Source organism: Bombina bombina, chromosome 2, assembly GCF_027579735.1.
Source record: "Bombina bombina isolate aBomBom1 chromosome 2, aBomBom1.pri, whole genome shotgun sequence".
In the NCBI taxonomy this organism is placed as follows: domain Eukaryota; kingdom Metazoa; phylum Chordata; class Amphibia; order Anura; family Bombinatoridae; genus Bombina; species Bombina bombina.
Genome location: NC_069500.1, coordinates 175,771,397 through 175,915,575, shown reverse-complemented (window position 1 = coordinate 175,915,575; position 144,179 = coordinate 175,771,397). Strand labels below are relative to the sequence as shown.

General features: G+C 39.5%; 1 protein-coding gene across 1 annotated transcript; it reads right to left on the bottom strand.

Annotated features, from left to right (window-relative positions):
- Positions 1-35,520: 35,520 nt before the first annotated feature.
- SLC30A5 (solute carrier family 30 member 5) lies at positions 35,521-97,665 on the bottom strand. Its single transcript, XM_053701352.1, has 16 exons — positions 97,385-97,665; positions 95,876-95,998; positions 92,059-92,125; positions 89,259-89,344; positions 88,064-88,151; positions 86,736-86,823; positions 78,243-78,319; positions 77,335-77,505; positions 75,321-75,609; positions 68,812-69,020; positions 67,197-67,354; positions 58,279-58,408; positions 55,399-55,636; positions 43,900-44,126; positions 36,818-36,946; positions 35,521-36,024 (listed from the first exon to the last, which is right to left on the bottom strand). The coding sequence occupies exons 1-16, from the start codon at positions 97,453-97,455 to the stop codon at positions 35,854-35,856; spliced, it is 2,322 nt and encodes a 773-aa protein (XP_053557327.1). The 5' UTR covers positions 97,456-97,665; the 3' UTR covers positions 35,521-35,853.
- Positions 97,666-144,179: the final 46,514 nt, after the last annotated feature.

Below are 144,179 nucleotides of genomic sequence, written 5' to 3'. Positions count from 1 at the left end.
GCGCTGCGGAATCTATTTGTGCTTTATAAATAAAGAATAATAATAATAAGAATATGTGTATATTACAAAAATACTGCTATGCAAAACTGAAATGCATCATTGTGGATTTCAATAATGGCTGGAATGTTCCTTTATCTGGTGGCTGGTAAGGGGCCAGTATTGCCAAGGGAGAGACTTTATATAGCCTAATTGGTATATTTTTATTACAGTCCAGTCCAGTTGGGGTGTGGTCTATGATAAAATTAGAGTTGATGGAAATGGTCCGTCCAGAAGTCCACTTTGCTCAAAAATAATTAAAATCAGAGCAATGTTTTGTGCTATAAAAGGAGCATCCAGTTGTTTTAGTGTCATGTCAATATTCTCAACTCAATAACAAGACTGATGTGTCATTGATCAAACATCACCACAATGAAATAAGTAGGATTTGTTCTAAACTGGGTAAAGTGCCAATCTCTATTATCCATAGTGCACATTTTCTGCATTAGGTGGAATAATTTCTTCATAGAGATTAGGCTTTGCAGACATAGAGGCCCATTTATCAAGCTCCGAACGGCCCGTGTTTCTGGCTACTCTTCAGATCATATTGCAGCTGTAAACTTAACTGGTAGTAAAATAAAGATCTCCATTAAATGGACACTGAACCCAAATTTTTTCTTTTGTGATTCTGATAAGAGCATAACATTTTAAGCAACTTCCTAATTTACTCCTATTATCAATTTTTCTTCATTCTCTTGGTATCTTTATTTGAAGTGCAAGAATCTAAGTTTAGATGCCGGCCCATTTTTGGTGAACAACCTGGGTTGTTCTTGCTGATTGGTGGATAAATTCATCCACCAATAAAAAAGTGCTCTCCAGAGTGCTGAACCAAAAATAAATAAATAGATGCCTTCTTTTTCAAATACAGATAGCAAGAAAACGAAGAAAAATTGATAATAGGAGTAAATTAGAAAGTTGCTTAAAATTGCATGCTCTATCTGAATCACGAAAGAAAAAAATTGAGTTCAGTGTCCCTTTAAGTTTACAACTAGAATATGAACTACCTAAACATAGACCTAGATTACAAGTGGCTTGCTAACTTTTGACCGTGAGCAATAAGGGGTTTATCGGGCTCTTTGTGTGCATCAGAAGTAGTGCGCGTATTACAAGTTGAAAGTAAATGCGTTCACTTGAGAGCAATTGAATTTAATACGCGTCGGGATAGCGTGACTTCACTGTTATGCGAGTCAAAAATGTTGCACAAAACACATCAAAAATACCTTTAAAATTGAGATACATACCTTTAAAATAGAGATACATACATATACATGTCTAAATATGTACCTGTATATATATATATATATATATATATATATATATATATATATATGTTTGTGTGCGCATTTGTATTTATGTATTTATATGTGTGTTTACAGACATATATACACATATAAACATATATGAACACATAGGGCACATATATATATATATATATATATATATATATACAGTATATATATATATATATATATATATATATATATATATATATATATATATCCGATATATATATATATATATATATATATATATATATATATATATATATATATATATATATATATGTGCATTGAAGCCCTTTGCATTCACGAAGCTAAAAACAGGAAAAATAATATTTATGCAATATTCGTATTTAATAAAGTGTTTAACTGTGTATTAACTGTAAATATTTCACATTCCAATGTTCTTCGTATAAGGGAATATGTATTTTTATGTTTAAATCTTTTTTTTTTTTAAAAATGGCCTTCTGAAACCTCTATTTTGCAATTATATAGACATGAAATCTCCATTTTCTTTTATATGCCCTCCATATTACAGAAGGGATCTAAAACCAAAGACAAACTTATATTATACTTATATAGTAAATGAGAGCTGTGATAATATAGAGCAATGATACAGGTATATTTTTAAATATATAATGTGGTGAGGCCACTTCTGAACCCCAAAATATATAGGTAATAGTAAATTATAGCTTAATATTCAGCGGGTAACACCACTTTTAATAATGTAGCATAAATAAGAGAACATTCTAATGACATATAATGTCTACTACTGGTGCTAGAGCTTTGTGTAAAATATAAATTGTTTCTTAAATCTAAGAGAACAAACACAACATCCTGCAGATAGACTAAAGTTCAGAATGGACATGACAGGTCTACTGACGCAACATTATAATAACATGCATATAGTTGCCTAGTGAATTAGCAGAAATACAAGTCTATGTTTTAATTACTTAGTCAATCTGAGTTTTGTATTCTAACTGTGCATAAAAGGAACAAGCACTTTTGACCGTTTATAAGCTTAAATGTAACTAGCGATTGCTAAAACAGCATATCACTACATAATATGTGACAAGGTGTTCACAACTAATACTAATGTTAGGATGTGGATGGGCACTTTCAAACTGTATAATACACAGTTGAGGGATTGTGATAAAGTTGTTTTACTATATCCCATATAGGTTATCAAAAGCTTTGGTGACATCTAGTGCTAGCTGTAGTTGCTGAAGCTTTGAGGAGCATCAGAGGAAACTAATGGCTATCATGGGAATATATAATAATAAAGAATATAATTTGACCCATGTAGGAGTAGTAGTGTGAGCTAGTGGGCATCTAGAAAGGCATAAATTCCTCCAGTGGTAATCTTATTATCTATATCATGGTGTTTGTCTGCCCTCTGAGCCAAGTATTAGTCAGCAGAAAAACAATCAAGCATATCAATACAACCTCAATATGGCATAGATAAAGAGTTTACCTATTAGTGACTGAATTAAGTGCTGCTTGCTATCAGTTCAGTTAGGTTTGTTGAAACTTGGAATGCTGTATCGGCTCTCAGGTCCAACTGAGTCATGTATAGGAATATAGTAGTCAGTCCACAAATCGTGATCTGATATCGCACCAGGGCTCACCCAATGCCTTTTCTAAGGAATGGCACCATTACAAGTCATACAGACGTGGTATCCCTGATGGTGAGCTTGTTCATCCGCATCTGGTGTAGAGTAATAGAAGTAGTCTGGATCTGCAACTGCACAGCCTCCTGATCTTTGTGCGAAATACTGAGCTCTGCAGATCTCTGAACCAGACTGCGGAAGCCGGGCGCTCCCCCCCAGCTCGGGGTCAAAGATGAGTAAAGCATGTTTGTATCTCCCTTTGGATATGGACTGGGGAAAGGTAGGTGTTGAATCTCTATGTTTTGGAACTTCAGTGGTGGCTCCATAGAGGATTTTATGGCAGACCTTGAGTGGCTGAAATCCCAGGCTGTGTTATTTCCAGTTGGTAGACTGGTAGAATGGTATGATACCACGGAGGTATCCAAACCTTTGCGGACAGATGATGCACATGTGGAGGTAATCTCAGGGCAGGGTCTCATAGGCCGTTGCAATGGCGTCGCTTTTATGTCTGGAACAGACCAATGGATAGTCTGCGCTTCCCATCTTGTGCTCTGTGTAGTCGTAATGAGATCAGTTGTACAATCATCCAGTTTAGATTCAAGCTGTAGTAATAAAGCTTGTATAATCTTACACAGCTCCTCCATGTTACGTGCCTACTCCTCTGCAGTAGCAAGTAGTCTAGTAGAGACTGTAGTACCCGGTTCACAGGGGGGATGCTTGAAGTCTTGGCACTGGGCCGCCATCTAAGATTGTGATGGTCCGGGTCTGGGCCCACAGATCATGAATTCTGCAATATGGGAATCGGTCTCTTCAGTATCGCTTCCTCTGTCTAGTAGTCAGTTATTTTCTATCCAATACTGTATAGATCTCACAATAATCAACAGGGTAGTGGTAATCACGTTAGGAGCTCCATATAAAGCGATCTAGCATGGCCACCACCCGGACACGCCCGGTGCAGTAATTTTTTAATATTGTTTTTTTTATACCATAAATTAAATAATGTTACATACAGTAATAAATTAACACAAATAAGTGCATTCAGTTAGCAACATCAACTTAGGTTCTAGGGAAGACAACAGCTGGGCTCCACTGTTTCTCCACTCCCTCCTCTATTCAATCTCTCTTTTTACCCCCTCCCTTCTCTCTCAGGCCAAATCTTCTCTTTACACTCTTTCTCTCTTCTATCTCATATCTCTCCACTCTTTCTTAATGCTATCTTTTTCTCCACTTTCACTTTTCCTCTCCAATCTCTCTGTTTCCCCTTTCAGAAGTAATAGTATAAGCACTAATGGGGTCCCTATAGGAATAGCATATCCTTGCCCTTTCATGGATATATAATATCCCATTAGATAATATTTGTAGACTTTCACTCACCACTGTTAAATTTCCAAAGCAGTCAGCCTCAGAGAATCTAGACATTGATGAACAAAGAGAACTTGGCCAGCAGATCCCTGTGACAAGATAACTTCCACGGAGGAGAGGATGACATCCCCACTAGATCCGCGAACCAGATCCTTCGCAGCCAAGATGGAGCAATCAGTATCACTGATGCCTGCTTTATTCGAGCCACTACACTAAGAAGTAGTGGTAACGGCCGGAAAAGATAAATTAGATGGAACCTCCAAGGCACCGCTAATGCATCTGTTAGCTCTGCATGAGGATCCCTGTACCTCAACCCATATCTGGGAAGCTTGGTATTGAGATGTCATAAGATCTTCCTCTTGCAAATCTCCGCAAACACTCGGGATGGAGAGACCATTCCCACGGATGAAAGGAGTGTCTGCTGAAGAAATCCACTTCCCAGTTGTCCACACCCAGAATGTGGATTGCTAACAGCGAACAAATGTGGGTCTCCGCACACTCCAGATCTGAGATACTTCCCTCATAGTTAGGGAGCTTCTCGTTCCCCCCCTGATGGATGATGTAAGCCACCGAGGATATATTATCTGATTGGAATCTGATAAACTGGGACAAACCCAGCAGAGGCCAAACCTTCAGAGCATTGTATATTGCCCGAAGAGACAAAATGAGATTGGGAGGGAGCTTTCCTTATGAGTCCATAGGCCCTGTGCCTTCCTGGCACCCCAAACAGCTCCCCATCCTGACAGACTCACAACTGTAGTCATAATCACCCAGGATGGTCTTAAGATGGATGTCCTTCGGGAAAGGAGATCCGGACAAAAACACCAAGAGAGCAATTCTCTCGATCAGTTGTCCAGAGAATGCTGTTGAGACAGATCCAAATGATCGCTGTTCCACTGCTTCAGTATGCGCAGTTGCAACAGTCTGAGGTGAAACCTGGTAAAGGAAATGATGTCCATGCTGGACACCATGAGACCAATCACCTCCATACACCGAGCCACAAATGGCCTTAAGGAGGTCTGGAGGGCAAGACATGTTGAAGCTAGCTTGCAACGTCTCTGGTCTGTTAGAAATATTCTCATTCTATACTGTATAGTACTCGTGACTACCCTGGTACTTGATACAAGAGAACTCTCTCTATATTTATCTTCCATCCATGGGATCGAAGAAGACAGAGGAGAGATTCTGAATGGTCCACTCTTCGAAAAAATGTCTTGGAGCCATAGCTAGAACAAATGGAAGTTCAATAAACTGGAAGTGCTGCTCCAGGAATGCAAACCTTAAGAACTGGAAGTGATCCTTGAGGATTGGTACGTGAAGGGAGCATCCTTTAGATCTATAGTTTTCATGAACCACCTTCTCGAATGAGGGGAAGAATGGACCTTATTGTTTCCATCTTGAACAAGGGGACAATTAAAAACTTGTTCAAGCACTTTAGGTCCAGAATCGTATGGAAAGTTCCCTCCTTCTTTGGGACCACGAAAAAGGTTTGAATAGTATCCCAAACCTCTTACTGCGATAGGCACTGGGACAATAACTCCTACGAGGACAGATCCCACACACCAGAAAGGCTTCCCTCCTTTCTGGTCAGGAAAACAGAAGAGAGAGGAGGAATCTTCCCTTGGGAGGCTGAGACTTGAAACCTATCTTGCAACCCTGAGCTATTACCTCCAGGACCCATGGATCCTGCACGTCCCTGAACCAAGCGACAGAAAAGAGCAACAGTCTGCCCCCTATACGATCCAGAAGAGGACCGAGGACTGGGGATCTCCCATTCATGCCGACTTAGACTCGGCAGGATTTTTGCTCTGATTTTTACCATATTTTAGTACATCTCTAATAATTATTTACGTTAATTATTAATATGTTTAAATATTTTATATTTAATAAATACATAACATACCTTAATAAAACTCTTGTTGGGTTAGTGCACATAAAGAATTAGTGTACTCCTGTCAGGCTTTAGGCACAGGAGTATCGCGTTAGACCTACAGCACGCAACTCAAATCATGTTATGCATATTTTACATGCCAATGTTCTTCACATAGACAAAAAATCTTTTATTTTTAAATAGATATTTCGATATATATCTGATAATGGTAATGTAAATTATATATCTATACTTATATATCTATAAGAATATATATACAGGAATAGGTATATATATATATATATATATATATCTTTTGCTCTAAATTTACTCTTGTATGTTTGCATTTTTCTGTGTTTTTATCCTAGATAGTGACGTAACTAGGTTTAAATCTAGCTGCAGACCTATTGTTATACTCCCATTTCTTATTTCTAGTGTGCCTTAGCGCTGACCAGGATACCTTTTTTTGGATTTCCTATGTTCCACTTATCCCGGCGTCAAGTGGAAGGATAAGGAAATATCCCAGAACAAAGTGAGTTAAAGAAATGAGGTAAGAAGTACTCACGGTAGACAGGGTAGTCCTTCACGGCAATAAGGTTAAGGCAGAGAATGAGAGAATAGAAGATGTGGAGCCGCTGTATAGTAAAATCAAATCTTTATTCCATAAAGTTAAAAGTGGGAGGCATCCCAAAGCAAATGTAGCAGCTGTGCGTTGCCTAAATTTGCTTTGGGATGCCTCCCACTTTTAACTTTATGGAATAAAGATTTTATTTTACTATACAGCGGCTCCACATCTTCTATTCTCTTGTACTACTACCAGCCTTAGAACCGCTGCAACCCTTTCTTTCAGTCAGCCCAGGTGCCTTGCTTCCTGCTTTGGTCTCCCCCCCCGCACATACGTCATCGTGGACGTCAGTGGAGCCTTTCTTCTGGATTTCGGAGACGCATGTGGAGAGCGTGTATTTGGGAACAAGCTGAATCAGCTGCCGAGTGTGCATCAGCCGGCGGAGGATACAGACACAGTCGGGCAAAGTTATTTAGAGCCTTGGTGTCCTCCTTGCACCTACACAGATCAGCCTTCAAGGTATTATTTCGCATTTCTGCATTTAGGTAGGGGGGGAGCAAGGATAGCGTTATTACATGTACAAATAGGTCCTGGTGAAGATCCGTAATATTCTATGGACTATACTTTTTTATCATGAACTTTTGCAGTGTGCCTACTCTCTTCTGAATTTAAGGCAGAGAATGGCCAGACAGGCAGAGGTCAGCAACAAATGGTAATCCAGCAGTTTAGCAGTTCAGTGATAAACCAGTAGAATGGTCAGACAGCCAGAGTTCAGTAACAATAAGGCAATCCAACTTCCGGTGGGTGGAGCTAGTGGCTGGCAGCAGGAGTAAAGAGCTCCGTGAATCTGCTTCATATATATGGTGTTAATTGCTGCCAGCCGACTTTTCCCACGACATTGCCTTGCTGGGTTGCCCTCTAAAGTACCCCATCTGGCCGGAGAATTATCGTGAAGGGCAGAAAACCGCCCTTGCCTCGGAAGGCTTAGAAAATTGTGCCACGCGGCGCGAACAGCAGCGCTGATCGGCGCCATCTTGGAGGAGCCCTCCCCACCACCTCCGTGATAGTTTTAGCCCAGGGGCCCCACAAGTAGACCGGCCTTGAGTGTTATTACCGGGAGGTTCGGGTGAGAGGTGGAGGCGTCGCAGAATATTAGACAGGCGGCTAAAACCGCTACACCCCAGGCTGTGACATTACGGTGCCCAAGTAACGGGTACCCTGGGGGAAATTCCATATACACTCATAAGAGGTTACTGCGCACTCTGGACAGACATAGAAGTGGTGTAGCCACACATACAAACACACTTTTCACATCAGCCAGCTCCAGCCCACTAACATCACATCAAGGCACAACCTTATTTCCATTTTGGGAGCTAAACTTTTTGCTGCTATACTCTCCCCAGGACGATATCAGCCATCAGTACCTTCTTGTGCCCCTGTGGTTGCTAAGGGGTGAATTGCATGTGCACCTATAGTGCTTGGGATCTGATCAGTGTGATAACCTCTGTTCCAACCACATATTGATCTATAAGGACATTTCTAAGCTCACAGCTGGTATAGCTTAATTTTTCAGGATTATATTTGTGATCCATCAGTTTTGTGTGGGAGGCCTGCTGGACAGGAGAGAAAAGCACTTTTATCTGTATAGCTGGTACAGCTACATTTTTTATTTCACATCTGCAGCCTGGGATGTGGTGTCTGCAACTTTATTATTTGTTTTTTCTTCTCCTCCATTTCCCCTCCACATAACTCACTTGATTGCTGCAATATACAGTACAACAGTGCCACCTAGTGATTTCTTCAAAGTGTTACAACATTTCCTGACTTTTCTGCACTTTGTTCTATGAAAGTAGACGAGTATTTTCACAGGCTGCACTCGCCTTCAAGTAGCACCATGAGTCACCGATAAAAAAATCAGGAAAAAAGACTTAAGCCTTTGACAGAAACACAGGCAAACCCTTCATTTGCAGATGCTGAAGGCGGCATTTCAGGAGATCATTCTTCGCTCTTGCAGGAGCTCAAGGCTTTCTTCTTACCAAAAATGGATAGCTTGCAGGCTGGTGTTGATACCTTAACCAGCGAAGTGCTGCTTTTCTCTACTCGTATGTCAGCCGCGGAACAAAGAATTTCGGGGGTTGAAGACAGGCAGCAGGAATCAGAAGTTTCTTTAAAACGTCTACTGAAACAAAACCAGCAACTAATGGATAAAGTGGAGGACCTGGAAAATCGCAGCAGGCGAAATAATCTTCGAATCATAGGCGTCCCTGAATCCATTAAAGATAAAGATCTGCTAGAATTTGCCGCTTTGACCCTTCCAAAAATTCTGGGCCTACCTCAGGACTGTTTGCCTCTATACATAGAAAGATCGCATCGCATAGGCCCCAACAGGTATTTGGATAACCCCAGGGAGAGGCCACGACAAGTAATTTTTAAATGCTTAAATTTCCAGGATAAGCTGGCGATCTTAAGAGCCTACAGGGTGGCTAAGGAAGTCATTTTTGAAGACCACCGCCTCTTACTATTTCAGGACTTTTCAGTCGAGGTTACTAGGAGACGTAAGGACTTTGCTTCTATCTGCTCCACTCTGCATGAACAGGGGCGTAAATTTGCGCTTATGTTCCCGGCTACCCTGAAGATCCAGAGCCTCTCAGGCCCCAAAACCTTCCATACGCCTGCGGCAGCACAGGCATACCTGGCATCAGAGCGGAAACAGGACAATGGATGATGAGACTCTATTAAGTATCAACGCTCACAGTTTCTTTTCTTGCACATCATGTTTCTTACATTGTGTACCTTGCTCTTGCGGAGCCTGTGGTTCTGGTTATATTTTCCAGTTCTGACTGTGGCCGGATGCACGGCTCCGCAAATGACAACTTGTTCTCTCTGCTGTTACACTGTTTGCACAGGTTCATGTTCTTTTGTGCATAGTATTAATACGGTTAGGAGACATTATTCAGTGTACTTAAATCTTGGTTCTAATATGTGTTTTATTAAAACAGTTCTCAGTTATTGCTGGTTTCCCCTGTGTCCCCCAATGTACCTAGCCTCTGACTTGTCCCTCATAAACTCTCATGGGGACCTTATGTCCGCCACATGCCCTTTGATATATGCGGCTGCTGGTGTCGCGGCGATGTTTTTGCCCCAGGGAATCGACACCCAGTATAAACAACATCATTACTCACCTCCACCCCCACCTGGCTACCTTGGGCCCATTCCCTTGCCCCTGACATATGCAGAAACCCTTGGTACATTTTCTCTCCCTAAAGCTATATTGAACATTCTAGGGTTTTGTATGGCTTTATCGCGCCTTACCCTCCCTCCCATAGGCAGACTTCTAGATCTAGGATGTCATGCTCCCTGTTATTGCAATGTGATTTTATTATTCTTTCAGTTCCACATAGACAGATTGCCTTTGTGACAGTAATTATTAGCACAAATGCAGCCATGGTTGCTTACCTCTTTCTCATATGTATCATTAATGCTGCTGTATGTTCTTGCTTCTTTTGTAGTGACTGCTGGATTGCGACCTGGAGGCCTCTGGTTCCCCCTCCTTCATCACGCCACCCACTCTTGAGGATCCATTTATGCTCTCCAGTAACTGTAAGTCAATTGTTCCTACCTACACCTCAGACATCACATGGGACACTTGGTAGGGTACTACTTACTGGGTCGCACACTCTCTATCTCTGCACTCTGTAGACATGACTCCCCCCCCTTAAAATAATAGCGTGGAATGTGGGGGCATTACGTCCCCGGCAAAGAGAAGCAGAATTCTCCACCACCTAAATTCACTGAGGGCCGACATTGCTATGCTCCAGGAGACAAAATTGACGGTTGAGGAACATGAGAAGTTGAAAATCCGATGGGTAGGACAGGATCTAAGCTCCCCTACAGAGGGTAGGAAGAGAAGAGTTGCCATCCTAGTGCGAAAGGGTTTAGCGGCCTCCTTGTCTGAAGTGGACATAGATAAAAAGGGACGATACATAGTCGCATCGCTCCAGATCAACACTTTTACATACACTCTCTGTAATGTTTATGGCCCTAATGCCCATGACCCACACTTTTGGACGAATTTGTTGGCAATATTGGCCACACATAGTGTCCCTTTAATAATGGGAGGTGATTTTAACTTGGCTCAGGCTCTCCCCCTGGATAGGTTTAAAGATCCTTCAACCTCTAGAACTTTAAAAAAGCATGTTATTCGATACAAACGTGAAGTATCCCTAATTGGATCCTTCAAGGAAACTCTGAACTTTCTGGATGTATGGAGAGCAAGAAACCCAGATGGGAGGGATTTCACTTGCCTCTCAAAAACACACCATACCATGTCTTGTATTGATTATTTTCTAACTTCCTCAAGCATAACGCCACAAATCCTCTTCACTAATATTGGTCAGGTCACTATATCAGATCATGCCCCAATCACCTTGATACTGCAGCCCCAACCCCCCAAACCTCTAAACAGAAGTTGGAGATTCCCTCTCCACCTGTATAACAATATTGAGTTCAGCCGACACTTGAAAGCATCCTGGATGCACTATGCATCTGACAATGCCTGTCATTTAAGAACTCCAGATTTGTTCTGGCATGCCTCAAAAGCGGTGATGAGAGGCCATATAACCTCTTTTGCAACACACCATAATAAGCAACTTACGAGGGTGGACGAGGCTCTTCTTTCCCAGCTCACTGCAGCTTACAATAACTATTTATCTACCCCCACGCCAGCATCTAGGAAATCTTACTATGAACTTAAACAGACAAGAGACACTTTCTTAGCTCAGCAAGATAACAAAGTCAATATTCACCGGCAAGGTCGCTATTACCGTCATGGTAATAAGGCCGGTAAATTACTGGCCAAGCTAGTTCATTCTTATAAACCCAAGTCCCAAATTCTAGCTATTAAATCTAAGGGTACCCTAACTGCTAATGCCAAGAAAATCATGACTGAATTTGTAGACTACTATGCTTCCCTGTACTCTAAACACGGAAGCAAAGCGTGCCTTCTGGGACGCAGTACAACTTCCCACCATTACGGAGGAGCAGTCCTCCTTGTTGAATTCCCCTATAAGTCCTCAGGAGGTTTTCAGGGCTATACGGCAGAGTAAACTGGGCAAAGCAGCTGGCCGGATGGGCTACCTGTGGAATATTTTAAGTTATTAGAAGAGGAATTAGCACCAGTCCTCTCATCCCTGTATTCTGCCTACCTGGCGGGCACTGAACAATTAAATGATAGATTCTCTGAGGCTAACATCTGTCTCTTACTGAAACCTGATAGGGATCCCACCCAGACTTCTTCATATCGCCCGATCTCCCTGTTAAATGGGGATTATAAACTTCTAACAAAAATCTTAGCAGATAGGTTAGCGAAGGTCCTACCACATATAGTTCACACAGATCAAACGGGCTTTGTGAAAGGCAGGTCTTCAGTGATAAATATTAGAAAGACACTTGGCGTTGTGTCCCATTACTGGTACAACGCACATGCACAGTCCCCATCCCAGCTACCAGACGCATGCCTTTTGGCACTGGATGCCGAAAAGACATTTGCCCGGATTGAGTGGGATCACTTACACACGTCATTGTCGCGCTTTTGTATACTGGGTGAATTTTCTGGCTTTTTACAAAGATTATACTCAGCCCCTAATGCCTCCCTCATAATTAATGGGGGGCTTTCCCCTTCCTTCACGTTACAACGGGGTACGAGACAGGGATGTCCCCTCTTCTCTTCGATTTAGCTATCGAGCCCCTGGCGTCTTACATCAGGCAACAGATTTATGTGGTCAAAAGCAACATTTGTCACTTTACGCCGATGATTTGCTGCTCTTTGTAGGCGATCCTTGTACTAATCTGCGGCCTCTTTTAGATGTAATCAGTGATTTTAGCAGGTTCTCAGGGTACAAGATCAACATTGATAAATCGGAGGCCACTTGGTTGTAAAACTCCATAATATGACTCTAGCAGACTTTGGTCTTAAAACCACTCAAGGTAGTTTCAAATATTTAGGCATATGGATACATGTTAACCCTCATATGTTATACTCTCTCAATCTTGGTGGGATTATTGGTGACATTAAGCAGATGTTGTTGGGCTGGACGAGGCTTCCCCTCTCTCTCTCGGGTAGGGTACACCTTTTTAAAATGGTTGCCTTGCCTAAACTTCTTTATCCGTTACAGATGTTGCCCCTTCTTCTTACCCAGAGGGACGCGGCATCCTTACAATCCGCAATTGGAAACTTTGTTTGGCAGGGCAAAAAACATAGAATAGGCAAGACTCCCTTGTCAATGACGGTGGGGGGGGGGGCTCTGTCTTCCCAATATAATGTGGTATAACTGGGCGGCCCTTTCTGGATTCATACTAGATTGGCTGGTGGAGAAGAACTGCTATACCGTCCCTGACCTAGAGTCCAACATCATTAAACCACTGCATTTAGCCTTTCTGCCCCATGCAAACCTGAAATCCCTATCCCCGTTTATTCAAAACCATATCCTGTTCAGGGATCCCCTGAGAGCCTGGGCCAAGATTTGTAGACTCTGGGGTGTTCAGCGATCGACTAGTAAATATCTCCCAATTCAGGGCAATTTGGACTTCCTCCCGGGGTATACTACGCAAGCATTTCAGACATGGCAACGATTACGACTTACACGACTCCACCAACTTTTTCGCCCCCTGACTTTAGAGGGATTGCCCTTCCAAGACCTACAATCACGTTATAACCTACCGCACACACACAGGTTTGCATATTTCCAATGCAGACACTACATATCCACCTTAATCTCAGGGGGTCTGCTATCCACAGGATCTTCTAATTTAGACAAGCTTTGCGCTTTGGTGAAGCTAGGTTCTTTTAGGCTATCACATACATACAATTTGCTGATTCATCATTTTGAGGACTCCATGCTTCATGGAATAGTATCAAAGTGGTCCCATTTTGGGGAACTAGAGGTAGACTCATCATTGATCGCTATGAGCTTCGAGAGGGCACATCAAAGTACTATCTCTGCGAAATTGAGGGAATCACATCTGAAATTTCTACATCAAGCTTATATCACTCCTGGCTTATGGGCTAAATGGGTTCAGGGGGCACCCAATTCATGTAGTAAATGTTGCCTTGAGTCTCCTAATTGGGTCCACCTGCTTTGGGGTTGCCCCAAAATACAAAAATTCTGGCAAAAAAAATCGTACTGGCTAACCAAATTAACTAAACAACCCGTGTCCCTCTCGGCGCAGCATGTGATCTTTTTGACACCTAGAGACCTTACATACAAGCACGATATTTTCTTAACAACAATTCTTATGCTAGCTAAACAGATCATTTTGAGGGAGTGGACGGGGAACCGGACCTTACCTTTTCAGCAACTACTTAAAACAATACATAAACTTCAAAAAACTCCAGCCACCATATCAGTTAAAAGACCTTTATTTTCTTATCCTGGGTCCAAACATACAACGTTTCAAGCCAATGTGGCTCTTAGTCATGTACATCTTAATTATACAGGTTCATGCTTTTTATACCCTCACCTGTTAATTGTTCATCAACTGTTCATTAACCCATTGTGTGAAAAAACATGTATTGCAACATGCAATAGTGACACCTGTTGGTTGTAAAATATAGTACACTCTTTTTTACTTTTGATGTCTCTTTGTTTTTCAATAGAATGGGTGAACAGTATACATATCATTTAAAATATAAACATAAAACCTATATACAATATTAAAAGAGGAGCATAAAATCCAAACATCCACAATGTCTGCACAGTCTACAGAGTATGTTTACATCAATCAAGATTTATTCCTTTGCAGAATGTATTTTTATTGAGAAGAATTCTTTCACTTTAATTGATTCATTTATCCTTTATTTTACCATTATAACACCCTGCTATTCACAAGCCATTTTTATGCACCCATGATCAACCAGAAAATATACAAACAATCCTAACCTTATCCATGTATGATTTCCTTTAGTAAAATAGACTCCAATCAAAGTCTTTATTGAGGCCCTTGGGGATAAGGCAATCCAGTTTATGAATCCAGAACATCTTCCTAACTTTTAGGAGATGCTCTCTATTGCCCCCCCTCCTTGGTTTCATCACCTGGTCTATAACTAAGAATCTAAGCTGACTTATGTTGTGACCTGCAGAGAGGAAGTGAGAGGATACTGGTGCTTCTTTATTATTACACCTTATGTTAGATTTATGTCCCGTTATCCTCTCCCTTACCTCTCTGCAGGTCTCGCCAATATAAATAAATCCACACGGACATTTAATCATGTAAATAGCATATGTTGCTCTGCATGTAAAATGTTTGTTTATTGTAAACTTCCTACCACTCGTAGGATGGTAGAAGTATTTGCCTTTTATCATTGAGCTACAATGGCTACAGTTTAAACATGGATAGCAGCCATTATTGCTACTACCAATTGTTGATTGTATACTTCTCTTTCCAGGGCCTATGTCTGTGTGTATGATCCAATCCCTAATTCTTTTATTTCTCTTGTACGCAATCATTGGTTCTTTTTTGAATTCTTCCACCTGTGGGTTGCATTCCCTAATGATGTGCCAATGTTTTTTTAGGATACCTGCAATCTTTCCACTCAATCTATTATGCTGTGTTACAAATATCATATTGTTCTCATTTCTTTTGTCTGTCTGTTTTTGGCTCTGTCCTAAACCCTCCTCAACATTCACAAGCTGTTCTGTTATTAGTTTTTCTTGGTAGTTCCTAGTGATGAACTTATTGGCCATTTCTCCCAGTCTCTGCTTGCACTTGCTACCATCTGAGACAATCCTCTTCACTCTAGTGAACTGACTCTTGGGTATTGCTCTGAACACACTTTCTGGTTGGCAACTGCCATACTGTAACAAATTATTCTTATCAGTTTTTTTTGTGTACAGGTCAGTCTCCAAGAAACCTTTATCCTTATAAACATAAGTATCCAAATACTCTACTCCTACCTCGCTCATATTTAAACTGAACTTCAATCCATTCACTGAACAATTAAGATCTTCTATAAATGATAAAAGGCTCACAACGTCGCCCCCCCCACACGCCAAACACATCATCGATAAATCTCCACCAGGAGATACCATATGTTTGAAAATTCATATTAGAGTATACAAAATGTTCCTCAAAACTACTCATAAATATGTTGGCGTATGTGGGAACGACGTTGGAGCCCATTGCTGTACCTTGTTTTTGGAGGTAGTAAGTGTCCATGAATAAAAAATAGTTCTGATGGAGAATGATAGTCAACAAATTTATCAGAAACTCAATCTCTTGGGCAGTATAATTGCTACTAGATTTCAATATGTTTTCTACTGCTGCAATTCCACTAGTATGCCTAATAGAGGTATACAAACTGGAGACATCTAGTGTAAATAATATGCATTTATCCCCAACCTGCCCAAGATTTTTGAGTTTGGATAAAAAACCATTTGTGTCCCTTATATAAGAGGTAGTTTTCTGTATTAAGGGTTGTAATACTTTGTCCAAAAGACAGAAATGTTTGAGAACACAGACCCTATTCCAGCCACAATAGGGCACCCAGGTGGTTTATTAATAGCTTTATGGATCTTAGGTAACACGTAAATAACAGGTCTAATGGGATTTTTCTCAAATAAATCATCTTTAAATTTCTCTGAAATGATCTCCCTCTTAACTGCTGATTGCAATATGTTCTCTATTTCCTTGTTAATTTGTATAGTGGGGTCTCTGGTTAGTTTTTCATATACTTGACTATCTGCTAGTTGACGTTCAATCTCCTCTATATAGTCTGATTTATTAAGTATAACCACCGCCCCACCCTTGTCCGCCTCCTTGATGATTATATCAGTATTACCTCTTAGTGATTGTATTGCTAATTTATCTTTCTTATTTTTTTGTACCAGTTTCCTTTTTTCATCTTTCTTTAATAAGATATTTATCTCCCTCTGAACAAGGTTGATATAGGTTGTGACACTGTGTGTACTTGTGGGTGTAAATTTACTCTTTCTATTAATACCAAAATCTTTAACATTATCAAATCTGATTTTGTTTTTTTGTGCCCCTTCAGTGAGCTTGTGACCAACATCTTTCTGTAAAGAAAAATATATCCTTAATTTTAGTTTTCTAAAAAACCTGTGTAAATCCTGAAAAACAGTGAAATCATTCAAAGTGTCATCCAAACAATATGATAAACCCTTATTTAATGCTGTGAGTTCCTCATTACTGAGAACATAATTAGATAAATTGGTTACTAAATTATTAGTGTCAAATAAAACATTGTCATACAAAACTTCAGATGCTAGCTGTGAGCTAGCCACTTGTGAAACACCGTGATTAGTATTAGTTTCTGAGAAATGTCCCAACAAAGCCTTGTTCAGAGAGTCACTGTTGCAAACAATATCACACTTATTCTTATCAAGGGGTTTCTGTATACAGCAATTGATCTTATCCGCATTATTTGTGTTGCCAGTCTCATTATGAGCAATATGATCAAATAGGGTTACGCTATCAGATGCAATTTCATTTACTGTCCCCCTTTGTGTACTTCTTGTGGGTAATCTGTCTCGGGTGGCAGCCGGTGTACTCTTATGGTGTATAGGTATGTTAGCTAGTGTGTTGTTCGGCTTCTCATACCTGTAACCCCTCGGCTGGTTTCCCGTCTCCTCTGTTCCATCTTCCGTCAGTACCGGTAGCTTCCTCTCTGCATCCCACGTGTGTGGCGTGGGCGCTGCCGCTGTGACGTCATCGCTAGGCCGACTCCGCTGTTTCCTGTGCTTCCTCCCGGCCCGGTGGTATCGATGTCCGAGTCCTCGGTTAAAAAACTGGCAGAGGACTCAGAACCACTGTGGCCATCTCCTTGGGCGGCATTTTGTCTAGTGAATCTTCTCTGTCCCCGCATCTGACTACTGGGGTTCTTGTTTGATCCTGCACTCTGACGCCACCTGTAGACTACTCCATGGCTGTAGTCCTGCTCATCCCTGATGAACTTCTGGCGTTTACGGCTCTCAAGTTGTTTCCTGTAGTCACTCACGGACTTCTCCACATCCATTACCAGTTTCTTGTACTCATCCAGGGGTAAGTTTTGTACGAGTTGCTCCTTTTGCACATTAATCTTGTCTTTATATGCATTTATTTCTTGTTGGGCAAACTCGACTGTCCAGGTAATAATATCGAAGGAACACTTGTTAAGTATACTTTCAAACTTATCTGTGTATTCCTTCCTGTCAGCAAACAAAGTTGGACAAGTGGACATTCTCAACCCCCTGGGGATACGTTGAACTTTATGGTACTCTGACAAGGTTATAGCATGCAATTCAAGCACCATTTTCTTCTTACTCTCTTTTTCCAAGAGTCTCCCTGTGGTTTCAGAGGGAGTGATGTTTAAAAAGTCTCTGTTACCTAGTACTGTGGCATTGATGTGTTGGGCTGTCTCCTCATCATACCCAAACACCATAGGTCCCAGCTGTGCATTATTCATTATATTAGATATGGTACCTTCAGCCATTTTTCTGGTGTGCACGTTAATCCCAAGGCCACATGTCCGTGTGGATTTATTTATATTGGCGAGACCTGCAGAGAGGTAACGGAGAGGATAACAGAACATAAATCTAACATAAGGTGTAATAATAAAGAAGCACCAGTATCCTCTCACTTCCTCTCTGCAGGTCACAACATAAGTCAGCTTAGATTCTTAGTTATAGACCAGGTGATGAAACCAAGGAGGGGGGGCAATAGAGAGCATCTCCTAAAAGTTAGGGAGATGTTCTGGATTCACAAACTGGATTGCCTTATCCCCAAGGGCCTCAATAAAGACTTTGATTGGAGTCTATTTTACTAAAGGAAATCATACATGGATAAGGTTAGGATTGTTTGTATATTTTCTGGTTGATCATGGGCGCATAAAAATGGCTTGTGAATAGCAGGGTGTTATAATGGTAAAATAAAGGATAAATGAATCAATTAAAGTGAAAGAATTCTTCTCAATAAAAATACATTCTGCAAAGGAATAAATCTTGATTGATGTAAACATACTCTGTAGACTGTGCAGACATTGTGGATGTTTGGATTTTATGCTCCTCTTTTAATATTGTATATAGGTTTTATGTTTATATTTTAAATGATATGTATACTGTTCACCCATTCTATTGAAAAACAAAGAGACATCAAAAGTAAAAAAGAGTGTACTATATTTTACAACCAACAGGTGTCACTATTGCATGTTGCAATACATGTTTTTTCACACAATGGGTTAATGAACAGTTGATGAACAATTAACAGGTGAGGGTATAAAAAGCATGAACCTGTATAATTAAGATGTACATGACTAAGAGCCACATTGGCTTGAAACGTTGTATGTTTGGACCCAGGATAAGAAAATAAAGGTCTTTTAACTGATATGGTGGCTGGAGTTTTTTGAAGTTTGTGATTGTGCTGTGGACCTGGCAAGTCTGCTGCTCTGTGCCCCATAAAAGAAAGATTCAGGTGTGCTGTTTTCCACTTTTTGGATTTTGCTGTTTGTGGCCTTGGGATTAACGTGCACACCAGAAAAATGGCTGAAGTTACCATATCTAATATAATGAATAATGCACAGCTGGGACCTATGGTGTTTGGGTATGATGAGGAGACAGCCCAACACATCAATTCCACAGTACTAGGTAACAGAGACTTTTTAAACATCACTCCCTCTGAAACCACAGGGAGACTCTTGGAAAAAGAGAGTAAGAAGAAAATGGTGCTTGAATTGCATGCTATAACCTTGTCAGAGTACCATAAAGTTCAACGTATCCCCAGGGGGTTGAGAATGTCCACTTGTCCAACTTTGTTTGCTGACAGGAAGGAATACACAGATAAGTTTGAAAGTATACTTAACAAGTGTTCCTTCGATATTATTACCTGGACAGTCGAGTTTGCCCAACAAGAAATAAATGCATATAAAGACAAGATTAATGTGCCAAAGGAGCAACTGGTAAAAAACTTACCCCTGGATGAGTACAAGAAACTGGTAATGGATGTGGAGAAGTCCGTGAGTGACTACAGGAAACAACTTGAGAGCCGTAAACGCCAGAAGTTCATCAGGGATGAGCAGGACTACAGCCATGGAGTAGTCTACAGGTGGCGTCAGAGTGCAGGATCAAACAAGAACCCCAGTAGTCAGATGCGGGGACAGAGAAGATTCGCTAGACAAAATGCCGCCCAAGGAGATGGCCACAGTGGTTCTGAGTCCTCTGCCAGTTTTTTAACCGAGGACTCGGACATCGATACCACCGGGCCGGGAGGAAGCACAGGAAACAGCGGAGTCGGCCTAGCGATGACGTCACAGCGGCAGCGCCCACGCTGCACACGTGGGATGCAGAGAGGAAGCTACCGGTACTGACGGAAGATGGAACAGAGGAGACGGGAAACCAGCCGAGGGGTTACAGGTATGAGAAGCCGAACAACACACTAGCTAACATACCTATACACCATAAGAGTACACCGGCTGCCACCCGAGACCGATTACCCACAAGAAGTACACAAAGGGGGACAGTAAATGAAATTGCATCTGATAGCGTAACCCTATTTGATCATATTGCTCATAATATGACTGGCAACACAAATAATGCGGATAAGATCAATTGCTGTATACAGAAACCCCTTGATAAGAATAAGTGTGATATTGTTTGCAACAGTGACTCTCTGAACAAGGCTTTGTTGGGACATTTCTCAGAATCTAATACTAATCACGGTGTTTCACAAGTGGCTAGCTCACAGCTAGCATCTGAAGTTTTGTATGACAATGTTTTATTTGACACTAATAATTTAGTAACCAATTTATCTAATTATGTTCTCAGTAATGAGGAACTCACAGCATTAAATAAGGGTTTATCATATTGTTTGGATGACACTTTGAATGATTTCACTGTTTTTCAGGATTTACACAGGTCTTTTAGAAAACTAAAATTAAGGATATATTTTTCTTTACAGAAAGATGTTGGTCACAAGCTCACTGAAGGGGCACAAAAAAACAAAATCAGATTTTATAATGTTAAAGATTTTGGTATTAATAGAAAGAGTAAATTTACACCCACAAGTACACACAGTGTCACAACCTATATCAACCTTGTTCAGAGGGAGATAAATATCTTATTAAAGAAAGATGAAAAAAGGAAACTGGTACAAAAAAATAAGAAAGATAAATTAGCAATACAATCACTAAGAGGTAATACTGATATAATCATCAAGGAGGCGGACAAGGGTGGGGCGGTGGTTATACTTAATAAATCAGACTATATAGAGGAGATTGAACGTCAACTAGCAGATAGTCAAGTATATGAAAAACTAACCAGAGACCCCACTATACAAATTAACAAGGAAATAGAGAACATATTGCAATCAGCAGTTAAGAGGGAGATCATTTCAGAGAAATTTAAAGATGATTTATTTGAGAAAAATCCCAATAGACCTGTTATTTACGTGTTACCTAAGATCCATAAAGCTATTAAGAAACCACCTGGGCGCCCTATTGTGGCTGGAATAGGGTCTGTGTTCTCAAACATTTCTGTCTTTTGGACAAAGTATTGCAACCCTTAATACAGAAAACTACCTATTATATAAGGGACACAAATGATTTTTTATCCAAACTCAAAAATCTTGGGCAGGTTGGGGATAAATGCATATTATTTACACTAGATGTCTCCAGTTTGTATACCTCTATTAGGCATACTAGTGGAATTGCAGCAGTAGAAAACATATTGAAATCTAGTAGCAATTATACTGCCCAAGAGATTGAGTTTCTGATAAATTTGTTGACTATAATTCTCTATCAGAACTATTTTTTATTCATGGACACTTACTACCTCCAAAAACAGGGTACAGCAATGGGCTCCAACGTCGCCCCCACATACGCCAACATATTTATGAGTAGTTTTGAGGAACATTTTGTATACTCTAATATGAATTTTCAAACATATGGTATCTCCTGGTGGAGATTTATCGATGATGTGTTTGGCGTGTGGGGGGGCGACGTTGTGAGCCTTTTATCATTTATAGAAGATCTTAATTGTTCAGTGAATGGATTGAAGTTCAGTTTAAATATGAGCGAGGTAGGAGTAGAGTATTTGGATACTTATGTTTATAAGGATAAAGGTTTCTTGGAGACTGACCTGTACACAAAAAAAACTGATAAGAATAATTTGTTACAGTATGGCAGTTGCCACCCAGAAAGTGTGTTCAGAGCAATACCCAAGAGTCAGTTCACTAGAGTGAAGAGGATTGTCTCAGATGGCAGCAAGTGCAAGCAGAGACTGGGAGAAATGGCCAATAAGTTCATCACTAGGAACTACCCAGAAAAACTAATAACAGAACAGCTTGTGAATGTTGAGGAGGGTTTAGGACAGAGCCAAAAACAGACAGACAAAAGAAATGAGAACAATATGATATTTGTAACACAGCATAATAGATTGAGTGGAAAGATTGCAGGTATCCTAAAAAAATATTGGCACATCATTAGGGAATGCAACCCACAGGTGGAAGAATTCAAAAAAGAACCAATGATTGCGTACAAGAGAAATAAAAGAATTAGGGATTGGATCATACACACAGACATAGGCCCTGGAAAGAGAAGTATACAATCAACAATTGGTAGTAGCAATAATGGCTGCTATCCATATTTAAACTGTAGCTATTGTAGCTCAATGATAAAAGGCAAATACTTCTACCATCCTACGAGTGGTAGGAAGTTTACAATAAACAAACATTTTACATGCAGAGCAACATATGCTATTTACATGATTAAATGTCCGTGTGGATTTATTTATATTGGCGAGACCTGCAGAGAGGTAAGGGAGAGGATAACGGAACATAAATCTAACATAAGGTGTAATAATAAAGAAGCACCAGTATCCTCTCACTTCCTCTCTGCAGGTCACAACGTAAGTCAGCTTAGATTCTTAGTTATAGACCAGGTGATGAAACCAAGGAGGGGGGCAATAGAGAGCATCTCCTAAAAGTTAGGGAGATGTTCTGGATTCACAAACTGGATTGCCTTATCCCCAAGGGCCTCAATAAAGACTTTGATTGGAGTCTATTTTACTACAGGAAATCATACATGGATAAGGTTAGGATTGTTTGTATATTTTCTGGTTGATCATGGGCGCATAAAAATGGCTTGTGAATAGCAGGGTGTTATAATGGTAAAATAAAGGATAAATGAATCAATTAAAGTGAAAGAATTCTTCTCAATAAAAATACATTCTGCAAAGGAATAAATCTTGATTGATGTAAACATACTCTGTAGACTGTGCAGACATTGTGGATGTTTGGATTTTATGCTCCTCTTTTAATATTGTATATAGGTTTTATGTTTATATTTTAAATGATATGTATACTGTCTGTTCACCCATTCTATTGAAAAACAAAGAGACATCAAAAGTAAAAAAGAGTGTACTATATTTTACAACCAACAGGTGTCACTATTGCATGTTGCAATACATGTTTTTTCACACAATGGGTTAATGAACAGTTGATGAACAATTAACAGGTGAGGGTATAAAAAGCATGAACCTGTATAATTAAGATGTACATGACTAAGAGCCACATTGGCTTGAAACGTTGTATGTTTGGACCCAGGATAAGAAAATAAAGGTCTTTTAACTGATATGGTGGCTGGAGTTTTTTGAAGTTTGTGATTGTGCTGTGGACCTGGCAAGTCTGCTGCTCCGTGCCCCATAAAAGAAAGATTCAGGTGTGCTGTTTTCCACTTTTTGGATTTTGCTAAAACAATACATAATCAGATGTTGATTGAGCAGGCGGATACTAGGGGTGACCCTGAGAAGAGAGTTAAAAGATTTCTCCTTAAATGGGAGGTTTATTTGCTGCACTTACCAGATATAGTGAGAGATAGGGTTCTCCTTCCCTTTAAAAATAGTCAGTATGTTCTCAATGAAAATCTCGGAGGCAGGTGGTGTCTGTCCTCAGATCGGGCCCATGACTGATCTGCCTGTTGGAGGGGGGGGACCTGGAGGTGCTCTGGGTAAGTATGAATGTTGTGTGTTTTCCTCTTCTTTCTTCCTTCTTTTTCTTTTCCATTATATGTTATCTTCTTCCTTTTTTGCTCTCAGCTGTTAAGTTTTTCTTTGTTTGTTTGCATAAAAAATGTTCTTGGAAAATGCTGAGTCCCAGGGCATACATGGAGATTTCATTTCTCTTTTTCTTTTTACAATATGCTCTATAAATTGTTTTATTCTGCAAGTGATCACTTTGTTACATCTGCATTATTGTGACTGTGCTTGCCATGTATGTCTTGGATTCTTTTCTATAAATAAAGTTTTAAAAAAAAACAAACAATAAGGCAATCCAGCAATTTCCGGGGTTAAGCAGCAGAGTGGTCAGACAAGCAGAGTTCAGTAACAATAAGCAATCAAAGTAACATCAGTTCAGAATAATAGCACCCAGGGAAGCACAAGACTAACCTATACTTGGGCACTGGAGGTAAGTAACGCAGGTACTTACATAGGCGCAGATTCGCGCCAAGAGGATTCACAGGTGATCTGAACGGCATCAGAGGAAAATGGCGTGTGGCGATGACGTCATCGCCACGCGCCCACAGGAACTGCCACGCCCATGGCAGCAGCCATAGCAACAGGATGGAGCGCCGAGAGGAGCCAAGGAGCGGCGTGACAGTGCTCATACAAATATGTTTTATATGAATCATTTATCATTAAAACAAACAAATTCTATTTGTTTCATACAAGATCAGCTTCTGGGTTCATTTAGTTCAGATTCATTTTCACTAAGATTTTAACCCCTTATTTTATTTCCTATGGAGAATGTTTTCAGGAGGAACAGCTGCTTAAAGTGCCATAAAACATGTTGAGATCTGTGCATATCCTAAAAGGACTAATTAAGTAAAAATAGTTTAAAAATTGCTGGTATTTTAAAATAATTTTGAAAAATAAGCCGAATTACTTACATAGCCATGCTGTCTGGAGTAGTCTGATAAACCCCCCTTATCAGTGTTTAGCATTAGAAACACAGGCTTTGTATTTCAACTGAGTTCACAGAAGCTTTTTTGCTTCTAGGCATGCTCCAGCAGATAATGAGTGCTAAAGACTGCATTCTGCCAAATCAATGGTGGATATAGATGCAGCCATAGAAGGAATTGTGTGGAGGGAGTTAGAGCTGTACTATTCGGAAACTTAAAAGAAAGGGTTAAATAGCGAGGTACTGCAGTATAAATTTGTAGGTAAAGTAATTAAAGTATATTTTATTATATTTTGTCTCTACCCCAACTTGTTTTATGTCCCTTTAAAGTAGTAGCTAATACTACAAGCCAGCAGCAGCACCACCAAATAAAGATTGTTATATATTTTTTAAATGTTTGGTGAAGAACAAAAGTAGAGTTTAAATATTTGTTTGCTGACACAGGAATCAATTACCTGACAAAAAAAATTGATGTATTTAATTATTGAACTTGTGAAACTTTTCCCGCCTAAATAATGTAAATCTGAACTTTTTAACCTTTTCCCTTTTTCCGTTTTAACAGTATCAACAAAGGAATGATTTTTTGCAACATTATTTGATCCTTCATTAAACCAATTTGATGCACATGACAAACAATGCTCATCATGCACGTCACGTTCTGTGGACACATAACGAGCTCTTTTTGTCATGCAGGGGGATCAGCAATCAAACGGTGCTTAAGAGGATCTCCTGCACTACAGGCCAGGGATCGTTAATGACCTAGTGGGCAGCACTCCCAGGCTTCATCTGTGTATGTGGTGACGTCACAAAAGGGGCAGAATCAGGAAGCTTAGTGTAAGGAAGTGTAAGAAAGCTGGAGGTTCTTCAGCACCCTTAGCAGCTACAAACCTCCAAGAACCCTCAATTAAAAGAGAATTGCATGGTCTTGGAGCAGTAACACACAGACAATCTTTTAAAAATAAAGTTAAACAAAAAACACATAGGGATTTGCTTGGGAATGGATCATATGTGAAATAAAAAAATCTAGTACGTCTAGAGACCCCTCATTAAGTTTGTTTTCTAGAAGACAAGTCCGTCTTTGGGGGGGGGGGGGGAGATATTAATTTTGTCTGTTTAGTCAGGTGATCATTGTGGTAACAGCTTGCAATAAAAAAAGTGCTTTTATTTCTGTACTGTACATTGGGCTTCTCTATATTATAACCCTCTAAAGCCTGTATAGGCCCATATTTCCCATGTAGCTACCCTTTATGACTATTTAGTAAAGTGCTCACAGTAACAGCTGTGGTCACTTGGCCATTTTCAATATTATTTACTAAAATGTACGAAAAAATTATAAATTTTTATACTGTAGCTATCCCACATGCCATTAATTATAAATATAATGGGCCAGATTATGCGTGGAGCATTATTGCTTGCACGCAAGCTATATCAGATTTTCATTTGCACAAGTAAACGCGATCACTTGAGCGCAATTGAAGTTAATGCTCGTCAGTTTAGCATGTCCTCAGACAACAAAACAGTCTCACAAAACACATCTTGGGCATGGAATTCACCAGAGCTTCACAGGTTGCCACTGGAGTCCTCTTCCACTCCTCCATGACAACATCACGGAGTTGGTGGATGTTAGAGGCCTTGTGCTCCCCCACATTCTGTTTGAGGATGCCCTACAGATGCTCAATAGGGTTTAGGTCTGGAGACATGATTGGCCAGTCCATCACCTTTACCTTCAGCTTCTTTAGCAAGGCAGTGGTCGCCTTGGAGGTGTGTTTGGGGTCGTTATCATGTTGGAATACGGCCCTGCGGCCCAGTCCCGAAGGGAGGGGATCATGCTCTGCTTCAGTATGTCACAGTACATGTTGGCATTCATGGTTCCCTCAATGAACTGTAGCTCCCCAGTGCCAGCAGCACTCATGTAGGCCCAGACCATGACACTCCCACCACTATGCTTGACTGTAGGCAACACACTTGTCTTTGTACTCCTCACCTGGTTACCGCCACACACGCTTGACACCATCTGAACCAAATAAGTTTATCTTGGTCTCATCGGACCACAGAACATGGATCCAGTAATCCATGTCCTTAGTCTGTTTGTCTTCAGCAAACTGTTTGCAGGCTTTCTTGTGCATCATCTTTAGAAGAGGCTTCCTTCTGGGACGACAGCCATGCAGACCAATTTGATGCAGTGTGCGACGTATGGTCTGAGCACTGACAGGCTGACCCCCCACCCCTTCAACCTCTGCAGCAATGCTGGCAGCACTCATATGTCTATTTCACAAAGACAACCTCTGGATAAGAGGCTAAGCACGTGCACTCAACTTCTTTGGTCGACCATGGCGAGGCCTGTTCTGAGTGGAAACTGTCCTGTGAAACCACTGTATGGTCTTGCCCACTGTGCTGCAGCTCAGTTTCAGGGTCTTGGCAATTTTCTTATAGCCTAGGCCATCTTTATGTAGAGCAACAATTCTTTTTTCAGATCCTCAGAGTGTTCTTTGCCATGAGGTGCCATGTTGAACTTCCAGTGACCAGTATGAGAGTGTGAGAGTGATAACAACAAATTTAACACACCTGCTCCCCATTCACACCTGAGACCTTGTAACACTAACAAGTCACATGACACCGGAGAGGGAAAATAGCTAATTGGGCCAAATTTGGACATTTCCACTTAGGGGTGTGCTCACTTTTGTTGCCAACGGTTTAGACATTAATGGCTGTGTGTTCAGTTATTTTGAGGGGACAGCAAATTTGCACAGTTATACAGGCTGTACACTCACTAATTTACATTGTAGCAAAGTGTAATTTCTTCAGTGTTGTCACATGGAAAGATATAAAATATTTACAAAAATGCGAAGGGTATACTCACTTTTTTTTAGACACTGTATGTATGTATATGTGTGTGTGTGTGTGTATATATATATATATATATATATATATATATATATATATTTATGAATAAATAGAACAATCTACTAAGTGAAGAACATTAGAATGTGAAATGATGTTTTCATGTTGGTTCAGCGTGCGAGTAGGGTGTTAAGTTTATTCCACTTTTTTTTGCTCCATTGACTTCTATGGGAGAATAGGTTCATTCGAAGTTCAGCTTTTTGCTCACATCAAGTTGGAGCTCCAGCAATAACTTTTCAATTTCAACTTGTAAGTTGTTTCTCTAGATTGGATATCTGAAAGAGCTCCTTTAATTAAATTTAGAGGGGAAAAAAAAACTAATAGGGTAGGTATACAAAAGAGAAGCTTTTTTTTAAATAGACAAATACCAAATCCAGGATTTAAGAATAGACAAATAATCACCCTGGTTAAAACTGAAGATTACAAGTCACACGGCAAATCAGTTGTGAAAACCCAGTGCGCTTTACGGCTTTTTCGCATTGCTCAGATATTACAAGTTTCAAAATAACTTACTTTTTAAGCCGCATAGTGCAAACAACCAAATTGCATGCTCGTTCACAAACTCCCCATAAAAGTCAATGGAGAAGACAAATAGAAAAAAAAACACACTAAAACGCTAATCTATTGCACAAAGTCCAAGAGGTATTCTCATTGAAAAGTGTACATGAAAATGTGAATATTTAATATAGCAAAATTATTTTCGCAAAGGAATATTTTCTATTAATTTATAAATAAATATTTCTCTATATATGAGATGATTGTTGGATTGATATCTCGATTTATAGAGATATATGTATATGAATATATGTCTAGATATCTCGAGAACTATATGCAAATATCTCTTTTAAAATCCCTCTGAGATATTGTTTAATGTGCATAAGATTGCAATGTACAATATTTTCATTATCTATTCATAGAAATCCATGTTTTTCAATGTATGTCAATGTGAAATCTCTGCCTCGATCCCTTATAACTTTTGTGTATAATATTTTACTTTTTAAATACATTTTTATTAGACAGTGTTAATATGAGTGTAAGTGTAATTTGTAATGTATTTTTGAAGTGTTTTGTGAAAAAAGTTTGTTTCGCAAAACACATAACTACAGCTCTTTGAGAGCGGAATGGATTGTTTTGCAGAAAAAGGCAATTTTTTTTAAGACGTAATATCAAGGCAATGAACATTGCTTGCGAAAAGACTATATCGTGCATGGGAAAGACGTAACGTGCAACAGCAAATGGCTTTTGCCCATAATTTGAGCGCAACGTAGGTCAAATACATAAAACAAAATCCTTGTGTTGAGAGTTCTGCGCCATTACTCATTGGATTCAACTTCTGGCTCCTAGGAGGAGGCAAAGATTACCAAAACTCCAACAGTACTTAATCCCTCCAACCTCTCAGGTATGCTAGTTTTATCTTTGCCCCTTAAGAGGAAGGTAAAGAATTGAGGAGCTCCAGATTCTTTGTTTAGAGGGGGGTTCTTAGATCTATTTGAGGCCCATGTCCCCCTTAGAGAGCTGCTACTGACAGAGGAGAGATTGTTGTATTGGGTAGTGACACAATTACTCCCAGTTAGGAGTTAGCATTACATAGCAGTCATTTCTGCAGCTGGTAAGCACAGTGGAGTGGGTGGTTGTCAGCTAACTTTGGATGCATATGCACTCACATAGCCCACAGGGTTTTAGCAGGTATATATGTTATGTTACATTATAACCCCGCTAAACGCCCACTTGTTCAACTTTGAGCTACTGAAGTAGTTTTTGCGGTAGGTCATGTGTCTTATAATACACAATTTATGTGTGGAGGGGGTATGATTTTACATTTAATTTCTAGAGCCAGATTATATATTATGTTATTATAAATTTAATTTAGTGTGTATTCTACTAAAAGGGTCTCTATACTTCATCTGCCTGTATTTGCCTTAGCTCTCGCACTTTACTGTTAATAGTCCCTGTTTGCTTATTCTACTGTGCCTCCTACAATAATGTAATTTATGCTTACCTGATAAATTATTTTCTTTCTTAGCAGTGCGAGTTCACGAATTCCATTCATAAAGTATGGGAAACACTACACCTGGCCATCAGGAGCAGGCAGACACCCCAAAAAGAGCATTAATACTCTTCCTACTTCCCTTACCCTCTCAGTAGTTCAAGCCGAGGATAAGGAGAAGTAGAGAGACATAAGGGGGTAACAAGATGCCACAATACTGCTGCCAATACACTAATTCAGGGGGATTCATACAGGCCCATTTATCAAGCTCCGTATGGAGCTTGAAGGGCCGTGTTTCTGGCGAGTCTTCAGACTCGCCAGAAACACAAGTTATGAAGCAGCGGTCTAAAGACCGCTGCTCCATAACCCTGTCCGCCTGCTCTGAGCAGGCGGACAGAAATCGCCGGAAATCAACCCGATCGGGTTGATTGACACCTCCCTGCTGGCGGCCGATTGGCCGCGAGTCAGCAGGGGGCGGCGTTGCACCAGCAGCTCTTGTGAGCTGCTGGTGCAATGTTAAATGCGGAGAGCGTATTGCTCTCCGCATTTAGCGAGGTCTTGCGGACCTGATCCGCAGTGTCGGATCAGGTCCGCAAGCCCTTTGATAAATGGGCCTGATAGACTCTCATTGCCAAAAAAGAAAATAATTTATCCGGTAAGCATAATAAGGAAAAACCAATACCCAAGCTATGGAATCCACAACATTTTTGGGGAGGGAAAGGTAGGGAAGGCAGTCCTAAGTAATAGGCTCCACCGCTTGAAGAACCTTTCTCCCAAAAGATGCCTTAGCTGAGGCAAAACACATCAGATCGTTAAAATTTTGTGTAAGTATGTAAGTAAGACCAAGAAGCAGCCTTACATATCTGTTCAACTGAAGCCTCATTGTTGAAGGACCAGGAAGAAGACACTGCATGAGTAGAATGTGCCATAATCCGTAATGGAGTCTGCTGATCCATTTCTATATAAGCCATGCAAATCCCACTACTGAGCCTGAAGGAGTAAAAGTCATGGCTTTCTAAACCGTTGACGAAATTCCTTGGTAGCAGAAGAAAAAAACTTTAAAGTTCTAAGATCTAGATTATGCAATAACCTCTCATTGGAAGAAGAGGGATTGGAACAAAAGGATGGAGTTCAGACAACCATAGGAAAAAACAACATCTTTGTCCAAAGTACAGCCTTATCCGAATGGGACACTAGATAAGGTGGATCACAATGGAGGGCAGACAATTCTGATGCTCTACGAGCAGAGCAAACAGATAACAGAAACAAAACTTTCCAAGTTAGTAACTTAATATCAATATATTGCATAGGTTCAAACCAAGCAAGTTGAAGAACTCTAAAAACATGATTAAGGCTCCATGGAGGAGCAATAGGTTTGAAAACAGTTCTAATTCTAGCAACAGCTTGAACAAACAGCTTAACATCTGGCAAAAGAACCTCTTATGCAACAATACAGAAAGAGCAGAAATCTGACCTTTAAGAGAACTAGCTGACATGCCCTTCTCCAAACCATCCTGCAGAAACTGAAGGATATGCAGAGTCTTTACCTTGTGCCAAGGAAACTCACGCCCCTTGCACCAAGACAGATAAGTCCTCCACACCTTATGGTAAATATGTCTGGTAACCGGTTTATGAGCCTGGACAAGAGCATAAATCACTCTAAGAGAATTCTCCTTTAGAAAAACTATTTGCTCAACCTCCATGCAGTCAGCCTCAGAGTATCTAGATTTTGATAGAACGACGGACTCTGAGCCAGGTCAGGCTTCTGAGGCAACCACCATGGAGGAGCAGATGACATTCTCACTAAGTCTGCATACCAAGTCCTTCATGGACACACAGGGGCTAACAGGATTGCTGCAATTCCCTCCTGCTTGATTCAAGCAATTACTCAAGGGAGCAGCACTGGATGAAGATACAATACATTGAAATGCCAAGGAACTGCTAAAGCGTCTACCAACTCCGCTCGAGGATCTCTCGAGATGGGAAACAATCAGATCTATCTCTGGGCACCCCCACTTGCAAGTGATTTCACAAAAAAAACTCCTGGTTTAGAAACCATTTCCTGGAATAAAAACTCTGCCTGCTTAGAAAATTCACTTCCCAGTTCTCCACACCTGGAATGTGGATGGTTGATATCTGGTAGTGGTAGGTTTCTGCCTATTGAAGAATATCTGCTAGTTCCACCATGATGGTTGACTTATGCCACTGTAGTGATGTTTTCCGATTATTTAATATAATGGAATGACCGTAGCTGGAGCCACGACAGAAGAGCATTGAAGACGGTCCTCAGCTCCAAGAAGTTAATCAGGAGCGTTGTCTCCTCTGGGCGCCAGGCTCCGTGAGCTCTCAGAAAATCCCTAATGGCAACCCAGCTGTCAAACTTGCGCCTGTTATCCCCCAGGATGGGCACTGGAAGAACATGCCCTGGAGAGAGGGTTTCTGAGAAAGCCACCAGCAGATAGTCTCTTGTCTCTGGATTCAGATATATTAGCTAAGACAGGTCCAAATGAATACAGTTATGTATGCTAAGGCAATGGAATGGGAGAGGTCTCAGATGAAAGGGAGCAAAAGGAAGTGTCTGAAGCCGCAACCATAATAACTACCACTTCCAGGCATGGAGGCACCGAAAGCCGAAGAGTGAAGTAGATGGCAGGCAGCCTGAAGCTTCTCCCTGTGTTAATCTGCGAGATAAATACGGATGCTGATAGAATCTATGATGCCTTGAAAGCTCACTCTCGTGTTGGGGGTGGGAGAACTCTTTTCTAGGTTTATCTTCCAGCCATACGTCTGAAGATACCAGAGTAACTTCTCTGTGTGAGATGTCCCTAAATGTAAAGATTGTGCCTGAACCAAGATGTCATCTAAGTAAGGCGCAACAGCAATCCCCTTTAGTCTGACTACAGCAAGAGCTCCTAGAACTTTTAAAAAGATCCTGGGAGTCGTAGCTAAATTAAATGGGAGAGCTATAAATTGGTAATATTTATCCAGGAAAGCCAAACCAAAATACTGGTGATGATCTCAGTGAATTGGAATGTGAAGTTATGCAGCCTTCAAATCTAAGGTGGTCATGAATTGACCCTACTGCACAAGAGAAAGAATGGACCTGATAGTTTTCATTTTGAATGAAGGTACCCTTATGAAATTGTTGAGGCACTTCAAGTCTAAGATTGGACAAGAGATTCCCTCCTTTTTGGGAACGATGAAGAGGTTTGAATAGAACCCTCTTCCTGAAGCACCGGGAAAACAAATCCCATAGATATCAGATCTTCCACACAGCTTAGAAAGGCTGTTCTTTTTTTCCAGATTCCACTGGTGGTCCAAGAGATGTTGGTGATCATTGATACCATCAAGCAGGAATTAATCCCCTCTGATGGTCTCACCCCGTCACGCCGCAACTCCCTACAGTGCCTGGCTGGACATTGGTGAAAACTGACGGAGAAGTTAAATTACAATCTCCCTAAACACATTGCGTAGTACTGCGCAACTTGCGTAGCTAGATTGTTATTTTAACTCCTCCCACCCGGCGTGCTGCTCAGAGAAAGATGCTTCCATTCTAAAGCCAGCAGAGGTTGGTAGAGTCTTGGCTTGAAATAGTGGAATTAAAGTATATAAAAAAGAAAATCTTAAAAAAGTAATTTCTCTCTTATATTTCATTTATTTTCTTCCCTTGACCTGTCTCTTTGTAGTAGTTTTCCTAAGTCATTCAGATGGACTTACATCACTGTTTGTCTGCCTCCCCTTCATCAACATTTTTTTTTTATTATATATGAATTATTATTTTTATTCTAATAATTTTCCAGCGCACAAAGCCATTCCACCTGAATTCCAGTAATGGCCATCCAGCTGATCAGTCATATCCCACCAGTATTATAGTAATTGCCAGTAACATCAGTTGTGGTTAGCTCACATCCATATGGAGATATTTCTGATATAAAGTTAATTTATGACTTCAATGTCTGTCCATGATCATAAGTAGTTTTGAATAATTCCTATCTGGGGAGGTAACTTGGAAGTCTTGTGGTCCTTTAAAACAATTATTTTTCCCCCTTTGTGCCTCTCGGTTTCCAGCTCAAAAATTGGCACTCACCCTTCATCTGTCATTTGGAACTATTCTGTCATTCGGTTACTTAATTCCAAAAAAATAATATTAAAAAATATGTAAATATATTGATAATGTAAACTTAGCTATGGTTATACTAGTTATGTACACTACAATGTATATATATATATATATATATATATATATATATATATATATATACACACACACACACACACACACATAGGTTTGTACCTTTTTTTTTTTTTTTTAAATCATGTTAGTGGTCCACGGGATACAAAATTGTGAGTTAAGTGGTCCCTGAGGTCTGAAAGGTTGGCAACCCTTGCTCTAGCAGCTCCATTGTCTTTTTTTTCTTGCCAACATATTTCCTTTAACTGTTCTGCTGCCAATAGTGATAGCTCAAACAATAGCTCTCATCAGCAATTCTGATTGTTCCTGCTTAGCCACACATAACTTGTTTGTGGATCTGATACAGATGTCCAGTTGTCCTCCGTGGTCTCTTCCACAACTCAACCTACTGTCTTCAAGGTCCCTTTTTAGCAACAAGATCTAAAGTCTTTCAACTTAAAGGCTTGGAGTTTGAATGTCTAATTTTAAAACAGTGTTTCCTTCTGATGCTGTAGTTATTTTAGGCTTGAAAGTCTGTTTCAAGAAAAATCTATCACACAACTTAGAAAGCTTTTCTTACCTGGTGTGAAAAACAAGGTTTCAGCAGCCGTTCCTTCAGAATTCTTACATTTTTACAAGAGGGCTTAGATAATGGTTTATCTGCTAGCTCTTTAGAAGATTAGATTTCTGCACTTTCTGTGTAATACCACAAGAAAATTGCTAAACTTCTTGACATTCAGAGCTTTATTCAAGATTTAGTCAGGATGAGACCAGTGATTAAACCAATTTCTCCTCCTTGGAAACTTAATTTAGTTCTAAGAGTTTTGCAGGTCTCTCCTTGCACCTATGCATAGTTTAGACGATCAGCTTCTGTCTGGAAGGTATTGCTTATTTTAGCAATATTTTCTGCAAAACAGAAGAGTTTCTGAATTGCCTGCTTTTTCTTGTCTCATGTTTTTTTCTTTTACCAAGATAAGGCAGTTTTAACTAGTAAATTTGACTTTTAAACAATTGTGGTTTCTGATAACAAAATCGGAAGATTGTAGCTCCACAAAATTCTAAAGAAAGGCGCCTACATAATTTAGTGGCAGTAAGAGCATAACAATTCTGCTTAGAAGCTATGAAGGATTTCAGAAGATCCTCTAATTGTTTATTAATTTTCAAATCCAGGCAGAGGCCATTAGGCCACATCTGTTACTTTAGCTTCTTGGCTAATTTTTGGGATTCAAAAGTCTTTTTTGGAGGCGGGAAAGTCTCCCCCAAGATGCATTACAGTCCATTCTACTAGTTCAGTCAACACTTGCCAAGCTTTCAAAAATGGCTTTTGGTAGGAAATTGTAAGGTAAATAGGTGCTTGCTTTTCAAAAAATGTTTTCCTCCCGCTCAAAAGTACTTGTGAAATCCACAGCTTGGGTATTAGTAACAAGAAGTAATGGCTTGTGGACTTTAACCACCTTATGAAAGAAAACAAAAATGTATGCTTAACTGATAAATTTTCTTTCATGGTGATGAGAGTTCATGACACCCACACATTTTTTTTTCCGACTGTAGTTTTAGTTTGCACCTCTTTTTCCTTTCCTACCTTTCTACTTCTTTGTGCATTGCTTTTTGTAAGACTAGCATGCCAGAGAGGTTGGAGGAATTAAGTACTCCTAGTGGCCAGGAGTTGAATCCAAGAAGTAATGGCTCATGGACTCTCACCATCATGAAAAAAAAATGAATTTATGAGGTAAGCATATTTTTTTTTTTAGTTGGACACCACTTTTCTAGGTGAAGATATTTTCTTAAATACATGCAGTTTCTTCTCCAGCATCTTTATTACTTAACATGTAAACAAAGTAATTTAGGAATGGTGAAAGCATGTTCACTCTTTAAGAGATCACAACAAAATGAAGGATTTAATAAAAGAGTAATGCAATCAGATCTCATGTCTTCATTATTTGAAAACCAAACAGAACTAAGAGAAAATCAGTATAATAATAATCTTATATAAAAACATCCTGATCAAGTCTCAAGACAGACGGTAACTTATAAAATGAATATCTATATAACATTTTTTTACAGATATGTGCAAGTCTTTAAATCTTGAGAAAATAAAATCACGAATACTGAGTGAAAAATATGTTGGCAGTCACATGATATATGTCCCATCTTTGTAGTATTTTATTGTGTCCATATGTTTTGTCATTAGAATGACATCTTGAAATCCGGTGCTAAGGCCAGACATATGTTGAAAATAAGCTTCTTTTTCCACCTGTATAGTAAGGTTATTGACTCCGGCGTCTTTAAGCACTGCTGTTACCTGCCAATGAAGAAAAAAAAAAAAAAAATTAAAAAATGATACAACATAGTACAGGCACCTGTAATGCACTTTGCTTGGCAGAAACCAAAATTCAGTTTAGATTTTAGATCACTATTCATTTGGACATATTTGACATAAAAATAAAATGAGCTAATTCGTTACAGCATGTTAAATTTGCACTAGGGTGACTTGCAATGTGTTCAATAGCCCATATACAACCTATGAGCCAATTAGGAGCAGCATATGCATGAGGCAGCCAATCACTGGCTGTGTGCGGCTAAAGAGCTGGAATGTGTTACTTCTCTCAAGCAGGACTTTAGGTATATGCTTTACTCGTTTGTGGGGTTTTAACACAAAGGGCCTGATTACAAGTGAAGCACTATTGATGGCTCAGGTTGTGCTTTCAATATCACTGGACTGTGCTAGGGGTAGCAAACAAATGTATAAGTCCATGGTAAAACAGAATACTATACTATAAGAAACTATAGAATGCATAGTGTGGCAGACATCCCTTTAGTGCACCCCCCCATACTTTCAACGTATATAAACACCCGAATGTATGTGTAGGTGTGCGCGCGTGTATTAATTATATAGCTAGAGGCTGTTTATTTATGGATGTCATTTTTTGTGTGTAAATTAATTCCATTAATCCATTCACAATGCCATGCTCTTATTTTTTGCATTACACTAAACATTTAACTAAAATGACAAATGTATTAATGCATCAGGCAGAGAAAATAAGCTGAGCACACCAGAATAATTCAAAAGTAATGCAACTATTAATACTCATTACCTGCTGAATTATACGCTGCTCAACAACTTCAGACATCACTTGAACATGTATAGTTCCCGCGACAATCGAGGCAGAGTGACGCCAAAAGTGGGGTTCACGGTAAGAGATCAGTCCGTCCGTCTTGGATATCTAAAGAACAAATGAATGTGTAAAATGTCATTTACTAAAATTCGTGCATATAGTTAGACAGTGATACAATATGTATGACAATTTAAAAAGGCAGGCTAAGTTCTTATTTTCTTTTATTCAGATATTGACAGCACCAACACAGGGAATCTATATGTTAAAAATGTTTTTTTTTATTTTTTATTTTAATATAGAAGTGTCACATAAAATGCATACAAAATCGTATTAGAAGGTGAACTAATGCACTTGACTTTACAAATGATACGATAAAATAACAATAAAATATAGCACAAATTGAAGCGACAATAACACTGCTTGCCTGGACAGGTAAAACAATCCCCACATGTTTCTGGGCTCCTCCCCCTTCCTCAGATGTATCTGGATTGAATATAGATTCCCTGTCTTGATGCTGTCAATATCTGAATAATTATTGCAGATAGCAGCTTAGTAATGGTATTTTCCAATCTGGTTTAGATCACCCTAAATCTTAAATAGGGATCTCAATTTTTTGTTTGTTACTTATTTTCTTTTAATTGAGTTCATATAAAAATGGAGACTTAAAACCCCACATTTTCTTTAATGGTTCAGTTAAAACATACAATTTTAAAGAACTTTCCATTTTACTTCTATTATCAAATTTTCTTTGTATGCTCGTTATCCTTTGTTGAAAAAACATAATTTATGTAAGAACTTACCTGATAAATTCATTTCTTTCATATTAGCAAGAGTCCATGAGCTAGTGAGGTATGGGATATACATTCCTACCAGGAGGGGCAAAGTTTCCCAAACCTCAAAATGCCTATAAATACACCCCTCACCACACCCACAATTCAGTTTAATTAACAGCCAAGAAGTGGGGTTATAAGAAAGGAGCGAAAGCATCAAACAAGGAATTGGAATAATTGTGCTTTATAAAAAAATATCATAACCACCACAAAAAGGGTGAGCCTCATGGACTCTTGCCAATATGAAAGAAATTAATTTATCAGGTAAGTTCTTACATAAATTATGTTTTCTTTCATGTAATTGGCAAGAGTCCATGAGCTAGTGACGTATGGGATAGCAGATACCCAAGATGTGGAACTTCCACGCAAGAGTCACTAGAGAGGGATGGATAAAATAAAGACAGCCAATTCCGCTGAAAAAATAATCCACAACCCAAATCAAAAAGTTTTAATCACATAATGAAAAAAACTGAAATTATAAGCAGAAGAATCAAACTGAAACAGCTGCCTGAAGTACTTTTCTACCAAAAACTGCTTCAGAAGAAGAAAAAACATAAAAATGGTAGAATTTAGTAAAAGTATGCAAAGAAGACCAAGTTGCTGCTTTGCAAATCTGATCAACAGAAGCTTCATTCTCAAAAGCCCAGGAAGTAGAAACTGACCTAGTAGAATGAGCCATAATCCTTTGAGGCGGGGATTTACCCAACTCCACATAAGCATGATGAATCAAAGACTTTAACCAAGACGCCAAAGAAATGGCAGAAGCCTTCTGACCTTTCCTAGAACCAGAAAAGATAACAAATAGACTAGAAGTCTTCCTGAAAACTTTAGTAGCTTCAACATATTTCAAAGCTCTTACTACATCCAAAGAATGTAAAGATCTCTCCAGAGAATTCTTAGGATTAGGACACAAAGAAGGGACAACAATTTCTCTACTAATGTTGTTAGAATTCACAACTTTAGGTAAAAAAATAAATGAAGTCCGCAACACCGCCTTATCCTGATGAAAAATCAGAAAAGGAGATTCAAAAGAAAGAGCAGATAACTCAGAAACTCTTCTAGCAGAAGAGATGGCCAAAAGGAACAAAACTTTCCAAGAAAGTAATTTAATATCCAGAGAATGCAGAGGTTCAAACGGAGGGGCCTGTAAAGCCCTCAGAACCAAATTAAGACTCCAAGGAGGAGAAATTGACTTAATGACAGGCTTAATACTAACCAAACCCTGTACAAAACAATGAATATCAGGATGATAGCAATCTTTCTGTGAAATAGGACAGAAATAGCAGAGATTTGTCCTTTCAAGGAACTTGCAGACAAACCTTTTTCCAAACCATCCTGAAGAAACTGTAAAATTCTAGGAATTCTAAAAGAATGCCAAGAGTATTTATGAGAAGAACACCAAGTAATGTAAGTCTTCCAAACTTGGTAATAAATCTTTCTAGACACAGATTTACGAGCTTGTAACATAGTATTAATCACTGAATCAGAGAAACCTCTATGACTAAGTATTAAGCGTTCAATCTCCATACCTTCAAATTTAATGATTTGAGATCCTGATGGAAAAATGGGCCTTGAGATAGGTATGGCCTTAACGGAAGTGTCCAAGGTTGGCAACTGGCCATCCGAACGAGATCCGCATACCAAAACCTGTGTGGCCATGCTGGAGTCACCAGCAGTACAAACGAACGCTCCATTAGGATTTTGGAAATCACTTTTGGAAGAAGAACTAGAGGCGGAAAGATATAAGCAGGTTGATAATTCCAAGGAAGTGACAACGCGTCCACCGCTTCCGCCTGAGGATCCCTGGATCTGGACAGAGACCTGGGAAGTTTCTTGTTTAGATGAGAAGCCATCAGATCTATTTCTGGAAGTCCCCAGATTTGAACAACCTGAAGAAATACCTCTGGGTGAAGAGACCATTCGCCCAGATGTAATGTCTGGCGACTGAGATAATCCGCTTCCCAATTGTCTATACCTGGGATGTGAACTGCAGAAATTAAACAGGAGCTGGATTCCGCCCATACAAGTATCTGAGATACTTCTTTCATAGCCTGAGGACTGTGAGTCCCACCTTGATGATTGACATACGCCACGGTTGTGACATTGTCTGTCTGAAAACAAATAAATGATTCTCTCTTCAGAAGAGGCCAGAACTGAAGAGCTCTGAAAATCGCACGGAGTTCCAAAATGTTGATTGGTAATCTCGCCTCCTGATTCCCAGATCCCCATACAGCTCCCCAACCTGATAGACTCGCATCTGTTGAGATCACAGTCCAGGTTGGACGAACAAGAGAGGCCCCTTGAATTAAATGATGGTGATCCAACCACCAAGTCAGAGAAGATCGAACATTGGGATTTAAGGATATTAATTGTGATATCTTTGTATAATCCCTGCACCATTGGTTCAGCATACAAAGCTGGAGAGGTCTCATGTGAAAAAGAGCAAAAGGGATCACGTCCGATGCAGCAGTCATGAGACCTAGAATTTCCATGCACAAAGCTACCGAAGGGAATGATTGAGACTGAAGTTTTCGACAAGCTGAAACCAATTTCAGACGTCTCTTTTCTGTTAGAGACAAAGTCATGGACACTGAATCTATTTGGAAACCCAAAAAGGTTACCCTTGTCTGAGGAATCAAGGAACTCTTTGGTAAATTGATCCTCCAACCATGTCTTTGAAGGAACAACACAAGTTGATTCGTATGAGATTCTGCAGAATGTAAAGACTGAGCAAGTGCCAAGATATCGTCCAAATAAGGAAATACCGCAATACCCTGTTCTCTGATTACAGAGAGAAGGGCACCGAGAACCTTTGAAAAGATCCTTGGAGCTGTTGCTAAGCCAAACGGAAGAGCAACAAATTGGTAATGCTTGTCTAGAAAAGAGAATCTCAGAAACTGAAAGTGATCTGGATGGATTGGAATATGAAGATATGCATCCTGTAAGTCTATTGTAGACATATAATGCCCTTGCTGAACAAAAGGCAGAATAGTCCTTATAGTCCCCATTTTGAATGTTGGTATCCTTACATAACGATTCAATATTTTTAGATCCAGAACTGGTCTGAAGGAATTCTCCTTCTTTAGGACAACGAACAGATTTGAGTAAAACCCCAGACCCCGTTCCAGAACTGGAACTGGCACAATTACCCCAGCCGACTCTAGGTCTGAAACACATTTCAGAAACGCCTGAGCCTTTACTGGGTTTACTGGAATGCGTGAGAGAAAAAAATCTTCTCACAGGCGGTCTTACCTTGAAACCTATTCTGAACCCTTGTGAAACAATGTTCTGAATCCAAAGACTTTGAATCGAATTGATCCAAACATCTTTGAAAAATCGTAACCTGCCCCCTACCAGCTGTGCTGGAATGAAGGCTGCACCTTCATGCGGATTTGGGAGCTGGTTTTGACTTCCTAAAAGGCTTGGATTTATTCCAGACTGGAGAAGGTTTCCAAACGGAAACTGTTCCTTTAGGGGAAGGGTCAGGCTTCTGTTACTTATTCTGACGAAAGGAACGAAAACGATTAGCAGCCCTATATTTACCTTTAGATTTTCTGTCCTGAGGCAAAAAGGCTCCCTTCCTCCCAGTAACAGTTGAAATTATTGAATCCAACTGAGAACCAAATAATTTATTACCTTGGAAAGAAAGAGAAAGCAATGTTGACTTAGAAGTCATATCTGCATTCCAAGACTTAAGCCATAAAGCTCTTCTAGCTAAAATAGCTAAATACATATACCTGACATCAATTCTAATGATATCAAAAATGGCATCACAAACAAAGTTATTAGCATGTTGAAGAAGTTTAACAATGCTATAAGCATTATGGTCTGACACTTGTTGCGCTAAAGCCTCCAACCAGAAGGTGGAAGCTGCAGCAACATCAGCCAAAGAAATAGCAGGTCTAAGAACATTACCTGAACATAAATAAGCCTTCCTTAGAAAGGATTCAAGCTTCCTATCTAAAGGATCCTTAAAAGAAGTACTATCTGCCGTAGGAATAGTAGTACATTTAGCAAGAGTAGAGATAGCCCCATCAACTTTGGGGATTTTTTCCCAAAACTCTAATCTATCAGATGGCAAAGGGTACAATTTTCTTAAACCTTGGAGAAGGAGTAAATGAAGTACCTAGACTATTCCATTCCCTAGAAATTACTTCTGAAATAGCATCAGGAACTGGAAAAACTTCTGGAATAACTACACGAGGTTTAAAAACTGAATTTAAACGCTTATTAGTTTTAATATCAAGAGGACTAGACTCCTCCATATCTAATGCAATCAACACTTCTTTAAGTAAAAAACGAATAAACTCCATCTTAAACAAATATGAAGATTTATCAGTGTCAATATCTGAGGCAGAATCTTCTGAACCTGATAGATCCTCATCAGAAATAGATAAGTCAGAATGATGGCTTTTACGTTTACTAGAAGGAGGAATAACAGACAGAGCCTTCCGAATAGAATTAGAGACAAATTATTTTACATTAACAGGAACATCCTGAAGATGACAACTAACACAAACTACAGCCGGAGGAACAGTTACCAAAAGTTTACAACAAATGCACTTAGCTTTGGTAGAACCAACATCAGGCAGCGTCTTTCCAGAAGTAGATTCTTATCCAGGGTCAGGTAGTGACATCTTGCAATATGTAATAGAAAAAACAACATATAAAGCAAAATTATCAAATTCCTTAAATAAATTGAAGCATTTTCTGCACCCGCGAGCCTAACAGCCCGCAATTTAGAAAAAAAGTCAATTGAAAATTTAAGGTAAGAAAAATATAAATTCATATGCATTTTCCCAAAAAATGAAACTGACAGTCTGAAAGAAGGAATACTGATTATCCTGAATCATGGCAAATATAAGTTTAAAACATATATTTAGAACTTTACATATAAAGTGCCCAACCATAGCTTAGAGTGTCATGAATAAAATAAGACTTACTTACCCTAAGACACTCATCTACATATAGTAGATAGCCAAACCAGTACTGAAACGAGAATCAGTAGAGGTAATGGTATATAAGAGTATATCGTCAATCTGAAAAGGGAGGTAGGAGAAGAAATCTCTACGACCGATAACAGAGAACCTATGAAATAGATCCCCTAGAGGAAGACCATGGTATACAAATAGGCAATACTCTTTTCACATCCCTCTGACATTCACTTCACTCTGAGAGGAAAACCGGGCTTCAGCCTGCTGCAAAGCGCATATCAACGTAGAAATCTAGCACAAACTTACTTCACCACCTCCATGGGAGGCAAAGTTTTTAAAACTGAAATGTGGGTGTGGTGAGGGGTGTATTTATAGGCATTTTGGAGGTTTGGGAAACTTTGCCCCTCCTGGTAGGAATGTATATCCCATACGTCACTAGCTCATGGACTCTTGTCAATTACATGAAAGAAACATGGATGTAAGCTCAGGAGTGTGCATGTGTCTGCAGCAGTATATTACAGCAGTTTTGCAACAATTTTAAACATTAGCAAGAGCACTAGAGGGCAGCACTATTTCCCGCCATGTAGTGCTTCAGGCATGTGCACGCTACCTACCTAGGTATCTTTTCAACAAAGAATAACATGAGAACAAAGCAAATTTGATTGTAGAAGTAAATTGGAAACGTTTTTAAAATTGTATTCTCTATCTGAATAATGAAAGAGACATTTTTAGTTTCATGTCCCTTTAATATTCCCAGTAATTTCTGAATGAGCTCTAATTTAGAATATTCTAATGTAATAAAAAAAGCTACTGAGTGCTAATTAAACACAACTGATAAAATAAGACCATTTTGTTTGATATTTATTTACATCGTGATAAAATCATTTTTTGGGGAGAAAAGCTGGTGCATAAAAGTGCACGGATGTCATAGAACATTTTATTTTTGTACTATTATTTGCATATAACTATCACAGCTAGTTCCCAGTAGTGCACTGCTGCACGAGTGTACCTAGGTATGATTGTCAACAAAGGAAAGCAATAGAACATAGAAAAATGTGATAATGGGTGCAAATTGAAAAATATCTTAAAAATATATGCTCTTTTTAAATCATGAAAGTTTAATTGACTTGAGTGCCCCTTTAACCTTTGGGTGCTATGTGTAAAAGGGGTCATGCTTTAAATGTGTGCTATACAGCTGCTTCTTCCAATAGCATAAAATGAATTTACCAATAAAAGCAGTTGGATATAGTAGACAATCATTTTATAGAGGTAAAACCAAGTTCTATATGATGATAACCTTTTCAAGAGCCATGTTGATTCCTTTCTCGACTTCTGGTGGTATTCTGAGGAGAATCACCTGACAGGCATCTTTAAGTAGAGGGATAACACTACCAAATATTAAAACTGAAATAAAAAGTGAGCATAGAGGGTCTGCAATCAGCCAGCCGAACTGTCGGATTAGTATGGTTGATACAATCACACCCACACTGCCAAGTGTGTCTGCCAGCACATGTAGGAACACACCTAGAAAAGAAACACCCAACGTTATGTGATAAACCAAGAGGACATGTTTAGCAACAAATAAAAAAAAGATTCTAGTTTTATATCAAATGAAAACGCGAACTACATTGTACACATTAGTTTTAAAGTAAGACTATTTTTATTAAACGCAAGTTTTTTTGGTTATGCAAAATATATAAAAATGTGCATACTGGGAGTGTGTGGCAGCAGTGCCTTTAGTATTAGTTCATGGGGGGGGGGGGGAATTCCTGCTACATTGTAGTTTACCAATTCTAAGATAAATAGTAGCTAATAGCATACAATAGCTAAAGCATAGTGTTCCCAAGTTAATACATAAAAGGGGCAAGGTATCTAAATACTTTCATTAGTGCACGGTAGCAGGAAATATTAAAGGGAATCTATCAGATGAAATATATATTAAAACGAATCAAACCTATCAGGGCTGATTTTTCGGTTACTATAATTTGTCTGACTGACTTTCTTATTTTTTGGCTATTAAAAAAAATAAAAAAATAAATAAATAGTTTTGATGCAAAAGATGGCTGGATGCCTCCATTTTGTAACTGAGACGTTGCCTGGGCACGCAGAAGTGCCTGAGCATGTTTGGCTATGTCCCTGCAGCCCCCTATTTTGAGATCTTACATGCAGCTGCTGCTTGAGGTAGGGTAAGGTTAACTTGAGTGCCAGGGAGGCCGAGAAACCCACAAAAATTGACCCTCGTGCACTTTGATGTAGACAGCTGGATGGATCACAACTGCATAAGCGCATGTCCTTTTTACCTACTTCTGCCAGGTCACATAGCATTCAGTCTCAGTGCTCTTCTCTTAGAATAAACACCAGCTCATGGGAAAAAAGCTTCTTATATTGCCTAAAATAACACAATGTGTGCAGAGCACAGCTTAAACCCATACAAAGAAGGAAGAGTATCCCTATGCAATGCACTGCAGCCCTTTTGGTCAGTCATGGGGTTAAATTGTGCTCTAACCACACTGCAGGTAAGGTGAGATCGGCTGCTTATTGATATCTGTAAGAAGTTGCCAGCTTTCATTTACAGCCCTCAACATACAACTTCCAGTTACAATATCTATATAGGGAAAAAAAAATATTGTTCTTGTCAACTGTAATTTCTTACTTATCTGGGGCTAGTGGAAAATTCCAGGTGTTATATATAAATGTTCTATAATAGAGTAAAATGATGGAGAAAAGCAAGAAAAATGTAATAAAAGCTGAGAAATAAGATGCATTTATATTATAGTATATATGGTAAGCTACTGGCAGCATAAATATTTGTTGAAACTATAATTCTAAGCTGCAGAAAAGGCTATTAAAAATGGATGACCTTGTATCAGAATATTGGCAGAGTATTATTCAAGATAAAAAATACATTAACTTTTAATTGTAAAAATATTATATAAAATATTTTTTTTTTTTTATAAGCGGGTCACATTAAAGGGCATGAAGGCTGTACAACCAGCAGACAGAACACAAACAATTATTAAAAAAGGCTTCAGGGGGGCGGAGCCAGCTACGGAGGCAGCCGGACGTGTTCTTATGAAGCTCCTAGCTTTTAGATATAATTACACGACCTTACTTATTTATAAGGGGCTTAAATCTTTCCTTTGCTATCTCAGAAAACAAATACCGTCTATTAGGCTCCTGAGGAGTCTAGAGAGGAGTTAATTGGTGAATGTATGGCTGATCTATCTTCCTAAGCTATGCCATGCGGACTCCCCAGGAGCTACCTACTTCTAACGACACGGCAGTTATGGAGGCCTTAGACTTATGGGAACATCGCACTCAACATCTCCTAAAGAGGTACTATCAGAACATGAAGGAGGATTTAATGCTTCTAGTTTCTGCCTATACACTACCACTGGAACGTCTAGCAGTGGACACTGATTTTGTTCAACATAGCAGGTCTTGTGCTACGTCCGCGCCCAGGCTTCAGGAAATGACAGACATACCCTCTAACAGGCTTGCATCACCCTCAAGGTATTATAAGCCGAGGCGAGTGTTGGACTTTCTCCCTGAACTAAGCCGACAGACATAGAGGCTGATGCGATAGTGCACAATGCAGTCCTTAGCGCACAGGATGACATACCGCCTATGTCGATACCAGTCCCTTACGATATCCCAGCTCAGTACTCCACTATACGGGACCAACCTAAGAGGGTCCGCACAATCCAGTTACATACTCGGAGAAGTAGCCTATCTTTTGACCGCTGACAGCCTTAGAGGAAGACCTCAGACATATACGAGTACAACACAGACTTCTACTATAGGCAGATCAAGTGTTGGTCTCCAGTCCTCCCTTGGTGGTATATCAGGCAGCATTCTTAGATCCTCTACACCAGGCCGTGGGCCGGTTTGGGAGACTGGGGGACTTCCTACTCTGCTAGCGGTAACTGCATCACAACGGATGTCCAATGTTCAAGCTTCCCTAGGACTCAGGAATACAGTTGGAGTCGGTTAAAGCAACAGAGGATCCTGCAGGGAGTGGGTGATAACTCCTTAGTGTACCTAGGATTCTCCTCCACCTCACTTATAATTATAGATACTCATTAATACTCTTATAGCCATATGGGTCTCTGCTTTAATATTACTGTTGAATAGGTTTACATTTGTTTTATTTCCATGTTAACAGTTTACCCTGTTCCTATAACATATAGCTTAACTTGTATTGCCCTGGAGATCAGACCCCTCAACTGGTGTTCTAAGCATATTTTAATCAATATAACTAAGTTCACTGTATGTTTAATAACTTTTAATGTTATATTTTGGTATATGTTTGTACTCTTTTCTGTAAATCTCTACTAGAGTATAGGGTATATGCCACTTGTACTCATTTACTCTTAATGGGGGATTAGAATTGAGCGGTAGTTACTCCCAAAGCTCACCCGGCCAACACAGTTGATAATATCATTGTTGCTATGCACCCTTGTACTCATTGTCATTATTGTATGTTAGTGTATAGTAACTTTGCTTTATGTATATCTCTCTTAGATTATAAGGTACATGTCATATGTACTCTCTTCTTTACACTAGGGGACAAGAATGTAGCGCAAGTTACCTTTAAGATGACATAGAATCTGAAAGCACTACTACAGTGACCTTGGCTTACATTTTACATTAGATAGTTTAGCACAAAAGTGGGTTAATTAACTATACCTTAGACAGATAGAACCAAGTTAATACGTTTAACTACATCTTCCTTGTGTGTCCCAAATAGTTTCTAAGATATAGGTAAATATTAGGTTCGGACTAATAAAGATGGTCCCTATTGTAGGTGCCTGATATTGCAATATAGAGCTGCTGATCCTCTTAACTTAGTTTTGGAGTCTACATTATACTTACATACACTCAACTTGAAGCAATGATACCTTCCTAAAAAGCTATTTAAAATAACTACGGGTCTTATGTGTAAGTAATCACTAACGCCCACTGGCGCCTTGAAACCTTGTTCCCCTATGATCCATAAAGCACCCTAGAATTTTATTCACAGAGAGCTGGCCTGTTCTCTTCCTATTGAGTTACATTCCAAGTAGACAATGATTACGTTTTGCTACCTACGTACATGAGTTAGCTTCACCCGTAGCATATATTCCTGTAGGCTTACTCAATATACATATATCAAGATAGCAGTCTATACACACAGGACTTTGGAAGTTTATAACGTTAAGTTTACATATCTTATACTCATCTAGAGACGGTCAGGTTTTGGTTACTTGTTTTATTACCAGTGCTATAACTGTATATTACGCTTAGAGGCACACTGAGCCTGAGTCCTACCCTGACTGAGTACCTTGACTAGGTAACACATAACGCAACTTTGGGTTAAACAATAATTAGTCTTTCTCCCTGACCTTAGATACCCACCAGTAAAAGTAACCACCCTTTTATCCATACTATCCACCCCCCTCTCGCTTCCCTAACTACTCTACTGTCCTATTATAGAAGGCTCCCCCCCCCTCTTCTTCTTCTCCCCCCTTCTCTCCCCCATAACTTGAGCGGCTCTTGCCCGCTGATCTTTCTCTCTTTCCCTAAACACTGCAGCCCAAACGTGGCCGTTACAAAAGCCAACTTCCAACATCTTATTAGCATTAGAATAGACAGTCATGGAGTATTCCCCTACAGATGTGGGGATAATACTTAAATTCATATAATATAAAATGAAGTCCCATTTTCTATAGCCAAAACCCTTAACTTTTGCCACATCAAGACAGGACAAGTGATCTCACCTATACATACTCATCACACTCTGATGACCCCATCTCCTCTTCCATACAACATCACAATGTGACATCTTGTTCTATCCTACTTGTAGGCAGCTTTCTCTATTACTGATCAAATTTTTTTATTATTATCTTAACAATTTTAAATATTAGAATATAGACTTGATAAGTAGATCTGTAGACCTTGGTCGGTCTTATTAGATAATCTTCATGTAACAACACTGTATGTCTTGCTATGATGCAATCATTGTTCTTGGGCGAAATATATATATAACTTCTTTTTGAAACTTCAATAAAAAAAAAAAAAAAAAAAAAAAAAAAAAAAAAGGAGGCTTCAAATCCCCCCGGCTATGGTCTGTGCACAAGTATGCTCTATGTATGCTTCAATACAATTTTTTCCAGAAGTAAAGTAAGCCACAGTGAAAAAACATAATTTATGTAAGAACTTACCTGATAAATTCATTTCTTTCATATTAGCAAGAGTCCATGAGCTAGTGACGTATGGGATATACATTCCTACCAGGAGGGGCAAAGTTTCCCAAACCTCAAAATGCCTATAAATACACCCCTCACCACACCCACAATTCAGTTTAACGAATAGCCAAGAAGTGGGGTGATAAAAAAGTGCGAAAGCATATAAAATAAGGAATTGGAATAATTGTGCTTTATACAAAATCATAACCACCACAAAAAAAGGGCGGGCCTCATGGACTCTTGCTAATATGAAAGAAATGAATTTATCAGGTAAGTTCTTACATAAATTATGTTTTCTTTCATGTAATTAGCAAGAGTCCATGAGCTAGTGACGTATGGGATAATGATTACCCAAGATGTGGATCTTTCCACACAAGAGTCACTAGAGAGGGAGGGATAAAATAAAGACAGCCAATTCCTGCTGAAAATAATCCACACCCAAAATAAAGTTTAATGAAAAACATAAGCAGAAGATTCAAACTGAAACCGCTGCCTGAAGTACTTTTCTACCAAAAACTGCTTCAGAAGAAGAAAATACATCAAAATGGTAGAATTTAGTAAAAGTATGCAAAGAGGACCAAGTTGCTGCTTTGCAAATCTGATCAACCGAAGCTTCATTCCTAAACGCCCAGGAAGTAGAAACTGACCTAGTAGAATGAGCTGTAATCCTCTGAGGCGGAGTTTTACCCGACTCAACATAGGCAAGATGAATTAAAGATTTCAACCAAGATGCCAAAGAAATGGCAGAAGCTTTCTGGCCTTTTCTAGAACCGGAAAAGATAACAAATAGACTAGAAGTCTTTCGGAAAGATTTAGTAGCTTCAACATAATATTTCAAAGCTCTAACAACATCCAAAGAATGCAACGATTTCTCCTTAGAATTCTTAGGATTAGGACATAATGAAGGAACCACAATTTCTCTACTAATGTTGTTGGAATTCACAACTTTAGGTAAAAATTCAAAAGAAGTTCGCAACACCGCCTTATCCTGATGAAAAATCAGAAAAGGAGACTCACAAGAAAGAGCAGATAATTCAGAAACTCTTCTGGCAGAAGAGATGGCCAAAAGGAACAAAAACTTTCCAAGAAAGTAATTTAATGTCCAATGAATGCATAGGTTCAAACGGAGGAGCTTGAAGAGCCCCCAGAACCAAATTCAAACTCCAAGGAGGAGAAATTGACTTAATGACAGGTTTTATACGAACCAAAGCTTGTACAAAACAATGAATATCAGGAAGAATAGCAATCTTCCTGTGAAAAAGAACAGAAAGAGCAGAGATTTGTCCTTTCAAGGAACTTGCGGACAAACCCTTATCTAAACCATCCTGAAGAAACTGTAAAATTCTCGGTATTCTAAAAGAATGCCAAGAAAAATGATGAGAAAGACACCAAGAAATATAAGTCTTCCAGACTCTATAATATATCTCTCTAGATACAGATTTACGAGCCTGTAACATAGTATTAATCACAGAGTCAGAGAAACCTCTTTGACCAAGAATCAAGCGTTCAATCTCCATACCTTTAAATTTAAGGATTTCAGATCCTGATGGAAAAAAGGACCTTGAGACAGAAGGTCTGGTCTTAACGGAAGAGTCCACGGTTGGCAAGAGGCCATCCGGACAAGATCCGCATACCAAAACCTGTGAGGCCATGCCGGAGCTACCAGCAGAACAAACGAGCATTCCTTCAGAATCTTGGAGATTACTCTTGGAAGAAGAACTAGAGTGATAATGCATCCACTGCCTCCGCCTGAGGATCCCGGGATCTGGACAGATACCTGGGAAGTTTCTTGTTTAGATGAGACGCCATCAGATCTATTTCTGGAAGTTCCCACATTTGAACAATCTGAAGAAATACCTCTGGGTGAAGAGACCATTCGCCCGGATGCAACGTTTGGCGACTGAGATAATCCGCTTCCCAATTGTCTATACCTGGGATATGAACCGCAGAGATTAGACAGGAGCTGGATTCCGTTCCAAAATATTGATCGGTAATCTCACCTCCTGAGATTCCCAAACTCCTTGTGCCGTCAGAGATCCCCACACAGCTCCCCAACCTGTGAGACTTGCATCTGTTGAAATTACAGTCCAGGTCGGAAGCACAAAAGAAGCCCCCTGAATTAAACGATGGTGATCTGTCCACCACGTTAGAGAGTGTCGAACAATCGGTTTTAAAGATATTAATTGAGATATCTTTGTGTAATCCTTGCACCATTGATTCAGCATACAGAGCTGAAGAGGTCGCATGTGAAAACGAGCAAAGGGGATTGCGTCCGATGCAGCAGTCATAAGACCTAGAATTTCCATGCATAAGGCTACCGAAGGGAATGATTGTGACTGAAGGTTTCGACAAGCTGCAATCAATTTTAGACGTCTCTTGTCTGTTAAAGACAGAGTCATGGACACTGAATCCATCTGGAAACCCAGAAAGGTTACCCTTGTCTGAGGAATCAATGAACTTTTTGGTAAATTGATCCTCCAACCATGATCTTGAAGAAACAACACAAGTCGATTCGTATGAGATTCTGCTAAATGTAAAGACTGAGCAAGTACCAAGATATCGTCCAAATAAGGAAATACCACAATACCCTGTTCTCTGATTACAGATAGAAGGGCACCGAGAACCTTTGTAAAAATTCTTGGAGCTGTAGCTAGGCCAAACGGCAGAGCCACAAACTGGTAATGCTTGTCCAGAAAAGAGAATCTCAGAAACTGATAATGATCTGGATGAATCGGAATATGCAGATATGCATCCTGTAAATCTATTGTGGACATATAATTCCCTTGCTGAACAAAAGGCAAGATAGTCCTTACAGTTACCATCTTGAACGTTGGTATCCTTACATAACGATTCAATATTTTTAGCTCCAGAACTGGTCTGAAGGAATTCTCCTTCTTTGGTACAATGAAGAGATTTGAATAAAACCCCATCCCCTGTTCCGGAACTGGAACTGGCATAATTACTCCAGCCAACTCTAGATCTGAAACACAATTCAGAAATGCTTGAGCTTTTACTGGATTTACTGGGACACGGGAAAGAAAAAATCTCTTTGCAGGAGGTCTCATCTTGAAACCAATTCTGTACCCTTCTGAAACAATGTTCTGAATCCAAAGATTGTGAACAGAATTGATCCAAATTTCTTTGAAAAAACGTAACCTGCCCCCTACCAGCTGAGCTGGAATGAGGGCCGCACCTTCATGTGGACTTAGAAGCAGGCTTTGCCTTTCTAGCAGGCTTGGATTTATTCCAGACTGGAGATGGTTTCCAAACTGAAACTGCTCCTGAGGATGAAGGATCAGGCTTTTGTTCTTTGTTGAAACGAAAGGAACGAAAACGATTATTAGCCCTGTTTTTACCTTTAGATTTTTTTATCCTGTGGTAAAAAAGTTCCTTTCCCACCAGTAACAGTTGAGATAATAGAATCCAACTGAGAACCAAATAATTTGTTACCCTGGAAAGAAATGGAAAGTAGAGTTGATTTAGAAGCCATATCAGCATTCCAAGTCTTAAGCCATAAAGCTCTTCTAGCTAAAATAGCTAGAGACATAAACCTGACATCAACTCTGATAATATCAAAAATGGCATCACAAATAAAATTATTAGCATGCTGAAGAAGAATAATAATATGAGAATCATGATTTGTTACTTGTTGCGCTAAAGTTTCCAACCAAAAAGTTGAAGCTGCAGCAACATCAGCCAATGATATAGCAGGTCTAAGAAGATTACCTGAACACAGATAAGCTTTTCTTAGAAAGGATTCAATTTTCCTATCTAAAGGATCTTTAAACGAAGTACCATCTGACGTAGGAATAGTAGTACGTTTAGCAAGGGTAGAAATAGCCCCATCAACTTTAGGGATTTTGTCCCAAAATTCTAACCTGTCAGACGGTACAGGATATAATTGCTTAAAACGTTTAGAAGGAGTAAATGAATTACCCAATTTATCCCATTCTTTGGAAATTACTGCAGAAATAGCATTAGGAACAGGAAAAACTTCTGGAATAACCACAGGAGATTTAAATACCTTATCTAAACGTTTAGAATTAGTATCAAGAGGACCAGAATCCTCTATTTCTAAAGCAATTAGTACTTCTTTAAGTAAAGAACGAATAAATTCCATTTTAAATAAATATGAAGATTTATCAGCATCAATCTCTGAGACAGAATCCTCTGAACCAGAAGAGTCATCAGAATCAGAATGATGATGTTCATTTAAAAATTCATCTGTAGGGAGAGAAGTTTTAAAAGATTTTTTACGTTTACTAGAAGGAGAAATAACAGACATAGCCTTCTTGATGGATTCAGAAACAAAATCTCTTATGTTATCAGGAACATTCTGCACCTTAGATGTTGAAGGAACTGCAACAGACAATGGTACTTTACTAAAGGAAATATTATCTGCATTAACAAGTTTGTCATGACAATTAATACAAACAACAGCCGGAGGAATAGCTACCAAAAGTTTACAGCAGATACACTTAGCTTTGGTAGATCCAGCACTAGACAGCGATTTTCCTGTAGTATCTTCTGACTCAGATGCAACGTGAGACATCTTGCAATATGTAAGAGAAAAAACAACATATAAAGCAAAATTGATCAAATTCCTTAAATGACAGTTTCAGGAATGGGAAAAAATGCCAAAGAACAAGCTTCTAGCAACCAGAAGCAATGAAAAAATGAGACTAAAATAATGTGGAGACAAAAGCGACGCCCATATTTTTTTAGCGCCAAATCAGACGCCCACATTATTTGGCGCCTAAATGCTTTTGGCGCCAAAAATGACGCCACATCCGGAACGCCGACACTTTTGGCGCAAAATAACGTCAAAAAATGACGCAACTTCCGGCGACACGTATGACGCCGGAAACGGAAAAGAATTTTTGCGCCAAAAAAGTCAGCGCCAAGAATGACGCAATAAAATGAAGCATTTTCAGCCCCCGCGAGCCTAACAGCCCACAGGGAAAAAAGAGTCAAATTTTTGAAGGTAAGAAAAAATGATTAATTCAAATGCATTATCCCAAATATGAAACTGACTGTCTGAAAAATAAGGAAAGTTGAACATTCTGAGTCAAGGCAAATAAATGTTTGAATACATATATTTAGAACTTTTATAAACAAAGTGCCCAACCATAGCTTAGAGTGTCACAGAAAATAAGATTTACTTACCCCAGGACACTCATCTACATGTTTGTAGAAAGCCAAACCAGTACTGAAACGAGAATCAGCAGAGGTAATGGTATATATAAGAGTATATCGTCGATCTGAAAAGGGAGGTAAGAGATGAATCTCTACGACCGATAACAGAGAACCTATGAAATAGACCCCGTAGAAGGAGATCATTGCATTCAAATAGGCAATACTCTCCTCACATCCCTCTGACATTCACTGCACGCTGAGAGGAAAACCGGGCTCCAACTTGCTGCGGAGCGCATATCAACGTAGAATCTAGCACAAACTTACTTCACCACCTCCATCGGAGGCAAAGTTTGTAAAACTGAATTGTGGGTGTGGTGAGGGGTGTATTTATAGGCATTTTGAGGTTTGGGAAACTTTGCCCCTCCTGGTAGGAATGTATATCCCATACGTCACTAGCTCATGGACTCTTGCTAATTACATGAAAGAAACACAGATTACAGAACAAGTCAAATGTGCTCTACAGTAAAGTTAACTTGTTCTTGCATAAAACAAGATGTGTTTTCAAGATGTTTTTATAAGTTTGAAGCATGCTAAAGCCCATCACTGTTCCCTCCAAGGTGTGCACGAGTGTTAGAGTGAGAGTGTGTAACTATGTGTAAAAGGGCATGTGTTTATTCCTGCATCATTTAAATAGAGAACATACCAGACCAATTTCACTCGCCTAACGTTGTTGTTTACCACCTTTCAGGCTTGATAATACTTCATATTTAAAAGGGACATGAAATCCAAAATTTTTCAATTAGGATTCATACAGAGCATACTATTTGTGAAAAGTTTCCAATCTACTTCTATTATAAAATTAGCTTTGTTCTCGTGTTATTCTTTGTTGAAGAGATATCTAGATAGATTACGCATCTGAAACACTACATAATAGGAAGTAGTGATGCCATCTACTGCTCTTGCAAATGAAAACCATTCTTGCAAAACTGCTGTCTTATTGCTGCAGACACGTGCACGTTCCTAATCTTACCTTCATGCTTTTCAACAAAGGATACTGACAAAACAAAAAAAAAAAGTGATAAAATAAGTATAATGGAAAGTTGTTAAAAATCGCATGCTCTATATGAATCAAAGAAAAAAATTAGGGTTTCATGTCCCTTTAAGTGTGCACACACTTTTAGACATTTAGCAAAAATGGCACAGGCCAACATTTTTGCACACACTGCTCAAAAAAAAAAAAATTAGAGAGAGACCATTGGCCACAGGATCAACTTTTTTCTAATCTTGTCATTCAAAATGCAAATAACAGCTTGTGTCTGTTCATAAATTTGGAGCAGTTCATAAACAATAGGAGCTATTATCATGCATAGAAAATGTAAATAAATTAGACCTGTAGTCAATATTGTAGAGTGGAGAAGGAATATTACACTTGCCTCGCATATTGGCATTCATGCCCCCTCCAGCTGACCCATGAGAATGCCCATGGTTGTGAGTGTGTCCATGGTCACTGTGAGAATGACCGTGGCCATGTCCATGGCTGTGGCCATGTCCATGATGAGTATGGCCGTGTTCATGTGAAGGACACCCGCCTCGAGAAGCCCCGTGGGAGTGGGCATGGCTAAAGGCACAGATACCAACAAGGTTTACTATCAGTCCTCCAACTGATACTGGCTATTAAAAAGAAAAAAAGAGCATTTTTTCAATGTGTATAAAAAACAAACTAAATCAAAACAAAATTTAAAAAAAACAAAACAGGTAATAAAACGCTTTATCCATCACTTATATACAAAAGAAGAGAAGATGGGATGCACTATTGTCAAAAACCAAGAAGAAAAAAGTACCATGCTTATGTGAATTTGCAGACAAAGAAATTTCAATTTTGAAATGTTACTATCTGAAAAAAAATTGATGCCTGTTTATTAGGCACATACAATTAAAGGGCCAAAAAGTGAAACCGTATGTTGGAGGTGTATATGCCAGTACAATATTTTATATATGTTTTCACAAAAATCTAATCATTTGGAGCACATAATTTTAACCCCTTAAGGACCGGGCATTTCAGACTAAAATTTCCCCAAAAGACCAGAGCATTTTTAGCATTTTTGCCATCACTACATTTAAACAGAAATAGAGCCTATTTATATTTACCTATCAAAACTATATCTTTTTTTTAGTAGACAACCCAAAGTATTGATCTAGGCCCATTTTGGTATATTTCATGCCACCATTTCAGCGCCAAATGCGATCAAATAAAAAAATAGTCAACTTTTTAACAAACTCTAGGTTTCTCACTGAAATAATTTACAAACAGCTTGTGCAATTATGGCACAAATTGTTGTAAAAACTTCTCTCTCTTGGATCCCCTTTGTTCAGAAATAGCAGACATTTATGGCTTTGCCATTGCTTTTTGGTAATTAGAAGGCCTCTAATTGAAGCTGCGCATCACACGTTTATTATTCCCAGCAGTGAAGGGGTTAATTAGGTAGCTTGTAAGGTTAATTTTAGCTTTAGTGTAGAAATTACCCTCCCACCCCCTGATCTCTACTTGACCCCTCTCAAACGGCTCTCTTCCCTTCCCCACCTCCCAGTGGTGACCCCCATCTTAAGTACTGGCAGAAAGTCTGCCAGTATGAAAATATTAGGCTTTTTCTTTTAAATAAAATATTTTTCTTTCTATTTTCTGGAGTGTAGGATCTCCCGCTTACCCCCCCAACCTCCCTGATCCCCCCAGCCAAACAGCCTCGAAACCTCCCCCTCTACCTATTAGCCGCCCACCCGTCTTCCTCCTTACCCACCAACCAACAATCGGCACAGAGTGGCCCTCTCTGCATCAGTAACTCTGCCTATTATTGCACTGCCACACTCATGGGGCATGCAGAAATAGCGCAATCTCGCTACTTTTAGATTGCGGCAGAGATAGGCCCAGGACAGCAGTGTCGTTAAGGGGTACGGTGTTGGTCGTTAAGGGGTTAAGACTATTGACACTAAAGTACTGTGTGTTTAATCACCATTACGTAAACACAGTAGAAATACAAATTGGGACTTGCAAAGCACTGCTGGTCCCTAGCGGAAAACGCTGATGATCCCAACTTAGATGTGGGACAAGCGGGAATAGACAGTCTTAAAATGTCATGCTCCAACGGACTAAAGCATGTTTTTTTTTCTCTTTCTATAATGGCCCTTTAAAGTGATGGTAAACCTTATTAGTGCAAGACGCCAAACGATAACTATTGTAACAAGTAAAACTACATTACTTTTTTCAGTATAAGGACTTACATTTTTTAATATTTAATAAAAATTCTCCTGTCCATCATCAAGCTTTCCACTGCTCCTTCCCAACCATTCTACACATATTACCATATGCAAATATGCCAGTTTCCAGGCTAATACACATGCGTATAGTGATCTACATTGAAAATAGCGAGACATAAGGCAACACTTCTGATTGGCTGATGGAAAAGACTAAAAGGAAAAGAAAATTGGAGCGACAGAGGGGGGAATCGCGGGGGAATATTCAAAATACAATGATGCAGAAACAAGACTTGCAGGTACTTTTTAAAACTTAAAGTGCTATTACACTAATATTGCTAAGCATTTCATGATATTACATTCAAGTATAAATCAAGTTTACCATCACCGTAAGAGCTTAATTAAGATAAACTCCTACTGCCACCTAATGGAATGGTTTCAGGTGACATAATCAAAACAAAAAATAATACATTACATATAAAACTGCAGGATTTTTCTATTACACTCCATGGATACACCCCTTGAAAAAAACCTAGGGAGCATGTTTGTTTTGTCTGTCTTGTGCAGCTATATAAAAGCCGGATGTAAGTGAGCACTAATCTGGTAATCACTGGGTATTATGTAGCTACCCATAAAACAGTCTGCACATCAATCATTTTGTGGGGAGTGGGTAAAAGCATACATTGCAAAAGGTAAACTACTTGAAAATGCAGGCAAAATGAATCATGAATATAATGCTTTTTTTTTTTACTATGATGGTATAAGTATGAGTTTGCCAATTTCAAAAAGGATGTTAACATTACAGCTTTGTATTGGGTTTAAGAACATTTAAAAAAAAAATATTAAAATGTTGGTTATGCAAAACTGGAGAATGGTAAATAAAAAGGGATTATCTATCTTTTTAAACAATAAAATTTTTGGTGTTTACTATCCCTTTAAGGTAATATTCCATAAATCCTTACTGGCTCACAAAAGACATGGCAAGAGATTTAAATAGTCAGCTATAGTTTTTAAATAATTAATATATAAGATAACATATAGAGAGGAAAAACAATTACACTTACTGTTAGCATATCAGTGTTGATATCTGGTGGATCAAATATTCTTGCTACAGCTTCAACAAAAACAAAAAATGCAATCACCATTAAAAAGAGCCCATTGATAAATCCAGAAAGAATTTCTACACGTCCATAACTAGAAGAAAAAAAAAAAGTTACATAAAATTAATTCCCATGTTTGGTTATTGAGTGTCACACTTTAAATAATTGCTGCACACTGTTGGGCAAAGTTGGGTATATGGCTAAAATGATGCTTTTATAAAAGATACAATATTATATATTTTGGACAAATCACTATACATTATAACCAGTGTGGTGCTGTAGATATGCAACATACTTAAGTAGTGATGTTCTTGTTTAGATAAGCCATAATGGCTAGTATTTATCCCCAAGGCGCTTTTGCTTTGCAGTGTTGCTCCACATCAGGCTGTTCAAACAGCACTGTGCTCTGGCTGCACTATGTAAGTTTTAACACAGAGCATTGATTGGCGACTGGCTCTCAGGGATTTTTTCATCCTCGTCCCCTAGCCTTTCCCCGTCCACAAAGCTGTGATTCCTGAATGTAAGACATTGTTGTGAGCAATGCACCCCTTTTAGCACTACATTTGTACCTTATAATTATGTGATATTACATATTGAATGTGATATTGAATTTAATTTTAAAATGACCGGCAGAAAAATTTTCACTAAAAAAATCTCATTGTAGAAAGTGAAAATAAGTTCTCCCTCTGGGGTAGTTATTTTATGCAACTGGTCCCTTTGTTATGTAATATGATTCAGTTTGTTTAATAACAAATAGACACACTAACAATTTTTTTTTTACGAAACTGTATAAAAACATTAAAGGTTATACATTTACAACTTGCCTAGGAAAGAAATCTATAAATCTTTTTTATTTTACATCTATATTAAGCTGTTTATTCTAGAAAGGTCACTCCGTATGAGTTAGGCATGATGTGATCCAATAAGAGTAAGTATTAACAATTTAAGGGCTGTAGAAAGATTACAGCTGAGTATATATGAATAAATGAAACATTAAAAATAAATATAATGATCACCAACATTTTTATTCAGGAATTTCCTTCTGAATTTAATCTAAAGATACAAAAATACACACAGAAAAAAAATAAATAAAATGAAATCAGAAAAAAACATAATATTCATGAAATCATAAACAAAGTTAAATGAATAGTCTAGTCAAAATTCAACTTTAAAGGGACAATCAAGTCCCAAAAAAATGTTCATGATTTAAATGGGGAATGTAATTTTAAACAACTTTCCAATTTAATTGTATCACCAATTTTGCTTTGTTCTCTTGGTATTCTTAGTTGAAAGCTAAACCTAGGAGGTTCATATGCTAATTTCTTAGACTTTGAAGACTGCCTCTAATCTGAATGCATTTTGACCACTAGAGGGCATTAGTTCATGTGTTTCATAGATATAACATTGAGCTCATGCACTGATTGGCTAAAATGCAAGTCTGTCAAAAGAACTGAAATAAGGGGGCAGCTTGCAAAGGCATAGATACAAGGTATCACAGAGGTAAAAAGTGTATTTCTATAACATTGTTGGTTATGCAAAAATGGGGAATGGGTAACAAAAGGGATTATTTTTCTTTTTAAACAACAAAAATTCTGGTGTTGACTGTACCTTTAACGGGACAGCCAAGTCCCAAAAAAAAACTTTCATGATTCAAATAGGGCATGTAATTTTAAACAACTTTCCAATTTACTTTTATCACCAATTTTGCTTTGTTCTCTTGGTATTCTTAGTTGAAAGCTTAACCTAGCAGGTTCATATGCTAATTTCTTAGACCTTGAAGGCCGCCTCTAATCTGAAAGCATTCTGACAGTTTTTCACCACTAGAGGGAGTTAGTTCATGTGTTTCATATAGATAATGAGCTCAGGCACGTGAAGTTACCTAGGAGTGAGCACTGATTGGCTAAAATGCAAGTCTGTCAAAATAACTGAAATAAGGGGGCAGTTTGCAGAGGCTTAGATACAAGGTAATCACAGAGGTAAAAACATAATTTATGCTTACCTGATAAATTTATTTCTCTTGTGGTGTATCCAGTCCACGGATAATCCATTACTTGTGGGATATTCTCCTTCCCAACAGGAAGTTGCAAGAGGATCACCCACAGCAGAGCTGTCTATATAGCTCCTCCCCTAACTGCCACCTCCAGTCATTCGACCGAAGACAAGCAAGAGAAAGGAGAAACTATAGGGTGCAGTGGTGACTGTAGTTTAAAGTTATAAATAATAATAAAATAAAAATAAAATACCTGCCTTAAAATGAAAGGGCGGGCCGTGGACTGGATACACCACAAGAGAAATAAATTTATCAGGTAAGCATAAATTATGTTTTCTCTTGTAAGGTGTATCCAGTCCACGGATCATCCATTACTTGTGGGATACCAATACCAAAGCTAAAGTACACGGATGAAGGGAGGGACAAGGCAGGTACTTAAACGGAAGGTACCACTGCCTGTAAGACCTTTCTCCCAAAAATTTTGAAAAAGTATGAAGCGAAGACCAAGTCGCCGCCTTGCAAATCTGTTCAACAGAAGCCTCATTTTTAAAGGCCCATGTGGAAGCCACAGCTCTAGTAGAATGAGCTGTAATACCTTCAGGAGGCTGCTGGCCAGCAGTCTCATAAGCCAAGCGTATTATACTACGTAGCCAAAACGAAAGCGAGGTTGCCGAAACCTTTTGGCCTTTCCTCTGTCCAGAGTAGACAACAAACAAAGCAGATGTTTGACGAAAATCTTTAGTAGCTTGTAAATAAAACTTTAAAGCACGAACCACGTCAAGATTGTGTAATAGACGTTCCTTCTTTGAAGAAGGATTAGGACACAATGACGGAACAACAATCTCCTGATTGATATTCTTATTAGATACCACCTTAGGTAAAAACCCAGGTTTGGTACGCAAAACTACCTTATCTGCATGGAAGATCAAATAAGGGGAATCACATTGTAAGGCAGATAACTCGGAAACTCCTACGAGCCGAGGAAATAGCTACCAAAAATAGAACTTTCCAAGATAAAAGCTTGATATCTATGGAATGAAGAGGTTCAAACGGAACCCCTTGAAGAACTTTAAGAACCAAATTTAAACTCCATGGCGGAGCAACGGGTTTAAACACAGGCTTGATTCTAACTAAAGCCTGACAAAAAGCCTGAACGTCTGGAACATCCGCCAGACGCTTGTGCAAAAGAATAGACAGAGCAGAAATCTGTCCCTTTAAGGAACTAGCTGACAATCCTTTTTACAATCCTTCTTGGAGAAAGGATAATATTCTGGGAATCCTGACTTTACTCAATGAGTAACCCTTGGATTTGCACCAATAAAGATATTTACGCCATATCTTATGATAAATTTTCCTGGTGACAGGCTTTCGTGCCTGAATTAAGGTGTTAATGACTGACTCGGAGAAGCCACGCCTTGATAAGATCAAGCGTTCAATCTCCAGGCAGTCAGTCTCAGAGAAATTAGATTTGGATGGTTGAAAGGACCCTGAAGTAGAAGGTCCTGTCTCAGCGGCAGAGTCCATGGTGGAAAGGATGACATGTCCACCAGATCTGCATACCAAGTCCTGCGTGGCCACGCAGGCGCTATCAAGATCACCGATGCTCTCTCCTGCTTGATTTTGGCAATCAGGCGAGGGAGCAGAGGAAACGGTGGAAACACATAAGCCAGGTCGAAGGACCAAGGCGCTGCTAGAGCATCTATCAGCGTCGCCTTGGGATCCCTGGACCTGGATCCGTAACAAGGAAGTTTGGCGTTCTGGCGAGACGCCATGAGATCCAGTTCTGGTTTGCCCCAACGAAGAATCAATTGTGCAAACACCTCCGGATGGAGTTCCCACTGCCCCAGATGAAAAGTCTGTCGACTTAGAAAATCCGCCTCCCAGTTCTCTACACCTGGGATATGGATAGCTGATAGGTGGCAAGAGTGAATCTCTGCCCAGCGAATTATCTTTGAGACTTCCAACATCGCTAAGGAACTCCTTGTTTCCCCTTGATGGTTGATGTAAGCCACAGTCGTGATGTTGTCCGACTGAAATCTTATGAACCTCATTGCCGCTAGCTGAGGCCAAGCCTGAAGAGCATTGAATATCGCTCTTAGTTCCAGAATGTTTATCGGAAGGAGTGTCTCCTCCTGAGTACACGATCCCTGAGCCTTCAGGGAGTTCCAGACTGCCCCCCAGCCTAGAAGGCTGGCATCTGTCGTTACAATTGTCCAATCTGGCCTGCGAAAGGTCATACCTTTGGACAGATGGACCCGAGATAGCCACCAGAGAAGAGAATCCCTGGTCTCTTGATCCAGATTTAGTAGAGGGGACAAATCTGTGTAATCCCCATTCCACTGACTGAGCATGCAGAGTTGCAGCGGTCTGAGATGTAGACGGGCAAACGGCACTATGTCCATTGCCGCTACCATTAAGCCGATTACTTCCATACACTGAGCCACCGAAGGGCGAGGAGTGGAATAGAGAACACGGCAGGAATTTAGAAGTTTTGATAACCTGGTCTCTGTCAGGTAAATCCTCATTTCTACAGAATCTATTAAAGTTCCCAGAAAGGAGACTCTTGTGAGAGGGGATAGAGAACTCTTTTCTTCGTTCACTTTCCACCCATGCGACCTCAGAAATGCCAGAACTATGTCCGTATGAGACTTGGCAATTTGGAAATTTGACGCCTGTATCAGAATGTCGTCTAAATAAGGGGCCACTGCTATGCCCCGCGGCCTTAGGACCGCCAGAAGTGACCCCAGAACCTTCGTAAAGATTCTTGGGGCTGTAGCTAACCCAAAGGGAAGAGCTACAAACTGGTAATGCCTGTCTAGGAAGGCAAACCTGAGAAACCGATGATGATCTTTGTGTGAATGTGAAGATAAGCATCCTTTAAATCCACTGTAGTCATGTATTGACCCTCCTGGATCATAGGTAGGATGGTACGAATAGTCTCCATCTTGAATGATGGGACCCTGAGAAATTTGTTTAAGATCTTGAGATCTAAGATTGGTCTGAAGGTTCCCTCTTTTTTGGGAACCACAAACAGATTTGAATAGAATCCTTGTCCCTGTTCCTCCTTTGGAACTGGGTGGATCACTCCCATAACTAGGAGGACTTTTACACAGTGTAAGAATGCCTCTCTCTTTATCTGGTTTGCAGATAATTGTGAAAGGTGAAATCTCCCTTTTGGAGGAGAAGCTTTGAAGTCCAGAAGATATCCCTGGGATACAATTTCCAACGCCCAGGGATCCTGGACATCTCTTGCCCAAGCCTGGGCGAAGAGCGAAAGTCTGCCCCCTACTAGATCCGTTACCGGATCGGGGGCCAATCCTTCATGCTGTCTTAGAGGCAGCAGCAAGCTTTTTGGCCTGCTTACCTTTGTTCCAAGTCTGGTTAGGTCTCCAGACCGATTTGGACTGGGCAAAAGTTCCCTCTTGTTTTTTATTAGAGGAAGTTGATGCCGTACTCGCCTTGAAGTTTCGAAAGGCACGAAAATTAGACTGTTTGGCCCTTGATTTGGACCTGTCTTGAGGAAGGGCATGACCTTTTCCTCCAGTGATATCAGAAATGATCTCCTTCAAACCAGGCCCGAATAGGGTCTGCCCCTTGAAAGGAATATTAAGCAGCTTAGACTTTAAAGGGACAGTATACACTCATTTTCATATAACTGCATGTAATAGACACTACTATAAAGAATAATATGCACAGATACTGATATACAAATCCAGTATAAAACTGTTTAAAAACTTACTTAGAAGCTGTCAGTTTGGCTCTGTTGAAAAGGTAGCTGGAAAGCCCACTGCAAGTGACAAATAAGACACTCCCCCCTCCCCCTTCTTTTGCATATGAAAAGACCCTTTACACAAACAGGAGCAAGCTGGAGTAGGTAGTCGAGCGTATTCACATAAAACTTTGGGGCTTGGTTAGGAGTCTGAAAATCAGAGCAATGTTATTTAAAAATAAGCAAAACTATACATTAATTTAAAAAAAAAAAACTTTATGGGCTATATAAATAGATCATATACAAAACATTTATGCAAAGAAAAAATGAGTGTATAATGTCCCTTTAAGTAACGTCAGCTGACCATGATTTAAGCCATAGCGCCCTACGCGCCTGAATAGCAAAACCAGAATTCTTAGCCGTTAGTTTAGTCAAATGAACAATGGCATCAGAAACAAAAGAATTGGCTAGCTTAAGTGCTCTAAGCTTGTCAAGTATATCATCCAATGGGGTCTCTACCTGTAAAGCCTCTTCCAGAGACTCAAACCAGAAGGCTGCAGCAGCAGTGACTGGGGCAATGCATGCAAGGGGCTGTAGAATAAAACCTTGTTGAATAAACATTTTCTTAAGGTAACCCTCTAACTTTTTATCCATTGGATCTAAGAAAGCACAACTGTCCTCGACAGGGATAGTAGTACGCTTAGCTAGTGTAGAAACTGCTCCCTCCACCTTAGGGACCGTTTGCCATAAGTTCCGTGTGGCGGCATCTATTAGAAACATTTTCTTAAAAATAGGAGGGGGAGAGAACGGCACACCTGGTCTATCCCATTCCTTAGTAATAATTTCTGTAAACCTCTTAGGTATTGGAAAAACATCAGTGTAAACAGGTACTGCATAGTATTTATCCAATCTACACAATTTCTCTGGCACTGCAATTGTATCACAGTCATTCAGAGCAGCTAAAACCTCCCTGAGCAACACGCGGAGGTGTTCAAGCTTAAATTTAAATGTTGATATCTCAGAATCAGGTTGAATCCTCTTCCCCGAGTCAGAAAAATCACCCACAGAAAGAAGCTCTCCTTCCTCAGCTTCTGCATATTGTGAGGGGGTATCAGACATAGCTACTAAAGCGTCAGAATGCTCTGTATTTCTTCTAACTCCAGAGCTGTCTCGCTTTCCTCGTAACCCAGGTAGTCTGGATAATACCGCTGACAGTATTATCAATGACTGCCGCCATGTCTTGTAAAGTAAACGCCATGGGCGCGCTAGATGTACTTGGCACCTCTTGAGCGTGCGACCCTTGAGCGGGATTCAAAGGTTCTGACACGTGGGGCGAGTTAGTCGGCATAACTTCCCCCTCGTCAGTTTCCTCTTGATCTTTATTACTTAAAGTGAAATCAGTACATTTGGTACACATTCTAAGAGGGGGTTCCACCATGGCTTCTAAACATAATGAACAAGGAGTTTCCTCTATGTCAGACAGCAAGCTTGGAAAACACTTTAAAGCAAGTTAACAAGCAAAAAATAAAAACGGTACTGTGCCTTTAAGAAAAATAAAAAAGGTCAGAATTTGAAAAACAGTGAAAAAAAAAGCAGTAAATCAAACGAAATTGTTACAGTGTGTATAATAAGCTAACAGAGCATTGCACCCACTTGCAAATGGATGATTAACCCCTTAGTTTAAAAAACGGATCAAAAAAACGATAGACGTTTTTTAACAGTCACAACAAACTGCCACAGCTTTGATTTGGCCCTACCTTCACATACAAACGACTTTGGAAAGCCTAAAAACCCTTCAGAGAGGTCCTATAGCATTCAGGGGACTCCTAGAGGGAAGCTGGATGTCTCAGTCTGCAAAAGTTACTGCGCAATTAAGCGCTAAATTAGGCCCCTCCCACTCATGTCTACACAGTGGGAGGCCTAAGAAAACTGTTTCTAGGCAAATTTAAGCCAGCCATGTGGAAAAAAACTAGGCCCCAATAAAGTTTTATCACCAAAACATATATAAAAACGTTTAAGCACTCCCAGCAAACGTTTTATATGACAGGAATTGAAAAATAATAAGAGTATTACCTCTGACAGTAAGCATGATACCAGTCGCTATTAAATCACTGTAATCAGGCTTACCTTAAATAAATCTGGTATCAGCAGCATTTTCTAGCATTTACATTCCTCTAGAAAAAATTTAAACTGCACATACCTCATAGCAGGATAACCTGCATGCCATTCCCCAGCTGAAGTTACCTCTCTCTTCAGTTATGTGTGAGAACAGCAATGGATCTTAGTTACAACCTGCTAAGATCATTAGAGACCACAGGCAGATTCTTCTTCTATTTTCTGCCTGGGACCAAAATAGTACAACTCCGGTACCATTTGAAAATAACAAACTTTTGAATTGAAGAAAAAACAACTACATTTCACCACATCTCTCTTACTGCTTCCATGCTTGTCTAGAGTTGCAAGAGAATGACTGGAGTTGGCAGTTAGGGGAGGAGCTATATAGACAGCTCTGCTGTGGGTGATCCTCTTGCAACTTCCTGTTGGGAAGGAGAATATCCCACAAGTAATGGATTATCCGTGGACTGGATACACCTTACAAGAGAAACATGTATTATTATAACTGTGTTGGTTACGCAAAACTGGGGAATAGGTAATAAAAGGATTATCTATCTTTTTAAACAACAAAAATTCTGGCGTTGACTGACCCTTTAATGATTCAGATAGAGCAGCAATTTTAAGCAACTTTATAATTTACTCGTATCAATTTTTCTTTGTTCTCTTGCTATCTTAATTTGAATGTAAGCTTAGAAGCCGGCCCATTTTTGGTTCAGCAACTGGGTAGTGCTTGCCGATTGGTGGCTACATTTAGACACCAATCAGAATGCGCTACCCAGGTGCTAAACCAAAAATGGGATGGCTCCTAAGCTTACATTCTTGCTTGTTCAAACAGATAACAAGAGAACGAAGAAAAGTTGATAATAGGAGTAAATTAGAAAGTTGCTTAAAATTGCATGCTCTATCTGAATCATGAAAGTTTAATTTAGTCTAGACTATCCCTTTAACTGACACACCACTAATGCAAGTCTAAATACTGGTCACAAAATAGATTCCTACAACTGAATAAAAATATCTACTATATAAATGGAAATTATTCATAAATATGCTATCAATTAATTCACTTACCCATAAGAGAATATGCGTGTTGCCTTCCATCTAGTCATTAATGCAGCTATAAGTCCCATAACTAGTGCAGAGCAGTCAAACAGCATGTGGAATCCATCAGACATTAAACCTAAACTATTGGTCCATACTCCATAGAAAAGTTCAACAAATGTGAAGGCCTAAAAAAACAAAAACAAACAAACAAGAGGTTCTTTAACAGTCCACCTGTCAAGGTCACGCAAACATCTCCAAACAAAGTGTGTGATTAGCCAGGTATACATTAGCTATTCTTGCAAAAAATGGGTAAACAGAATCACTGCACTGGCTGCAATCTCCTGCAAGATCTATGCACACCCAAGCTAACCTGAACTTACTGGCATAATGCAATAAGTTAAAAATATAAATATATATCTAAGGCTGACTTGAAAAGGTGTAATTACATCTGGACCCACTGATTCCAATGACTTGTTATACCAACTGCAGAGTATAAAATGCATGAAATTATTCATTTAGGTTTATTTATGTATATGAAATAGATGTTTAAATTCTTTGAAACCCCAAGCAATCAAAATTGGTTGAGCTTGCAGTGAAAGTGCATCTTTATTTTATCGATTTCTGTACACATGCATGCTTCTTTATATTATCTCCATCTGTAAACCAAAGCCCAATACTAAGAAAGAACAAATTAAAATTAGCATTGTATTATTTCTCGCTCCTAACTCCTACTTGCTATGTTTACACAGCTTTTCCTTAGCCTATACTTAAAAGGAACATAAAACCTAATTTTTTTCTTTCATGATTTAGATACAGCATACAATTTTAAACAACTTTCCAATTTATTTCTAGTAACAAAATTGTCTTTGTTTTCTTGCTATCCTTTGTTGACAAGCAGGAAAGTAAGTTCAGTAATGTGCACATGTCTGAAGCACTAAATGGCGCCAGTTTTGCAACAATGTTATACATAAGCAAGTGCACTAGACGGCAGCACTATTTCCTGTCATGTAGTGCTCCACTAATATGCACACTACCTAACTAGATATCACTTTAACAAAGAACAACAAGAGTATGACGCAAATTTGATAATAGAAGTAAAATAGAGAATAAAATTTTGAACTACTTTCTATCTAAATCTTGAAAGAAAAACTTGGGTTTAGTATCCCTTTAAGTATAGAAACTTTCACTATAGGTAGGGATACCACAGTCAAAACCAGCTATTTCAATGCCAACATAGAACAAAAAGGAGCCATTTGTAAACAATTTAATACACTCCAGCAGGTTAAAATTGACCATTGGGTAATAATTAATAAAAAAGGAGAAACTCTTACAGTAAACTGCCCCTTTAATCAAACTAAGACAGGAAAGCAACCACATGACCGACACAAAAATAGGAGACTAGAATATGTATATGTTTTAAATATTCTATTTGCTTAATACTGGATGACGGGTTGAAAGCTTTAAATATGAGGCAACAATGTTTTGTTACTACAGGAAATGCAATGCTTCAAACAAGGTTAAAAAAAAACAACTAATTTTTTGGCTTGTTTTGCAAATAGAGAAAGACTATGAGGTGAAAGCCTACAAGTCTTTGTGAATCTAGCCTACTACCCGTATTACACTACAAAGACAAAGAGCATACCAGATTTAAACACAAGAAATAGAAGATCTGCCTGGAGTCATATTCTTCAAGGACTTGTTTCAGTGAATCCTTAAGAAATCTGGGCATGGATGAGGATGTGGTGTGCAAGGCGTCTCCCATAAAGTTATACAGCGGTGTACCCTCAGGAGAATATCCAACCAGAGTGCCCTTCTGCCCTTTCCTTGAGACAGAAGACAGGACATGTGCAGCTGGAAAAAGGTTACCTCATATTAAACACTGTAAATGCTAAAAATAATATTTATACTTCTGTATAGCTAGAATCTAAAGAACTGACACAAATGTTAAAATACAGGGCGTTTTTAAGCACAATTATTAAAAGAAGTTTAAAACCAGAATTATCCATCATTGACAGTCACTGAACTCAATATCATGGCTATAAAAGAGCAGCATTTACACATGGCACTTTTTTTTTGTGTGGCTGAAGTATGATAAGTAAAAGCAGTTTAAGATTTAGATTTAAACACACCTGCTTCTCATTTTCTGGGAGAAAAGAAACTTCTGCAAGTGTGGCAAGAACAACACTGGTTTATTTTAGTTTAGCAAAAAAAACCCACAAAATTTATGCTTATCTGATAAATTTCTTTCTTAACACGGTGAGTCCACGGATCATCATCAATTACTAGTGGGAATATCACTCCTGGCCAGCAAGAGGAGGCAAAGAGCACCACAGCAAAGCTGATAAATATCACTTCCCTTCCCACAATCCCCCAGTCATTCGACCAAAGGAAAGGAGAGAAAGGAAGTAACACAAGGTGCCTGAGGTTTATATATAAAAAAAAAAAGTCTGAAAAATACAGGAGAAATACATTTATCAGGTAAGCATAAATTTTGTTTTCTTTCTGACACTGAGTCCACGGATCATCATCAATTAATGTTGGGAATCAATACCCAAGCTAGAGGACACAGATGATAAGGGAGGGACAAGACAGGTAACCACTGCTTGAAGAACCTTTCTCCCAAAAGAACCCTCAGCCGAGGAAAAAATATCAAACTTATAGAATTTAGAAAAAGTATGCAAAGATGACCAAGTTGCAGCTTTGCAAATCTGTTCCACAGAAGCTTTATTTATGAAAGCCCAGGAGGAAGAGACAGCCCTTGTGAAATGAACTGTGATTTTCTCAGGAGGCTGCTGTCCAGCAGTCTCATAGGCCAAACGAACAACACTTTTCAGCCAAAAGGAAAGCGAAGTAGCCGTAGCTTTCTGACCCTTGCATTTCCCAGAAAAGCAAACAAATAAATAAAGCAGAAGACTGACAAAAGTCCTTGGTCGCCTGCAGATAGAATTTCAGCACACGAACAACATCTAGATTATGCAACAAGCGTTCTTTATGAGAAAAAGGGTTAGGACATAAGGAACAACTATTTCCTGATTAATATTCTTAAACAAAACAACTTTAGGCAGGAAACCCAGCTTAGTACGCATAACCAGCTTATCAGAATGAAAGATAAGGGGAATCACACTGTAGCACCGAGAGTTCTGAAACCCTCCTCGCAGAGGAAATAGCAACAAGAAACAAAACTTTCCAAGATAACAACTTAATATCTAATGAATGCACAGGCTCAAACCGAGTCTGCTTTAAAACCTTAACAAGATTAAGACTCCAGGGAGGCGTAACCGGTTTAAACACAGGCCGGATCCTGACCAAGGCCTGAAAAAACGATTGTACGTCTGGCACATCCGCCGAACGCTTATGCAACAAAATAGACAATGCTGAAATCTGACCCTGTAGAGTACTAGCTGACAAACCCTTCTACAGACCATCCTGGAGAAAAGACAAAATCCTAGGAATCCTGACTCTACTCTTATGATAGATCTTACAAGTCACAGGCTTACGAGCCTGGATCAAGGTTTTAATAACAGCCTCTGAAAACCCACGCTTAGATAAAATTAAGCCTTCAATCAGTCAGCTTGAGAGAAACGAGATTTGCATGAAGGAAGGGACCCTGAAGTAGAAGGTCCTGCCTCAGAGGCAGTCTCCAAGGTTTAAAGGATGACATTTCCACTAGGTCTGCATACCAGATCCTGCGAGGCCACACCGGGGCTATGAGAATTACAGACACCCTCTCTTGCTTGATCCAAGCAATAACCCTTGGAAGGAAAGCAAACTGAGGAAATAGGTATGCTAGACTGAAGTTCCAAGGAACCGCCAGAGCATCTATCAGAACTGCCTGTGGATCACTTGACCTCAAACCGTACTTCGGGAGCTTAGCATTCTGCCGAGAAGCCATGAGATCCAGATCTGGCTGCCCCCATTTGAGAATCAGTCTGGAAAACACCTCCGGATGAAGTTCCCACTCCCAGGGATAAAAAGTCTGTCTGCTCAGAAAATCTGCTTCCCAATTGTCCACTCCTGGGATGTGGATCGCAGAGAGACGACAGTTGTGGGTCTCCGCCCACTGAATAATTCGAGCCACCTCCGTCATGGTCAAGGAACTCAGAGTTCCCCCCTGGTAGTTGATGTATGCCACCGAGGTTATGTTGTCCGAATGGAACCTGATAAACCGGGCTAAAGCTAACTGAGGCCAGGCCAGTAGAGCATTTAAGATCGCTCTCAGCTCTAAGATGTTTATGGGCAGAATCGACTTCTCCCAAGTCCATAAGCCCTGAGCCTTCAACAAGCCAAGACTGCTCCCCAACCCAGAAGGCTGGTAACCGTGGTCAAAATCACCCAGGTGGGTCTGTGGAAGGAAGTTCCCTGGGAGAGGTGGTCCTGAGACAACCGCCAAGAGAGTCTATTGTCGCCTGGTCCAGATCTATTCGCAGAGACAGATCCGCATAGTCCCCGTTCCATTGTATGAGCATGCATAACTGCAAAGGTCTGCGATGGAACCGAGCGAACGGAATGATGTCCATGGAAGCCACCATCAGACCAATTAACTCCATACACTGAGCCACTGACGGCCAAGGAGAGAACTGAAGGGCAAGACAAGAGACAAAAATCTTTCTTTTTCTGACCTCTGTCAAAAAAATCCTTAACAGGGAGTCTATTATGGTCCCCAAAAACACGACTCTTGTGGTTGGAATCAGAGAACTTTTCACCAGATTCACCTTCCATCCGTGGGAATGAAGAAAAGACAAGATCTCCATATGAGAGCTTGCTTGTTGAAAAGATGGCGCCTGAACCAGAATGTCGTCCAGGTAAGGCGCCACTGCAATGCACCGAGACCGATGTACTGTCAACAGAGCCCCTAGAACCTTTGAAAAAAATCTTAGAGCTGTGGCAAGGCCGAATGGAAGGGCCACAAATTGAAAGTGATTGTCCAAGAAGGAGAATCTCAGAAACTTGTAAAGATCCTTATGAATGGGAACATGAAGGTACGCATCCCTTAGGTCTATGGTTGTCATGAACTGACCCTCTTGCACCAAGGGAAGAATGGAGCGTATAGTCTCCATCTTGAAGGATGGCACTCTGAGAAACTTGTTTAGGCACTTCAAGTCTAAGATTGGTCGGAAAGTTCCCTCCTTTTTGGGAACTACGAACAGATTCAAGTAAAATCCCAAACCCCATTCCTGTGGAAGAACTGGAACTATTACCCTCAGAGCGGAAAGGTCCATGACACAATGTAAGAACGCCTCTCTCTTTATCTGGTCTACAGATAATCTGGAGAGAAGAAACCTGCCTCTGGGAGGAAAAGTCTTGAATTCTATTTTGTATCTCTGGGAGACGATGTCCACCACCCAGGGGTCTGGAACATCTCTTATCCAGGCTTGAGAGAGAAAAAATAAAAAAAAAAAAGTCTGCCCCCCACCGGATCCATTCCCAGATCGGGGGCCGACCCTTCATGCTGACTTGGAGTCAGCTGTAGGCTCTTTAGATTGCTTCTCCTTATTTCAGGACTGGCTATGCTTCCAGGAAGACTTGGCTTGATCCTGATTGGAGGAAGGAGAGGAAGCCTTGCTCCTTAAGTTATGAAAGGAACGAAAATTACTCTGACATCCTTTCTGCTTACTCTTTATCTTGAGGAAGAAAGGAACCCTTCCCTCCTGTAATATCTGAGATAAATTTCAGCCAAACCGGGCCCAAACAAGGTCTTCCCTTGTAAGGGATCGCCAAGAGCTTAGACTTAGATGAAACATCCGCAGACCAGGACTTCAACCACAAGGCTCTGCGGGCTAAAACAACAAAACAGAAATTTTTGCTCCCAATTTAATGACTTGTAAGGAAGCATCCGTAATAAAGGAATTGGCTAAATTAAGGGCCTTAATCCTGTCCTAGATCTCCTCAAGAGGAGTACCCGTCTGAAGAGACTTAGACAACACATCGAACCAGTAAGCTGCAGCGCTAGTCACAGTGGCAATACACACCGCAGGCTGCCATTGTAGACCCTGGTGAACATACATCTTTTTTAGCAATGCCGCCAATTTCTAATCCATTGGATGCTTAAAAGAACAACTATCCTCTATGAGAATAGTAGTCCTCTTAGCCAAAGTGGAGATCGCTCCTTCTACCTTAGGGATTGTCTGCCACGATTCCTTAATCGAGTCCGCTATAGGAAACATCTTCTTCTTAAAAATATGAGATGGAGAAAAAGTAATACCAGGTCTCTCCCACTCAAGTGCAATAATCTCCATAGCTCGGTCTGGTACTGGAAAAACCTCCACCACAGAGGGAACATCAAAATACTTGTTCAGCTTACTAGACTTTTTAGTCTAGTAAGACTAGAGTCGTCCAAAGTAGCCAAAACCTTCTTAATTAATAAGCTAAGGTGTTCTAGCTTAAATCTGAAGGATACAACTTCAGCATCAGAAGAAGGTATTACACTATCTGAATCTGAGATTTCACCCTCAGACGCTACCGACATGTCTTCTTCCTCAGACCTTTGAGAAAGGACACTCTGGGTAGCCACAACTTGATCAGAAACCTTACACACTAATTCCATAAGTTTCCTTTTACGCCTTCCCTGCAGCATGGGAAAAGCGGACAATGCCTCAGATACCGCAGAATATACCTGGGTAGTAATGTCCTGTAAAGAAAATCCTACCGGATTGCAAGAGGAAACGCAGGGCACTGCATGTGGAGACTGAATAGGTTGGGACGCTTGAGGAGAAAGCTGAGGCAAATCTGCTACAGGAGACACCTAAACAGCATTTGCCTGGGCTAATGGTGGCTCATAATAAAAAAAAAGCTCTATAACTTAAGGTTCTTTCAATGCATGAGGAACAAAAAGGAACTGGAAGTTCCACCTGGGCATCAAAACACAACTGGCAAGCAACAATTTGTAAAGCCTCTTGATCCATCTTAGCAATAATGAGGATAAAAAAAAAACAAAACAAAACAAAACACGTTTTTATTTCAACTTAAAAGTACTGTGCCTTTAAGAAAAAATTAATATTGTTTAAGCATAGGCAAACAAAAAAAAAGAAATAACCCCAGGTGCCTACCTGTCCTTCAGCCCTTAGAAGAAAACTTCCCTTCACAGATGAACTGATCCGGACCTGCGGCGGCAGCGCAATGGAGAGACACACCAGAGCAGCCGACAACTACGTCACAACTCCTCAGCCGGTCTCCCCACAGTCGCAACTGAAAGCGCGCCAAACGAGAGAAAAAACGCCATTACAAGGACCCTCCCCTTTTATGTACAGAGCGGTCCTAGCGGTTAAAGTCTCTTAACTGCCTGTAAAGGCTTGTGCAGTAAAAAACAAGACATGCCAAACAATTAATGAAAATAAATAAGTAGAATCCGTATGACAAAGTGAGAAACTGAGCCACCATAAAATACCAGCTTCTCAGTCTCAAAAGCCTGCAACACTGCCAAATTAAACCCTTACATGAAGGTTACGTTAAAACGTCCCATAATGTTAAAGACAGTCCTTAGCTGTTAAAAGTGCCAGATTCTCCTTTCAAAGAAAAATTAAAAGGCACTTACCTGAAAAATGCTGTCTGGCAGCAGGACAGCTCACCTGGTTTGAGAGAGTGCAGAACCTCACATGGACCTGTGAAGAAAGAAAGAATCTGAGTAATCCTACTTAGTCTTTCTGATTAGGGCAGCAAATTCTTGGGAAAACGCATTGAGGATTGTACCCCACAAGTTGCCAAATGCTCAAAAGCCACCACTGCCCTACTAAAGAGACTGACGTGGACTAAGGCTAGACCCCAGAAAGAACAGAGTAAACCTACTCTGCTTTTAAAATAATAAAATCTTGATTGAAGAAGACTTCTTATCAGACACCTAAAACTTCACCTACTCCTTGCACTACAGGTAAAGAGAATAACTGGGGGATTGTGGGTAGGGAAGTGATATTTGTGGTGCTCTTTGTCTCCTCCTCCCAACAGTAATCGATGATGATCCGTGGACTCACCGTGTCATTAGAAAGAAATCAAACAAATATATATAAATATATAGATAGATAGATAGAGATAGAGAGAGATCCATACACACAGGTGTGCATCTCTTAACTTCCACTTTACCTTCTGTGAAATAGGATGTTTGACATAAGACAAATTTATTTAAAAGTTTTGGTTACAAATAGTATATCAATCACTCACCTAGCATGAAGAAAACAGCACTCACTACAACTCCTCCAGACACCACATGCTCTGTACTTGTATTATGTGCTGGTTTATTCATGGCTCTAAGCTGGTCGGTTATTGGATGAGTCCAGAAATTTCCCAGCAGAAGAGCACTAATAAAAGTGACAGCAGATGCATAACGTGCACACTTTGAAGGATCCATTTTAACTGAACAAACAGATTCTACATAAAAATCCAGAATCATGACAGAGAAAATGACTGTAGTGAAAGGCATTATGAGAGCAGACCAGGACTCTACCTTGCTCTGAAATAAAAAAATAAGAGAATATAACTTTTTAAATATGATGTGTAGCTAGAGACAACATGAAAAAACATCTGTAGCAATATATTGCATCTTCCAAAAAAGTAGATTGAAGCTAACTGGTGATTGGTGCCTGCACAAATTTGTTCTGTATGAATCATGAAAGAAAAAAAAAATTAGGTTTCATGTCCCTTTAACAAGGGTTTGGATTTTCTGTCTCAAGCATACTCCATTAGAAAAACTATCACTTTTTTTTTTATTTATTTTTTATAGGTGAATATAAATGTAGGACAAAAACCAATAAGTAAGATTCAGTTAACTAGAGCTCCTTGCACACTGAACTCAAATAGTAAACACAACATGGCACAAATCACTCTCTCTTCACTATTACAAGAGAAGCTGACCTAAATGCATAATCTCAGACTCTGTGAGCTCTCTATATTACAAATAAAGATACGTAAAACATGCATATATTGCAAAGCTTTTTTCCATTAGATTTCTCTTGAATGATTGGTTTTGTTTATTAAATTACATGAAACCAATTTTACAGAATTAAAGTCAGATTCATTTTACAATGATTTGTTATTTAACCATTTAGGGACAGAGCAATTTGGAGTTTAACTTTGAGTATTTGTTGTACTGTATTATGCTATGGCCTCCTTGATTGGTTCATGGGGCTGGGAGTTGGAATACAAAGAAGCAGGGAGACAAATGGTTCCCTATACATGAAATATAACCAAAGATGTGAGAAACAACCAGGGTCGTCTAAAGATCTGTGCACCGGGAAGTGTGGAGGTCTTTAGACTGACCAGACCCATAAACATATCAACATGGTAATTAAAGGGATACTAAACCTAAATGTTTTTAATGGTTCAGATAGAGCATGCAATTTTAAGCAACTTTCTAAATTACTCTTATGATCAATTGCTTCGTTCTTTTGCTATCTTTATTTGAAAAGCAGAATGTAAAAGCTTAGAAGCTGGCCCATTTTAGGTTAAGCACCCTGGATAGAGTTAGCTTATTGGTGGCTATATTTACCCACCAATCAGCAAGCGCTACCCATGTGCTGAACCAAAAACGGGCCGGCTCCTAAGATTTACATTCCTGCTTTTTAAATAAAGATAGCAAGAGAACAAAGAAAAAATTACAATAGGAGTAAATTAGAAAGTTGCTTAAAATTGCATGCACTGAATTGTAAAAGAAAACAAATCTGGGTTTAGCATCCCTTTAAATCCCAGGACTGTGTGACACAACTATATTTTCAGATAGTAGTTAAAAAGTTAACAAAATCAACAGATCAGATACACGTTTAGGTTAGTTATGTCTGTAGTTATCTTTACCTCTATACAAGACGCCTGATGAAAGCTTCCTATATTTTGCTCTATATGATTTGATATTTGCATATAGAAAAAAAAAAAAAATCACATTGTAAGCAATATTTAGCATTTTCTACGGTTTAAGAGTTAAATAAAATGCCTGCCAAGACTGATGTAACCCTTACCATAATCCCAAGATAGCTCTTTATGGAGCCTGAGTGCTCTAATTACATTTCACATTACTAAAGCCAGCACCCGATTTCAGTTAAGTGATGTAGACGGATCTGTTTACTTTCTTTTTAAATGATCCTAACACAATATATCCACTAACAGATGTCATTTAGACAATTTTTATATTAGTATTACATCATGTGTTTACTGAAAGATGGTTTTGCAGATATATTCCTATTACCTCAGTTGTTGCAGAAAGTACGATGACCCATGGGCACAGAATTATAACAGAGACAAGGTGAGACAAAGCCTGAAGACGCTTGGTTCCACCAATATCTAGAGAGAGCTTTCTGGAAGCGGTGTGAAAACCAACATTGAAACATAAAGCCAACACAAGCAACAGGACACCACCCTGAAAGCAACAAGAAAACAGGCGAACTGGAATTAATACTCGTTTATACAAACTGTTGCACACTCAATAAAAACTAACAAAAAAAATAAGGTGAGCACCTCAAGACAAAAATGTACACATTTTTTTCCAAGATAGAGTTATTAAAAACTGAATCCATTGCTTGGGCTAAGATTGCTATTAGAGTAAATGTCACTAAATATTTCCTGGACTAGATGAATTCAAGGTGAACAGGGACTGAAATGGCTCTGACTTAGGGAGGAGACACATACTTACCAAGTTAGATTCAAAATAAAGTCAAGTAATCTTGTGGTGCACGCCTCCATAAATATAAAATAGTTCAAAGTAATGCACTACATTGTGCAACAAATGATATCAAACATAATAGATATTAAGCAACTTTTCAACATCTACTGCTTACAATAATCTAAAGTTGACCATTGCAAAGTAGAAAAAGAATCCACGATCAATGGCTACATTTAGGCAAAAGGTACAAGCAATGGAAAGTTAAATTTGATTTAAATAAATGAACACTTACAAACAAATGGAGACTGAAAAAAAACATATGTAGTCTAGGCATATCAAACTCATATGTTTAAAATAAAACAGTCAATACACCAGTTAAAATGCAAGGATCTACACATATACAGTAGCGCAGGGCAAGAAATTGGGAAATGTAAAAACACTGGAGTACTTTTTGTACCTTATGGTTCACAGTTTTCCTACAAGACAAGCCTTACCTTATGGTCAGCAACTCCTAAAAGGGAGAATGCTGTGTAAAGGAAGTGAGTGAGCGCACTATCATGATGGCCTTCAGCTAAACCAAGTTCATTAAGGGAAACAAATGGAAAAAGTTTCCCTATAACTAGTAGAGAAATATTGCAATTGGGTAGCTAAATGAATCACTAATTTGGGTTTAAGAATAAAAATCCCCTCCAAGTGAAAATTGCTGAAACCTAATGCAGAATTTGAATACAATCATTGAAACAAATACAGTCTTTACTATGGATCAGCCAAATTTCTCCAAACTTCCTATATTTTCTACAACAATATACAGCAGAATAACTATCAATAAGCACAATAAAGTTGGCTTAAAGGGACTTTAAAGGGATAGTAAACTCAAAAACAGAATTTATGCTTACCTGATAAATTACTTTCTCCAACGGTGTGTCCGGTCCACGGCGTCATCCATAACTTGTGGGAATATTCTCTTCCCCAACAGGAAATGGCAAAGAGCACAGCAAAGCTGTCCATATAGTCCCTCCTAGGCTCCGCCCACCCCAGTCATTCGACCAACGGACAGGAGAAAAAAACAGGAGAAACTATAGGGTGCCGTGGTGACTGTAGTTAAAGAAAGAAATTCATCAACCTGATTAAAAAACCAGGGCGGGCCGTGGACTGGACACACCGTTGGAGAAAGTAATTTATCAGGTAAGCATAAATTCTGTTTTCTCCAACATTGGTGTGTCCGGTCCACGGCGTCATCCATAACTTGTGGGAACCAATACCAAAGCTTTAGGACACGGATGAAGGGAGGGAGCCAATCAGGTTGCCTAAACGGAAGGCACCACGGCTTGCAAAACCTTTCTCCCAAAAATAGCCTCCGAAGAAGCAAAAGTATCAAATTTGTAGAATTTGGCAAAAGTGTGCAGGGAAGACCAAGTCGCTGCCTTACATATCTGATCAACAGAAGCCTCGTTCTTGAAGGCCCATGTGGAAGCCACAGCCCTAGTAGAGTGAGCTGTGATGCGTTCAGGAGGCTGCCGTCCGGCAGTCTCGTAAGCCAATCTGATGATGCTTTTCAGCCAAAGGGAAAGAGAGGTAGCAGTAGCTTTTTGACCTCTCCTCTTGCCAGAATAAACGACAAACAGAGAAGACGTTTGTCTGAAATCCTTTGTTGCTTCTAAATAGAACTTTAAAGCACAAACTACATCTAAATTGTGTAACAAACGTTCCTTCTTCTGGATTCGGACACAAAGAAGGCACAACTATTTCCTGGTTAATATTCTTGTTGGAAACAACCTTTGGAAGAAAACCAGGTTTAGTACGCAAAACAACCTTATCTGAATGAAACACCAGATAGGGCGGAGTACACTGCAAAGCAGATAACTCAGAAACTCTTCTAGCAGAAGAAATAGCAACCAAAAACAGAACTTTCCAAGATAACATCTTGATATCTATGGAATGTAGAGGTTCAAACGGAACCCCTTGAAGAACTGAAAGAACTAAATTCAGACTCCAAGGAGGAGTCAAAGGCCTGTAAACAGGCTTGATCCTGACCAAAGCCTGAACAAAAGCTTGAACGTCAGGCACAGCTGCCAGTCGTTTGTGTAATAAGACCGATAAAGCAGAAATCTGTCCCTTTAGAGAACTCGCTGATAATCCCTTATCCAAACCTTCTTGGAGAAAAGAAAGGATCCTAGGGATTTTGATCTTACTCCATGAGAATCCCTTGGATTCACACCAACAGATATATCTTTTCCATATTTTATAGTAAATTTTCCTAGTTACAGGTTTTCTGGCTTGTATCAGAGTATCTATTACAGAATCCGAAAACCCACGCTTAGATAAAATCAAGCGTTCAATTTCCAAGCCGTTAGCTGAAGGGAAACTAGATTTGGATGTTCGAATGGACCTTGTACTAGAAGATCCTGTCTCAAGGGTAGCTTCCATGGTGGAGCCGATGACATATTCACCAGGTCTGCATACCAAGTCCTGCGTGGCCACGCAGGAGCTATCAAGATCACCGAGGCCCTCTCCTGCTTGATCCTGGCTACCAGCCTGGGAAGGAGAGGAAACGGTGGAAACACATAAGCTAGGTTGAAGGTCCAAGGCGCTACCAATGCATCCACTAGAGTCGCCTTGGGATCCCTGGATCTGGACCCGTAGCAAGGAACCTTGAAGTTCTGACGAGACGCCATCAGATCCATGTCTGGAATGCCCCATAATTGGGTCAACTGGGCAAAGATCTCTGGGTGGAGTTCCCACTCCCCCGGATGGAAAGTCTGACGACTCAGATAATCCGCCTCCCAGTTTTCCACTTCCGGGATGTGGATCGCAGATAGGTGGCAGGAGTGATCCTCCGCCCATTTTATGATTTTGGTCACTTCTATCATCGCCAGAGAACTTCTTGTTCCCCCCTGATGATTGATGTAAGCAACAGTCGTCATGTTGTCTGATTGGAATCTTATGAATCTGGCCTTTGCTAGTTGAGGCCAAGCCCTGAGAGCATTGAATATCGCTCTCAGTTCCAGAATGTTTATCGGGAGAAGAGACTCTTCCCGAGACCATAGCCCCTGAGCTTTCAGGGAGTTCCAGACCGCGCCCCAGCCCAATAGACTGGCGTCGGTCGTGACGATGACCCACTCTGGTCTGCGGAAGCTCATTCCCTGGGACAGGTGGTCCTGGGTTAGCCACCAACGGAGTGAATCTCTGGTCTTCTGATCTACTTGAATCACTGGAGACAAGTCTGTAAAGTCCCCATTCCACTGTTTCAGCATGCACAGTTGTAATGGTCTTAGATGAATTCGCGCAAAAGGAACTATGTCCATTGCTGCAACCATCAACCCTACTACTTCCATGCACTGAGCTACGGAAGGACGTGGAACAGAATGAAGAACTTGACAAGCGTTTAGAAGTTTTGACTTTGACATCTGTCAGGAAAATCTTCATTTCTAAAGAATCTATTATGGTTCCCAAGAAAGGAACTCTTGTCGACGGAGACAGGGAACTTTTTTCTATGTTCACTTTCCATCCGTGAGATCTGAGAAAGGCCAGAACGATGTCTGTGTGAGCCTTTGCCTTTGAAAGAGAAGATGCTTGTATCAGAATGTCGTCCAAGTAAGGTGCCACTGCAATGCCCCTTGGTCTTAGAACCGCTAGAAGGAACCCGAGTACCTTTGTGAAAATCCTTGGAGCAGTGGCTAGCCCGAATGGGAGAGCCACAAACTGGTAATGTTTGTCCAGAAAGGCGAACCTTAGGAACTGATGATGATCTTTGTGGATAGGAATATGTAGATACGCATCCTTTAGATCCACGGTAGTCATAAATTGACCCTCCTGGATTGTAGGTAAAATCGTTCGAATGGTTTCCATTTTGAACGATGGCACTCTGAGAAATTTGTTTAGGATCTTTAAATCCAGAATTGGTCTGAAAGTTCCCTCTTTTTTGGGAACTACAAACAGATTTGAGTAAAACCCCATTCCTTGTTCCACAGTTGGAACTGGGTGTATCACTCCCATTTTTAACAGGTCTTCTACACAATGTAAGAATGCCTGTCTCTTTATTTGGTTTGAAGATAAGTGAGACATGTGGAACCTTCCCCTTGGGGTAGTTCCTTGAATTCCAGAAGATAACCCTGAGAAACTATTTCTAGTGCCCAGGGATCCTGAACATCTCTTGCCCAAGCCTGAGCGAAGAGAGAGAGTCTGCCCCCTACTAGATCCGGTCCCGGATCGGGGGCTACTCCTTCATGCTGTTTTGTTAGCAGCAGCAGGCTTCTTGGCCTGCTTACCCTTGTTCCAGCCTTGCATCGGTTTCCAAGCTGGTTTGGTTCGCGAAGCATTACCCTCTTGTCTAGAGGCTGCAGAGTTGGAGGCCGGTCCGTTCCTAAAATTGCGAAAGGAACGAAAATTAGACTTATTCTTGGCCTTGAAAGGCCTATCTTGTGGGAGGGCGTGGCCCTTACCTCCAGTGATGTCTGAGATAATCTCTTTCAATTCTGGCCCAAAGAGAGTTTTACCCTTGAAGGGGATATTAAGCAATTTTGTCTTGGAAGATACATCCGCTGACCAAGACTTTAGCCAGAGCGCTCTGCGCGCCACTATTGCAAACCCAGAATTTTTCGCCGCTAATCTAGCTAACTGCAAAGCGGCATCTAAAATAAAGGAGTTAGCTAACTTAAGTGCGTGAACTCTGTCCATAACCTCCTCATACGGAGTCTCTCTATTGAGCGACTTTTCTAGTTCCTCGAACCAGAACCACGCTGCTGTAGTGACAGGAATAATGCACGAAATAGGTTGCAGGAGGTAACCTTGCTGTACAAAAATCTTTTTAAGCAAACCCTCCAATTTTTTATCCATAGGATCTTTGAAAGCACAATTATCCTCAATAGGAATAGTAGTGCGCTTGGCTAGTGTAGAAACTGCCCCCTCGACCTTAGGGACTGTCTGCCATAAGTCCTTTCTGTGGTCGACCATAGGAAATAATTTCTTAAATATAGGAGGGGGAACAAAAAGGTATGCCGGGCTTCTCCCACTCCTTATTCACTATGTCCGCCACCCGCTTGGGTATAGGAAAAGCGTCGGGGTGCACCGGAACCTCTAGAAACTTGTCCATCTTGCACAATTTTTCTGGAATGACCAGGTTGTCACAATCATCCAGAGTAGATAACACCTCCCTAAGCAGTGCGCGGAGATGCTCTAATTTAAACGTCACAACATCAGGTTCTGCCTGTTGAGAAATTTTACCCGAATCTGAAATTTCCCCATCTGACAAAACCTCCCTCATGGCCCCTTCAGATTGGTGTGAGGGTATGACAGAGCAATTATCAGCAACCCTCCTGCTCTACCATGTTTAAAACAGAGCAATTGCGCTTTCTCTGATATGCAGGCATTTTGGATAAAATATTTGCTATGGAGTTATCCATTACAGCCGTCAATTGTTGCATAGTAATAAGCATTGGCGCGCTAGAAGTACTAGGGGCTTCCTGCGTGGGCAAAACTGGCGTAGACACAGAAGGAGATGATGTAGAACTATGTCTACTCCCTTCATCTGATGAATCATCTTGGGCAACTTTACTATCTGTGGCAGTACTGTCCTTACTTTGTTTGGACGCTATGGCACAATTATCACACAATTTTGAAGGGGGAGACACATTGGCTTTCATACATATAGAACATAGCTTATCTGAAGGCACAGACATGTTAAACAGGATTAAACTTGTCAATAAAGTACAAAAACCGTTTTAAAACAAAACCGTTACTGTCTCTTTAAATTTTAAACAGGGCACACTTTATTACTGAATATGTGAAAAAATATGAAGGAATTGTTCAAAATTTACCAAATTTTCACCACAGTGTCATAAAGCATTCAAAGCATTGCACCCCAAATTTCAGACCTTTAACCCTTAAAATGAGTTAACCGGAGCCGGTTACAGATTTAACCCCTCTACAGTCCCAGCTTCAGCCTTTGCTGCGACTTTACCAAACCCAGGGGAGAATACGATACCAAATGAAGCCTTCTAGGAACCTTTCCAACTACTTTCAGACCCACACACATGCAGCTGCGTGTCCTGCTCTCAAAAGTAACTGCGCAATAATGGCACGAAAATGAGGCTCAGCCTACTACAGTGAAGGCCTCCCTGACTGGAAAGGTGTCTAAACCAGTGCCTGACGTAAAAAAACGTTCCCCAAAGTTTATAAGTGTGAATTTCAAGCGTCAAGCTATATAAAATGCCCAAATAAAGCAATCGATTTTGCCCATAAAAGTGTCTATCAGTTTTATAGCCCATATTAAGCCCTTTATTCTGTTTTGAGACTAAGAAAATGGCTTACCGGTCCCCATGAGGGGAAATGACAGCCTTCCAGCATTACACAGTCTTGTTAGAAATATGGCTAGTCATACCTTAAGCAGAAAAGTCTGCTAACTGTTTCCCCCAACTGAAGTTATTTCATCTCAACAGTCCTATGTGGAAACAGCAAACGATTTTAGTTACTGCTGCTAAAATCATATTCCTCTCACAAACAGAACTCTTCATCTTTTTCTGTTTCAGAGTAAATAGTACATACCAGCACTATTTTAAAATAACAAACTCTTGATAGTAGAATAAAAAACTACAACTAAACACCACATACTCTTCACCATCTCCGTGGAGATGCTGCCTGTGCAACGGCAAAGAGAATGACTGGGGTGGGCGGAGCCTAGGAGGGACTATATGGACAGCTTTTGCTGTGCTCTTTGCCATTTCCTGTTGGGGAAGAGAATATTCCCACAAGTTATGGATGACGCCGTGGACCGGACACACCAATGTTGGAGAAAAATGTTTTAATATTTTTTAAAACTTCATTAAAAATTATACATATTTGTAAAAAGTACTTATTAAACTCATCAAAAATCCTTATTTCGCCAAACCCATTTTTTGCTCATTATGTGGGACCTCTAACCATGTTCTACCTAGGTAGAAACAAAATGGTGACCCGCATGCGCATTTACTGTCTATGTTGAGTAACGCATGCGCATCTTGGTCCCTTCTGTCTTCTCTTGCGGCGCGTCACCAAATGCAGGGCGGACATTTGGCATGTGACGTAGTTATTGGTGGGCGTGGTGCACCAGAGCGATGACGATTTACAGTGCTAGCCCGGATCCCCCCGCATTAGCGCACCTTCTAGTTCATTTCACAATGATTTATTATGAATTGGGCGGAACCGTTTCGCTATTGGATGGGGCACGGGAATTCATTTTACATAAACCCTGCCTATTTTATAGGCGGTCGTTGAAGTTCATTTTATACAAATTTGAAAGTTAAAATCAATATATTTAGAAGCTTCGTTTCAGCAAAACAGTAGGTTGATTTTATATAATATATGTATAATTATAATAATGTCTTATTTTCGCTACAATTTGCAAAGATTCCTAACCCTTTAAGGAAATACTTTTTCAAAATAAAATGTTTCAAAAGCATTTAAAATAGTTTCATAATTAATGATTTGCAAAACTTGTTGAAATCTGGTGAGAAAATGTATATTTAAAGGGACAGTAAACCTTAAAAATAATGTTATATAATTCTGCACATAATGCAGAATTATATAACATTATTTAGGTGCTATAGCCATAAAAGCATTTTTTCCTTTTATATTTTGCTAAAATACGGCGCTGTGACAGGAGCGAGCTGCACTTAGTCTTATGGCGCGGTCGGGCCAGGCTGTGACTATACAGCTGGCCCGATGCGCTGACTGAATATTACAGACCCGCTCAGCAGAGAGCGGGTCTGTAAAAGCGCCGTATTTTAGCAAAATATAAAAGGAAAAAATGCTTTTATGGCTATAGCACCTAAATAATGTTATATAATTCTGCACTATGTGCAGAATTATATAACATTATTTTTAAGGTTTACTGTCCCTTTAACAATGGCCAGTTGGGGTTATAAATTAGTTTTTGCACTGCTCTGTCAAGTATGTAGCTGGTTTAGGCAATCTGCAGCTCTCTCTTTTCTATTCACAACTAAACATATACTACAATCCTTAAAGTTTTTTAAGCCCTTTAACATCATCATTGTGCTGTATTACAAATATGCTCTAACAATTTAATAGCACCAGGTAAATATTCATATAGGTACTTAACGTGTAACATACCAAATAATAGCTCTTCTACACAAAAGGACAATAGCAAAATTCTAACTTTCAAGGCATATTGAACACAAACTTTTAAACCACATAAAGGGCAAGATTATAAGTGGAGGGCTAATTATTGCTTTTGCTAAAGCGATATTTGCGCTCCACTTTGTAATACCAGCGCATGCAAATGTGTGTTGGTATTACAGGTGAGGTGCAATGTGAACGCGTTGCACGGAAGCATTACACTCACAAGAGCGCACAGTGATGGCAGCAATATTAAATATATGTGTATATGATTATATACATATATATCTATGCGTTAATATGTGTGTATATATATATATATATATATATATATATATATATATATATATATATATATATACACACACACATTAAAACAGATATATAAGCATATACATATATATTTACTGGGAACACATAGTTCCCATAGACTGCAATGTAAAGGCGCTTTTCAATGCCCTTTTTTTTCTAACACCCCACAGCCATCGACTTTACACCTTAATTACTGAATGCCTAATGCAGTTATTTTATTAAAAAATAAAAATATGCTACAATTTCTTTTTAAAAAAAATTAAATACACTACACTGTATTTTAGGAGCATTTACGGCACATTTTTAAAATTAACCAGAGATCTGATCTCTGGTTAATTTTATAAGCAAGCTTGCGGTAGCAATAACCAGTCACCCCCCCCCCCACCACCACCACCAAGAGACTGGTTTATAGCAGTTATCTGGAGATTAGCTGTGTGTAGGACAATGATATGGTAAGCAACCCTGGCCCGACCACAGCAAACCTTGAACACAAACTTCACCAGGTTTCTTGTGGAATAAATCCCTAGAATATTCTGAAACAGCAAATGCTCTGAAAAGGATACGATGTTCAGCTATTTTAGCCATCAAATCATCATTGTCGAACAGCAATAAGCAGACGATAGCTATGATGAAAAATGCAGCACCTCGAGTCTACAGAATAAAAAAAAACTATTAAATAATCTAACCAAACACACCAATGTACACAACAATCATCACACATAAATAATGGAATAAAGGATGTGATTTATCATTGTAAGAAGTGTGGTTTTTTTAAATTGGCCATAAAAAAAGTTCATAGTAAGCAGTGTTTAAAAAAAAAAAAAAAAAAAGCTTTTTTCAAAAGCTGAGACAAGCACTATGTTGATGTGCTGGGTGCAGACTCTCAGTTCACCTAGGTGCCACTTGGTAGGTACCTTACCCACACACAATGTGCACGTTTTGGATCTACCAATTAGCACCACATTAACTATTAGATCGGCACCCAGCGCATGCATGGGGTGAAAAACTCAGGAATTGGGGGGGAAAAAAAATCTAAATCTTTTTATTTATTAATTAACCCCCCCCTCCCCCCACACACATTTGCATTACAAGGTCAGATAAAAAGTAAGCTAGGGCTGTGTAGCTACAGTAATCTTTTTACTTATATAACCCTTTAGTAGATATTGTAAGGAAAAATGCATCATTCATATGTCAGGTCAGTATTTAAACATATTGAAAATATTTTGGCACATAAATATATATAGGCTGTTACAAATATACTAAATGAACACAGCAGTCATGTACTTCATATATATGTTTACTGACTGATAAGGGAAACTCCTACAGCTCTATGGGCGCAGAGGGTCAAACCTCTGCAAGACTGACAATAAGACATATTGGTTTATTCAATAACAAAAACAATGTAATACAATGACGTCTTGAATATAAGAGGGATTTACAATGTCTCTTTAAAGGAACATGAAACCCAAACGTTTTCTTTTGTTCTTCAGACAGAGCATACAATTTTACAAAAATGTCCTATTTACTTCTATTATCAAATTTGTTCCTATTATATTGATTGTTGAAGAGATACCTAGGAAGGTTTCTGGAGCACTATATGGCAGGAAATTGTGCTTCCATCTAGTGCTCTTGCAAATGGAAAACATTCATGCAAAATTGCTGCCATATAGTGCTCGAGACACTGGCAGATTCCCGAGCTTACATCACACCTTGCTTTCAAACAAAAGATACAAAGAGAATGAAGAAAAATAAATAGAAGTAAATCAGAAAGTTATTTAAAATCATATGCTCTGTCTAAATAATGAAATCATTTTTGGGGTTTCATATACCTTTAAGTATGCACACACCAGAAACACTAGATTATAATTATTATGAAAATTCTCATTTTTACCTTGGATGGTCCTCCCCCAGATCCAGTAAAGAGCACAGTAAGAAACGAGACTACAACAATATCGCTGTGTTCAAATAGCAGCAATGTCCTGAAAAAAGATATTTACCATCATTACACTAGAAAAACTAGTTGTTATCAGAACTAGGAAGACAAAAAAAGTATTTTTTTATGGGGAGAAGTTCCAGTTATTCTTTCAGTTTTAAAGTGACACAGTGATATTTGTATTCAAAATACAATTGGAAGTATTTTAGCTAAATTGTTACCGCTGCTAGAGCAATGCCCTAGCATCCACGTGATCACTGACTACAGGGGCATAAGCTACATGCACATGTCTCTGCCTCCCTCTCATGCTCTGTGCAGCACTGGTGATAAGTTGTGTGGCATAAAAGAATAACCAGTCATGCCACAATAACTTAACAGAAGCATTTTTGAAAAAGTGTAGTAAACCATAAAGGTCATTAAAATGGAACTTCAAATGTGCTGTTGTGTATTTGAAATGCATTTAAAGGTGACTTTAACTAGTTACACCTGCTATTAAAGGGGCATAAAACTTCTTATAATGTTCTGTAGTGTTGTAATAAAATAACCACACTAATGAAGTGTTAAACGTTTTTGAATACAGTAACAGTCTATTAGACAATTGTCTTTAGATGGCCAAACTTGCCCTACTTGCCTTCGTTCAATCTATTTGCTACTGGATTAGACGAGGCTATGGTCTTTTCAGAAAAACTTGCATTATATTACAGTATCTTACTATATCCTGTAGAATCCAATTAGAAAAAGATATGTGGCAGGGTAGGCTGGTAAAGTCTGCTGCTTGCACTTATTTTAATTGTTATACAGAAAAGTATACTGCAATTGTGTGCTATACATAATGTAAACATTTTACATATCTGTATTTTTCTGCAATATACACATTTAAGATGTACTTATATAATAACACATTTCTGTGTTCAGTCACAGATTGCCAGTACCTATTCACAAGTGATTTAAAAAAAAAAAATACCAGATGTGTTAAATTAGCACTTGGTTAAATGAATATGGAAGTGGTGCACTAAAATAATTGCTTCATTAAAGCCGTTTTATAATTTCCCTTGTCTGTTGTGTTGAGTCGCTCTAACAGAACAAAGATACATATGTTGTCTCATTTTCTTGAAAACTTTGACAGCTGTGAAGTATGAAGATAAACATTTACCTTAATGGCCCACAAAGTGTGAGCCCAAAGAACCAGAGGAGTGAGATAATGCAGCCAGCAAATGCATGTTTTACAATACTAATCCACTAGATAGAGAAAAAAAAAAAACACACATTTGAAATTTAGCACTTTGGGTTTAAAACTAAAATGAGCACATAATAAAGGTAAAAACAAACAGTTTGAACAGTGTAACCCATAAAATAAAAAAAAAATCAAGCATATCGCTCATTTATTCAAATTGACAAGAGAAACATACACAAAAGGGGTTCTAAAGGGTGTATTGCTGGACTGCTCTGAAATAGCAAAAATCCTACAAATTTTGCAAAATTATTTCAATTTTATACTACACACTCATAAATAATTTAGGGTGGAGCAGTATTTAACATTCTTGCACTAACTCTACTAGAAGGTTTTTGCGCAAGTCAGGGTAGTACTAACCAGATGCATGCAAAAAGCCGAAATTAGGATATTGGGCACATGTTAATGTATTCCCCCCAATAAAAGTAAAATGGAGCAAACCTAACACCCTATCAGCATGCAAACCCAATCGCATAATCTCTAGAGCGCTAACCAGACATAAAAATATGAATATTTAACATAGCACAATATTTTCTATTTATTCATAAATACATACTTCTATATATCTCTGATGGTATTTTGATACAATATATATATATATATATATATATATATATATATATATATATATATATATATATATATATATATATATATATATATATATATATATATATATTTTTTTTTTTTTTTTTTTACACACACAGATATAATATATGTGATTAAACATAGGCATAGATATATTCAGATATATAGAGGAATATCTATAAATTGGAATGTGGAATATTTACAGTAAATACACACTATAACACTTTATTAAATCTGAATATTGCATAAATACGTTTTTTCAGGTTTTGAACTACCTGACTGCAAATGGCTCCAATGCACTTATATATATGTCTATATATGTATTTATGTGTTACATATCTCTATGTTAAAACCGTTTGCAAACCTTTTTTTTCTCTTTTTTCATACAGAAGCGATAAACCCTATTTTGCACGTAACTATTAGCGAACCACTCATAATAATCTGGCCCTTAATGTCAATTTAATGTATAACTTGCAGACAACCTATTTCCTCACACAAAGGTTTGGATTAGAAGTTTTTAAACCCCTTAACGACCAAGGACATATAGAGTAAGCCCTACAAAAATGGTCAGTTAACGACCAAGGACGTACCCTTTACGTCCTCAGAGGTTTCAAGCGGTGGAAGCGATCGTGATCGCTTCCAGCCGTTTTCAAGGTATTGCAGTGATGCCTTGATAGAGGCATCACTGCAATGCCTTTTTTTACCCACCGATGCAGAGAGAGCCACTCTGTGGTACTTTCTCCCAGTACTTAAGATTGCAGTGACAATTGTGAGGTGGGGGAGGGAAGAGAGCTGTTTGAGGGGGGTCAAGGAGGGATGTGTCAGGTGGGAGGCTGATCTCTACACTAAAGCTAAAATTAACCTGACAAGCTACCTAATTAACCCCTTAACTGCTGCGCATAATACAAGTGTGGTGCGCAGTGGCATTTAGCCTTCTAATTACCAAAGTCAACGCCGGCAAAGCCATATAAGTCTATTTCTGAACAAAGGGGATCCCAAAGAAGCATTTACAACCATTTGTGCCATAATTATAACATGCATTCCAGCACTATTGTTTGGCGCCACTGACACGATAGGCAGGTATGAGATTTGCACTTGAATTTTCACTATAAATTGTGTGTTTTTCTTCACATTTCTCATGCTGATGAAGGGAAAACATCCCCGAAATCGTTCCATTAAAGTGATTTAAATATTTAGGAAAAGTCCTGTGAGTGCAATCGTTTGTTTGAATATAGCTGTGTCTACATACACACACACACACTAGTCCTACGGGCCATTTTTTGCAGTACAGCGGTCCCACCCCTTGCTCCCTCCCTCCCCCTTCTCTTTTGCTCCCTCCCCCCTCTCTTTTGCTCCCTCCCTCCCCCCTCTCTTTTGCTCCCTCTCTCCCCCCTCTCTTTTGCTCTTTCCTATCTTTTTGTCTCTCCCCCTCTCTTTTGCGCTCTCTCTCCCCCTCTCTTTTGCGCTCCCCCCCTCAGCGGTCCCACCCCTTGCTCCCTCCCTCCCCCCTCTCTTTTGCTCCCTCCCTCCCCCCTCTCTTTTGCTTCCCCCCTCTCTTTTGCTCCCTCCCTCCCCCCTCTCTTTTGCTCCCTCCCTCCCCCCTCTCTTTTGCTCCCTCTCTCCCCCCTCTCTTTTGCTCCCTCTCTCCCCCCTCTCTTTTGCTCCCTCTCTCCCCCCTCTCTTTTGCTCCCTCTCTCCCCCCTCTCTTTTGCTCCCTCTCTCCCCCCTCTCTTTTGCTCCCTTTCTCCCCCCTCTCTTTTGCTCCCTCTCTCCCCCCTCTCTTTTGCTCCCTCTCTCCCCCCTCTCTTTTGCTCCCTCTCTCCCCCCTCTCTTTTGCTCCCTCTCTCCCCCCTCTCATCTCTTTTTGTCTCTCCCCCTCTCCTTCTATCCTCTCTCTCGCACGACCGTGCCCGGCTACACCCCCGCACGGCCACGCCCACTTTCGCCGCAAACAGCCGCATGTCAGGTAAGGCCAGATGTGTTTGACCTTGTGCTGTCTCTACTGCGCATGACAGCTTCTGACAAACACACTTGGCCTTTTATATTATATTGTGGATCTCATTCAGAGTTTGTTACTTTCTAATATGTTTGCATTTTAAATTTATAAGATACTGTAAACCAGAAATGAACTTACCTGGCGTTTTGTAATTGTCTTCCCAGAAGATAATGGCTTTTGAAACAAAACCATGAACAATGCAGACCTGTGGAAGGTAGCAAGATATTTTAAACTAGCTTTTTCTCTCGTTTTTTCCAGCTGAATTTGTTTTTATTACACATACTGCAGAAACAGCAGTACCTTTTGCACTAAAATGTCCCTTTAAGTATATGTTTACATTGAAGATTGGTTAATATGCACAAAATGTGTCAGCTGATACCAGCAGTTAGATTGCTACTTATCCAGCAAAGTAAAAGTGTGATGGTATGAGAGAGCCCCGTTTGCTTATGTCTAAACCTAATTATTACTAAGGCAGTTCTAAAGATTGCATTGGCTACATTTTAATTATGTGTCGTTTTAAATAAGACTGGCAAAAAGTAATATGTTTTTATAACACTTGTTTATTGTAATTATTATTATCTTTTAATCAATAACAATTCTGGAGTAGACTGTCCCTTTAAGAACGTTTGCTATTCAATCCAACAAACCACTTTAATGTTTGCATTGCAAGCTTTCAACACAAGAAGGGAAAATAATTTCCACTACTAAACCCAAACCCAATCAGACACAAAGTATTTATTTTGTGGAGACCATAGGTTTTTTTTATATTATAATGTTCTATGTTGTGGAAGTGCTTGACAAATACCGAGAGCAAGGGAATTAAATGTACTACAATTTTACTTCTGAATCAATTACTTCAATTATTGTATTTATATCTATACACAACCATGATTGCCTGACACAGGTATACCTCGCTTTACAGAGCTTCACTAATACAGCGCTAATAGAGAGTTGAAGTTCAACCTCCCAGAATTTTGAATCAGTACTGAACTCATCGTGAGATTGCAAGAAAAGCGACTGGCACCATCTTGCCCTGCTCAGTTCCATCTGTTTACAGCATTGCTGTACAGTCTGGCAAATTTTACTACAGTAATTGTCACTATTTTACAGGTACTGTACAGTTTTTATTGAATACTGTGCTAGTGTTGGCTAAACTTAGCGCTATTGCACACCTAATATTTGTTAGTTCAAACATTTTTTAAAGTTTTTAAACATACGAGCAAGTGAAAAGAAAGCTAAAACAGCCTTGTTTCACTTAAAATGGATACTAAACACACATTTATTTTTTTTATGAGTCGGATAGAGCATGCAATTTTAAGCAACTTTATAGTTTACACATATTATAAAAAAAAAAAAAAAGTCTTCGTTCTCTTGGTATCTTTATTAAAAAAGCAGGAATGAAAGCTTAGGATCCGGCCCATTTTTGGTTCAGCACCCTGGATAGTGCTTGCTGATTGGTGTCTATATTAAACCACCAATCAGCAAGCGCTGACCGGCTCCTTAAAGGGACACTGAAGCCAAATTTTTTCTTTTTTTTGTGTGATTCAGATAGAGCATGCGATTTTAAGCAACTTTCTAATTTACTCCTATTTTAAATTTTTCTTCGTTCTCTTGCTTTCTTTATTTAAAAAAGACGACATCTAAGCTATTCTTTTGGTTCAGCACCATGGAAAGCACTTGTTAATTGGTGGGTGAATTTATCCACCAATCAGCAAGAACAACCCAGAGAATGAAGAAAATTTGATAATAGGAGTACAGGCAGTCCCCAGGTTACGAACAAGATAGGTTCTGTAGGTTTGTTCTTAAGTTGAATTTGTATATAAGTAGGAACAGGCACTTTTTTTTAGGTGAAACTCTAGCCAAACATTTTTTTAGTTTTGGATAGCATAGGATAAAGTTTGTTTTGAACTCTGTGCCCTTGTTCAGAAAATTTCACATCACTTTCTGTCCTTGTGAAAGAAGGATTGTCGATAAAGCTCTATTTTCTCTGTATGTAAGTACGAGTTGTACTTAAGTCGGATGTCTGTAACCCGGGGACTGCCTGTAAATGAGAAAGTTGCTTAAAATTGCATGCTCTGAATTACAAAAGAAAAAATTTGGGTTCAGTGTCCCTTTAAGCTTTAATTCCTGCTTTTCAAATAAAGATATGAAGAGAAAGAAGAAAACTTGATAATGGGAGTAAATTAGAAAGTTGCTTAAAATTGCATGATCTATCCGAATCATGAAAGAAACAAATTGGGTTTAGTATCCCTTTAAATCCTTAATGACCGACGAAGTGCAAGGTATGTCCTCACAAATACAGTTAACGACCGAGGACGTACTGGGAGGGGAGTTGTCTTGGGGGGGGGGGGGAGCTACACTACGCAATCATAAAAAAAATAAAAATCTATCTTATAGTAAACTGGGTACTGGCAGACAGCTGCTAGTACCCAAGATGGCTCCCAATAAGGTAGAGGGGGAGGGTTAGAGAGCTGTTTGGGGAGGGATCAGGGAGGTTGGGGGCTAAGGGGGGATCCTACACAGCAGCATAATAATTTTATTTTAGTACTGGCAGACTTTCTGCCAGTACTTAAGATGGCGGGGACAATTGTGGCGTGGGGAGGGAAGAGAGCTGTTTGGGAGGGATCAGGGGGTCCGATGTGTCAGGTGGGAGACTGATCTCTACAATAAAGCTAAAATTAACCCTGTAAGCTCCCTACAAGCTCCCTTATTAACCCCTTCACTGCTAGACATAATACATGTGTGATGCGCAGCGGCATTTAGCGGCCTTTTAATTACCAAAAAGCAACGCCAAAGCCATATATGTCTGCTATTTCTGAGCAAAGGGGATCCCAGAGAAGCATTTACAACAATTTGTGCCATAATTGCACAAGCTGTTTGTAAATAATTTCAGTGAGAAACCTAAAGTTTGTGAAAAAGGGAACTTTTTTTTTTTTTAAATTTGCTCGCATTTACCGGTGAAATGGTGGCATGAAATATACCAAAATGGGCCTAGATCAATACTTTGGGATGTCTTCTAAAAAATATATATATTATATATATATATATATATATATACAAACACACACACACACATCAAAGGATATTCAGGGATTCCCGAAAGATATCAGTGTCCCAATGTAACTAGCGCCAATTTTGAAAAAAAGTGGTTTGGAAATAGCAAAGTGCTACTTGTATTTATTGCCCTATAACTTGCAAAAAAAGCAAAGAACGTGTAAACATTGGGTATTTCTAAACTCAGGACAAAATTTAGAAACTATTTAGCATGGGTGTTTTTTGGTGGTTGTAGATGTGTAACAAATTTTGGGGGTCAAAGTTGGAAAAAGTGTTTTTTTTCCCTTCCATTTTTCCTCATATTTAGCTTCACTGTTGACTATATGTCAAGTCTCATAAAAAAGAACAGATTACAAGGGACAATCTACTTGAAAATGTTTATTGTTTAAAAAGATAGATAATCCCTTTATTACCCATTCTCCAGTTTTGCATAACCAACACTGTTATGTTAATACACTTTTTATATCTGTGATTACCTTGAATCTAAGCCTCTGCAGACTGCCCCCTTATCTCAGTTCTTTTGAGCGACATGCATTTTAGCCAGTCAGTGCTGGCTCATAAATAACTTCATAGGAGTGAGCACAATGTTATCTATATGGCACACGTGAACTAGCAGTGTCTAACTGTGAAAAACTGTAACAATGCTCTGAGATAAGAGGCGGCCTTCAACGGCTTAGAAATCAGTTTGCACCTACCTAGGTTTAGCTTTCAACAAAGAATACTAAAATAAAGCAAATTTGATGATAAAAGCAAACTTGAAAGTTGTTTAAAATTGCATGCCCTATATGAATCATGAAAGTTTAATTTGACTAGACTGTCCCTTTAACTAGAAAATTTAATCATATGTATCCAAACATATTTAAAAAGAATGACACATCAGAATTGAATTAATAACACTTACCCAAGTTTTAGTACAAAAATAAACTGTACAATGTGGACTACTTTTAATAGATCATAGGACTCGAATATTCCTAGAACCTTAAAAAATTTCGTGAAGCACAGGAGAACAATGTATTTTGTCAACCTAAAAAAAGAAAATTAGCAGATTAGTCCAGAGTTTCGTTTTGTAAAACAAACACACACATGCAGTACATAAAGTGTTTGCCTAAAAGCTTAAAGCTCCAAAGTTTAAAAGGGACAGTATACACCATTTTTTATTTAACTGCATGTTATAGACACTACTATAAAGAATAATATGCACAGATACTGGTATAAAAATCCAGTATAAAACCTTTTAAAAATATACTTAGTAAATTCCAGTTTAGCTCTGTTTAAAAGGTTAATGGAACACCCACTGTAAGTGGGAAATATCAGACACTCCCCCTCCCTTTGCATATGAAAAGCCCCTTTACAAAAACAGGAGCAAGCTGGAGTAGTTATACGTCGGTATTCTACTAAAACTTTGGGGCTTGGTTAGGAGTCTTAAAATCAGAGCAATGTTATTTAAAAATAAGCAAAACTATCTATTTAAAAAACAAACAAACTGTATTTGCTATATAAATGGATCATCTACAAAACATTTATGCAAAGAAAAATCTAGTGTATGAAGACCCTTTAACGATTGGCAGCAAGCAGTGCACCAAATAAAAAACAAGATCTGAAAGGGAGTCATCTGGAGAATACCTGTGTTTTATTATCAAATTTACACAGCAACAATGTTGGCAAAACTATAAATTGTCTATAAAGGGGTCTTGCCAACTCATATTGATAATATTACAGCATTAATTCAAACATAACCAGTACCAGTCATCTAGTTAATTACAATAGAATACATTTTTTTGTAATACATAGGTATTAGTAAAAATGTATTTTGTAAAAAACTACCACTGTTTTAGTTACAGCTTTTACTGTGCAAGGATGCGTGTGGTGCATAAGTACATATGCTCTGTACACACAAACACAGCATCTGTTCAGAGACCTGGATGTGACAAGTATCCCACCAACGATGATGCAAAGAGTTACCTATGGCACATTATAAGGTACCACCAGTTCTTTAATCAGTCACACAGACATAATACAAAAGAGATAGCACAGACCATGAGGGTACTACAAAAAATACTTAACTGCTATGTTCATTTCATTTTTAATCAGGCTTGTCCTTACAATGTTCCTTTCATTTTATTATTCTTGCCATTCTGTAAATTACTTTAAACCCTCCTGCCAAGTAAGTCTCTCTATCAGCTATTAATTAGAATTCATGAGATTGTTTCTACAATGGTATCAATTCACCACCTCACTATAGTATTCATTACAGTGTCTACAGAAGCTACATAAACACATTTGCCCCTTATTTTTTACAACAGTTTTAACAAACATTAAACACACAACATGCATATGTTATATACTAAACTAGACTGGATGTGCTTCTAAACCATCCAACAACCTCTCTGTAAAACCCAAGCTTTATCACCTTGACTCCGGGGCATCCACAGGCCCCAGGCGGCCGGTGCTCATCACATTGCTACTGTACTTATCCTCCATGGCTGGCAGTACCTCTCCAGCTCAGTATTGCTTAGTAACACATTTACAGCTGCTGAGCTCCAATTAACAGTGACACACACCCAGCCTGCTAAGCATCAGGCCGCACTGGAATACGGAGGCGCTTACTGGCATCTCAGCACTCGGAAACATATTACACTACAGTGCCAGAGGCACTGCCAGCTAACCGGGAAGCTGAGATGTCAGCGTCAGATGACGTAACATCACCGTACTACGAGAAAAGCAAAGGGACAAAGTTATTTACAATGCGATTGTGTGGAGGTTTAATATATATTTGCAGCGCCCTCTTGTGGCAATTTTATATATTACCTGTTATGTTCCTGTTACGCGCATATAGACGGATAAGACACGCTAGTAGTTTTTAAAAATACTTTATTGCTTATGGATCCGTTTTAAATTAGATAAATAATGTTACAATCATAAATCATAATACAGTTTATCTGCATATTTGTGAGCGTTAACAATTATTTGCATTTCCTCACGATCATAAGGTGTCAGTGATCATGAGGAATACCTCGGTGCAGCTAATACCGATCACACAGAAGCGGTTTCTTGGATGGCACAAACAATGGGCAGGCACAAACCCTTCTGAATTCACTGAATGAAAAGACGACGTATCCTAGCGACCATGCAGCCGGTCACCTGACGATCCTTAGTCAACCAGTGGCAAGTAGGGAAGGTGTAAGATCATGTGACTCACCCAGTCACTAGCTAACCTCACTGGACTTGTGGCAGTAAACATGAAGGAACCTACTTGGAGCAAGATTTATCAAGCAATTTCTATGTGTGTGGCTTTAAAAGTGCACACAATCTCATCCTCATATTTATTAACCTTAAATGCGCCTAAACATTTTGTAGATCAATTAATTCATACCTGGCACTATGCTAGGGTTTCCACCTTTTCCTCAAAAAAATACCGGCCATTGGTGAGGGTGGAGCCAAAAAAGAGATGTCGCACATCGATTAATGCCAACAGCATACGCTGTCGGTATTTATCATTGCACAAGCAGCCAATGAGCCGCTAGCAGGGGGTGTCAATCAACCCGATCGTATGTGATCCTCAGAGGTGGCGGATGAGTTAAGGAGCAGCGGTCTTAAGACCGCTGCTTCTTAACTCCTGTTTACAGCGAGCATGAAGGCTCGCGCATAAACAGCTGCATCAAGCTCCATACGGAGCTTGATGAATCGGCCCCAATGGTAACCTTCCCACCTCTCTGACCCTTCTCACCTCTCTTTTTAGCTCTCCCCATCCTACTACTGGTGGCCATCTTAGGTACTGGCAGATGTCTGCTAGTACATAGTTTATGTCTTTTTATTATTATTTTTATTTCATAAATTATTTATTTTTTCAGTAGTGCAGTGGTGCCTCCTACTTCCCCGCTCCCTGCAATCATTAATTAGGCCCCCCCTTCATATTCCAGTTCCCCTTTTGCTGTAGCTTCTCAACCTATCTCTCCATTAAAAGGCTCCAGCAGGGCTTGTCAATCATCCCAATCAGATCTGATTGGGATGATTTAACGCCACCACCTCAAAAGTCTTACAACTGCAGCTACTTAACTAATGTTTCAGGCCCGCTCGTTCAAGCCTGAACGATTTGATCAATCTTTTTAGCTTGCTGCATTTGCATCATATACAAAAGTATTAAAAATTCTTTAAAACTACTTTTATGTTGCTTGTATTAGCTGTATTATGATGTAAATATTCTCTAAATTACATACTGTAAGATAGTGTTGTTTACACTTGGTTTCTTCCACTCTCCCATTTTACAGTTGTAAATATACAAATATTTTGATATCCAAACTATTCCGAAATTCAAACCTTTTCCAATTCAAACCTTTTCCAATCCCAACCTTTTCTCAACTGTGTATATGTTAATAAATATAATAGAGTTCATTCCCGGAATAAATAAAATAAAATATATACTTTATTGATCCTTTATTACATAAAAGGATGACATAATAAACACATGGTGAAAAGGGAAACAGGTATATATACAGTATCTCACACAAGTGAGTACACCTCTCACATTTTTGTAAATATTTTATTATATCTTTTCATGTGACAACACTGAAGAAATGACACTTTGCTACAATGTAAAGTAGTGAGTGTACAGCCTGTATAACAGTGTCAATTTGCTGTCCCCTCAAAATAACTCAACACACAGCCATTAATGTCTAAACCGTTGGCAACAAAAGTGAGTACACCCCTAAGTATATATATATCAGCTGGTTGTCTCATGCACATGTTTGCAATGCCGGGATTCTTTACCGCTGTTACTCGTACAAATGACGCTGAGTAGGCATTACTATAGACAGTGATCATGCCTTAAAAGGAGGTGGTTTCCTTAATGACGTCAGGCCAAGTTGAAGGGCGGAGTCCAAAACGCGTGTTGCCTGGATGTGACGTCAGACGCTAATGGAGTCCGATGCAAGCATGCTGTTTTGAGCTGACAACTTGTTACCTGGTATACCCGGTTTGCAACAGTATATTGCCACACTTGGATGCCCTCCCTTGATAGTGTGTACCGAGCTGCCTTTGACCCCACACGGATTGGGTGAGATCGCTCATAGAGCGTTACGTTTACATAAATCGCAATCCACTGGCCGACCTTGGTCCTGGAGTGCCGGTGCATTCTGCACATTTGTCTGGTTAACACACCGAGGAGAATTGAGTATATCCATTTGAGCAACACTCTATACATGAACTTTCATTACTATTATGTTATGGAACATTATACTGCTATATACGCTTGATTGCATGGCATGACATTGCTTCTCTAACTATCAGCTTACAAACCACGCTGCTATATTTGCATAAACTGCTGTAACTGCATGAACTGCCTATTTTTGCTTGCTAATTTATTGCTTGCATTCTACTTTATTATATCCATGGCTCAAGTGTTCATTTATATTGCATGAGACTCTGTTAAATCCATGGTATTGGTTTATGGCTCTGATTTAGGGTCTGACATCCACACTTTTTGTTTGCTGCTTTATTACTGGGGACGCCCAGTTTTTTCTTTTTCTATGTTTGTTTGTCTGCATTTTTGTTTTGTATTGGATTACAATTAGGACACTTTTTGTTTGCATGTTTTGTTCATTCATTAAATTCATTACTTTGATGCATATTCACTTGGTATTGATTACATTGATTCATATTTAGTGCAGAGACATATGTTTGTATTTATACTATTTTGGGGGTATGTAGGTATGAGTGTACCCTAGTCTCGAGCACTTATTAACATATACACAGTTGACTCATAGATTACTTAGTACCAGTGCTTATCCTCCTATATTTTGTTGATAGTATTTTTTACTCTACCCTAGGATTGAGCACTGATTTATCTATATTATTGCTGGTATGGCATTTTTGCAACAGTCTCAGGAAGCCCCTAAATTATTTGCATACTCTGAACTAGATGCATCTAGGATAGCCACACTCTGTTTAGGGAACAGAGATTTCCTTAAAAACACTGAGGATTCAGATAAGCCTCAGTCTCGTGAGAAATTGTACCATAAAAAAACAAGTCTAGAATTACATGCTATTACCCTAGCAGAATATCATTGTCTCAAATATATCCCAAGAGGGTTACGATGTAACTTGCACCCCACACTGGTTAAAGAGGATCCAGACTTTTGTGATAAATGGGAAGGTATTCTGAATAAATGCTCCAGTGATTTAATCATATTGACCATTGAATATATTCAGAAGGAAATACCGAAAGTACCGGCTGATATTGAAAGGATTGAGACTCAATTGAAATAATTTAAATTGGAAGCAGATTATAAAAAACTTAAAAGTGACATTTTAGAACAAATTAACAAATTTAAGAAAGAAGTAGAAACTAAAAGGGCACAAAAATTTCAAAGAGATTCAACTGATTATTCTAGTAATAAAGTATATAAGTGGCGTAACCCCAATTTTGTTCCATTTAGACGAGAGCGTAGAAGAGCACCTAGACATACAACTGATAATTCTGGTGATTCATCCTCAGATCAAGACTCTAGAAGCCCCTCCCCTTTAGGACAAAATATACACAAGCACAAACCCAAAGAAAAAAGAGAATACACAGAGGGGGGAAGAGGAACAGGCAATCACATGCAAACAAGACACAGCAAAAGATAACTGAGGATCTTGTAATTAAAATCTCTTCATTTGCACTTGATTCTTTGACTACTTCAGTCTTACAGAAAGGGCTATCTTTCATTCCTACAGTTAGTCCTAACTTCTTTAAAATTGAAGCAGATTTACAAAGATTCTTTAGGAATCGTAGATTTAAAGCTTTTTTTTCCCCACCCTCAGGAAAGTAGACATGAAGATTTTGTAGATACTCTTAATCAATTTCATACACAGACTCAGAGTTTAAGATCTAAAAGTACAGCCCATGCCCTGGTAACTAATAACACAGTGGAATCGTTTATTACACTGGTTAAAAGAGACTTTGATAAGTTAAAAAATAAGGGAGTTAAAATGGGTATGTCTAACCTGACTTTGGCTGAAAGGAGGGCTCTTGATGCTTTAAAATCTAGAAATGATTTGGTCATTAAACCTGCAGATAAAGGTCATTATGGACAAACATCAATATATGACAGAAGTTTACAATCAGCTAGGTGTTGCAGAGAATTACTTAAAATTGACTTTCAACCCTACTGTAAAATTTCAGACTTATATACATTCTATAGTCGACATGGCTTTAGTTCAGTGCATTATTACCAAAAAACAAGCAGACTTTTTGATTCAGAAAGACCCTGTAATACCAGTTATATACTGCTTACCTAAAATACATAAATGTCTTAACAACCCCCCTGGTAGGCCAATTGTGGCCAGCACAAATTCAATTTTTCAACCGATTTCAATTTTTCTTGATAAATTGTTACGGCCACTATTAGAAAATGTACCTTCATATCTAGAAGATACTTCAGACTTTTTGCGACATATTGAAAATTTACAAATGATAGGGACTCCATCCTTGTAACTTTTGATATTAAATCTTTATATACATCTATACCACATTATGAGGGCCTGAAATGTATAGGTGAACAATTGAATAGGATGGCTCTCTATTCACCCAGGGAACGCATGTTCATTATGGATTTACTTGAAACAGTGTTGACAAGGAACTATTTTCTCTTTGAGAATTCATTTTATTTGCAAACAAAGGGTACGACGATGGGGGCCAATATGGCCCCTACATATGCAACTCTATATGTACATGAATTTGAGAACAAATACCTTTATACTAATGAAAGTTTTAAGAAACATTGTAAATTTTGGAAAAGGTACATTGATGATGTCTTTATGATTTGGACAGGGGACAACATCTCATTATTAACCTTTTTTGAAGAATTGAACACATTTGATCCAAATCTCCAATTTACCATGAACTTTGATTCACATACTCAAAATTTCCTAGATATTACTGTCTCATTGAGAGATGGTTCTTTGTCAACAGATGTGTTCAGGAAAGATACAGATAGGAATAACCTTTCGATTTTCTCTAGTTTTCATCCTCCACAAACAATTAGGAGCCTTCCTTTCAGCCAACTCTTACGGGCTAAGAGGATTGTGAATAATGAGACACGCTTGAATGAACAATTTCAAGATTTCTTTTCTAGATTTGAAAGTAGGGGTTATGCGATTGATCTATTACAAACCCATAAATTAAAAGTAGACTCAATTCCTCGAACAAATCTAATTCAGAAAAAATTCACTAAGAGGACACTTAACAACAGGATTCCTTTTGTGGTACCATATGGATATCATATTCCACCTTTGAAAAGGATATTCAGAAAACATTGGTCTCTGTTATCAGAAGACAAAATTCTAGCTAATACCTTTAAGGATTTGCCTTTATTCTCCTACAAAAGGAATCAGAATTTGAGAGATAAGGGAACTGGACTGAATAGAGTGACTAACAGCACAGCTGTGAATGGTACATTTCCGTGCAATAACTGTGCACAGTGTAACTCAATTCAATCAGGAGATACCATTACACATCCTAGGTCTGGGAAACGTCTACCGATTAGAGGGCACTTTACCTGTGAATCACACTTCGTGGTCTATGTAATTAAATGTCCATGTGGTCTAGCCTATGTTTGCGAGACCACCAAATCCATCAAAGAAAGGATTAAACAACATAAGACTGCCATAGGTAAACTTGACCCTTCAGCCCCTGTAGCCCATCACTTTACACTTTTGGGCCATAACAAAAGTCAACTTAAGTTTCAAGTGGTAGATGGTGTGGGCCCTTTAAGGAGAGGTGGGAATAGACAAAAACTTCTATTTGAAAAGGAAGCATTATGGATCCAAAAATTGGATTCCATGACTCCCTATGACTTGAATAGGGAAATTACTTGGGGTACATTTGTCTAGAGGCTGTGGCTTATCTGTATTCCTTTCACTTTAAGAATATAGATATTATAGAGTAGGGTTTGCGAGTGTAGTATTGCCGAATACACGTATATTTATGTACTTTTTACATTGGCACTCAACTTTAGCTTTCCTTTTCTCTTCTTTACCTTTTTATTTCTTGACTTTTTTATTTTTTACATATTGTATTATGAAGGATGTCTCTGTCTAGATTTTACATGCTTGCAGTATATTGTTGTATTGATATATTGCATAACCATTCATTATTCTTATGCAACAAGCAATGTATTATCTGTATATTTGTAAATCAGCTGGTTGTCTCATGCACATATTTGCAATGCCGGGATTCTTTACCGCTGTTACTCGTACAAATGACGCTGAGTAGGCATTACTATAGACAGTGATCATGCCTTAAAAGGAGGTGGTTTCCTTAATGACGTCAGGCCAAGTTGAAGGGCGGAGTCCGAAACGCGCGTTGCCTGTTGTTGTGGATGTGACGTCAGACGCTAACGGAGTCCGATGCAAGCATGCTGGTTTGAGCTGACAACTTGTTACCTGGTATACCCGGTTTGCAACAGTATATTGCCACACTTGGATGCCCTCCCTTGATAGTGTGTACCGAGCTGCCTTTGACCCCACACGGATTGGGTGAGATCGCTCATAGAGCGTTACGTTTACATAAATCGCTATCCACTGGCGTACCTTGGACCTGGAGTGCTGGTGCATTCTGCACATTTGTCTGGTTAACACACCGAGGAGAATTGAGTATATCCATTTGAGCAACACTCTATACATGAACTTTCATTACTATTATGTTATGGAACATTATTACTGCTATATACGCTTGATTGCATGGCATGACATTGCTTCTCTAACTATCAGCTTACAAACCACGCTGCTATATTTGCATAAACTGCTGTAACTGCATGAACTGCCTATTTTTGCTTGCTAATTTATTGCTTGCATTCTACTTTATTATATCCATGGCTCAAGTGTTCATTTATATTGCATGAGGCTCTGTTAAATCCATGGTATTGGTTTATGGCTCTGATTTAGGGTCTGACATCCACACTTTTTGTTTGCTGCTTTATTACAGTTTTTTCTTTTTCTATGTTTGTCTGCATTTTTGTTTGGTTTATGGATTACAATTAGGACACTTCTTGTTTGCATGTTTTGTTCATTCATTAAATTCATTACTTTGATGCATATTCACTTGGTATTGATTACATTGATTCATATTTAGTGCTGAGACATATGTTTGTATTTATACTATTTTGGGGGTATGTAGGTATGAGTGTACCCTAGTCTCAAGCACTTATTAACATATACACAGTTGACTCATAGATTACTTAGTACCAGTGATTATCCTCCTATATTTTGTTGATATATATATATATGTGTGTTTGTGTGTGTGTATATATATATATATGGATTTGTATTTAAAGGGACAGTCTACACCAATTTTTATTGTTTTAAAAGAAAGATAATCCCTTAATTACCCATTCCCTAGTTTCTCATAACCAACACAGCTATAGTAAAATACTTTTTACCTCGGTGATCACCTTGTATCTAAGCCTCTGCAAACTGCCCCCTTATTTCAGTTCTATTGACAGACTTGCATTTTAGCCAATCAGTGCTGACTCCTAGGTAACTCCACATGCGATAGCACAGTGTTATCTATATGACACACATAAACTAACACCCTCTAGTGGTCAAAAACTGTTAAAATGCATTCAGATAAGAGGCGGCCTTCAAGGTCTAAGAAATTAGCATATTAACCTCCTAGGTTTAGCTTTCAACAAGAATACCAAGAGAACAAAGCAAAATTAGTGATACAAGTACATTGGAAAGTTGTTTAAAATTACATGCCCTATCTGAATTATGAAAGTTTATTTTGGATTAGACTGTCCCTTTAAAAAAGAAAGACTGACCATCTTCCATTGGTTAAAGCAAAGTATTGTTGGGGAAAGACCAGCCAACATTGGGACATCTTGTAGGTTGGTAACCGGCTAAGCAGAATATGGCCATATTGTGGGACTAAAATACCAATTTTAATATAAAAGCATAGTTGATTTTTGTGTACAATTATTGCAGCATTTTAAAATGTTTATTTATTTGCAAGTGGGTTTGTGCCAATACCCCCTGTTTAACTAGCTATTTTGTCTTGTTGACAACACTTAGGGTTGCCACCTCAGCCATGTTTTCCTGGACACTTATGAGTTATACATGCTGCAGGGTGTGCAAGTTGGGGCATGAATTTTTACTCTGGACAGCACATAGATAGTGACACTGAACAGTACTATTCATGCATACTTGCAGCATGTATAACTCATAAGTGCTAGCAGCACTACCAAAGATGTATTTAAACTCTACTTTTATCATCTCTATCTTTCTGTCTATCATCTGTCTATATCAGGACCAAGAGGTAAGTACACCAAGAGCCGAGGGTATACAAGCAGGAAAAAAAATCTAGTTTTGTGGTTTCATTATTAATGTAGCCTTCTGAGCTGTTACTAAGGGTTCTTGCTGCAGGAGCTACCAGACTACCTCTGCTGTTCCTGTCAAACATAACATTTACTGCAAACCCACACTACTTCTAACTTTTCCTCCCTGCCTCCTTCTATTGGCTGACTTGGTTGCCCTTTAACCCATCAGTAAGTTCTGCCCTTTAACTAAGGATGACTGGGTGGGACTTAGGAAGAAAGTTTAGAGTTCCATAGTTTTGTTGTCTCCAGCATTAACCCTTACAGGATGGTGACAACAGTATATTGCTCACATAAGTTGCATTTACGTTGATAGCTGTCCCAAACATACACCTAGATTATGAGTTGTGCATTATGAGTCAAATAGCAGCGTTGTGGCCCATAACGCATAATTTTCCCTAACGCAGCCATTACAAGTCTTGTTGGTATAGGTGTACCGCAAGCCTTTTAGACTGTAACGCAATGTCAGCACTGCACTCATCAAAATGAAGTTTTTTAATGGAATTGCCATAGCGCCGGTCTTACGAGTTTTGCGTTCTGGCTAAAAAGCGAGCGTTACAGCCTAAAACGACATAATCTGTAACGCCATCTAAAGTCAGTAGTTATGAGTTTTACGCTACAAAGCTGTAACATAAAACTCATAACTAATGTGTTAAAAAGTACACTAACACCCATAAACTACCTATTAACCCCTAAACCGAGGCCCTCCCGCATTGCAAACACTATATTAAATTTCTTAACCCCTAATCTGCCTCTCCCGATATCGCCGCCACTTTAGAAAAAACATGAACCCCTATTCCGCCGCTCCCTGACATCCTCACCACTATACTAAAGTTATTAACCCCTAAACCGCCACCACTATCATAAACCTATTAACCCCTAAAAAAACCTAAGAACCTAACAACCCCCTAACTTTATATTAAAATTACAATTTCCCTATCTTATTAAATTAAAACTTACCTGGCAAATTAAAAAAAACTAAGTTTAAACTACCAATTAAACTAATATAATAATTAAACTAAAATTAAACTAACTACCAATTAAATTAAACTAAACTACACATCAAAAAAATCCTAATTACAAAGTATCTAAATACAAAAACAAAAAAATACTAAGTTACAAAAAATAACAAACACTAAATTACGGAAAATAACAAACTAAATTATCCAAAAATAAAAAAGAATTACACCTAATCTAATAGACCTATCAAAATAAAAAAGCCCACCCAAAAATTAAAAAAAACCCTAGCCTACAATAAACTACCAATAGCCATTAAAAAGGCCTTTTGTGGGGCATTGCCCCAAAGATATCAGCTCTTTTACCCTAAAAAACCTAATTAAAAAAAAACCTAAGCTACCCATTGCCCTGAAAAGGGCATTTGTATGGGCATTGCCCTTAAACTAAACTAAAAAAAAAAAACACCCAAAAAACCCTTAAAAAAGCCTAACACTAACCCCCTGACGATCCAATTACAGTTTTTGAAGTCCCGCTTGAATGATCTTCATCCCGGAGTTGAAGTCCTGATTCAGACGGCGAGAAGTCTTTATCCAGACGGCCTCTTTAATCTTCATCCCGGCGGCAAAGTCCTGATCCAAGCGGCGAGATGTCTTCATCCAGACGGCCTCTTCAATCTTCATCCAGGCGGCATCTTCTATCTTGATCCCGGAGGCGCGGAGCGGGTCCATCCTGAAGACATCTGGCACGGAGCATCCTCTTCATACGGTAGCCAGACGCCGTACACTAAATCTTCAATGCAAGGGACGCGATTTAAGATGGTGTCCCTTGCATTCCTATTGGCTGAAAAATTTGAATCAGCCAATAGGAATTAGGGCTTCTAAAATCCTATTAGCTGTTCAAATCAGCGCTGCGGAATCTGTTGGCGCTTTATAAATAAAGAATAATAATAATAGGATTTAAGCAGCTCTCATTCTATTGGCTAATTAATTAGCCAATAGAATGAGAGCTGCTTCAATCCTATTGGCTGATTTGAACAGCCAATAGGATTTTAGCATTGGTAGTTTATTCTAGATTAGGTTTTTTATTTTGGGGTGTTTTTTTTATGGGTATTAGAATAGGAATCATTATTTTATTTTTGATAATTTGTTTGCTATTTTGTGTAATGTATATTTTTAGGGGGTGTTTTTTTTTTTTAGCATAAGTGCTGTTTAACTTAGGGCAATGCCCTAAAAAGGCCCCTTTAAGGGCCCTTGGTAGTTTGGGGGGTGGGGGGTTGTATTGTGTTAGGGGGTGTTTGTATTATTTTTTGGAGCAAAAGAGCTGTTTAACTCAGGGCAATGCCATACAAAAGGCCATTTTAAGGGCCCTTGGTAGTTTTGGGGGTTTGTATAGTGTTAGGGGGTGTTTGTATTATTTTTTTGGAGCAAAAGAGCTGTTTAACTCAGGGCAATGCCCTACAAAAGACCCTTTTAAGGGCCCCCCAAAAGGCCCTTTTAATGGCCCTTGGTAGTTTATTCTAGATTAGGCTTTTTTATTTTGGGGTGTTGTTTTTTTTTTTTTTAAAAGGGTATTAGAATAGGAATAATCTTTATTTTTTTGGATAATTTCGTTTTTTTTTGTAATGGTAGTTTTTTTTATTTTTTGTAATGGTATTTTTTTTTTTTTGTAATGTTAGGTTTTAGCGTAAGGCAGGTTAGGTTTTATTTTACAGGTAAGTTTGTATTTATTTTAACGAGGTAGTTATTAAATAGTTAATAACTATTTACTAGCTAGTCTACCTAGTTAATTAAATACAAACTTAGCTGTGAAATAAAAATAAAACCTAAGCTAGCTACAATATAACTATTAGTTATATTGTAGCTAGCTTAGGTTTAATTTCACAGATAAGTATTTAGTTTTAAATAGGAATTATTTAGTTAATAATTGTAAATTTAATTTAGATCTAATTTAATTATGTTAAAGTTAGAGGGTGTTAGGTTTAGGGTTAGGATTTGGGTTAGGTTTACGTTAGGGTTAGGTTTAGGGGTTAATATAGTTTAATTTAGGTTTTTGCGATGTGGGGGGCTCTGGCGGTTTAGGGGTTAATAGGTTTATTTAGTGGTAGTGATGTGGGAGGCCAAAGGTTTAGGGATTAATAACTTTAATATAGTTGCAGCGATGTTGGGGTGCAGAGAAATAGGGGTTAATAACTTTAGCATAGTGGCAGCGATATCGGGAGCGGCACATTAGGGGTTAATGATTTTATTTAGGTGGCGGTGATATCGGGAGCGGCAGATTAGGGGTTAATAACTGTAGGCAGGCTTCAGCAATGTCAGGGGCTGCAGATTTGGGGTGTTTAGACGTGGGGTTTATGTTAGGGTGTTAGGTTTAAACTGTATTTTCTTTTTCCCCATAGACATCAATGGGGCTGTGTTACAGAGCTTTTGTTTCAGAGATCGCAGGTGTTAGACTTTTTTTTTGCCGGCTCTCCCCATTGATGTCTATGGGGAAAGCGTGCACGAGCACTTCAAAACACTGCTTGTTTTTGGTGCGGTATGGAGCTTAAAATCTCCCTATCGCCTGCGCAAGCCGGGTTTTTTTAAACTTGTAATGGCAGCGCTTTAGGGGGTTAAATAACGCAACTTTTGTTGCATTTTTTACTTTTACCTATAGCACTCAAAACTCGTAATCTAGGTGATAGAATGCTAGGTATATTTGTATTCCAATGTCTCAGATGAGCTTAGTTAGCCCCATCTAAATTGAATATGTGACATGATATTTAGTTGTCCCTTATGCATATATATATAAATATGTGTGCTTTGCTAGTGTTCGTATATTTGTATGCATCTGATTTGAGGTCATCATTTGATATATAATAATAGTTTAATGTCTGCCTCATTTTTTTAAAAATTATTTTAAAGCTACTTCATTGTGACACCACTACCGGTGACATCATTATTTATTTGTAAATTAAAACACACAATGAATATTTTTCCAAAGTTGGCAGCGCCTTCACCTATAGGGGAAATCCTAAGGACAGCAGAGAATGAGATCCTTATAAGATTTAGTACAGATATAAATAATTAATAATAAATACACAAATCACAATAATGTAGTTAACACAGAAAACAATATAAAATAAAAATAAAATGTGCAACAAAACCACACACAAATAGTTATAATAATACAGATCAATATGCAGGAATATAGCCAAAGTGAAAAGAGTCTTTAATGGAAAACAGTCCCACAAATAGTTCAAACAATGTTTCTCAAAAGGAAGAGAAAGAAACACACCAAAAATGTAATCTTCAATCATTTCAAAATGACATCAAGAACCTCCCCGGCACAGATTAAACCTAATTCCAGATTTAGGCCTAGATTTAGAGTTCGGCGGTAGCCGTGAAAACCAGCGTTAGAGGCTCCTAACGCTGGTTTTGGCCGCCCGCTGGTATTTGGAGTCAGTGATTAAAGGGTCTAACGCTCACTTTTCAGCCGCGACTTTTCCATACCGCAGATCCCCTTACGTCAATTGCGTATCCTATCTTTTCAATGGGATCTTTCTAACGCCGGTATTTAGAGTCGTTTCTGAAGTGAGCGTTAGAGCTCTAACGACAAAACTCCAGCCTCCGGAAAATAGCAGGAGTTAAGAGCTTTCTGGGCTAACGCCGGTTCATAAAGCTCTTAACTACTGTACCCTAAAGTACACTAACACCCATAAACTACCTATGTACCCCTAAACCGAGGTCCCCCCACATCGCCGCCACTCGATTAAAATCTTTTAACCCCTAATCTGCCGACCGCCACCTACGTTATACTTATGTACCCCTAATCTGCTGCCCCTAACCCCGCCGACCCCTGTATTACATTTATTAACCCCTAACCTGCCCCCCACAACGACGCCGCCAGCTACTTACAATAATTAACCCCTAATCTGCCGACCGCAAAGCGCCGCCACCTACGTTATCCTTATGTACCCCTAATCTGCTGCCCCTAACACCGCCGACCCCTATATTATATTTATTAACCCCTAATCTGCCCCCCTCAACGTCGCCGACACCTGCCTACACTTATTAACCCCTAATCTGCCGAGCGGACCTCACCGCTATTCTAATAAATGGATTAACCCCTAAAGCTAAATCTAAGACTAACACTAACACCCCCCTAACTTAAATATAATTTACATCTAACGAAATAAATTAACTCTTATTAAATAACTTATTCCTATTTAAAGCTAAATACTTACCTGTAAAATAAATCCTAATATAGCTACAATATAAATTATAATTATATTATAGCTATTTTAGGATTTATATTTATTTTACAGGTAACTTTGTATTTATTTTAACCAGGTACAATAGCTATTAAATAGTTAAGAACTATTTAATAGTTACCTAGTTAAAATAATAACAAATTTACCTGTAAAATAAATCCTAACCTAAGTTATAATTAAACCTAACACTACCCTATCAATAAATTAATTAAATAAAATACCTACAATTATCTACAATTAAACCTAACACTACACTATCAATAAATAAATTAAATACAATTGCTACAAATAACTACAATTACATAAACTAACTAAAGTACAAAAAATAAAAAAGAACTAAGTTACAAAAAATAAAAAAATATTTACAAACATAAGAAAAATATTACAACAATTTTAAACTAATTACACCTACTCTAAGCCCCCTAATAAAATAACAAAGACCCCCAAAATAACAAAATGCCCTACCCTATTCTAAATTAATAAATTTAAAAGCTCTTTTACCTTACCAGCCCTGAACAGGGCCCTTTGCGGGGCATGCCCCAAGAAGTTCAGCTCTTTCGCCTGTAAAAAAAAACATACAATACCCCCCCCCAACATTACAACCCACCACCCACATACCCCTAATCTAACCCAAACCCCCCTTAAATAAACCTAACACTAAGCCCCTGAAGATCTTCCTACCTTGTCTTCACCATCCAGGTATCACCGATCCGTCCTGGCTCCAAAATCTTCATCCAACCCAAGCGGGGGTTGGCGATCCATCATCCGGTGGCTGAAGAGGTCCAGAAGAGGCTCCAAAGTCTTCCTCCTATCCGGCAAGAAGAGGACATCCGGACCGGCAAACATCTTCTCCAAGCGGCATCTTCGATCTTCTTGCATCCGGTGCGGAGCGGGTCCATCTTGAAGCAGGCGACGCGGATCCATCCTCTTCTTCCGTTGTCTCCCGACGAATGACGGTTCCTTTAAGGGACGTCATCCAAGATGGCGTCCCTTGAATTCCGATTGGCTGATAGGATTCTATCAGCCAATCGGCATTAAGGTAGGAAAATTCTGATTGGCTGATGGAATCAGCCAATCAGAATCAAGTTCAATCCTATTGGCTGATCCAATCAGCCAATCAGATTGAGCTCGCATTTTATTGGCTGATCGGAACAGCCAATAGAATGCGAGCTCAATCTGATTGGCTGATTGGATCAGCCAATCGGATTGAACTTGATTCTGATTGGCTGATTCCATCAGCCAATCAGAATATTCCTACCTTAATTCCGATTGGCTGATAGAATCCTATCAGCCAATCGGAATTCAAGGGACGCCATCTTGGATGACGTCCCTTAAAGGAACCGTCATTCGTCGGGAGACAACGGAAGAAGAGGATGGATCCGCGTCGCCTGCTTCAAGATGGACCCGCTCCGCACCGGATGCAAGAAGATCGAAGATGCCGCTTGGAGAAGATGTTTGCCGGTCCGGATGTCCTCTTCTTGCCGGATAGGAGGAAGACTTTGGAGCCTCTTCTGGACCTCTTCAGCCACCGGATGATGGATCGCCAACCCCCGCTTGGGTTGGATGAAGATTTTGGAGCCAGGACGGATCGGTGATACCTGGATGGTGAAGACAAGGTAGGAAGATCTTCAGGGGCTTAGTGTTAGGTTTATTTAAGGGGGGTTTGGGTTAGACTAGGGGTATGTGGGTGGTGGGTTGTAATGTTGGGGGGGGGTATTGTATGTTTTTTTTTACAGGCAAAAGAGCTGAACTTCTTGGGGCATGCCCCGCAAAGGGCCCTGTTCAGGGCTGGTAAGGTAAAAGAGCTTTTAAATTTATTAATTTAGAATAGGGTAGGGCATTTTGTTATTTTGGGGGTCTTTGTTATTTTATTAGGGGGCTTAGAGTAGGTGTAATTAGTTTAAAATTGTTGTAATATTTTTCTTATGTTTGTAAATATTTTTTTATTTTTTGTAACTTAGTTCTTTTTTATTTTTTGTACTTTAGTTAGTTTATGTAATTGTAGTTATTTGTAGCAATTGTATTTAATTTATTTATTGATAGTGTAGTGTTAGGTTAATTGTAGGTAATTGTAGGTAGTTTATTTAATTAATTTATTGATAGTCTAGTGTTAGGTTTAATTATAACTTAGGTTAGGACTTATTTTACAGGTAAATTTGTTATTATTTTAACTAGGTAACTATTAAATAGTTCTTAACTATTTAATAGCTATTGTACCTGGTTAAAAGAATTACAAAGTTGCCTGTAAAATAAATATTAATCCTAAAATAGCTATAATATAATTATAATTTATATTGTAGCTATATTAGGATTTATTTTACAGGTAAGTATTTAGCTTTAAATAGGAATAAGTTATTTAATAAGAGTTAATTTATTTCGTTAGATGTAAATTATATTTAAGTTAGGGGGGTGTTAGTGTTAGTGTTAGACTTAGCTTTAGGGGTTAATACATTTATTAGAATAGCGGTGAGCTCCAATCGGCAGATTAGGGGTTAATAATTGAAGTTAGGTGTCGGCGATGTTAGGGAGGGGAGATTAGGGGTTAATACTATTTATGATAGGGTTAGTGAGGCGGATTAGGGGTTAATTACTTTATTATAGTAGCGCTCAGGTCCGCTCGGCAGATTAGGGGTTAATAAGTGTAGGCAGGTGTCGGCGACGTTGAGGGGGGCAGATTAGGGGTTAATAAATATAATACAGGGGTCTGCGGTGTTAGGGGCAGCAGATTAGGGGTACATAGGGATAATGTAAGTAGCGGCGGTGTACGGAGCGGAAGATTAGGGGTTAAAAATAATATGCAGGGGTCAGCGATAGCGGGGGCGGCAGATTAGGGGTTAATAAGTGTAAGGTTAGGGGTGTTTAGACTCGGGGTACATGTTAGAGTGTTAGGTGCAGACGTAGGAAGTGTTTTCCCATAGGAAACAATGGGGCTGCGTTAGGAGCTGAACGCAGCTTTTTTGCAGGTGTTAGGTTTTTTTTCAGCTCAAACAGCCCCATTGTTTCCTATGGGAGAATCGTGCACGAGCACGTTTTTGAGGCTGGCCGTGTCCGTAAGCAACTCTGGTATCGAGAGTTGCATTTGCGGTAAAAATGCTCTACGCTCCTTTTTTGGAGCCTACCGCAGCATTTGTTTGAACTCTCGATACCAGAGTTAAATTTATGGTGCGGCCAGAAAAAAGCCCGCGGAGCGTTAACAGCCCTTCTACCGCCAAACTCCAAATCTAGGCCTTAGACTCTGCAGTTGAATTCCTTCAGTCCGAACCCTACAAGTTTGGAATTTGCATGCCCTGCTGCGTAAGGTGAGAGTAAAATGACCACATATGAATTGGATCACAGCTGACCTCATTCAAATGTACCAGTTTCGGGATTCATTGTGGTCAAAGTTCAAGCATACTGGCTTTATGAACGATCACTGTGTATATAGAAAATGGCAAAATATATGCACTAAACAAACAAAATTGGCCAAGGCCCAATATTTCTGTGAAAATCTGAAAAATAAAATATCAAACCCTAGAAAGTTTTGGAAAGTCATAAATAACTTACAAAATCCTCCAATCCACTCCCAACCCCCCACTGTCAATGTGGACAACCATACCCTGCAACTCCCCTTAGAAGTAGCAAATGCCTTTAATAGTTATTTTGTCAGATGCTCCACCACCCTGATTGACAAACTAATAAATTACACATCCTGAAACTACAAATGTGGATCAGGCCCGCTAAATCTACTAAGACACAATATAGAGAAGTTCAATTTTAGACCTGTACCCATCAATGTCATTAAGAAACACCTTAATAATCTAAAAATGAAAAAACAGTCTGGACCTGATCAAATTCCAGCAATGCTGTTGAAGCTCAGTGCGCCAGCAATGGCTAAACCTGTCACAACCCTAATTAATGAATGCTAGGTGTCTGGATACATACCCAAACTTTGGAAGACTGCAAGAGTAGTGCCTATCCATAAAAGTGGTGAGTTAACCATGGTTACTAACTATCGCCCAATATCATTGCTCCCAGTATTGTAAAAAATCTTAGAAAAATGCGTCCATACACAACTATGCGAGTATTACCAACAATCTAGCTATATGACCCCTGTTCAATCGGGTTTTCGCCCGAATCACTCCACTCTACAACTGCCCTCCTAAAAGTTTGCAACAACATCCAAACTGGCATGAAACAAGGAGACCTAACTGGAGCTATTTTTCTTGATTTTGCAAAGGCCTTTGACACAGTAGACCTCAACATACTACTGCTCAAACTAAAAAACTCAGATATCGGTGATCGTCCGCTAACCTGGTTTCGATCATATGTATCGGATCGATCACAGTATTTCTCCATTTCTGACAGCGACTCCCTCCCTTTCCCAATCACATGTGGTGTTCCCCAAGGTTCCATTCTCGCCCCCTACTATTCACATTATTTATAAATAATCAGCCAAATGTCTGCAAATCCTCAACTGTACACATGTATGCAGATGATACAGTAATCTATGCAAACAAATCCGATCTGCCGCAGCTTGAGGCAGTGCTCCAAGACCAGTTCACAGAAGTAGAAACGTGGATCGCAGAAAACAAACTCTTCCTAAACACTGAGAAAACTGTCACAATGATCTTTGGAACGGTACCTAAATTACACAAACTACAAAATTCCCATCTACGCATTAAAACAAAATCAAATTTTACACTGACCGCAGTCCACTCTTTAAAATACTTGGGTATGTTGTTAGACCCCAATCTATCTTTTGGCCTCCACATAGAAAAACTTGCATCTTAACTCTATCCAAAACTAGGTGCCCTGTACAGAAACAAATCCTGCCTCAGCCCTACAGTAAATGAAAAGATTGTACAGCAAATGCTGATGCCAATTATGGATTATGGAGATGTAGTATATGCACCTGCACCGCAAACTCACCTTAATAAACTTAATACATTGTATAACTAATTCTGCCGCTTTGTGCTACAATGTAACTACAGGACCCACCATTGTGACATGCTTAAAGAACTAAACTGGCTGTCACTGGAATCCAGATGCCCCCTCCATCTTTCCAGCCTTGTGTTTAAGAGCCTTTCTGGGAAGCTCCCACCCTACCTGAGCAGAATGCTCTCCCCGGCTGTTCCCACCTCCCATAACCTCCAATCCAGTACCAGCACATTATTTAGTTTGCCTCAATACATAAAGAAAGCAGCTCAATCCTCCTTTTCCTACAGAGCAGCACAATTATGGAACGACCTCCTGCACACTTTAAAACCTTCCCCAAGCCTAAAATCCTTTAAGAGATCCCTCTCTGCATATCTCAAAATAGAATGCACCGGTCATGGTTTATTATATATTTCCTGCCTGTTCTATGTTAAATGTTGCATATATTATGTATTAATATTGTTTTTGTATTTTATTGTACCCTATTGTATCAATGCAATGTTTTGTGGACCCAGGACATACTTGAAAACGAGAGAAATCTCAATGTATCCTTCCTGGTAAAATATTTTATAAATAAAATAGCATAATACTGTGTAAATCTTCACTCCCTAAATGGAAGGCAAACACAGAATCATCACATTAGTTAGAGCTTCAACAGCTCAAGATAATTAGCTCTATTGTGCAGACCCCAGGCAGACTGGATACAGACAATGACAAATGATTAAAGCAAATGTAAAATGTATTTAAGTTCTTTTAGTTCATTAAGGGAAACAGACACAAACATACAAGAATACTATGCGTGCAATAGTCCGTTCTTACAGCACACATGCAACTCCATACTGTATCCATAGTCTTTCTGTACCGGACAAATACCCCTCCTTGTGTCCAGTTTGAACAATGCTTGATGACGCCAATGAGTGAAATGTTCAAAGGGAACCGCCGCTTTGTTGAGCGAGCTTGTAAATATTCCGAACTTCCGACATAGCAGCATTGGCGAGAGGCATTTACTATACACGCCATTGGTCAGCGATGCTGGCTTAGGCAACACCTAGCATCGCCTACTATATTGGCAATGTATAGCAAAAGGATCCCTAGAATAAAACTGCTGTGCCTAACAGCTAATCCTAATACCCCTAAACCGAAGTATCCAACAATCTCAAACTAACCCTACACTAATATAAGTCAAAACTGCCACATACCCATCGCAAGTTGATAACTATTAACCTCTAAACCACACATACCCAACGCAAGTACTATCCAATTAACCCCTATGCCACTAAATACCCACTGCAATCAACTAGCTATTAACCCCTATGTCGCAAACTGTAAACCCTTATGCCGCCATATACCCACCACAATAAACTAACTATTAACTCCTATAGCGCTAACTATAAACCCCAAAGCCACTATAAACCAACTGAAATCAACTAACTATTAACCCCTATGTCGCCATAAACCCACCGCAATAAACTAACTATTGACCTCTATTTTGCTAACTATAAACCCCTATGCTGCCATGTACCCTCCACAATAAACTAGCTATTAACCCCTATGCCACCATATACCCCAAATGTAAACTAACCTAACACCTTACCCCCCTCTAAACTAAACCCCCTAATTTTGGAATATAAATAAAATCTATGTATAAATAAAATTAACCTAAACCTCCAAACCCAAATGCAATCTAACCCTACTCTACCTAACACCTAGCCCCCCTTCTAAACCAAACCACCCCTCTACACTACCTTCGCTAAGTTACACAAAAATTAAAAAAATCTAAGTTACAGAAAAATAAAAAAAGCTAAGTTACAAAAAAAAAAAACTACAGTATCCAAAATTAAAAATCATTTTACCTAACAATAAACTATGCCCCATTAAATTAAAAAAAACCCACCCAAAATAAAAAAAAACTAACACTAAAATAAATTACAATAGCCCTTAAAAAGGCCTTTTGTAGGGCATTGCCCTAAAATGATTTTAGCTCTTTTGCAAAAATCTACAGCATACAAAATAAAATTAAAATTAACAAATCCTATTCTTAAAAATAAAAAACCCACCCCCAAAAAACCCTATGTAACCCCAAAAGTGTTACTCACAGTTGATGGGGACTCTGGCTCCTCTTGATCTGACGTTGGGCTCTCTTCATCCAAGGTCCAGGCAATGGGGGCCCATCTTCACGGAGGTGGACTTCTGCAGCCTCTTCTACAGCCTCTGCTAGCAATCTTCTTCAACGCCAGGGCCTTCTTCATCCAGCCACCAGGGGGTCCATTTTCGCAGCAGCGGAGGCAGACTTCACCCGCCTCTTCTACCGCCTCTGCTCCACAATCTTCTGTTCTTCAACTGTCTTCGGGGATCCCTCCACTTCATGAGGTTGCCGCCGCACAATGAAATCCCTGAAGCGCGGAACACCAATATATAGGGATACCATTTATTTCAGATTGGTTGATTTCAAACAGGCATTCCCTATTGGCTGTTTTGAATCTTCCAATAGCAAGAACTTTTTTAAATTTAAATTCTAATCATCCAATAGAAAAGGATAATTAGAATTTAAATTTAGAAAAGGTCTTGCTTATGTCTGATGCTTATTCTTTGAACTATTGTATATAAATTAATATTTATTTTGTATTCATGTGATGTTAAAATGTATATTCATGTTACAAAAGGCATTTTTATTACAATTGTTTTATTGCATAACAGGATGCAGTTATGTGATGCTATAATTATAATGCAACTGTCTTTCATAACAAATATCTATTTTAAATATATATTTAAATTTACAATAATCAAGCAAGAATATCTACATTTTAATTTATATATCCAATGCTTAAAGGGACCTTAAATTGTAGGTTATAATTTTTTAAACCAAACCGCATTGATATTTTTATCACATATAAGCCTAACTTCTAATAATTAATTTTAAACTCTGTTTCCCCATTCCTTTGATCAGTCGTGCAGATGCTGCTAATGGTCTGGGCACTATTCCGGATGTGGCTTAGCTTATTACTGTGAGCGTGCACGCATGCAAACGTCACACTCTTCAGCATACCAGAGGCACACTTTGCTGTCAGAACCACAGCAGTAGCAGCGATCGTGAGCATGTCTCCGGCTCAAGAGAGCAGACAGCTAACTGCTTGACAGCGAGATTCATACGGCTAGATTTGGAGTTTGGCGGTAAAAGGGCTGTTAACGCTCCGCGGGTTTTTTTCTGGCCGCACCATAAATTTAACTCTGGTATCGAGAGTTCAAACAAATGCTGCGTTAGGCTCCAAAAAAGGAGCGTAGAGCATTTTTACCGCAAATACAACTCTCGATACCAGAGTTGCTTACGGACGCGGCCGGCCTCAAAAACGTGCTCGTGCACGATTCTCCCATAGGAAACAATGGGGCTGTTTGAGCTGAAAAAAAACCTAACACCTGCAAAAAAGCAGCGTTCAGCTCCTAACGCAGCCCCATTGTTTCCTATGGGGAAACACTTCCTACGTCTGCACCTAACACTCTAACATGTACCCCGAGTCTAAACACCCCTAGCCTTACACTTATTAACCCCTAATCTGCCGCCCCCGCTATCGCTGACCCCTGCATTACACTTTTAACCCCTAATCTGCCGCTCCGTAAACCGCCGCCACCTACGTTATCCCTATGTACCCCTAATCTGCTGCCCTAACATCGCCGACCCCTATGTTATATTTATTAACCCCTAATCTGCCCCCCACAACGTCGCCGACACCTACCTACACTTATTAACCCCTAATCTGCCGACCGGACCTGAGCGCTACTATAATAAAGTTATTAACCCCTAATCCGCCTCACTAACCCTATCATAAATAGTATTAACCCCTAATCTGCCCTCCCTAACATCGCCGACAGATTGAGCTCGCAATTCTATTGGCTGATCGGAACAGCCAATAGAATGCGAGCTCAATCTGATTGGCTGATTGGATCAGCCAATCGGATTGAACTTGATTCTGATTGGCTGATTCCATCAGCCAATCAGAAAATTCCTACCTTAATTCCGATTGGCTGATAGAATCCTATCAGCCAATCGGAATTCGAGGGACGCCATCTTGGATGACGTCCCTTAAAGGAACCGTCATTCGTCGTCTAGTCGTCGGAAGAAGAGGATGGATCCGCGCTGGAGGTCTTCAAGATGGAGCCGGTCGTCATCGGATGGAAGAACATAGAAGATGCCGCTTGGAGAAGATGTTTGCCGGTCCGGATGTCCTCTTCTTGCCGGATAGGAGGAAGACTTTGGAGCACCGGATTATGGATCGCCAACCCCCGCTTGGGTTGGATGAAGATCTTGGAGCCAGGACGGATCGGTGAACCTGGCATGGTGAAGACAAGGTAGGAAGATCATCAGGGGCTTAGTGTTAGGTTTATTTAAGGGGGGTTTGGGTTAGATTAGGGGTATGTGGGTGGTGGGTTGTAATGTTGGGGGGGGGGTATTGTATGTTTTCTTTTACAGGCAAAAGAGCTGAACTTCTTGGGGCATGCCCCGCAAAGGGCCCTGTTCAGGGCTGGTAAGGTAAAAGAGCTTGTAACTTTTTAAATTTAGAATAGGGTAGGGAATTTTTTATTTTGGGGGTCTTTGTTATTTTATTAGGGGGCTTAGAGTAGGTGTAATTAGTTTAAAATTGTTGTAATATTTTTCTTATGTTTGTAAATATTTTTTTATTTTCTGTAACTTAGTTCTTTTTTATTTTTTGTACTTTAGATAGTTTATTTAATTGTATTTATTTGTAGCAATTGTGTTTAATTAATTTATTGATAGTGTAGTGTTAGGTTAATTGTAGGTAATTGTAGGTAGTTTATTTAATTATTTTATTGATAGGGTAGTGTTAGGTTTAATTATATCTTAGGTTAGGATTTATTTTACAGGTAAATTTGTAATTATTTTAACTAGGTAACTATTAAATAGTTCTTAACTATTTAATAGCTATTGTACCTGGTTAAAATAAATACAAAGTTACCTGTAAAATAAATATTAATCCTAAAATAGCTATAATATAAATGTAATTTATATTGTAGCTATATTAGGATTTATTTTACAGGTAAGTATTTAGCTTTAAATAGGAATCATGTATTTAATAAGAGTTAATTTATTTCGTTAGATAAAAATTATATTTAACTTAGGGGGGTGTTAGTGTTAGGGTTAGACTTAGCTTTAGGGGTTAATACATTTATTAGAATAGCGGTGAGCTCCGGTCGGCAGATTAGGGGTTAATAATTGAAGGTAGGTGTCGGCGATGTTAGGGAGGGCAGATTAGGGGTTAATACTATTTATGATAGGGTTAGTGAGGCGGATTAGGGGTTAATAACTTTATTATAGTAGCGCTCAGGTCCGCTCGGCAGATTAGGGGTTAATAAGTGTAGGTAGGTGTCGGCGACGTTGTGGGGGGCAGATTAGGGGTTAATAAATATAACATAGGGGTCGGCGATGTTAGGGGCAGAAGATTAGGGGTACATAGGGATAACGTAGGTGGCGGCGATTTGCGGTCGGAAGATTAGGGGTTAATTATTTTAAGTAGCTTGCGGCGACGTTGTGTGGGGCAAGTTAGGGGTTAATAAATATAATATAGGGGTCGGCGGGGTTAGGGGCAGCAGATTAGGGGTACATAAGTATAACGTAGGTGGCGGTCGGCAGATTAGGGGTTAAAAATTTTAATCGAGTGGCGGCGATGTGGGGGGAGCTCGGTTTAGGGGTACATAGGTAGTTTATGGGTGTTAGTGTAGTTTAGGGTACAGTAGTTAAGAGCTTTATGAACCGGCGTTAGCCAGAAAGCTCTTAACTCCTGCTTTTTTCAGGCGGCTGGAATCTTGTCGTTAGAGCTCTAACGCTCACTGCAGAAACGACTCTAAATACCAGCGTTAGAAAGATCCCATTGAAAAGATAGGCTACGCAAATGGCGTAGGGGGATCTGCGGTATGGAAAAGTCGCGGCTGTAAAGTGAGCGTTAGACCCTTTAATCACTGACTCCAAATACCAGCGGGCGGCCAAAACCAGCGTTAGGAGCCTCTAACGCTGGTTTTGACGGCTACCGCCGAACTCTAAATCTAGGCCATAGTGACTGAATGTGAGCTATGTCGGATGAGCGGATGTAGTAATATATATATATAAAATTACTACATCCGCTCATCCAACATAGCTCACATTCAATCACTATGAAACTCGCTATCGGCAAGTGAGAGAATGAGTTTCATGGCTACACGTATGTTACAATATGGCGGCACACACAGGAATATGTAGGTGGCAGTTTAATTCTATATTTCATCCAGGTTATAAATAAGCACATTAAGGTGATCAAATTACATTATAGTCAAAGTATTAGGCCAATCATTTTATGCCTAAAAAAGTATTTATTTATGCAACAGAAGAAATGTTGTGGGTCCTTTAAACTTATATGCATTATACATGGCCATGCATTTTATTTCAAAGATTGTATATAATGTAGTCAGGCCTTACATTGATATTCAGTATTTAAACAGTTATACATGTATCTGCAGACAACACAAAGGGACAGAAGCGCCACATGTCCCAATATTGTATGGTAAAATCAAAGTAATATATGTGACGAATACACTCACATGTGGTGTTGCACCCCTACTGGTGCAGATGGAACGATCTGGGATCAATTAACAGTCACCCAGAAGACTGGCCTCCGGTGGATGATCAGTAATCTGTAGAGAAGTATACAGAAAACAAGGGTGCCTATATGGCCTAGTATTGTTTGTACAAGTAAGATATGGTAAGGAGATAATACACTCACATTTGCTGGAGCACCTTCCTTGGTGCTATAGAGGCAAGCTGGGATCAATATGGTCACCCAGTAGACTTATTCTCCGGTAGTCAGGAACTCCCACCAATCCAATGTAATAAGTAAATATATTGTCATGTAATCATTATATGCTATTTATGGAAATAGTGTGTTGTTGCACCGCAAGATTCCTCCAATTGCAGAGAGATCATAGAGCTTACTTCCTGACAAGGAAACAATACTAGGCCATATAGGCACCCTTGTTTTCTGTATACTCCTCTACAGATTACTGATCATCCACCGGAGGCCAGTCTTCTGAGTGACTGTTAATTGATCCCAGATCGTTCCTTCTGCACCACTAGGGGTGCAACACCACATGTGAGTGTATTCGTAACATATATTACTTTCTTCTGTTAAGTGTGATCAGTCCACGGGTCATCATTACTTCTGGGATATTACTCCTCCCCAACAGGAAGTGCAAGAGGATTCACCCAGCAGAGCTGCATATAGCTCCTCCCCTCTACGTCACTCCCAGTCATTCTCTTGCACCCAACGACTAGATAGGATGTGTGAGAGGACTATGGTGATTATACTTAGTTTTATATCTTCAATCAAAAGTTTGTTATTTTAAAATAGCACCGGAGTGTGTTATTATCTCTCTGGCAGAGTTTGAGGAAGAATCTACCAGAGTTTTTGTTATGATTTTAGCCGGAGTAGTTAAGATCATATTGCTGTTTCTCGGCCATCTGAGGAGAGGTAAACTTCAGATCAGGGGACAGCGGGCAGATGAATCTGCATAGAGGTATGTAGCAGTTTTTATTTTCTGACAATGGAATTGATGAGAAAATCCTGCCATACCGATATAATGTCATGTATGTATACTTTACACTTCAGTATTCTGGGGAATGGTACTTCACTAGAATTACACTGTAAGAAATACATAAAGCTGTTTAATAACTAGAGATTATGTTTAACGTTTTTGCTGGAATGTAAAATCGTTTTCATTTGCTGAGGTACTGAGTGAATAAATGTTTGGGCTCTATTTTTCCACTTGGCAGTTGCTTAATCTGTTTTCTGACAGTTTCTGTTCTCCCTCACTGCTGTGTGTGAGGGGGAGGGGCCGTTTTTTGGCGCTTTTACTACGCATCAAATATTTCAGTCAGCAACTCATTGTATTGCTTGCATGATCCGGTTCATCTCTACAGAGCTCAGGGGTCTTCAAAACTTATTTTGAGGGAGGTAATTTCTCTCAGCAGAGCTGTGAGAATTATAGTTTGACTGAGATAAAAAACGTTTATTCTGTAATTTGTTTCCTGCTTTCAGAATTTGTTATCTTTGCTAATGGGATTAAACCTTTGCTAAAGTTGTGTTGTTTACAAGGATTGAGGCTATAACTGTTTCAATTTATTAATTTTCAACTGTCATAGATCTTCTGTGCTTCTTAAAGGCACAGTACGTTTTAATATTATTCTAATTGAATTGTATTTCCAAGTTGCAAGTTTATTTGCTAGTGTGTTAAACATGTCTGATTCAGAGGATGATACCTGTGTCATTTGTTGCAATGCCAAAGTGGAGCCCAATAGAAATTTATGTACTAACTGTATTGATGCTACTTTAAATAAAAGTCAATCTGTACAAATTGAACAAATTTCACCAAACAACGAGGGGAGAGTTATGCCGACTAACTCGCCTCACGTGTCAGTACCTACATCTCCCGCTCAGAGGGAGGTGCGTGATATTGTAGCGCCGAGTACATCTGGGCGGCCATTACAAATCACATTACAGGATATGGCTACTGTTATGACTGAGGTTTTGGCTAAATTACCAGAACTAAGAGGTAAGCGTGATCACTCTGGGGTGAGAACAGAGTGCGCTGATAATATTAGGGCCATGTCAGACACTGCGTCACAGGTGGCAGAACATGAGGACGGAGAACTTCATTCTGTGGGTGACGGTTCTGATCCAAACAGACTGGATTCAGATATTTCAAATTTTAAATTTAAACTGGAAAACCTCCGTGTATTAGTAGGGGAGGTGTTAGCGGCTCTGAATGATTGTAACACAGTTGCAATACCAGAGAAAATGTGTAGGTTGGATAAATATTTTGCGGTACCGACGAGTACTGAGGTTTTTCCTATACCTAAGAGACTTACTGAAATTGTTACTAAGGAGTGGGATAGACCCGGTGTGCCGTTCTCACCCCCTCCGATATTTAGAAAAATGTTTCCAATAGACGCCACCACAAGGGACTTATGGCAAACGGTCCCTAAGGTGGAGGGAGCAGTTTCTACCTTAGCTAAGCGTACCACTATCCCGGTGGAGGATAGCTGTGCTTTTTCAGATCCAATGGATAAAAAGTTAGAGGGTTACCTTAAGAAAATGTTTGTTCAACAAGGCTTTATATTGCAACCCCTTGCATGCATTGCGCCGATCACGGCTGCAGCGGCATTCTGGATTGAGTCTCTGGAAGAGAACATTGGTTCAGCTACTCTGGACGACATTACGGACAGGCTTAGAGTCCTTAAACTAGCTAATTCATTCATTTCGGAGGCCGTAGTACATCTTACTAAACTTACGGCGAAGAATTCAGGATTCGCCATTCAGGCACGCAGGGCGCTGTGGCTAAAATCCTGGTCAGCTGATGTTACTTCTAAGTCTAAATTGCTTAATATACCTTTCAAAGGGCAGACCTTATTCGGGCCCGGGTTGAAAGAGATTATCGCTGACATTACAGGAGGTAAAGGCCATGCCCTGCCTCAGGACAAAGCCAAAGCCAAGACTAGACAGTCTAATTTTCGTTCCTTTCGTAATTTCAAAGCAGGAGCAGCATCAACTTCCTCTGCACCAAAACAGGAAGGAGCTGTTGCTCGCTACAGACAAGGCTGGAAACCTAACCAGTCCTGGAACAAGGGCAAGCAGACTAGGAAACCTGCTGCTGCCCCTAAAACAGCATGAATTGAGGGCCCCCGATCCGGGATCGGATCTAGTGGGGGGCAGACTTTCTCTCTTCGCCCAGGCTTGGGCAAGAGATGTTCAGGATCCCTGGGCGCTAGAGATAATATCTCAGGGATACCTTCTGGACTTCAAATACTCTCCTCCAAGAGAGAGATTTCATCTGTCAAGATTGTCAACAATCCAGACAAAGAAAGAGGCTTTTCTACGCTGCGTACAAGAGCTCTTGTTAATGGGAGTAATCCATCCAGTTCCACGATCGGAACAGGGACAGGGGTTTTACTCAAATCTGTTTGTGGTTCCCAAAAAAGAGGGAACTTTCAGACCAATCCTGGACTTAAAGATCCTAAACAAATTCCTAAGAGTTCCATCGTTCAAGATGGAGACTATTCGGACAATTTTACCTATGATCCAAGAGGGTCAGTACATGACCACTGTAGATTTAAAAGATGCTTACCTTCACATACCGATTCACAAAGATCATTATCGGTACCTAAGGTTTGCCTTCCTAGACAGGCATTACCAGTTTGTGGCTCTTCCATTCGGATTGGCTACAGCTCCAAGAATCTTCACAAAGGTTCTGGGTGCTCTTCTGGCGGTACTAAGACCGCGGGGAATCTCGGTAGCTCCATACCTAGACGACATTCTGATACAAGCTTCAAGCTTTCAAACTGCCAAGTCTCATACAGAGTTAGTGCTGGCATTTCTAAGGTCACATGGATGGAAGGTGAACGAAAAGAAAAGTTCACTCGTTCCACTCACAAGAGTTCCCTTCCTGGGGACTCTTATAGATTCTGTAGAAATGAAGATTTACCTGACAGAGGACAGGCTAACAAGACTTCAAAGTGCTTGCCGCACCCTTCATTCCATTCAACACCCGTCAGTGGCTCAATGCATGGAGGTAATCGGCTTAATGGTAGCGGCAATGGACATAGTACCCTTTGCACGCTTACACCTCAGACCACTGCAACTGTGCATGCTAAGTCAGTGGAATGGGGATTACTCAGACTTATCCCCTTCTCTGAATCTGGATCAAGAGACCAGAAATTCTCTTCTATGGTGGCTTTCTCGGCCACATCTGTCCAGGGGGATGCCATTCAGCAGACCAGACTGGACAATTGTAACAACAGACGCCAGCCTTCTAGGTTGGGGTGCCGTCTGGAATTCTCTGAAGGCTCAGGGACAATGGAGTCAGGAGGAGAGTCTCCTGCCAATAAACATTCTGGAATTGAGAGCAGTTCTCAATGCCCTCCTGGCTTGGCCCCAGTTGACAACTCGGGGGTTCATCAGGTTTCAGTCGGACAACATCACGACTGTAGCTTACATCAACCATCAGGGAGGGACAAGAAGCTCCCTAGCTATGATGGAAGTATCAAAGATAATTCGCTGGGCAGAGTCTCACTCTTGCCACCTGTCAGCAATCCACATCCCGGGAGTGGAGAACTGGGAGGCGGATTTCTTAAGTCGTCAGACTTTTCATCCGGGGGAGTGGGAACTTCATCCGGAGGTCTTTGCCCAAATACTTCGACGTTGGGGCAAACCAGAGATAGATCTCATGGCGTCTCGACAGAACGCCAAGCTTCCTCGTTACGGGTCCAGATCCAGGGATCCAGGAGCAGTCCTGATAGATGCTCTGACAGCACCTTGGGACTTCAGGATGGCTTACGTGTTTCCACCCTTCCCGTTGCTTCCTCGATTGATTGCCAGAATCAAACAAGAGAGAGCATCAGTGATTCTAATAGCACCTGCGTGGCCACGCAGGACTTGGTATGCAGACCTGGTGGACATGTCATCCTGTCCACCTTGGTCTCTACCTCTGAAACAGGACCTTCTGATACAGGGTCCCTTCAAACATCAAAATCTAACTTCTCTGAAGCTGACTGCTTGGAAATTGAACGCTTGATTTTATCAAGACGTGGGTTTTCTGAGTCAGTTATTGATACCTTAATACAGGCTAGGAAACCTGTTACCAGAAAGATTTACCATAAGATATGGCGTAAATACCTATATTGGTGTGAATCCAAAGGTTACTCTTGGAGTAAGGTTAGGATTCCTAGGATATTGTCTTTTCTACAAGAAGGTTTAGAAAAGGGTTTATCTGCTAGTTCATTAAAGGGACAGATCTCAGCTCTGTCCATTCTGTTACACAAACGTCTGTCAGAAGTTCCTGACGTCCAGGCTTTTTGTCAGGCTTTGGCCAGGATTAAGCCTGTGTTTAAAACTGTTGCTCCACCATGGAGTTTAAACCTTGTTCTTAATGTTTTACAGGGCGTTCCGTTTGAACCCCTTCATTCCATTGATATAAAGTTGTTATCTTGGAAAGTTCTATTTTTAATGGCTATTTCCTCGGCTCGAAGAGTCTCTGAATTATCAGCCTTACATTGTGATTCTCCTTATTTGATTTTTCATTCGGATAAGGTAGTCCTGCGTACTAAACCTGGGTTCTTACCTAAGGTAGTTACTAACAGGAATATCAATCAAGAGATTGTTGTTCCTTCTTTATGCCCAAATCCTTCTTCAAAGAAGGAACGTCTACTGCACAACCTGGATGTAGTCCGTGCTCTAAAATTTTACTTACAGGCAACTAAGGAATTTCGACAAACGTCTTCTCTGTTTGTCATTTACTCTGGGCAGAGGAGAGGTCAAAAAGCTTCCGCTACCTCTCTTTCTTTTTGGCTTCGTAGCATAATTCGTTTAGCTTATGAGACTGCTGGACAGCAGCCTCCTGAAAGAATTACAGCTCATTCTACTAGAGCTGTGGCTTCCACTTGGGCCTTCAAGAATGAGGCCTCTGTTGAACAGATTTGCAAGGCTGCAACTTGGTCTTCGCTTCATACTTTTTCCAAATTTTACAAATTTGACACTTTTGCTTCATCGGAGGCTATTTTTGGGAGAAAGGTTCTTCAGGCAGTGGTTCCTTCTGTATAAAGAGCCTGCCTATCCCTCCCGTCATCCGTGTACTTTTGCTTTGGTATTGGTATCCCAGAAGTAATGATGACCCGTGGACTGATCACACTTAACAGAAGAAAACATAATTTATGCTTACCTGATAAATTCCTTTCTTCTGTAGTGTGATCAGTCCACGGCCCGCCCTGTTTTTAAGGCAGGTAAATATTTTTTTAATTTATACTCCAGTCACCACTTCACCCTTGGCTTTTCCTTTCTCGTTGGTCCTTGGTCGAATGACTGGGAGTGACGTAGAGGGGAGGAGCTATATGCAGCTCTGCTGGGTGAATCCTCTTGCACTTCCTGTTGGGGAGGAGTAATATCCCAGAAGTAATGATGACCCGTGGACTGATCACACTACAGAAGAAAGGAATTTATCAGGTAAGCATAAATTATGTTTTTTACCATACAATATTGGGCCATGTGGCGCTTCTGTCCCTTTGTGTTGTCTGCAGATTACTGAATCTGGATCATGGCCTTGATCCCCTACAGATAGCTGCCTATATCGGCTCAGTCATTTACCAACATCTGATCCCATCATTTGTAATGAGACTTTATCATAGCTAGTCTTCAAAGGACTATTTACCTTTATATTAAATTACAATATTTCATACTTATCAACCTCTGTGACCAATCATAGGGAATCCAGATAGTGATTGTCTATCTGTTTGCCCTATATTGATAATTTGTGTGCTACTCCTATTGTCATTTTTTTATATACAGGGAGTGCAGAATTATTAGGCAAGTTGTATTTATGAGGATTAATTTTATTATTGAACAACAACCATGTTCTCAATGAACCCAAAAAACTCATTAATATCAAAGCTGAATATTTTTGGAAGTAGTTTTTAGTTTGTTTTTAGTTTTAGCTATTTTAGGGGGATATCTGTGTGTGCAGGTGACTATTACTGTGCATAATTATTAGGCAACTTAACAAAAAACAAATATATACCCATTTCAATTATTTATTTTTACCAGTGAAACCAATATCACATCTCAACATTCACAAATATACATTTCTGACATTCAAAAACAAAACAAAAACAAATCAGTGACCAATATAGCCACCTTTCTTTGCAAGGACACTCAAAAGCCTGCCATCCATGGATTCTGTCAGTGTTTTGATCTGTTCACCATCAACATTGCGTGCAGCAGCAACCACAGCCTCCCAGACACTGTTCAGAGAGGTGTACTGTTTTCCCTCCTTGTAAATCTCACATTTGATGATGGACCACAGGTTCTCAATGGGGTTCAGATCAGGTGAACAAGGAGGCCATGTCATTAGATTTTCTTCTTTTATACCCTTTCTTGCCAGCCACGCTGTGGAGTACTTGGACGCGTGTGATGGAGCATTGTCCTGCATGAAAATCATGTTTTTCTTGAAGGATGCAGACTTCTTCCTGTATCACTGCTTGAAGAAAACTGGCAGTAGGACTGGGAGTTGAGCTTGACTCCATCTTCAACCCGAAAAGGCCCCACAAGCTCATCTTTGATGATACCAGCCCAAACCAGTACTCCACCTCCACCTTGCTGGCATCTGAGTCGGACTGGAGCTCTCTGCCCTTTACCAATCCAGCCACGGGCCCATCCATCTGGCCCATCAAGACTCACTCTCATTTCATCAGTCCATAAAACCTTAGAAAAATCAGTCTTGAGATATTTCTTGGCCCAGTCTTGACGTTTCAGCTTGTGTGTCTTGTTCAGTGGTGGTCGTCTTTCAGCCTTTCTTACCTTGGCCATGTCTCTGAGTATTGCACACCTTGTGCTTTTGGGCACTCCAGTGATGTTGCAGCTCTGAAATATGGCCAAACTGGTGGCAAGTGGCATCTTGGCAGCTGCACGCTTGACTTTTCTCAGTTCATGGGCAGTTATTTTGCGCCTTGGTTTTCCACACGCTTCTTGCGACCCTGTTGACTATTTTGAATGAAACACTTGATTGTTCGATGATCACGCTTCAGAAGCTTTGCAATTTTAAGAGTGCTGCATCCCTCTGCAAGATATCTCACTATTTTTGACTTTTCTGAGCCTGTCAAGTCCTTCTTTCGACCCATTTTGCCAAAGGAAAGGAAGTTGCCTAATAATTATGCACACCTGATATAGGGTGTTGATGTCATTAGACCACACCCCTTCTCATTACAGAGATGCACATCACCTAATATGCTTAATTGGTAGTAGGCTTTCGAGCCTATACAGCTTGGAGTAAGACAACATGCATAAAGAGGATGATGTGGTCAAAATACTCATTTGCCTAATAATTCTGCACTCCCTGTATATCATTATACTATTAATGTTTACACTGAGATTTATTGCCATCTTATTGTGTTTTTGTAACCCTAATCCTAACACCCACTAACTTTAACATAATTAAAATAATCCCAAGTAAAAAAAATTACAATTAATACCTAAATTATTCCTATTTAAAAGTAAATAAATACTTACCTGTAAAATAAAACCTAAGATAGCTACAATATAACTAATAGTTATACTGTATCTAGCTTATGTTTTATTTTTATTTCACAGGTAAGTTTGTATTTATTTTAACTAGGTAGACTAGTTAGTAAATAGTTATTAACTATTTACTAGCTACCTAGTTAAAATAAATACAAAGTTATCTGTAAAATAAAACCTAACCTGTCTTACACCAAAACCTAACATTACACTAAAATTAAATAAATGAAAATAACAAAATACATTTATCTAAATTACAAAAAATAATAAACACTAAATTACACAAAATAAAAAAAGAAATGATCAAATATTTAAACTAATTACACCTAATCTAATAGCCCTATCAAAATAAAAAAGCCCCCCCCCAAAATAAAAAAAACCCTAGCCTACACTAAACTGCCAATGGCCCTTAAAAATTCCTTTTGCGGGGCATTGCCCCAAAGAAATCAGCTCTTTTACCGGATTTTTTCAACCTTAATTCAAATTGGCTGATAGAATTCTATCAGCCAATCGGAATCTAAGGGACGCCAAATTGGATGACGTCACTTAAATTCGTCGGGAGTCATCGTAAGAAGAGGATGCTCCGCGCCGGATGTCTTGAAGATGGACCTGCTCCGCGCCGGATGGATGAAGATAGAAGATGCCGTCTGGATGAAGACTTCTGCCCATCTGGAGGACCACTTCTCCCGGCTTGGATGAAGACTTCTCCCGGCTTCGTTGAGGACTTCTTGCCGCTTCGTTGAGGACTTCTCCCGGCTTCATTGACGATGGATTTCGGCTCTTCAAAACTGTAAGTGGATCTTCAGGGGTTAGTGTTAGGTTTTTTAAGGGTTTATTGGGTGGGTTTTAGTTTTAGATTAGGGTTTGAGCAGCAATAGAGCTAAAGGCCCTTTTAAGGGCAATGTCCATCCAAATGCCCTTTTCAGGGCAATGGGGAGCTTAGGTTTTTTTAGTTAGGATTTTATTTGGGGGGTTGGTAGTGTGGGTGGTGGATTTTACTGTTGTGGGGTTGTTTGTATTTTTTTTACAGGTAAAAGAGCTTATTTCTTTGGGGCAATGCCCCTCAAAATGCCCTTTTAATGGCTATTGGTAGTTTAGTTTAGGCTAGGGTTTTTTATTTATTTTGGGGAGGCTTTTTTATTTTGATAGGGCTATTAGATTAGGTGTAATTAGTTTAAATATCTTGTAATTTGTTTTTTATTTTGTGTAATTTAGTGTTTGTTTGTTTTTGTAATTTAGGTATTTGTATTTAATTTAGTTAATTGTATTTAATTTAGTGTAAGACAGGTTAGGTTTTATTTTACAGGTAAATTTGTATTTATTTTAGCTAGGTAGTTAGTAAATAGTTAATAACTATTTAATAACTATTCTACCTAGTTAAAATAAATACAAACTTGCCTGTAAAATAAAAATAAAACCTAAGATAGCTACAATGTAACTATTAGTTATATTGTAGCTAGCTTAGGGTTTATTTTATAGGTAAGTATTTAGTTTCTTCTGTTAAGTGTGATCAGTCCACGGGTCATCATTACTTCTGGGATATTACTCCTCCCCAACAGGAAGTGCAAGAGGATTCACCCAGCAGAGCTGCATATAGCTCCTCCCCTCTACGTCACCCCCAGTCATTCTCTTGCACCCAACGACTAGATAGGATGTGTGAGAGGACTATGGTGATTATACTTAGTTTTATATCTTCAATCAAAAGTTTGTTATTTTAAAATAGCACCGGAGTGTGTTATTATCTCTCTGGCAGAGTTTGAAGAAGAATCTACCAGAGTTTTTGTTATGATTTTAGCCGGAGTAGTTAAGATCATATTGCTGTTTCTCGGCCATCTGAGGAGAGGTAAACTTCAGATCAGGGGACAGCGGGCAGATGAATCTGCATAGAGGTATGTAGCAGTTTTTATTTTCTGACAATGGAATTGATGAGAAAATCCTGCCATACCGATATAATGTCATGTATGTATACTTTACACTTCAGTATTCTGGGGAATGGTACTTCACTAGAATTACACTGTATGAAATACATAAAGCTGTTTAATAACTAGAGATTATGTTTAACGTTTTTGCTGGAATGTAAAATCGTTTTCATTTGCTGAGGTACTGAGTGAATAAATGTTTGGGCACTATTTTTCCACTTGGCAGTTGCTTAATCTGTTTTCTGACAGTTTCTGTTCTCCCTCACTGCTGTGTGTGAGGGGGAGGGGCCGTTTTTTGGCGCTTTCACTACGCATCAAATATTTCAGTCAGCAACTCATTGTATTCCCTGCATGATCCGGTTCATCTCTACAGAGCTCAGGGGTCTTCAAAACTTATTTTGAGGGAGGTAATTTCTCTCAGCAGAGCTGTGAGAATTATAGTTTGACTGAGATAAAAAAACGTTTATTCTGTAATTTGTTTCTTGCTTTCAGAATTTGTTATCTTTGCTAATGGGATTAATCCTTTGCTAAAGTTGTGTTGTTTTCAAGGATTGAGGCTATAACTGTTTCAATTTATTAATTTTCAACTGTCATAAATCTTCTGTGCTTCTTAAAGGCACAGTACGTTTTAATATTATTCTAATTGAATTGTATTTCCAAGTTGCAAGTTTATTTGCTTGTGTGTTAAACATGTCTGATTCAGAGGATGATACCTGTGTCATTTGTTGCAATGCCAAAGTGGAGCCCAATAGAAATTTATGTACTAACTGTATTGATGCTACTTTAAATAAAAGTCAATCTGTACAAATTGAACAAATTTCACCAAACAACGAGGGGAGAGTTATGCCGACTAACTCGCCTCACGTGTCAGTACCTACATCTCCCGCTCAGAGGGAGGTGCGTGATATTGTAGCGCCGAGTACATCTGGGCGGCCATTACAAATCACATTACAGGATATGGCTACTGTTATGACTGAGGTTTTGGCTAAATTACCAGAACTAAGGGGTAAGCGTGATCACTCTGGGGTGAGAACAGAGTGCGCTGATAATATTAGGGCCATGTCAGACACTGCGTCACAGGTGGCAGAACATGAGGACGGAGAACTTCATTCTGTGGGTGACGGTTCTGATCCAAACAGACTGGATTCAGATATTTCAAATTTTAAATTTAAACTGGAAAACCTCCGTGTATTACTAGGGAAGGTGTTAGCGGCTCTGAATGATTGTAACACAGTTGCAATACCAGAGAAAATGTGTAGGTTGGATAAATATTTTGCGGTACCGACGAGTACTGAGGTTTTTCCTATACCTAAGAGACTTACTGAAATTGTTACTAAGGAGTGGGATAGACCCGGTGTGCCGTTCTCACCCCCTCCGATATTTAGAAAAATGTTTCCAATAGACGCCACCACAAGGGACTTATGGCAAACGGTCCCTAGGGTGGAGGGAGCAGTTTCTACCTTAGCTAAGCGTACCACTATCCCGGTGGAGGATAGCTGTGCTTTTTCAGATCCAATGGATAAAAAGTTAGAGGGTTACCTTAAGAAAATGTTTGTTCAACAAGGTTTTATATTGCAACCCCTTGCATGCATTGCGCCGATCACGGCTGCAGCGGCATTCTGGATTGAGTCTCTGGAAGAGAACATTAGTTCAGCTACTCTGGACTACATTTCGGACAGGCTTAGAGTCCTTAAACTAGCTAATTAATTCATTTCGGAGGCCGTAGTACATCTTACTAAACTTACGGCGAAAAATTCAGGATTCGCCATTCAGGCACGCAGGGCGCTGTGGCTAAAATCCTGGTCAGCTGATGTTACTTCTAAGTCTAAATTGCTTAATATACCTTTCAAAGGGCAGACCTTATTCGGGCCCGGGTTGAAAGAGATTATCGCTGACATTACAGGAGGTAAAGGCCATGCCCTGCCTCAGGACAAAGCCAAAGCCAAGACTAGACAGTCTAATTTTCGTTCCTTTCGTAATTTCAAAGCAGGAGCAGCATCAACTTCCTCTGCACCAAAACAGGAAGGAGCTGTTGCTCGCTACAGACAAGGCTGGAAACCTAACCAGTCCTGGAACAAGGGCAAGCAGACTAGGAAACCTGCTGCTGCCCCTAAAACAGCATGAATTGAGGGCCCCCGATCCGGGATCGGATCTAGTGGGGGGCAGACTTTCTCTCTTCGCCCAGGCTTGGGCAAGAGATGTTCAGGATCCCTGGGCGCTAGAGATAATATCTCAGGGATACCTACTGGACTTCAAATACTCTCCTCCAAGAGAGAGATTTCATCTGTCAAGATTGTCAACAATCCAGACAAAGAAAGAGGCGTTTCTACGCTGCGTACAAGAGCTCTTGTTAATGGGAGTAATCCATCCAGTTCCACGATCGGAACAGGGACAGGGGTTTTACTCAAATCTGTTTGTGGTTCCCAAAAAAGAGGGAACTTTCAGACCAATCCTGGACTTAAAGATCCTAAACAAATTCCTAAGAGTTCCATCGTTCAAGATGGAGACTATTCGGACAATTTTACCTATGATCCAAGAGGGTCAGTACATGACCACTGTAGATTTAAAAGATGCTTACCTTCACATACCGATTCACAAAGATCATTATCGGTACCTAAGGTTTGCCTTCCTAGACAGGCATTACCAGTTTGTGGCTCTTCCATTCGGATTGGCTACAGCTCCAAGAATCTTCACAAAGGTTCTGGGTGCTCTTCTGGCGGTACTAAGACCGCGGGGAATCTCGGTAGCTCCATACCTAGACGACATTCTGATACAAGCTTCAAGCTTTCAAACTGCCAAGTCTCATACAGAGTTAGTGCTGGCATTTCTAAGGTCACATGGATGGAAGGTGAACGAAAAGAAAAGTTCACTCGTTCCACTCACAAGAGTTCCCTTCCTGGGGACTCTTATAGATTCTGTAGAAATGAAGATTTACCTGACAGAGGACAGGCTAACAAGACTTCAAAGTGCTTGCCGCACCCTTCATTCCATTCAACACCCGTCAGTGGCTCAATGCATGGAGGTAATCGGCTTAATGGTAGCGGCAATGGACATAGTACCCTTTGCACGCTTACACCTCAGACCACTGCAACTGTGCATGCTAAGTCAGTGGAATGGGGATTACTCAGACTTATCCCCTTCTCTGAATCTGGATCAAGAGACCAGAAATTCTCTTCTATGGTGGCTTTCTCGGCCACATCTGTCCAGGGGGATGCCATTCAGCAGACCAGACTGGACAATTGTAACAACAGACGCCAGCCTTCTAGGTTGGGGTGCCGTCTGGAATTCTCTGAAGGCTCAGGGACAATGGAGTCAGGAGGAGAGTCTCCTGCCAATAAACATTCTGGAATTGAGAGCAGTTCTCAATGCCCTCCTGGCTTGGCCCCAGTTGACAACTCGGGGCTTCATCAGGTTTCAGTCGGACAACATCACGACTGTAGCTTACATCAACCATCAGGGAGGGACAAGAAGCTCCCTAGCTATGATGGAAGTATCAAAGATAATTCGCTGGGCAGAGTCTCACTCTTGCCACCTGTCAGCAATCCACATCCCGGGAGTGGAGAACTGGGAGGCGGATTTCTTAAGTCGTCAGACTTTTCATCCGGGGGAGTGGGAACTTCATCCGGAGGTCTTTGCCCAAATACTTCGACGTAGGGGCAAATCAGAGATAGATCTCATGGCGTCTCGACAGAACGCCAAGCTTCCTCGTTACGGGTCCAGATCCAGGGATCCAGGAGCAGTCCTGATAGATGCTCTGACAGCACCTTGGGACTTCAGGATGGCTTACGTGTTTCCACCCTTCCCGTTGCTTCCTCGATTGATTGCCAGAATCAAACAAGAGAGAGCATCAGTGATTCTAATAGCACCTGCGTGGCCACGCAGGACTTGGTATGCAGACCTGGTGGACATGTCATCCTGTCCACCTTGGTCTCTACCTCTGAAACAGGACCTTCTGATACAGGGTCCCTTCAAACATCAAAATCTAACTTCTCTGAAGCTGACTGCTTGGAAATTGAACTCTTGATTTTATCAAGATGTGGGTTTTCTGAGTCAGTTATTGATACCTTAATACAGGCTAGGAAACCTGTTACCAGAAAGATTTACCATAAGATATGGCGTAAATACCTATATTGGTGTGAATCCAAAGGTTACTCTTGGAGTAAGGTTAGGATTCCTAGGATATTGTCTTTTCTACAAGAAGGTTTAGAAAAGGGTTTATCTGCTAGTTCATTAAAGGGACAGATCTCAGCTCTGTCCATTCTGTTACACAAACGTCTGTCAGAAGTTCCTGACGTCCAGGCTTTTTGTCAGGCTTTGGCCAGGATTAAGCCTGTGTTTAAAACTGTTGCTCCACCATGGAGTTTAAACCTTGTTCTTAATGTTTTACAGGGCGTTCCGTTTGAACCCCTTCATTCCATTGATATAAAGTTGTTATCTTGGAAAGTTCTATTTTTAATGGCTATTTCCTCGGCTCGAAGAGTCTCTGAATTATCAGCCTTACATTGTGATTCTCCTTATTTGATTTTTCATTCGGATAAGGTAGTCCTGCGTACTAAACCTGGGTTCTTACCTAAGGTAGTTACTAACAGGAATATCAATCAAGAGATTGTTGTTCCTTCTTTATGCCCAAATCCTTCTTCAAAGAAAGAACGTCTACTGCACAACCTGGATGTAGTCCGTGCTCTAAAATTTTACTTACAGGCAACTAAGGAATTTCGACAAACGTCTTCTCTGTTTGTCATTTACTCTGGGCAGAGGAGAGGTAAAAAAGCTTCCGCTACCTCTCTTTCTTTTTGGCTTCGTAGCATAATTCGTTTAGCTTATGAGACTGCTGGACAGCAGCCTCCTGAAAGAATTACAGCTCATTCTACTAGAGCTGTGGCTTCCACTTGGGCCTTCAAGAATGAGGCCTCTGTTGAACAGATTTGCAAGGCTGCAACTTGGTCTTCGCTTCATACTTTTTCCAAATTTTACAAATTTGACACTTTTGCTTCATCGGAGGCTATTTTTGGGAGAAAGGTTCTTCAGGCAGTGGTTCCTTCTGTATAAAGAGCCTGCCTATCCCTCCCGTCATCCGTGTACTTTTGCTTTGGTATTGGTATCCCAGAAGTAATGATGACCCGTGGACTGATCACACTTAACAGAAGAAAACATAATTTATGCTTACCTGATAAATTCCTTTCTTCTGTAGTGTGATCAGTCCACGGCCCGCCCTGTTTTTAAGGCAGGTAAATATTTTTTAATTTATACTCCAGTCACCACTTCACCCTTGGCTTTTCCTTTCTCGTTGGTCCTTGGTCGAATGACTGGGGGTGACGTAGAGGGGAGGAGCTATATGCAGCTCTGCTGGGTGAATCCTCTTGCACTTCCTCTTGGGGAGGAGTAATATCCCAGAAGTAATGATGACCCGTGGACTGATCACACTACAGAAGAAAGGAATTTATCAGGTAAGCATAAATTATGTTTTTAAATAGGAATTATTTAGTTATTAATAGTAGGTTTTATTTAGATTTATTTTAATTATATTTAAGTTAGTGGGTGTTTGGGGATAGGGTTAGACTTAGGTTTAGGGGTTAATAACTTTAGTATAGTGGCGGCGACGTTGGGGGCGGCAGATTAGGGGTTAATAAGTGTAAGATTAGGGGTGTTTAGACTCTGGGTTTATGTTAGGATGTTAGGTGTAAACAAAAATTTAGTTTCCCCATAGAAATCAATGGGGCTGCGTTACGGAGCTTTACGCTGCTTTATTGCAGGTGTTAGGCTTTTTTTAAGCCGGCTCTCCCCATTGATGTCTATGGGGAAATTGTGCGGTATGGAGCACAATTTTGCTCTACGCTCACTTCTTGTCTTTTAACGCCGGGTTTATAAAAACCTGTAATACCAGCGCTGTAGGTAAGTGAGCGGTGAAAATAACATGCAAGTTAGCACCGCATCCCTCATAACGCAAAACTCATAATCTATCTGATATTTATTTAGTGTTAGTGATGTGGGAGGCCAGAGGTTTAGGGGTTAATAACTTTAGTATAGTGGTGGGTTCAACGTTGGAGACGGCAGATTAGGGGTTAATAAGTGTAGGTAGGTGGCAGCAATGTCGGGGATGGCAGATTAGGGGTTAATAAGTGTAATGTAGGTGTCGGCGATGTCAGGGGATGCAGATTAGGGGTGTTTAGACTCGGGGTTTATGTTAGGGTGTTAGGTTTAAACATAAATTTTCTTTCCCTATAGGAATCAATGGGGCTGCGTTACGGAGCTTTACGCTCCGTTATTACAGGTGTTAGGCTTTTTTTAGCCGGCTCTCCCCATTGATGTCTTAGGGGAAATCGTGCAAGAGCACATAAAACCAGCTCAACGCTGCCATATTGCCCGCAAATGCAGGTTTTTTGAAAAAAATAAATAACTTGCAAGTTATTACCGAGCCACTCATAACGCAAAACTCGTAATCTGGCCGTTTGTTGTTAAGAGGCAACATTGCTGAAAACATACAGATAATATAGACAATATATACCAGGCATTATCAACTGTAATTCCTACGATTCATAACTGGTGATTTGTTTAAGTTGGTTAGGTAGAAGATTATGTATGGTCCTTTTTATTTTATATTTTGAAAGGTGTTTCTTCTACCCCTCACACACCCTAACACATCTCGTAATATAAATATAATAGTTAGAACAGATATCACTTCACAATAAAATACATAAGTACTTATTAACCTTAAAGTGAAAGTAAATTTTGATGCTAAAGTGCCCGGTTTTTAAAAATTTGATTAAAAACAGGTGCACTTTAATTCATCAAAATTTACATTTCATTCGTGAAAAAATACCTTTTAAACTTGACAGCCACTCCAGCTACCCCCGGTCGTCGCAAGCCATTTCTGATATCAGAAATGATGGATCGGTCTTCCTCCAATCACGACTTCCCTCCTGGGGGAATCAGTGTCTGATTCAACGCCCTGATTGGAGGATGAGTGATCCGTCATTTTAGACCCAGGAAGAGGCTTTGCGACATGCGGAGGAAGCTGGAACAGCTGTCAAGTTTAAAAGGTAAGTATTTTTTCACAACAAGAGTGAAATGTAAATTTTTATGAATTAAAGTGCCTCTGTTTTTAATCGAATATTTAAAAACCGGGCACTTTAGCATCAAAATTTACATTCACTTTAAACTCACAGATTAATGTCTCTTCTGTTTAACCCTCTCTCCCTGCTGTTCAGCCCTGTATCTGCTTTTCTCTCTAATGTTTACCTGCTTTCTGATGTTTAATTACGCTCTTTCTACACATCAACTCTGTTTCTGCTGCTCATAAGCCACCTGTCCCCATTCCCAATCAGACACCACTAAAAAGGTATGCTTACTGCTCCCACCTTCTTTTAAATGTGTCCACCCCCGCAGCATGATAACAACTGCAGATATTACATACCACAGAGTTGCGATGGACATAAAAATAATACCATGCTAGCCTATATAACAAAGAAATAAGAGCTAGCTTATGAATATATATATATATATATATATATATATATATATGTATATATATATGCGTGTACATAAATATTTATGCATTTATATGCAGGGACTTGCAGTGTGGGGAGAGAGAGCCTCACCTGTCATATAAAGAAAATAATGTTAAAGTAAAATGAAAATTAAAAAAAAAACTTACTACATTTTCTGACTTTAGCTGCAGATACATGGAGAGAGACAACAACCAGCTCAGTATCTCTCGATTGCCCAACAACTTAGAAGGTGCTGTATGGAGAGCCCATTCACTGTCTGTCAGGAGTCACATTTCATTATTAAAGGGACACTAAACACCTGATAAAAATCATTAAAAAGTATGTTTTATTATGAATTAAAATCAAGTAATCACTACTGTCTAGTTTATTTGTTCACCTTACCCCTAAGTGTTGAAAAAAATCGATTTGAAAATGAATGCTAATCAGGTGCATTATTCTCCCATGTAAGGTGCCATGTTAGAACGCACGTTACACTGGGTCACAGCAGTCATGTGACTTGTGCAGATGAAAAACACAGCAGCAGCACTCAATGTTATGCAGACAGAGCTTGTCCTTCAGTTTATGTTATAAATCTGTTACAGGAAAAAAAGATTTTATTATTATGTTTTTGTATGCAAACAAAGCTTACTTTTTCAAACGTTACCACTGAATTGAATTCCTAATGTGTGTGACTGTACATAGCACTCGACAGGGTTATAAATGTAAATCATTCTCTTCTCTGAGTCTGACAAGCTCCGGTCTGGAGAGGGAGGGGCCGAGGGGGAAGAGAGAGCAGAGAGACTCCGTGAAGAAAATAGACTAAATAACTCATGCTGGAAATACTTTTTACTGGAGATTTGTTCTATGCAATATTTTATTTTCATACATCTGCATTACATATATTACTGTATATATGTGATGTAGATGTATGAAAATAAAATATTGCATAGAACAAATCTCCAGTAAAAAGTATTTCCAGCATGAGTTATTTAGTCTATTTTCTTCACTGAGTCTCTCTGCTCTCTCTCCCCCCTCGGCCCCTCCCTCTCCAGACCGGAGCTTGTCAGACTCAGAGAAGAGAATGATTTACATTTATAACCCTGCCGAGTGCTATGTACAGTCACACACATTAGGAATTCAGTGGTAACGTTTGAAAAAGTAAGCTTTGTTTGCATAGAAAAATATAATAATAAAATCTTTTATTCCTGTAACAGATTTATAACATAAACTGCAGGACAAGCTCTGTCTGCATAACATTGAGTGCTGCTGTGTTTTTTATATGCACACATTATAGGTACTCTAGGTATGTGATATGAAGTGTGTGATAGGTATGTGATAGATATGAAGTGTGTGTCATGTGACTACTGTGCTGTTAAAATATGGCGGCATACATAGCTGCATCAAGCCCTAGATATGTATAGTAATAGAAACAATTTTCTTGAAATGTTTTGTGTAAGCTGAAGTTACAGCATAAAGATCTGTACTCAGTTTTTTATTATTACACAGTAGAAGTTAGTTTTAATTATTTTTAGCAGTCAAGTGTTTAATGTCCCTTTAAGCCAATCAGGGAAAAGCACCAAGTGCGGCAGCTCTCATATCTGCCTTTTGGGGGGAGGGGCGAGACAGTGTTAGTGTAAGAGAAGCACTAAAAATCTGTGCTCTGGGTGGGAACTAATAGAAGAGGGAAATCTGGGTTGCAGAAATATAGTGCTGCAACTGCCTTTAAACTTAAAATTGTGTTCATCAATCTTTGTTTTGAACACATCTGCAGCAGCAGGAGAGGTAATTATTTTAGTGCCTCTCTGTGCTCTGCACTACATGCCCTGTGTGGACGGGGCTGGGTTTCACTTATACAGTTTCAAATGTAGAGAACTGCTGGAGTGTGCAACGTAGGGTATCAGCAGCCCTCACTCTATATTGACTGCTGGCTGCCTGGCTGTGCTTTTTTACCTATGCTCAGAGTGTTTTTGTTGTTTTTAACAGTTGTGTTAAAATTGTGGTACTGACAGCATTAAAAAAATGCCTGCATTATTTAAAAAATACCATGGGGATATTTATCAAAGCCTCAACTTTGCTGCATTTGCTGGCACCAATACGCTCACCTAACATCGCCTACCATTGCGGCCACGGACCTGAATATGCTCTCCACATTTATAATAAAAGCTGTCAAAAAGCTGCACACCAAAGAAATCAGCTCTTTTACCTGAAAACAAAAATACAAACCCCCCCAACAGTTAAACCCACCACCCAACCAACCAACCCCCCAAATAAAAAGCCTATCTAAAAAACCTAAGCTCCCCATTGCTCTGAAAAGGGCATTTGTATGGGCATTGCCCTTAAAAGGGCATTTAGCTCTTTTACCTGCCCAGACCCTACTCTAAAAATAAAAGCCACTCAAAAAATCCTTAAATAAACCTATCACTAACCCCTGACGATCCAATTACAGTTTTTGAAGTTCCGCTTGAAGGATCCATCCAGCCGGCAAGAAGTCTTCATCTGGGCGGCCTCTTCTATCTTCATCCATCCATCGAAGTCTTCATCCATGCGGCCTCTTCTATCTTCATCCATCCAGCGAAGAGCGGGTCCATCCTGAAGACATCCGGCGCAGAGCTCCTCTTCAATACGGTCGCCGCCGTAAACTGGAACTTGAATGCAAGTGACGTCATCCAAGATGGCGTCCCTTGCATTCCTACTGGCTGAAAGGTTCCAATCAGCCAATAGGATTAGAGCTGCTAAAATCATTTATCCTTTTGGCTGTTCCAATCAACCAATAGGATGAGACCTCAATCCTATTGGCTGTTCCAATCAGCCAATAGGATGAGAGCTGCTCAAATCCTATTGGCTGATTGGAACAGCCAATAGGATTTTAGCAGCTCTAATCCTATTGGCTGATTGGAACCTTTCAGCCAATAGGAATGCAAGGGACACCATCTTGGATGACGTCACTTGCATTGAAGTTCCAGTTTACAGCGGCGACCGTATTGAAGAGGAGCTTGACGCCGGATGTCTTCAGGATGGACCCACTCCACTCCGGATGGATGAAGATAGAAGATGCTGCATGGATAAAGACTTCTTGCCGCCCGGATTAAGACTTCTTGCCGGTTGGATGGATCCTTCAAGCGGAACTTCAAAACTGTAAGTGGATCGTCGGGGGGTTAGTGTTTTTAAGTTTTTTTTGGGTGGGTTTTATTTTTAGAGTAGGGTCTGGGCAGGTAAAAGAGCTAAAT

Excerpts from the sequence above, each read along its gene's own strand:
- SLC30A5 (XM_053701352.1), bottom strand. The coding sequence starts at position 97,455 with ATGGAGGATAAGTACAGTAGCAATGTGATGAGCACCGGCCGCCTGGGG. Across the intron at positions 44,127-55,398 it reads CATGAATGCCAATATGCGAG|GTGTGTTCCTACATGTGCTG; the intron begins GCAAGTGTAATA and ends TTTCTTTTCTAG. Across the intron at positions 36,947-43,899 it reads TCAACATGGCTCTTGAAAAG|ATATCCAAGACGGACGGACT; the intron begins GTTATCATCATA and ends TTTGTTCTTTAG.